Source organism: Neltuma alba, unplaced genomic scaffold, assembly GCF_004799145.2.
Source record: "Neltuma alba isolate B1F8T4 unplaced genomic scaffold, ASM479914v2 tig00010929_pilon, whole genome shotgun sequence".
Lineage (NCBI taxonomy): Eukaryota > Viridiplantae > Streptophyta > Magnoliopsida > Fabales > Fabaceae > Neltuma > Neltuma alba.
The window spans coordinates 40,956-183,486 of NW_021635704.1; the positions used below are offsets into that span (position 1 = coordinate 40,956).

Below are 142,531 nucleotides of genomic sequence, written 5' to 3' on the forward strand. Positions count from 1 at the left end.
GTTGTTGCGGCCACTAACATAACCATCAAAAACCACAGTTACCATCACCTCCCCCATTATGGTTGCTGTCAAAATCACCGCCATCACGGCCCTTAGTAACCACCACCATTTTCACTACAACCACCACCACTGCCGCTGTCACCTCTCTCTGCTGTTACTATCACTTCTCCCAGAGAGACAATAAATCTAGCAATGACTGATTTATTTCTTTTTCTTTTTTTTATTTATTGAGGGGTATTATAAGCTTTTCATTTTGATTAAATAAAAAAATAATTTTTTTGCTTAACTTTCTTAATAACATGCCAAACATATTGATATATATATATATATATATATATATATATTGCACTGCATTGCAATATCGTCTCTAAGTATACAAGAATTGAACCAAACGGGCTGAAGTTTTAAGATGCACATGGAAATAGGGAGAGCTTTTAATCTGGATTTGGATAGGGGATGGAGTGATAAATTCGCATTTAGAGGGTTCCCCAGTGTACAAGCTCCAGAAGAAGGACAAGGGAAACCAACCAGACCAGGTGGCTTTATGGTCTTAATAATAATATTTTATATTTTAGTTGGCCCTTCATTCTCGCTAGCCACAGTGATCATTTTAGGGTCTGGACCATGACCAATTTAGTTTGGAAATCTATATTTAATTTTTTTTAATATGCATGTGAGCTTTTAAATTAGGATTTAGGCTGTTTTTTAAAAGGTGTGATGGTTATAAGATTCGTTACAATTAAGCTGATTTAATTCTTAATTGTTTAAAACTAATTTGGAGCACCCATGTCCATCATAATTGTGGAATACTATTTGTACGTTAAAAAAGAAAAAGAAAAGGTAATAGGAGACATTAATACCCTTCCGACTCTAAATATAAGACATATTTTATAGTATAAATTACATTACAAAATAAGTATAATATTTAGGATCAAAAGAGTATTTTGAAATATTTTATATATATAGCATGCCATCTTCATACTTTATTCACAGTCAAATGTTTGGATAAATTATTACTCAAAAGTTCTGTTCAATAAATTTATTAAGTATTAAAAATATTGTATCTGGTGTAATTTACCCTCCTCACCACATATCTTTAGTAGCCTTCTTTATACACGCAATGATTATTTTTATTTTTTTAAAAAAATTAAATTAAATTTTTTATATTTATTATGTCAAATTCTGAATCACAGGTAAGTATACGTGATTTGAAGAACTTGAGATAACAATAGGAAAAACCATATTGGAGGTATCTATATTTTTTTTCAATTTTCAATTTGGTACCTACGTGTTTTTTGTTCTTAACTAAATCTTTATTTTTCCTCTATTAACATCATTAATCCTTATGTAGAGACTAAAAATATCAATAGAACAAAGTTATAAGAGCTAATGTTGCTAAAAAGATAAAATTAAATGTTTAATTAAAGAGAAAAAAACACATAGGTACCAAATTAAAAATTGAGAGAAAGTATAGATACCTTCAATATGATTTTCCCATAACAATATAATAAACTTATCCTATAACTATTGTACTTTCTTTTTAAAAGAAGTGAACATTTATTACAATTTTTTTTTAATTATAGGACTATATATCCATCTTAATATCCCATCTAAGATATTACGTATATATTGAAGAAAATTTAACCCACACAATCGTGAGCCACGACTTAACCATTGCATCATGAATTTTTTTTTCTAATTTTTAAAAGATTAATAATCATTACTTTCCACACCAAGCATGAGTAATAGATCTTTCAACTTCAACAGAATGAGGTCATGTAATCATGTATATGGTCAAATGTTATCGTCAATTTAAAAAATAAATAAATAAAAGTTTCTTGTGGGATGGATGGATCATTCCGATATAATCGAATTATTTTATTTCAAAAGAAACTTCTAGTCAATTTCCAACGTTGTTGATAAGCATGAGACCCAAGAATTTGAGAAATAAAAATAAAGGTGAGCATTTTGAATATCTGTCCTGGCTTGAAAATGAAGGCCAAGTTAATTTTAAATTTAGAAAAAATAAAATAAAATTTAGAAAACATGAACAGAAAAATACATAAAAGAAGAAGGATTGACATAAACATATTAATGAAATTTTGACTTGTTTTGGGGTGGCTGACAAAGTCAAAATGGAATGGCGTGCGTGGATGATTTTAAGAGTTAATTATTGACAATTTCACAAGTTACAGTAAATGCTCACAATTTGGCCTCAAAGGTAGATGATCCCAAAATTCCAACTACTTCCTCTTTTTCAAATGGAACCTTCTATTTCCTTCAAGCTCCTATCTTTGCTTCCCCAATCCCCACTAGACATAACATTTGTATGAAAATTATACCGGGGATAATATAGATTCTTTCAAGTTCAAATTTTTCATAAAACCTCATGAGATGAAACCAACTTCTCCGGCGCAGCAATGCAAAAGTAATATCCAATATAATATTGGATAATTTAAAAGCAAAGAGATTTGAAAGGGAAGTTAATTAGGTAAAAAATTAAATAGATTTATTTAAAAGATAATTTTAATACACATGATTGAATATGGTAATTTAAGAAAATCAAAACACATTTATTACAAATATAACTAACTGAACTAATTTTTTAATATTTAAAAATTAGTTATTTAACTCTTACAATAAGAACCTGAAGTAGTAACATAACAACTAATGATTGTTAAGACGAATGGAATAGTCAAGCATGGTTTTTCTAAAACAAGGTTAAGCGTTTTTAAATTTCATAAAAAAATTGTGTTACGTGAGAAAAATATAGTTATATAATATTTAAATTTGACCCAATAATAATGAGCAAGCATCAAATAATTATTTAATAAAAATATAAAAGAATGTAAATATGTAAGGATGATGATTCATATCCACTATATACTACTATAATTTGTCTTCTCTTGCTCTTTAAAGCCGTGGTGTGTGTGTTCAATAAATGTAAAATAGGTGAATTGGCGGTCATTCCATTTTTATGAATTAAAATATAAAAAAAAACACATAAGTGGAAATGATTGTTTCTTGTAAGTTTACAACTTAATGAATTATGAGCTACATATGATTCAAACAAAGGAAAGCAAAATCCAGGAACATTTGCACAAAGATATTCTAATTCTTCAAAAATTAGAAAACTCATTTATATAAGCAACATATAATATATATTATAAATAGCTAAATACATTTATATATAATTTTAAGACATACACAGCTCCAAAACTTGATACTTCAAAGTATCTTATGCTCAAATATTCCATAGATAATCTACCTGAAAAAACTACAATACCCACAAAACTATCGGTCTATAAGCCCATGTGAGGATGCTTGGCGCACACATTAATTTCCTTTTCCAGTCTCACAAGCTCACATCTTTCTTTATGTTCACTTAAAGTGTTTCCCAAAACCTGCAAGCAACTTCCATCTGATGCATCTATCCTTGGAGGTTTTGCCTTCACTAGCTGAATCAAATCTTTTGCCAGTGAGATTTCATCTTCCTTCCTTGTAAAACCCATAAGCTTAACGAGTCTCAGATGCTCCAGTTTCTTGTATTTGGTTGCTTCCTTCAAGCCTGAAGCCGCAGGGTTTGATGTGAAATAACTTTCGGGATCAACCTGCAAATAAGGGGAAAAAAATCATCAGAAAGATTGGAAAATAAATAATGCAAAGTTGACAGAGGTTAGATTAATATTAAGAAGGAAGCTCACTGTCACATAAAGTTTCTGCAAAGCAGGGCAGAGCTTCAAGAAGGACACTAAGGCATCACTGCTTTGTCCATCTTTAACAATCCACCATAACTCTTTCAGCTTGTAGAAAATAAAGCTTTCAATTTGGGGTGAAATTGATGGCCAAATTAATGCCTGCAATAATAGCCATTTGGGATTAGACTGTGTGAACAACAGCACTTCTTGGAAGTACTCATCTTTCAGTTATCAGCAGGGAAAAACAAATCCTGATGCACTTGTTTACGTGTTTCATATGAAGTTCTCTAATAAAAGCATGACAAGTGAATATCTTTTACAGCTCAATATGCTCTTCCATGCCAAGCTTAATAGCAAGCAAAACCTAACATTAGCTATACTTTTGAGTAAAATATAGTTGGTTAGTCATATGACAAATTTTCATGTGGCCAAAAGTAGTAAGAGCACAATACAAGAAGAAAACCATTACAGAAACGGGGGAGAAAGAGCATACCCGATAATTCCATTCACACAGAGTAAGAACTTCAGAGTTCTTTATGGTTAACAAGGTGGTATCAAAATGTTCAGTCTTGAAGTTGTAGCAGATATGGCCTAGTCTGAAATCAAGCATGGCATCGGCAAGATTGAAGAAATTTTCAGGCAAAATTCGTGGCAGCAAACCTCTATACCTAAAATATTTGAGTCTGCAAGTTCTGAGTTGGAGGGACTTCAACTGCAAGCAATCTAGAATGGTTAACTTGACAAGTTTTGTTTCGCCGTCGACTATGCAGAGAGACTCCAATCCGTCACAGCCAGTGATTATCAAGTTCTCAAGATGCTGCAAGCTTGATACAACGGAGGAAACTACCTCACTTGTCAAACAGCAAACAGATTTCAAATAGAGAGTCTTGATTGAGAAAGTAGGAGGAGGAAATGACTGAGGATTCTGAATATTGAGCTTCAAGCGCATCTCATAAGGCCCTTCGGGTTCTTCTCTTTTCTTCCTTCCGGAGAAATCCAAAAGAAGCTTGTTGTTAGTAGCAATAGATGCTAAGAGTACAGAGTCTTCAGTTTCAACATAGTGAAATTGAAGCCTCCTAGGATGCTTTAATGGATGAAGCTCTTCAAAACGAGCAAGGAAATCAACAACAGAATCTGCCATATCCTCAGCAGTTCCATATCTAACCAAAGTCTCGTTCCACAAGTCCCTCCACCTGGTAGAAAGTAGGCTGGTATAAAGAGCAGATTCATTTGGCAGAAAAGAAACCACGTGGCCAAGAATCTCATCAGGCAAACTGCTAAACATGTCCTCCATGGAAACTGCCTCTCAAGAACTTGATTATGCTTCTCTGAGTAATTTCATCAAACAGACAGTGTGCAGTAAATGCAAAGAATCCGAGTCGAAGATGAGAAATCGCAACTTATGGATGGATAGAACAGCTCTGTCTTGGGGCCTTCTTGGGGCTTTTTAACTTTATATAGAACTTTTCCATAAGTGGTTATGATATTTGTCCGCATCAAATGGAGTTTAGAGGCTTAATTCAATGAGACCCTGTTGACTTCAACCCTGTGGACCAGGTCTAAGCAATTGTGGTTTTCCTTCAATATGAAATTTTTTATAACACTAGGATGTATAGAGCGGCAAAGAAATCACTTTATTATATAAATATCGATCAAGGATCAAGCTCGGAGTCCCCAAATGCCGTCATATTGAAAACCCTATCAAGATTTTTCTTTTCATTAATTAAAACGACAAGAAAGAACGAAAAATTCGTGTATTTCGGCGGCTCTAAAATATGTGTCGTATGTTTTGAAACTTTCCAGCTAGTTTGTTTTGGGGTATATCAGTTTCGTTTCAACATTATTTTATGCAACTTAATTATGTTAATTATAGTTTTGATTGGAAGGATGAATTAATTATAAGGAAAAAAATTGGGTAAAATCCAATATGTTTTGCATTAAAATTCAACTATTACACACTTAGGATTAGTATATCCATACATACCATAAAAATTTTGACAAGTTATATTGGAAGAATTGCAATAGGTCCTATAGACGATACATAATTACTAAAAGGTTCCAATAAGTAGTATATAATAAAGAATAACAACCTCTGAGACTTGTTTTGTAACTTTTTTTTATGGGACTTATTGTAATTCTCCTTATTATATTATTTTAGGTCATAAATTGTATGGAACCATAAAAAATGGGCTAATATCACCATTTTTGTTCAATAAGATGCCGTTCGGGTGTCATATTTTGGCTGAGTTTCCCGTATATTTCAAAAGAATATAAAAATGATATGATACTGAAATTTCAAAAATTAAAAATCAGAGAAATATAATTCAAATTTTATAGAAATATTTCTTGAAAATTAAAAACCTAATGGGTTAGGTTCCAAGTCTCGCCAGTATTAAAGAGAATTTACGGCTTAAAAGCCACCTTATGAAAATTCTAAAATTATAATAATACCAAAATTGTTATTTTTATACCAGTAAAATATATATTGAAACTGAAGCAATAGGTATTATTCTTTCTAGTTTTAAAAGAGTAAAGGCTAAAATCTCATTTGAAAAGAATAAATATATTTTTGACCATATATTATTTATATTACCAATAATGTTAACAACAGTACATAGGTCCATCAATGCAACTCATTTCTCAAATTTTATGCATCCTACGAAATTGAACTCATACTAATTAAAAATTTAAAGTTAAAGAAGTAAATAATCACCAAATTTAAAAAAATTAAAATTGTAATAAAATATAGTTATATTATAATGAGATAATTAATGCACAAGTCCTTATAGTTTCAACTAGTTTTTAATCAAGTCTCTATAATTTTTTTTCTTTCTATCATGTTCTTATAATTTCACATATTTTTAATTAGGTCCTTTTAATTTTTTTTATCAGGTCCTTATTATTTTACCTTATTTTTAATTAGTTCCTTATAGTTTTTATTCTTTATTCTATAAATAATAAATTATTATAATAATCTTATGTTAATATTCTTTTAAATTTTTAGTTAAACATATATATTATTTATTTTTCAATTCTAATTATTATAATTATAAAATTCAAATTATAATAATAAAATTTTCTAAAATTAGAATATAATTATAAATAATTTATAGTTAAGTATAATTGATTATTCTGATTAATTATTAATTACTAAATGATTATATTAATTATTTTTTCCAATTATATAATTATTAATTTAAATATGAAATTAATTTTAAAGAATAAAGTTAATAAATACTTTTTTAAAAACTATAAAGGATCTAATTAAAAAATAAGTAAAACTATAAGAACCTGATAAAAAGAAAAAATAATAATAAAGGGGCATAATTAAAAGCATGTAAAAGTAAAAAGATCTGGAAAAAAAATTTATAAAAACCTGATTAGAAATCAGATGAAATTATAAGGGCTGGAGATTAATTATCCCTATTATAATTGTATTGTTGTATAATGACGGCACTTTTGCTTTCTGCCATGATAGGTTAATATAAGATCTTCCTAACTAATTTAAGTATATTAAGGAATCTAATAAATTGCTTAATTTTAACAAATATGATATAGTCTTTCTAAAATACTTATATAATATTAAATTATATATCTTTAAAAAATGATTAATATAAAAAATAAAATGAATTAAGATTTTATGTTTAAAATGAAAACTAACCTCGTGACTAGCTCATATATTTAGAAAGTACTCCTCTGATCCTTAATATAAGACCTATTTAACTAATTTGATTAGACTAAGGAAGTTAGGTAAGTTAGCTAATTATAAGAAAAGTGACATATTTTTTCTAAAACACCATAATCATCTTTCTTAATACCTCCTCTCCCTCTTTTACTTGATTATGGTTGAGGGAGTATCCATAGGGATAATTTAGAGAAAATTGATAAATATGAAAAATGAATCTTATATTTAAGACCAAAACCAACTCAAAAATTGAGTCTTATATAAAGAACCGAAGGAGTAATAAATATGAAATATTGCGGTGAAGTTGTTAATTGTTAGAGATCACATCAACATTTTATCACTTATGAACTTTAAAGTGGGATGGTGCCAGTTGTAAAAATCTAAATTTGACCAAGACCATAACGAAGACGTTTTAACCATCAACGTTGTTTTAGTAATATAATTTGAAGGGGATATACCGCATGTCTTGATTATCTGTCCTATACTGAGGTTTTCTTCAGGTTCCCATGTAAGCTTGCTGATACAAGTAATGGACTTTAAGCTTCGCCTTCCTCTTAGAATTGCTTTCTTCTTCATTCATTCCAATCCTTTAATGAATCTACAGTATCTTTTGTTATATATAATAGTATATTTCTACATATACTTGTGCTCATCTCAAATCCCACTTTGTCTTTTGTTTATAGATATTTTTTATTTCCTTCACTAGCTACAGAAATTAAGACTTGAAAATTGCTCTTTTTACGCAATTACAATCACTAATCATCAAATTATCTATAATCCAGCTGTTGAATACATGAGATCTTATTAATTCAACCTAGTTACTTGTAGGTATCTTTTTAATAACTATTCCCTCCGTTCCTTATTATAAGAGACATTTGATGCTTATGGCATGTTCCTATATATAAGAGACACTTACAAGTTGTCTCTACTTTTTTGTGTTGATTTACTATTTTACCCATATTTATTATCTCCAACTCACACTCTCTCTCCCTCCCACTTCTCTTTCTTTAATAATTTAATTGTTCTCTCTCATGCTCTCTCTCCTTATTAATGAGGGTATTTTTGGAAAAAAATTATACTTTTTACACATTAATTGTTCTTAACTAATTTTAACTGTTTTTTTGATCAACGTACTTCGGTTATTTGTCCCTTATAATAAGGAACGGAGGGAGTATTTGATAGAAGATGCTATCAATTATTTTAGATTCGTGTGCTTTTCATCATAAATTTTTTCGTTGACAAAATACTCTTCTTCTTCTTTTAGTGAAAAATTTGAGACCTTGGTTTTAGATAATCGAGTCATTTTACTGAAGCTAACCATTTTTGTGGATGTCATCGAATCTAGATCCATTGGGTTAAGATAACTATTCTTTTTTAATTGTATTTCTTGGGGTCTTAAATATAAAAGCTTTTGTTGATGGGATCATATTAAAAGAAGACTTTTGTTAATGGGTAATTTCTAATGCAAATGGTTGAAGGATTATTTTAGATAGATAGATATTATTAATTACAAATAATTTACTTAACTAATTTTATTAATATCTATAAACTAGTTATATAATTTCTATATTTAGAAATGAAAAAAGTAGTATATAAATTATAACTCAGAATTCTTTTTGCTCTTTGTAAAAAATACGTGGTTCCATTCTATCAGATAAGCCTCAGCCAATGAGGCGATTGATCTTTTTGTTGACACGATATCGGTATGTGGAAGAAATCACTTTGCTTCAGGTAAGAATATATTTTAACAAAGAAATTAAATTAAAAAAAGAAGAAGAACAACAACAACAAAAAATACTTATTGAATTTTAACATGATCTATTTATCTATTTAAAATTCAACAAGTATTTTTTTTTTTACATTTTTTCAAAAAAGTATTTATCTTTCAAGGTCTAGATTTATATGATTTACATTATAATAGTAATATTTTAAAATACAAGCAGTCAATGCAGTTAATTTATATATATACATAATGATGATTAATGTTATAAAAAAGTGATTTTGAGAAGTGAGAGTGTTTGGATAGTTGTTATCAGAAGCACTTTTTATATATACAAATTACTAAAAAAAAGACATAAGTTAATATGATAATTACAGAAAAAATAGATTTTATGATATATTTTAATTTGAAGGAATAAAATTATTAATAATATATTTTTTATTAACATAATTAATAATACATAAGATAATATAATTAATAATTAATTAATATGTATATATATTTATAAAATATAAGATTAAATATGTTTATAAAAAAATATGTTTATAAAAAAAATAACAAAATACATATCCTATAGGCTCTTACACTCTCCCTTTTTTCTCCAAAAGCAAAAAAATTTTACTTTTTCCAAAACCATGGTTTTGGCCCAAAACCATGGTTTGTGCAAATTGGGTGGGTGTTTGGGTGACTTATCACCCAAACCATGGTTTGGGTCCCCAAATCATGGTTTGGGGTGTCACCCAAACAGTACCTGAGTGTGATAAAACATCACTTGTCCCAGTAAAGCTGCCCACTAGGGTTAGATGAGGTCCTGAGCTCGGGCTTGACATTAATATATTTATGTACATGAGTGTATGTATGAAAATAAAAAAAACATTATAATAAGTACATAAAGTTCTTCAAGTATTTTGGGTTTAATATTTTTGCTAATATGAGAAGAACTAGTCTTGATGCGAGAAAATAGGGCCGCCAATAGTATAAAACTGTGGTCAACAGACATTAAATTTCAAAGGAAGTAGTTCAGATGAGGCCAGCTCAACATTGAAACAATTGACTCAAGTAACAGCAATAATATTCAGCAATAATTGTGCCAACATTATTAATTGTAATTATGTTGTAGATTCTAAAGACTAGATCAGTTCTAGAGAGGCGGTTTAATTAATAAAGAGGCCGAGCATGGAATCAAAAATCAACCACTAATTTGTATGCAAAGTCTCTTTTAATTAGGTTTTCAGCTCATTACTAAGCTTTGGTTTTGCAAGTAATTTTGATTTTAACCGACTAATTAAGGCTACGTTTTCTTTATGATTTGGCACATGTCGTAATAAAATGATATTTGAGGTTATAATTAAATGAGACCACATGTAGTAGTACTCTTTTTTCTTGGTGTTTTTTTTTGGGTTAATAGAAGATTTGACGCCAAAGATTCGCATAAGCTACTTACTCTCCTTAATAATTACTCCTCTAGTCCTACTTATAGGGCAGAGAAAAAAGATATTTTTTAGTCTTATTTGCAGGGTAATGAGAGAAATCTTTTACATTGATGCACAATTTGATCTTTCGTTTATTTCTGTGTTAATTTTGTTTACATGGGATATGAAATAAAATTAAAAAGTTATTAAATCTTAAAGGAGAGTTAATGAAATCTAAGATTTTTCTTAGTCTACGTGAAACATGTTGGAAGTTACTTATAAATAGAATCAGAATATTACTTTATACAAATTAATAAAATTAGTTATTTTTTATAAAACATCAAAATTGTCTTCCATAAAATTCATTGATTAGAGGAGTTTGGTTAATTAGTTAGAAAGTTTTATACTTTAGACAAAACATTTTATAATAAGAAGGAATGAGAGGCTTGAACATGATCCACGTCTATATCTTTTAAACTTCATCGTTTCTGCCCGCACAAGTAAAGATTATTGATAATTATATTTATCCAAATTTATTTTGATTTTGAAATGTGATCCATATAATGATATAAAGACACGTTAATTTGTTAGGAGCGAGGCTAATTCTTGTGTGAAAAGTAACAACACCACGTTGCCATGCTGTTAATTCGTGTGATGGTGGAAAAATATCGCATTGACATTTTTCCCCCCCCTTTTTTTAGAAGTCGTCTCTCCCAATCTCCCAATCCTTCTTCTTTCCGGAATACAGTATTTAAACGCATGAAGAAAAAAAATAATTATTAATTAATAGCACACACCTATTTATTATTTGCACTAATTAGCTAATTAAAAGCAAATGTCTACTTTCCATTAAAAAACAAAAAACAAATGTCTACGTTCATAGGAGGAGTGTGTACAATGATTTTCTGCATTTATATGATATCTCGTAACTCTTACTAACAAATTACTCAGCATAGATGTTAACTTCTCTAGAAATACGTATAATATAAATATTACATCTAATCTTTAATATAATACCTAATTAACTAATTTGAAAAAATTTAAAAGGTTAAATAAATTATCTTATATTTATATTTATATTTATCTTCTTTTCAAATTAATTGGCTAACTCATAAATTGATATATAATTTAATAATACACATAAATATTTTTAAAAAAATTATGTAACATATGCTGTAATTAAATAATTTATTTAACTTTATTAATCTCCTCAAATTGGTCTTATATTGAGAGCAGGAAGTAGCAAATAATAGCCTAATTTATCTAATTAGAAGTGTTGAAGCGTGAGTGAGAGATGGAACTTGCTAAGTAGCTCCACAAAAGTAATTATTGTGCCATAAAAACAGAAGGCGGTTAGCTGCTCCCGAACTTCTCTGATTAAACAAATAGGTAAATGATTTGATGAGTGTTCGTGTGGTATAAGTTTCAAAACTTCAGTAGAATCACTAAAAACTTCAACTAAATCCTCAAACGTAACCTTCTAAGATCTCACAGGTAGAGAACTAAGCTGTTTGATTAGGCTAAAATCCAGTTGTTGTTCTTATCTCCAAGAAGGCCTGTGTGGCTATCCGATCTATATCATGCTCCTTTTTGAGAAGGAAATGTATAATCAATATATATATATATATATAGGTGTTTTTATTGCTCGAAGCTAACATGTTCCCTAATGTTTAAAGCTTCACAATGTCTTCAATGACACTTTAGAACTTGATTGCCATCGTGTGAGGAGAACTTAGAAATTAATTGGGATTAAAAAATTAGCTGGATGAAAAGCGATGTTTGACATGATTTTAGAATTAACTGACTTTTTTTATTCTAAAAAGCCATGCAATGCTCCCACGTTATTGGTCCGTTAATCTTCAACACATTCAAAAAGAAAAGAACTTGGAAGATAATACGATGGCTAAGCGTGTTTTAGTAATGTTTCTTAGATTTCATTTAGTTCCTTTAGATGAGTTTCGTTTGTTCAATTCATGTAATTTAGAATAATTTTTATTGATTTCTTGTTTATTAAAAAACCATTTTAAAATTGAAGCAACCTTTTCTGCTTTTAATTTAGTTGAAGCAACTTTTTTTACTTTTTATTTTTTATTTTTTTTATATTTGAACTTTTTAAAGTTTACTTTTTAATATATCATCTAAATAAATTTATGTCAAAACTTTTTAAAGTTTACTTTTTAATATATCATCTAAATAAATTTATGTCAAACTTTTTTTAAAAAAAAAATACATCCAAACATAAATCACATTATATATCAATTATCAATTAAAGTTGAATGGGTGCCTTATATATGTGTGTGTCATTTAGGTTTTTTTGTTAAAGTAGAACTCCCTATATATAGTTTTTACTAGCATTTCATTTTCTTGATTATTTTTTGAGTTTCATAAATCCAATCCGACCTAGATATAGAGAAAAAGATGCTGAGTTGAGATTTTTTTAAAATATCAGTTTCATCTGCAGTGTTCAGCATCAGTTGCAAATTATGGGAATGGAAGGGCCATTGAAGCCTCTGATCGTTTGAATGCAGAACGCAGTTTGGACTTCTTTTCCTATTTTTATTAGGATTTGGTGTCCATAAATCAATCATTAATTCATAATTAGAGTAACATATTTTTGACAGCTAACACATTATTAATTCTTCATCAGTTGGGATAATCCTTAAAATTTGCAATTGTTAGTGGCAGTTTCACCTAAAAAAAGAGTGAACCGGGTGAGTTATAAAAATTTTAACGTAATGAAACAGTGAAGTAAATAAACAGAAAAGGTTGAGTTAGAAGGATTTCACCACAGAGCAAAGACACAAGATTTATACTGGTTCAGTCTCAACCACTTGACCTATGTCCGGTACTCCTCAGAACACCTCTAAAATTTCCATTATGATCCCAAGATTAAACGAGCTCTTAGCGCCTCAGTATAATAATTGATTTTTTCAATCACTCCCCCTTACTACCCGTAAAGTTACAATCCCTCTCAAGAATCCACACTCTTAAGCTACTTTCAGAAAATGAGTAAAAAGATATATCAAACTCTCTCACAGAATAAATGAATAATAAACATTGACACTCAGTGAAAGAAATAGAGTATTGAATGCAACAGTAAGTATTTTAGCAGATGGTAGCTCATGTATTCAATACTTTATTCAATACTCTTCACGTTTTTTATAGTTGGAGAAGTTTAATTAACTGTTAAACTGAAGAGCTTCTAGCTGTTGGAAAATCGGTTGCGTGTGTTCGGCAGTTACAACAACAGTTCACTATTAGTGTTTCTGACACAGTAGATTACAGGCTACGAAATAACCGTTGATCTAGCTTTGTAATCTGTAACAATACTTGAAACAAGTAAGATCTCTTTCGGAAGGAAATTTGTAAAGATAACTGAACAAATGATGATTATTGATATTCATATAACAATTAGAAAAGCAATGAATTAATCATCAAGTATTTTAAATATGAACTGAACATACTTGATCCATGCCTTGATCAATAAGTGGTTGATAGATTAAGTTATCGATTAATTACAGAGAAAACCTTAGTTACATATTTATACATTTATCAATAAGCTTATGGATCAACAAATGATTGAATAAGTGATCGATAAAGGATGAGAAATGAATACAATGACTTCTGAAGAAATTTTGTAAGAATAAAATTTTAAATTCATCTATGCCTTTGAATCCTTTCAAAAGTGAGTTGAGACTAACAGTATAACTGAGAAAAGCTTAAAGATAAAGATTCAAAAGACTTTTAAAATCATCGTGAATGGCAGTTATGAAATAAGCTGGTACAATGATCGAATAAGTGATCGAAAACTGTTTGATCAATCATATTATCAATAAGGCTAAGTATGAGGGAAATAGTTTTTCAAAGACCGTTGATCGAATACTTTATTGATAAATAAATGATAGGAAAAATGATCGATAAAAGGTTTAAAACAGATTTTCTCAAATAAGTCACAGAATATTCGATGATCAAGTAAATGATCGATTAAAGATTAATCGATCAAGTGATCGATAAAATATCATTGATGAACTTAGTTCAAATAGGCTAGAAAAAAACTTGATCAATCACGTTATGTGAAAACAAAAGTTTCAGAAGTTTGGACGATTGATCATTTCATTATCAATGAAATGATCGATCAAGTGATCCAAAAATGATTTAAAACAACTGAGTGCAATGAGATGACAATGATCGATCATTTGATCAATAAAACACTGATCGATCAATTGATCGATTAAGGAACTTGACAGCACACTTAGATAGAACAAAAAATATCGATAAACCAGTAAGTTATTATGCAATGATAGAACAGGTCATCGATAATTGTCTGATCGATAAAGTGATTGATAAATGGTGAATGAACCATAATACAATGTCAGTAGGAAAACTTTACCATTTATCTGTCTTCTCATCGATAACTCATTGATCAACCAGGTGATCGATAAATGCTCACTAAAATTGTATGACTTTATCTGACAATTGATCAAACAACTAATTATCGATCAAATGATCGATAATTTTCTGCAATCCTTCACACTCACAGAGTTAACCTTGATCGATAAACTGATCGATAAACTCATAAATTTTGATTTATCTAGCAAGTTATCGATTAATCTTACTACCAAGTTATCTTTGTACAGAGACATTTTATCTGACACATGATCGATTAACCTTTGATCGATCAGGTGATTAATCAACTTACTAAACCAGAACTTTCATAATTTGTTATCATCAAAACCTTAAATTTAACAAAGTTCTTCTAGTATTTTCAGTTTAATATTTTTGCTAATATGAGAAGAACTAGTCATGGTGCGAGAAGATAGGGCCGGAGGGAAAATAATACCAATACTATAAAACTGTGGTCAAGGTACATTAAATTTCAAAGGAAGCAGTTCAGATAAGGCCAGCTCAACATTGAAACAATTGACTCAAGTAGCAGAAATAATATTCAGCAATAATAGTGCCAACATTATTAATTGTCATTATGTTGTAGATTAAAGACCAGATCCGTTCTAGAGAGGCGGTTTAATTAATAAAGAGGCCGGGCATGAAATCAAAAATCAACCACTAATTGGTATGCAAAGTCTCTTTTAATTAGGTTTTCAGCTTATTACTAAGCTTTGGTGATGCAAGTAATTTTGATTTTAACCGACTAATTAAGGCTACATTTTCTTTATGATTTGACACATGTCGTAATAAAATGATATTTGAGGTTATAATTAAATGCGACCACATGTAGTAGTACTCTTTTTTCTTGGTGTTTTTTTTGGGTTAATAGAAGATTTGACGCCAAAGATTCGCATAATGAGAGAAATCTTTTACATTGATGCATAATTTTATCCTTTATTTATTTTTGTGTTGATTTTATTTATATAAGATATGACAAATATTAAATAGAGATAAGTTGAAAAGTTATTAAATCTTAAGAAGAGTTAATAAAGTTTAAGGTTTTTCTTGGTCTGCATGAAACATGTTCGAAGTGACTTATAAATAGAACCAGAAGAATACTTTACATAAATTAATAGAATTATTTAAAATTAGTTATTTTTTCATAAAACATCAAAATCGTCCTCCATCAAATTCATTGATTAGAGGAGTGTGGTTGATCAGTTAGAAAGTTCTATACTTTAGACAAAATATTTTATAATAAGAAGGAATGAGAGGCTTGAACATGATCCACGCCTACGTATATCTTTTAGGGTGTGTTTGGATGAAACCAAACCGTGGTTTGGAAAATTGATTCTGGAGAATAGATTCTGTGAAGAATAGATTCTGGAGTGATTTTGAAAAGTGAGAGTGTTTGGATAGTTGTTATCAGAAGCACTTTTTATACACAAATTACTAAAAAAAAGACATAAGTTAATATGATAATTACAGAAAAATAGATTTTATGATATATTTTAATTTGAAGGAATAAACTATTAATAATATATTTTTTACCAACATAATTAATAATACATAAAATAATATAATTAATAAATAATTAATATGTATATATATTTATAAAATATAAGATTAAATATGTTTATAAAAAATATGTTTATAAAAAAAATAACAAGATACATATCCTATAGGCTCTCACACTCTCCCTCTTTTCTCCAAAAGCAAAAAAATTTTGCTTTTTCCAAAACCATGGTTTTGGAATCAAAACCATGGTTTTGACCCAAAACCATGGTTTGGTTTTTGGGATGACTGTTTGGGTAGGTTTTTACCCAAACTATGGTTTGGGCCCCCAAACCATGGTTTGGGCAAACATCCAAACGGTGCCTTAAACTTCATCGTTTCTGCCCTCACAAGTAAAGATTATTGATAATTATATTTATCCAAATTTATTTTGATTTTGAAACGTGATCCATATAATAATATAAAGACATGTTAATCTGTTACGAGTGAGGCTAATTCTTGTGTGAAAAGTAACAACACGTTGCCGTGCTGTTAATTCGTGTGATGGTTGAAAAATATCGCATTGACATTTGTTTTTTTCTCCCTTAAAAATTCGTCTCTTCCAATCCTCCTTTTTTTTTTTGGAATACAGTATTTAGGGGCATGAAAAAATAATTATTATTAATTAATAGCACCCATCTATTTATTATTTGCACTAATTAGCTAATTAAAAGCAAATGTCTACTTTCCATTAAAAACAAAAAACAAAAAGCAAATGTCTACATTCATAGGAGGAGTGTGTACAATGATTTTCTGCATAACTCTTACTAACAAATTAATCAGCATGGCTGTTAACTTCTCTAGACGTCTGTGTAATCTAAATATTATATCCACTTTTTAATATAAGACCTAATTAACTAATTTAGAGATATTAACAAAATTAAATAAATTACTTTATATTTATATTAATATTTATTATTTTTTCCAAATTAATTTCCTAACTCATAAATTGATATATAATTTAATAATATACATAAATATTTTTTAAAAAATTATGTAACATATGTTATAATTAAGTAATTTATTTAATTTTATCAATTTTTTCGAATTAGTCAACTAGATCTTAAACGTAACCTTCTAAGATCTCATAGGTAGAGAACTAAGTTGTTTGATTAGGCTAAAATCTAATTGTTATTCTTATCTCCAAGAATGCCTGTGCGGCTATCCGATCTGTATCTTGCTCCTTTTTGAGCAGGAAATGTATAATCTATATATATAGGTGTTTTTATTGCTCGAAGCTAATATGTTCCCTAATGTTTAAAACTTGACAACGTCTTCAATGACACTTTCGAACTTGATTGCCATCGTGTAAGGAGAACTTAGAAATTAATTGGGATTAAAAAATTAGCTGGATGAAAAATGATATTTGACATGATTTTAGAATTAACTGACTTTTTTATTCTAGGAAGCCATGCAATGCTCCAATGTTATTGGTCCATTAATCTTCAACACATTCAAAGAGAAAACAACTTGAAAGATAATATGATGGCTAAACGTGCTTTAGCAATGTTTCTTAGATGAGTTTCGTTTGTTCAATTCTTGTAATTTAGAATAATATTTATTGATTTCTTGTTTATTGGGAAAAAAACACTTTAAAATTGAAGCAACATTTTCTGCTTTTGACTTAGCCGAAGCAACTTTTCTGATTTTTATTTTTTTTTATATTTGAACTTTTTAAAGTTTACTTTTTAATATATCATCTAAATAAATTTATGTCAAACTTGTTTTTAAAAAAATGCATCCAAACATAAATCACATTATATATCAATTAATGTTGAATGGGTGCCTTATATATGTGTGTGTTATTTAGGTTTTTGGATTAAAGTAGAACTCCCTATATATAGTTTTTACTAGCATTTGATTTCTTGATTATTTTTTGAGTTTTATAAATCCAATCCTACCTAGATGTAGAGAAAAAGATGCTGAGTTGAGATTTTTTTTTAAATATCAGTTTCATCTGCAGTGTTCAGCATCAATTGCAAATTATGGGAATGGAAGGGTCATTGAAGCCTCTAATCCTTTGAATGCAGAATGCAGTTTGGACTTCTTTTCCTATTTTTATTAGGATTTGGTGTCCATAAATCAATCATTAATTCATAATTAGAGTAATATATTTTTGATAGCTAACACATTATTAATTCTTCATCAGTTAGGATAATCCTTAAAACTTTATTAATTATAATTGTTATTGAAGGTGGAAGGACATGATTTTTATTGAACTCAAAAGAGTGAGAGAGAGAGAGAGAGAACAATGAAATTGAAAAGGAATAAATGAAAGAGCAAAACTTTTATTATATACACACACCTATGTATAATATTATATTCAATAATACTGACTCTGCTCTTTAATATGAGAATTAGATAACTAATTTAAAGATATTAAAAAAATTATTTAATTTGGTTATTTGTTGTAAATATGTATTAGTCTTACTGAATTACATTGTAACTAATTCTTATAAAAATTAGTTAATTTGATTTTTTGTCACAAATATATGTTATTTTTCCTAAACTGTATTAAGTACCAGCAGGATAGCATTTACGAATCTTAATTTATAAAGAACAACAGGATTTATTTCAACTAGTTTATTGCAATGACAAAGAATATCACATTGTACACCCTTACAAATTCAAATGAAGTAGTTAAAAAATAAATTCAAAACAAAATAATGAAATAGAATAATACTAAAAGCTCTTCAAAGTTTTAAATAATAATAGGTTAATATTTTTGGTTCCTAAAATTTGAGCCTCACTACTACAAAAAAGATTTTTCACAATACTAATTTACGGCAGTTATGAAGCAAAACGCTGTGAAAAAAATGACAATGGCATTTTTATAATTATAAGAAAGCACATTTTACTTTTCACAGCAGTTATTTAAAAATCTAAAAGTGCTTTTTAGAGAGGTTGTTTAAAAAAACGCTTTACAAAGTTTATTAGAATTTTAAATCCCTTTCCATCGCGATAATTTTTCATTTTTCACAATCAAAGCTCATGGTCCCTCACTGTCATCCTCACTTGATTTTCTCCCTCCTCTCACCTTTGCCAGCATTTTCTCCTTGTTTCTATCATCTCTGCCATGTTTTTTCCATTGTCGTTGCTATCACATCATCTTCTTTATCCTTATTTGTGAGTTTTTCGCCTTTCTCTTTTACTCTTTCTATGGGTTTTATAGCTTTTGTGGTTTAGTTCTTTAAAAAGATGTGGGTATATTTTCTTTGATTAAAAAACATGATGTTTTGTTCTAAGTTTGAATAGATCTATTTTTTTATTGGTCTTCTTGCTTAAACATACTATGATACATGAAGCTTGAATAGATCTAATTTTTCCCCTTATTTTGTAGATCTGAGTTTGATAGCCTAAAATTCATGAGTTTTATCTTATCTAAGTGTTCGATTTTACCTTCATCAAATTTTAGTAGCTTCGATTTGATAGTTGAAGGCTTTGATGTTCTACTGGTAGTTAAAGACTTTAGATCTAGAGCGAAGCAAGAGGAGGAAAATTCAATAAATAATAAACAAACTTTTCATGGTGATTATATAAATTGCCGTAAAATCCTCTCTCTTTTTAATATTGATGGCATAGACACCACACTCAAAATTACTGTGAAAGGCTCATTTTGACCCCGTAAAAAGCCTCTTTTGTAGTGGTATCTATTTTTATTTTGATCCCTCAAATTTCGAATCCATAGTTTTTTTTCCTAAAATTTAGTTCATCTTAAAACATTAATCCTTGGAGGTGTAATGATATTAAAATCTACTAAAGTGTCATAATCAATATTAAAGTGATGATATGAACTCATTAGATGACACCTAACTAGATCTTGTTTGGATAATATAGAAGAAAAAGAACAAAGAATATGTTCCCATAACGTTGATATTTAGCCCTTTTTTCCCTTGTTGCTTGTTTAAGGAGCTACTCATAACGTTGTGTATGAGAACTCTCTTCTATATAATTTGTTATCTAGACAAGATATAATAAGATACTATTTGGTGAGTCTGTATTACTACCTCAACACCATTTATGATAATTTAGTAGATTATAACACCATTACACTTGCGGAAACTAATGTTTTAAAATAGACTAAAGGTCAAGGACTAAGACTATGTGTTTGAAATTTGAGGGAATAAAACAAAAATGCTTCCAAATTTCATAGTCCAAACGTTATATCAATCCAATAATATATTAAAAACATGTTTAAAGTACCGGAATAAAATTTTATCATCTATATATCTTGATTTGTTTTTGTTCGGAGACCTTTTTGGCATGTGGAAAAAAAGAAAGAATATAAACCATAACATAAGAAAATAAATTAAACAAAAAAAGAATTAAATAGTTTCTTATTTTAGTATATATATATTATCTTATTTGCATTTGCTTGCTAAGGTTTTTTTTCCCCCGATCTAAATGTGCTTGAAAACTGCAAAGTTACTAATTAGAAATATTATCTTCAGCGGCCACGTGGGAAATAATTAACTTAAAGACTGCAGAATTAGAGGCTGTCGCTAAGAATGTGGATAACTTTGCATCCTACGTGGGGTTTTCTCCGCCTCCTCCACTGAATCTTGAGGGCAGAGAAGGCCATTGCCTTTCTTCTTCCCTGAACTTCGCACTTCGAAGAAAACTTCCACTTACAATAACAGTAACAATGGCGTCCCTTCAGAACTCCCCAACAATTCACCGGACCCTCTTCCATAGCTCTTTCCCTCAGGTACCTTCGTCTTCTATCTCTCTCTTTTTGATCCTTTAAGTTTGTGATGATTTCACTCAGTCGCCTTCTGCTTTTTGAAATTTTACTAGCTACAGAAGAATGGTCATTTTCGTTCCTGTAGAAGAGAAAGCATTTCGTTCATAGTTAAGGCTGCCCATTCATCACTAAAAACCATTTCCCCTACAGGTATTCAAGATTATTCCGAGTTCAGCTGTACAAGTACTTGATTTCTTTGCTTTTCAACTTTCAAATATCTCAATCTCACTTCAACAACTCGTCCATTCTCATTGGTAGCTTCTTTAGTAAGCATTTAGTCCTACCTCTTAAACTTAGCATCAAAGGCCGTTGATAGATCGCTAGTGTATGCTGTATGTATTTACTGATTATTGTTTTGGAATATTGCACTTTCTCCGCTGAGTTATGGGTCCAATTACAAGTTACCTCTGGTGTGCCAATTTCAGTACGATAACTTCTGGGTTAAGTTGCATTGTGCAATATGCACCTCGGGTCTATATCAAAAATTAACCTCACAGATGTGTCATTTGCATTCCATATGAATCATTTAAGCACTACCGCACGAAATGCAGTTGCGGAGAATTCAGCAATAAACTTTGTAAAATATAGAGATCAACATAAAGATTGTCAATTATGAACAATGCAAGTGAAACTCATTCTATAATAGAGATCAACATGAAATATGAAAGGTGTGAGGTGAGGTACATAACGCGATTTTTTTTTTTTTTCATAAGCAATGTTTATCTCTTGTTAATCCTTGAAGCATGTATATTTTCCCTGATTTTCTAATTAGTAGGAAATAAAATACTTTAAGGGGTTGAATCAAGTAGCGCAAAGATTTAGATACCAAACAATTGAGCATTGATCTGTTAGGCACCAAAAACTACATTTCCTCTAAAATTTTATGGGCCAAGATTGGATATTCCGAAGCTTCAAGCAGTTACTAAAATCCTTATCTCATAAAGGCTTGCTTACTATCTAAAAACCAGAGCATCTACAACTTATTTTGATGGTTTTTTTCTTACATTTTTGCAGAAATGCCAGGAAGACGCCAAATGATTGCCATTGGGACTACTGCCCCTTTGGTTTTTCTGTTTAACCAACATTTATACTCCTGTAAGATTACCTTTAAGCAGTTTAAGTTTTCCATTTTTTGTACTAAATTACTCTTGACTAGAAGGCTATAAATGGCTGACATCTTTAGAGTAAACCCTTGATATGTCTCAGTTGCTGCAGAAAACAAGAAAGGATTTTTGTCAGTATTGGACAAGAAAGATGGATATTCATTTCTCTGCCCTTTTGGCTGGCAGGTGCGCAGTTTTACATGATATCAGTTTCAATATGACTTGTGTCTGTAGCTAGTTCACTATCATTCACAAAAGTTAAGATTGGCTACTTCCATCCACTACAATGGGGATTGTGCAGGAAGTAGTGATTGAAGGTCAAGATAAGGTGTTCAAAGATGTCATTGAACCCCTCGAAAGTGTCAGTGTAAATGTGATCCCAACTGGAAAAAAAGATATTCGAGAATTTGGACCTCCTGAACAGGTTAGTGTTATATCAGAGCCCGCTCTCTCTTTTCTGAATGAAAATAAATCATTTTATTGATCTTACTTTTCTCGCAGGTTGCTGAAACTCTAATAAAAAAAGTTCTGGCTCCTCCAACCCAGAAAACAAAACTAATTCAGGCAAAAGAGGTTTAATATCTCATACCTCTTCTTTCTTTATGTTAAATGGACGGTGAAGTTGCATTGCATGTCTTGAGATTTGATACGGATTCAGAAACTATAAGCAGTAAATATGATATTCCCTGGACAACTCTGCTCTGCTATTTTCATCTCAGAGTTGACCTCAGGACTAGTCATTGCTGGTGTTCTGTCTTTTCCTTACCACTTATGCAAAAAGTTGAATTTGATATCATATCTTCCTTCCTCCATGCTGTTTTTCAGTTTCCGTTGGAAATGGGGTCACCCTTGGCTGCTTAGTGTATACACGGTAGTTTAACCTAATATATGCATAAGGGGAGCTAAAGGTGGGGGAAAAGATATGACCTGGAAAGCTGAAATGCTTATGAGCATATAAATAATCTAAGATTTCTGTGTAACTAATGCAAGCATGGTAGCCTTTTTAACTTGGATTGGTTGACTAGAGTGAATTTGGCCTTTCATAGTATTTGAAGGTTCTGAATGGGACTTTTCCTGCTCAAAGATGACTGTTTATAGTGAACAAAATGTTGTTTCATTATGTTGCCAAATAGATTTTCTTTTCAACTGATCTTTTCTTGTTTGGAAAAACTCTTCTGATATTATGATACATGAAAATCTAAAATATAAGTGAGGGACTATTCTCCCTTTCCAATCATTCCCAAACAAGGAGAGCTTCAATGAAGCCTTTATTGCATGCCCTTGGATAGTTTACCGCGCCAATATATTATAAACATTCTCTGGGTAGTGAATGAGGAATATGGTTGTCTTCACTTTTCATTGAGTTGTATTTGCATTGAGTGATGTGCACATCAAAGGGCTTATCTTTATGGAATAACATAGCTTGCTCCATGTTTGTATTGTGCAGCAAGACGTTGAGGGAAAAGCGTATTATCAATTTGAGTTTGTTGCTCAGGCTCCTAACTATACTCGCCACGCTCTGAGCACTATCTCCATTGGCAACGGTACGGTTTTGTCTTTGCATTGGATGGTTTAACTCCATGATAAGTTTCCTCAAGTTTAAAAGGGAAGTTAATTAGTGAGTATGTAATGCATATAGTGATAAATTGAGCGGAGTTAAAACTTGGGAGAACCAGAGCTTAAGCTCAGGTTTGTTTCAAGGCCTCAAGCTCTGGTTGTTTAAACGCAAGTGTGATGAAAAGGGAAGTAAACTGGTTGAATGTATGATCATCTAAGACTTAGGTACAGATAATTAACTGATACTAACAAGCATGAATGGCAGGGAAGTTTTACACCTTGACCACGGGAGCAAATGAGAGAAGGTGGGAGAAGATGAAGGACAGATTGCAGACAGTCGTAGAGTCCTTCCAAATTTTCAATGTCTGAGTTCTAACTTTTCGTTTGTTCTCATGATAGAGATGATGAACTTTCATCTGCAAGAATGCTGCCCAATTCCAAGTCTACATTTTTGTTTGGCCAATTGCCCATGTTATAGTAGCTAACATTTTTTTCAGTCAACTGGGAAGAGTATAGTAGTCAATGTTTCAATATCCTTTTCTAAATTTTATCCCGTCCAATCTCGCCATAATGACTAACGTTCTAGTTCTATTTAGAATGTACACTTTTTGGGAGTCATTATGCTATCTTTCTCCAAATCAAGGTTAAATTTAACTACAAATTTATCATCGCTCAATATATGGCCAATCACTTTCGTTAACTTTTAAAAAGCAATTGAATACTTGCCTTTAGACGCTCCCACTAAGAAGCATTTTCATTCATCCGTCAGAATCTTCTTTTGTTCTTTTTAAATGCGCGAAAACATAATTGCTCCGAGTAAACTGGTAATCTCTTACACATGAAAACCAACTGAGCCACATGTAAATGAAACGCGTCCTAGGAAACTGTCCGCGAAATCAAACCACCCCTCCTTTCAAAAAGGCACCCCGACGAATAAGATAATTGACGGGAATTAGGTTTTAGGTCGGTTGAACATGCTAGCTGCATATCAAAACACAATATTTTGAAGAGCAGGACAAATCATTCACAGATTAGGTCTGGTATAAAAATCTACACTCATGAGAGAACTAGCCAAAATTGAATGTGGAGTAACCAGTTATACATAAGAGATAGTCAAATAGACATGGGAGAGTCGAAACCGGAAGCAAATTTTTAACGAAACTATCTCAACAACAATGGATTAGCTTCGCTCGACTCAAAGCAGAACGCCCTAAATGATGCCAATTTTGTTGGCCACATCCAAAGCGTCATAATCTGGAGTCAACCTAACATAAGCTTTCTTTGTTCCATCAGGCCTGCATCACCCAAATTATGGAGGTTGGTAAAGGCATCCAGCATTTACATAGTCTTCAGTCCAATGTTAAATAATAAATAATTCACATGATAACAATACGAAACATCATCTAAATTGCGTTTAAGATCCAGCATACTCTTGTTTAGTTACAAGTCCGTTTGTAGATATTAACTGTCAGAATCAAAGGCAATAGTTATTTGATGTGACATCTTACTATCTGCTAATTCATTTTTAATCGACAATGATCATAAATAGATGCAGTTAAATGACAGTGCCCTACAATATACCCACACGAGAATACCCCAACCCAATATTTTAGATCATATACATTGCAACAAGCAATCAGAATGCCATAAAAGACAATGCGCAAATTCTAAATTTTATCTAAATCAGTCCTATGCAAGAACAGCGATTCTATTAGATTTCTGGTTCTGCTTCCACAACATGCAATACACGTAGAGTACCTCGACAATGTTGATTCTAAAGGCATTGTTTAAGTTACCTGATCAGCGTATTGACTTTCTTGGCCTGAATATCATACATTTTCTTCACTGCGTCTTTAATCTTCTTCTTGTCAGCACGGATATCAACAATGAAAACCAGCGTGTTGTTATCCTCAATCTTCTTCATAGCAGATTCGGTAGTGAGAGGGTATTTAAGAATTTGATAGTGATCAAGTTTGTTCCTCGGCGGTGCACTGATGCGAGGATACTTAGGGTTCCTGTCTTTCTTCAATGTCTTTGGACGATGAAATGTGACAGATGTCCTGATTTTCTTAGCTTTCTTCTTCAACACTGGACCACCTGACTTCAATGCTTTGGCAGCCTTCATGGCCTGTCCTTTAGGATCAGCCTTCTTGGTGGTATCCACTACACAAGGTGAACATTCATCAGGCCATTTGCATGAATTAGATGTTATCACCCACGCTAACTACTCAATTTCAATGAAGCAGTACATGAAAAGGGTAGAAAATCATCTGAGGGATCAAAACATGAGTTGGAATTGGTTATAACTAAAGATAACAAGCTGGCATAAAAGAAGGCCATGGCCTATTACACAGAAAAAGCAGATCCCCTGAATGAAAAAGAACATAACATAGCATCCCAGTATCATTAATTCAAACTTTACATGCTATTCCATCCAACAAGAGAAAGCTTCGCTCGCGACAGCTAATGAGTTGACCAAAATTCCAAAATGTCATACACAATATAAAGACTGATGTAACTGAAAATCAAATTCCCTCGAACGCATTAAAGGAAGAAGGAAAATGACTAATCACGCATGAAATCATTATACTAGGATTGTGTAGGCATCAAAATCACAAATTCCAAGAGGGAGTCATTACCGCAACAACAAATATCTAAATCATCGACACCGGCAGGACGTAAATTATGAAAAAGCGGGAAAAGGCGGTGAAATAATAAAAGACTTACCCTTTGAAGGAGCCATTGCGAACTCTTACCGGAAGCTCTTCAAAGCTCCTGCATATATAAATTGCAGCGAGTTACCAAAGTACAAAATCAGAAGGATGCAAAAAGAAAACAAAGGCGTAAAATCACGGGCTAAAAACTACAAAACCAACAACATTCAGATTCAATGCTGTCCTAAATAGTAATTAAATTCGATTCAGAAAAAAACGAAACCGGAGACTGAAGATGATGTATATAAATACAAAAATAGTACAGAACAGGTGAAATCCAGAGCTCTCGGGAAATAACAGATTTTGGAACGGAAAATGGCATTGAAAATCGAATTTCAATACCTAAAGATGAAAAGGAAGATGATTCAAAGAAGCATAATGGGAGATTTCAACGAACCTTTAAAACAGGGGTGCTGCCGCGGGGCATGAAACTAGGGTTTTGTGGTTGCCGGGAATCGAGATAAGTAATTTCATTTTCCGTGAGAGACATAAATATACGCGAAATTACAAAAGTAACCTTCCCAGAGTCAATGTGGACCGGTGACTGATGGGTGTCTTTGTTCTAAAGCCCAAAAAAAAAAAAACCAATGTAAATTAAGGTTCAAATGACTCAATTCTAATAAAACAAAATTACGTAAATTCAGACAAAATTTTTTTTATATATTTATTTTGTATATCTTAAAATTATAATTTGATTTTCACCTAAACAGTCTTTGATTCTGTGAGATCTTGAACGGCTTTTTATAATTAAAAAATAGATCTTTGCACAGTATGACAAAAAAAATTTATAAAATATGATGAAAATTAATATGGTTTCATTAAAAAGTTTTAAAAATTTTTAAAAAATAAATAATTTCACCAAAGATTTATACTTTTTCTAAAAAAATTAGGAAAATGACAATTTTAAAGAAGGAAAATAATTATTAAAAAACTCCAATAACAATCTAAACAGATTATAATGATAAGTTTCAAAATAAAAAATAATAATTTCTGAAACTTTTTTTTAATTTTTTTAAGATTTCATTGTAATTCTCTAAAAAATTTATGCCACTGTGAAGCTTACTGTCGCAGTTATTATAGCCTGATGGGCTGTTTCCTCAAAGCCCAAAAGCCTAACCCAACCTTCCAAACATCTCTGGTTTCACATGAACAGCCCATACATACCAAAACTATCTCCACATGTGTCACTCCTTGTCCTTGGTGAATTAAATAACTCATAGATTAAAAAAATTAGTTAAATTAAATACTTGTTATTATTTTTAATCATTTGTATTGTAACTAATGCTCAATGAAAAAGCCTCTTAACATATATAATGAATATAGATACTTTGTAAAAAAAAAATGAATATAAAAAATAAAATAAATTGAGTTTTTATATTTAGAACTAAATCTAATATTTTATCTAACTTACTAGGAGCTGAGGAAGTATTATCCGTTAATTTCAACAAAATCCCAAGCCCCAACTTGACTCCAACCTTAAACCTATAACCCTCCCAGTTCTTCTGCAGCATATGCATCATGATCAACCCAAGTCATGCCAACCATCTTATATCCTTTTTGCAAAAATGTCAAGAAACTACTCACAAAGACCAACTCTTGATTCTTCGTCCCCAATTCCAATGTAAGACCGCTAGGCGGCGCCGTCGGGTATAAACAAGGGATTCAGACAGTCGAAATCACTGGGCACAGTGAACTACGCTTTGTTATCTGACATCAGCACATGATGGAGATTATTGATGTCCACAGCAAAATACAATAGTACTACCTCCGTTAAGATGTTCTTTGCAGATGTCAACAGGATTTGGGGGGGAAAAAGACACCGTATTTACAAGCAACATTGGAATAAACAAAGTGAGAATGAGCCCTGAGAGAAAAGTATTGAAATTTTTACGTAATTATGAATTGTTTTCCACTAAAGTAGACCTTTGCAACTTCTTTTCCATTTTTAGGTGTTTTTTTTTTCCGTGGGGGAAAGCTAAAGGAAGGAAAAGGTCAGCCAGAAAATGTTTATCCGATGAACGGGCTCAACGCTGGAGCAATCTCAAAGCCATACATACTATTCGTATTAGAAAACGTATCAAGCAAGCAGAGTCAACAAGATTTATTCTCATAACAATAAATTAAAATGTGACTTGCTTGTTTTGCTAGGCAGAGCAGGCCTTCATTCACCCTTATCAATCTGGCATATCTTTTCACACCAGCTGATTCCCCACCATGCCAGACTCAGATGATCTACCACACTGGCGGAGTTTGATAAGCATTATTGCTCATAGCATGAACCTGGGCCTTTAGGGGCAGTTCTAGCATGAAAGTTCGTGACAGGAGCAGCCGGAACTCCTCGTCTATTTAACAGACATCTGAAGTGTTGCAATCGCGGCAATGCAGTTAAGGTGATATTTCCTGCATGTGCAGAATCTCTCTGACTCCACAAGCGTTCTGTGACATGCAAGTAGAAGTTAATCTTGCATTTTTCAAATTTAGCAGCCTGCCACCCCAACCCTTCCTTCACTTTACCAAAATACATACATAACTAAAGTAAAATGCCATTATATTCATATCTATCAAAATTAAAAAGAGAGGAGGAGTGCAACTTAAAACTCCTTCATATCTAATTCATCACAGAGAAGGGCCAAAAACAAAATAGATTACAAGATCCCTACGACCCCTTCATATAACTTGCATGTCTTAAACTCTTAATCCTTCAGAGTGTGTGTGTGTGTCTTGCGGTCATATCTCTAAAAGGCAGAGAAAGATGTGTTTAGATAAAAGGAAAAGACTCTCAACAATGTGTAAGACTTATCATATTCTTAAAGGGAATCTGACATGCAGTATAGGCCCCAAGGAAAGGAGGGGAGGTTTGGTAACTCTGACTAGGTAAGACGACAGTAATCCTTTAAAGGACCCAAATGTGCCATTGCTTGATCGATATGCCTTTAAATTACCAATTGCTGATAGAAAAACCAGAATCTCTGAAGTCAAGAGTGCTACGAACGTAGCATAATGACAACAAATTATAAGCAGGATGTGATTACCTGCAGCTGCTGCAGCTCGAGGCCATATTGTTTGCTGCACGTCTGAGGCATCAGCTGTCTCACCCCACATGCAAACTTCTCCTCCAAGTACAAGTTTTTGTTGTGACTCCTCATGTATTCCCTCAAGTGGCTCAGCAGTATAGACCAAATCCCAAGGCACATCAAGATGGTCAAGGTACCAGACGCCCTGGTTACTGAAAATGCACCGGAAACCTTTTGCAACAGCCTTTGGACAAACCCCAGGACCCAACCTAAAAAATTACTTGACCGTCTTCATTCTGAAATTGCGATATTTGAGGTTCACAAAGGTTATACATATGGAAACTCACCAGTTATGCACTACGGTTTGTGGATGAAGCTTTGACGGGAATGTGTTGAAGGTTTCTTCCCTGAGAAATCACAGATACTTATTATAAAAATTTAAGAACTTGATGACTCAAAAGAAGTAGAGTTTATACTTGCTGACAAATACGGAAGACATTAAGATACTAGGGGAAGGGGGATTTTAAATCCTTAATATAGTCATTGTTTCAAAATTATACATCAAAAGTTTTCAAGTTCAGGCATGAAGAAGAATATGCCGAAGCAGGAAGACGAGAGTTTTTAATGCAGGACTTCCATATAGATAAAGATTGTACCAGTTCACAGGAGTCCAATTCTTTGATAATGCTATGCCTTGGGCCTTGAGTACAAAATATTCATAGGCATCTTTAGCAGTCATGTTGTGATTCTGAAGCCTGCACTTGAGAGTCAATACTCAGTATATAGAACGAATGTCACACATGGAAATTATGCATGATACAATGATAATTAATAAAGTTAGGCTACTAAACTTAATTTAGGAAATTGATGACAATCTATGCTTAAACAAGGCATGATTATCAGCAGGGCATGTAGGGAGGCATACCGCCAGCCTTTTTCATGCCTTGTTGCACCAATGTCCCTAGGAGAGAGAAAAATCATAAAGCAAGAATAACAGTTAGGATTGTTACCATTCCTTAACATGAGTAGTATTGCTCCAGCAATCTGTCAAATAATGTTATTGGTCATAAATTAGTATCGATAAAGACAAGAACATGAACCCACATGACTATTAACTAATGACCTAGATTTATCAAATGACATTTTTGCCCAAAATGGTGCTCTTAGGGCAAATTTTACAAAGCTGAAGTTATTTTGAGGGAAACTTTGCTTAAACATCTTTGCAGGGGGGAAAAACCACTTGCGTAAGTCCAGGTCATGAGTTAATGATTGTGTGGATGCCTGTTTATTAATTAGGAGAAATTTTTCCCAACAAATGAATCATTTTGACTGGATAAAAATTGTTCAGGGATTCATTAGGACCCAATTGCAAGGTATGGGACTTGAGCCCCGAATCAAAAGGATGAGATTCTGATATGGGATTTAGAGGGACCTTGGGCTCTCCAACCTGATAACTAGCTCTTGAGAACTTCTTATCAAGAACGGCATTGAGAGGCTTTTATCTTTGGAGGACCGAATTAAGAGGAGTCTAATCATTTAACGGTGCAGGACCATTAACATTTCAGTTTCAGAATAAGGCAGAAATATTATAGGATGAACAATTTATCCATTGCCCTTAGATTGCATCTCTCCTCACAAGACTATTTACTCTTAGCAGTGCTAATTATAAAATTATGCTTAAACCCTTGTTTAACAACTTCAAGTCTTAGGTCATGTGGCTATTCAGAAATTTAATAAAGCTACCAAAGTCTCATACTGACCAGTATTAACTTCATCACCACCCAAGTGGAATAGCTCGAAGGGGAAAATCTTTCTCATATCTGTAAAATTCAGAAAAATTATTATGAACGATAGATATGGAGTCATTTAATTAACGATAATGCAAGAATTAAGGAGCTCAAGCTACACCAAGGTTTAGTCAGCCAAACAATCAACTTAATAGAGGTGAACCATAACTGTGGTTAAATGCTATCATTGTATTAGAGAGAAAACGAGCAAGAGATTCGAATAGGAATGACAGTTAGTAGTACCAAAGACTTTGCAAAATAGAGCAAGGACAACACGAAATGAACCAAATGACTAAAACACAAATTGGCTAATGCAATCTCTATAACGTGACCAAAGAATCAAAACAGATTTAGAGCTGACTTCTCACAAGACTTTGGTTACAAATAAGAAAATTTAGTGGCTGCTAGAAAGAATAAAAAAGTCAGAAATAGAGACCCATCAATTATTCAAGATTTTAAGTATTGCAAACTCAGTTGGAGGGTCAAAGATTTAAAGATATGCTTTGAAATATCTTATCCTTTGTCTACAGGTTAAGAATTTATTATTATCCAGGAGTCTTCGAGTAATCCGTATCATTATCTTTAGCAGTTGCGGAGTTGCCACTATTCAAATAATCAAATTAAACCAATTTAGTATAAAATAAAGCAGGCAGGTGCTACCACTGTCTAAAAGTGTACATGAGCAAGCCATACCATTATGTCTGCTTTAAACATAAATTTCAAAAAAAAAAAAAAAATTAAACAAGCACCAAGGGCAATGTTTGATAGGAACATAACCTGTCAAAATCCCAGAAATGAGATCAAATGTAAACTTCTTTGAAACATCCAGCGGCTCTCTACAGGAAGGTGCTGGCCAAAGTTCAGGATATCCAGTACCCCTGGATAAATAGAGAACATGTAAATTTTTGTCTGATGCATACTTGGTCAATAAAAATATTAAATTTCACAAGCAGTCTAAAAGTTACACTTAGATTTATGGCTAGAACTCAACAAATCAAAAGGAGTGCATAAATCAAGGTGATTTTTAGGCGAAACAAACAAGGAAACAGGAACAAATTAATGTCAACTTGCAACATATTTTCGGGGTAAGTAATATTCCATCAGAAGAGACACTTGTGGGATTATAGGTTTAAGGCCACAGGCTGGTCCATCCAATGGTTAAACAAAATAACTAATTGACCAACCTCGCTCGATAGAAGTACTCACAATAAATTGCACGAGTGAAAAACATTTTCTTAGTCTCCACGTGCCGGTCTTATCAGGAAAGTTATTATCATAAGATAGATTTTCAAAACTTAGAAGTGCAATATATCATACCATGATTCAGCATGACCAGGGACATCCACTTCTGCCATCACGTTAATGCCTGTAATGCCATGCAAATAACCACTAATAAATGAGCATTGATATTTTAATAGTCAGAAAACTTGACCTCATAATTTACATTTTGCATGATATCAAGAAAGGGGAAGTAACAAAAGCAAAGAATCTGAAGTTAGGAATTACTGCAAACTATAGAGGATACAATATAGCAGAACCTTCAAAAGAAATTGGAAGATGCCTCACCTCTCACTTTTGCAAAGCTTTACATCAATGCAGTGTAACATGAAAAGGGAAAAAAAAAACATCATTAACTATAGGACTGATAAAGAAAGCTAATCCAAGATAATATATAGAAAATGACAGTTTACTCATAGGTGAAGAAAAAAATGATATATTGTTTTAACATCATCACGAAATAGTTTCTATTCGGGATCCTTTTTCCCAGGGTTTTAAAACATATTTTTATGGCATATTATCAAGTCCAAATAAATAATGCAACAACAATAACAGACTAATAATTGAATATTTAGCTGAAGAACTAGACAATTTAAAGCAAAGATGATAGTATCAAAGACTTGACTAGAAATTTTGGCCAAAAAAAGAGACTTGGCTAGAAACGTATTTCAGATATTCTATCATACAACCCTCAGCCAGTAAAGTTTTGAGAAGGACAATAAAGTCTTGGATGACATAGTAGGAACCTCTAAATCTAGTAATTAGTAGTAAATGAAATGAGTTGAGTCTTACTTGACAATTTCATAAGCATCCTCTACAGTATAACGTTCCCACTTTGTATATGAGCCTTTCCACAATTTTGGATATGAAGGTATCTCAAGAGGAAATGACTGCTCGTCTATGATGTGCCAATGTAAAACATTCTACCGATTATAATTTTCATATCAGCATTACATGAAACAAAATAACATGATATGGTAGTTAGATGATACTTCATTGGTTTCCAATGGTGAAAATCGGCATGAAATCAAACAAGAAATACACATAATGTCTATCTTACAAGTTTAGCATAGGACATCGATTCAATTATCTGCTTAATTACATCAATTGGTAAATAGTGTCTTGACGTATCTGCAAAATCAAATACAAAAACATTTTTATGTAGAATAGCATAAAATCACTCAGAAAATAGATTTTTCCTTCAGCAAAATTCTGACTTACCCAGCATAAGCCCACGGTATGCAAACCTTGGCTTATCTTGGATAGACCAAGGTGCCTTGTATATTTGAACTGCTTTGGTTGAATAATCAAAAGAGCACAACTGACTGAAGGTCTGGCGCATTATAAAGGAGAAGAGCATGTGATGGAAATCAATCAGGCATAAATCAAAAGGAATTACATACTTGTTAACATTTTTTAAAGTAGATTGTGTGCTGTGACCAAGATGCATATGTGGAAGAACAAAAGAAACAATAGTTCAGTTTCCAGATAAAATTATGTAAACGCAGACTGCTTACATCATAGTTATAAGACAAATTTTATAGTATGAAGAATAATTAAAAAAAACAGAATAAAAAAAATTAAGAATCAAGAAAAATGTTACTACTATGATCCTAAATATAAAACCCATTTTGTAATGTAATTTGCACTATAAAATAGATCTTATGTTTAGGACCAAAGGAGTAAAAGTTACATTAAAACAACTCGGTCATTAATGTCTGATATTCTTAACCACAAAAGAATGCCACAAAAGCATCACAAGTTTTAGCTCTAAACTGTAACAAGCAGCTAACTATTTTGGCAATCTTTTTAACCATCCCTCCTTCACTTCAGACACCACCAAATAGGAGGGGGGAAAAAAAAAGGAAAGAATAAGAGCCTAAATGAGTGACATCAAGTTATGTAGAAAGACATGACACCATATACAGACACCAATATTGTGAGAAGAAATTTTACAGTAATAAGACATACCTCCAATCCACGTAGTGCTCCATAAACTGTATTTGCCTACATGAACAATATCACAGTACCAGACTATTAATAACAATCTAAAAATGGTTCTGCTAAATCACATCTTAATTTGGGCAAAGCTAAAGAATAAACTGCCTATTTCACTTAAAGAAAATAGAAACTCGGTTTCATGTTTTTTGCACTAAAAAGGAGAGAGGGAGAGGGCGGGTATATACTTTGTAGCTACACCATCAATTCCCAAAACTGGTGATTAAGCCCCTCGAAAACTGATAAAAGAACCAAGAAGATAAAGCCACAAAACCTGGAATTAAGTAACTTTTAGGCGTCTTTTCTGGTTACCTTTAACCTGAGGTCTCTTCTTGTACAAACGTTACCCTTATGTAACTGAGAAGGCTAAATCTATCTCAAGAGTTCCACCTATCAAAAGGTTGGGCCTTTTGACCATTAGATCTATTTCGAGATTCCCTCTTTATTTCAAAGAGAAAAAAATAATCAAAAATCTCACGGTAGATAAAATGTTCAAAGTACTCAACTTTCTTGAGAGCTCGAGCTCGAACTTGTGCCCAATTGAAAATAGGCAACTAGAGCGGATTCATTCATAATTCAGCTCAAGTAATTCATGAAATGCGTTGATAACTGAAAGAGGTAATACAAAACACGTGAACCGAGGCCAGTTTAGGAGGAAAAATAAGTGTACCTCAATCTTTACTTCCCCAGCAACGGACTGCCCATTGGACTTCGGAACGAGCAAAGTATAGCTTTCATCAACACCAAGTTGAAGCTGCAACGTAAAAAAAGACACTTTCGAACCGAGAAATTACTTCCTTAATAGAAAAAGAAAAGGCAATCATCAGAGAACGGAACCAACCTCCTCGCTCGCAGAATGAACGGTAATCCGCAATGTGCTAACATCATACACAGATATTCTTTCCCTTAATTTCCTAAGAAAACTGAATCTGTCAATTCGCTTGAATATGATCCCTCTGTATCTGTCAAATGCAGCTCTGACAATATCGGAACCACCTCCATTACCATCCACGGCGAGAGAGAGCCCGGGATCAACCGAGAGCGTATCATCGCCGAAGGAGAATTGCGCAGGCAAAGGCCAAATGTAAGTGAGGGGTTCCCTGGGGTGTGGGGTTCTTTTGACTCCGGCACCGAGAGCTTGAGATGAACAGAGGGCAAGAGAAATGATGCAGAATATGGGAGAAGCTTCTAGGAACCATCTGAGTGTACAGAGACGCATGGCTGCGTTATGCTGAGACCCCCGTGCAGATTTGAGCATCAGGCGCGCAAGACACAGAGAGGGAGAGAGGAATGATGATGATGATGATGATGATGGATAGGCCCAGCCCCAGCAGGAGTTCAACTACAACGAAAAGCTTAGGCTTAAGTATGGAGGAATCTCAGGCCATAGAAGTTTTGCATATTTCCCCATTTCATTATGGGGGTGTTTGGGTGATTGTTTAATTCTTGGTTTGGGGAGCCAAACTATGGTTTGAGAAAAAATTACCCAAACACTTATCAATTTTTTAAAACCATGGTTTTATGATAAAACCATGGTTTGCCTATCAAAACCAAGGTTTTGTAATAAGCTAAAATTTTTTGCTTTTTGAGTGGTTCTCCCCCACCCCCTAAGTATGGTATTTGTTTTTGGTTGAAAATAATTATTTAGTTTTCTAAAAACATAATCTTATATTTTATAATTATATATACACATATCAAAAATTACCACATCTTGTTTTTAATATAAGACCTCATTTGATTTTTATTTGGTCCTAAATATAAAACCTCAATCTATTTTATTTCTCATATTTGTCTATCGTTTTTTAAGTTATAACCAATAAACTTGATTAATAGGGATATTGTAGGAAAGGCAACACCTATTTATTACAAATAACTAACTTAACTTATTTTTTTAATTTACTCAAATTAGTCAACTAACTCTTACATTTACAACTAGATATAGTCATTAATATATGTTTTTATACATTGTTTATTATGTTGGCAAAAAAAATTAATAAATTTATTATTTCGGTTTTTAATGTAGGACCTAATTGGAGATTTAATATTGGTCTTAAATGTAAGATTATTGTTCCGATCATTAATGTAAAACCTAATTAGAGAGTTAATATATAGACAAGGTCTTAATACCTTCATCAATAGATCTTCATTTCACATGGCTCGGTTTTGTGACTCCATAAGAGATCAAATTATTCACTATATACAAGAATAATCATGTCCCTTTTATTTTCTCTTTTCTTTTCAGATAATGTAATGTGTTGTTAAAAAAAAAACTACTTGGACAAATATATTTTGTTGCAACCTCTATTATTAAGACAATTAATATGAAATTTTTTTGTGTGGTTATTTAATTTTGTGAAAAAAAAATATGGGATTTCATCTTTAAAATTTTTAAGAAATATTTTTGGCAAAGTAAATCATTTTCCTAAAAACATATTTAATTATTTTATTAATATATATACAATTTAATTTTTTTATTAATTATATTATTTATGTCTTATTTATTATGTTGTCAAAATATATATTATTAACAAATTTATTACTTCAAATAAACATATATTATGAAATATATCTTACATGTAATTATCATTTAAACTTATGTCCTTTTTAGTAATTTCTATATATCAAAAAGCATTTCTGACAACAATTATCCAAACACTCTCGCTTTATCAGAATCATTTTTTCAGAAAATCTATTCTCTCCAGAATCTATTCTCCAAAAGCTATTCTCCAAACCATGGTTTTGCCTCATCCAAACAATGCACTGGAAAAAAGTTTATTAGGGAAGTAATTATTTAATTATTTTACATTTGGGAACATTGAAAAATAAAACGTTTTATTATTTGAAATAAATGTACACTACGCTATTTAATAAATATAAAACAATTATAATTGTTTAAAATGATTTATTTAGGATTCAATATCTTGTATTACCAGCATTTAAGACTCGATTTCAATGGTTGAGTTTAGAAAGATAATAGATAATAATATTATTTCGAAAATGGTTTATTATTTTTAAAAATATTTAATTGTGTTTTAGTGTGATAAAAAAATTAATACTTTAAAGAAAATATACGGGAAAATAACAAAAAAAATAACTGTTGAAATTTGAAATAACAAAATGGCAACGCGAATATATAAAATGACCAAATGAACATGATGTATCAATTTGGAATTTTGACAATTTGGTAGAAAGACTAAAATGCCCTTGACACGTATTTAGAGCCAATTTTACTACTCTGGTAATGATAATGACAATATTTGTAATGTGAATTACAATTTTTATAATCAGAATTACCATCTCGGCATTGCCATTTGCAACTGGTTTCTTTCAAACACAAATAACCTGTATTTGGAATCAATTTCACTACCTTGGTAATGATAATGACAACATTTATAATGTGAATTACAACTTTTTTTAATGAGAGTTACCATCTCGCTATTGCAATTTGCAACTTATTTATTTCAAACCCAGATAACATGTATTTGGAACCAATCTCACTACCCTAATAATGATTTGATAGCATTTGTAATGTGAATTACAACTTTCATAATGAGAATTACTATTTCGCTATTGTCATTTACAACTCTTTTTTTTCCAAACCCAAGTAACATGTATTTAGAGCCAATTTCACTACCTTGGTAATAATAATGACAATATTTATAATGTGAATTACAACTTTCGTATTGAGAGTTACCACCTGTTCATGTCTTCAGAGAGATTCAGTGGTATTTTAGTCTTTCTACCGAATTGTCAAAATTCCAGATTGACACATCATGCCTATTTGGTCATTTCATATATTCGCATGTCTATTTTATCATTTCAAATTTTAACAGTTATTTTCGGGTCATTTTCCCAAAATATAAATTGTTAATTATTGATTATTTAGTGCATGAACCAAGGTGCATCAGATGATTCAAGTTGTTAAATATAACTATTTCAAATCTTTTGAGGGCAAGTGATGGTCTGATTGAGTAGTTCATCAACTTGTTTTGTTGACTCTAATCTTAATTAATCCAATGGATCAACCATCGGAATATTAAAGAGTCAGTGGCTAAATCCATTTTCCAATTATTGCCAGAAAAAATCCATTTAAAAAAGGAATAAGCACACACACACACACACATATATATATATATAAAGATTTTTTAATGAGTTTAAAGCGTTTTGCCAACCAGGAAAGAATTACATAGTCTGCCAGAGGGCGATTTAATTATTCAATACGTTTTGCCAACAGAAAATGAGTCTCAAATTCAGTGTTTAAAGAGTATTATATTTTAGGAGTAATACAATTTGTAGTTTTTAAAGTTTAATATTGTTTTGATTGTCCCAAAGGCCTTGCTTGCATTCCAGAAACGGCAGCTTTCTTTCGCCCATCCTGATTGTGCAAATTAGTGGTTTTGTCTCTCAAAGTTTTATCTCACAAAGTTTTCAAGTACGGGATACTCATCCAGGTTATTATAGGCACATTTGCCCGACTGGTATGTCTAAAGTTGCTGGTTTTTAAAACGAGATTTTAGGGGGCAAAACTATTAGCTTGAAGTTTTATGGGCTAAAACCCAAATGAGTGTAAATTTTAAAAACTAAAAATCATATAACATTATTAAAAATTAAAAGAAATTAAGATTTTATATATTTATGAAAAAATTTAATATGCTACCACTTCTAGTCTTTAATATAAGAACTCATTTAACTTTTATTTTGGTCATTAATATAATATCTCAATCTACCTTATCTCTTATATTTATTCATTTTTTCTCAAAATAGTTTTTTTAATAATGATTAGTTCTAGTTAATATATTTAATTAATAAAAATATTTAAAAAAAAGACAATATCTATTTACTATAAATAACTAAACTAATTTATTTTTTAATTTATATTTAAGAGCTGGTAGTATTATTTTTCATGTTGTTGTCGTTGTCGTTTTCTTCTTGTCCTGTTTCGACATGGAGTGGGGGGGTCCTCTAACCAACTCAGCAGGCTCCAACCTACCATCCGTACATTATTTTATTTTGTGAGGGCCACGGGTCCTCAAGGTGGAGTGGGAGGTGCTTTGACAATTAACACGATAATTGATATAATAAATTAATAAAAGTTAAGTTGGATCCAACATGTTTGGCATTCTAAATTATTTTATGATATGTTTAATTCTGAAAAAAATTTTAAATGCATCAAATATCTTAAAATATTTTGTTGTGTAATTTTATTTTTAAAATATTAATTAGCATGTGCTTGAGCTAATCAATATGGAGTTATTTTGTTTTAATTTTTTTTATAACAATTTTGTTTTAATTTTAAGTAAGAAAAGAATTCACACCATTTAGGTTGTTCAAATAAAAACAAATCTCTTGAATTTTTAAATATCTCCTTGTTAGCAACATTGGTTGCAGATTTCAAACACCCATTTCCGCTATTAGGCATAACTATTTTTAACCCATCCCTGTTTCTTACCCTTAATCATACAGCACATAATTAATTATATAAAAACAGGCTTTCATAAATTCTGTGACTCAACATGAGGCAATGATTGTACTTGTTGATTATCATAACAAAAAAGATAGAATGATTAGGAATTGTTTCCTCCGCACATATTTAAAGAACTCATGAAAAGTATTAACAATAAAGAAAATAGCCACATTATAATTTACATGTGCTCATTATTTTTGTTATTCTTCCGATCCTTAATATAAAAACATATTTAATTAATTTAATTAGATTAAGAAAGTTAGGTAATTATAAGAAATATAATATGTTTTTCCTAAAATACTACTTCTTTTGTCCTAAATATAAGACCCTTATACAACTTAAGGTTGTATAAGGGTCTTATATTTAGGATCGGAGGAGTATAATCATCTTTCTTAATATTCTCCTGTCTCTTCTACTTGATTATGGTTAAAGGAGTTCCATAAGGGCAATTTAGAAAAAATTGATAAATATGAGAAATAGATCTTATATTTATGATCAAAATCAACTCAACAATTAGGTCTTATATTAAGGACCAGAGAAGTGTTATTTTTTGTGAGATATTAATATATTAACATAAATCATCACCATCAAAAACTCCCTTATTTCTTCCTTAACTTTGGTTTGCTAAAACTATTGGCTTATTTTACTAATGAATCACGAAAACAAAAAACAAAAATAATCAAGAATATGGCATCTAATAACTCACAATATATCTATTTGACGTATTTAAAACTGACAATGTAATTTTTAAAAGTAAAATTGTTATGTGTTTTATATTGCTGTTTTGGTTCTTTTTTAATGTGGTTTATTAATAAAATTTATCTTAAGTTGCAATTAAGAAAGAAAATAACTCTGATCTTCCAGACCTAATCAATATCTTGCAATGAAAGACAATTTTAAAAGTTAAGCATTAGCTCGTGTGTCACCCCTACATCATATTACTTAGTGCTATTAAAGTAATTTAATGATTATCAATTTTTCTGCCAGCCAAATGATTATCAATTGATTGCTTACTATAATATTTAATTTAGTTTTTTAATTAATATTAAGATCATAATCAAACATAAATATTGATTACCCATTTCTTCCCCCCCCCCCACTATTGATTGCTCTTTCATACTTTTTACAAATACATAGAACCTGCCCGTCTCATGTCCATTTTTATATAATCTTTTCTTTGAAAATGTATAAATAAGTTTTAAAATTAACAATTTAATGGTTGAAATAAAAATTGTTTAATGAATCACAAAATTTCCTAGAAATATAGTATGCATTGGAAGGAAAATTAGATTAAAAAACATATGCTGCAGTCATCGATAATCATGCAAGGTGGGATAATAAATACTCCTTCTTCTTCTTCTGTTTTTTTTTTTTTAACCAGAATAAATACTCCTGGTTGGACTTTAAAGTTGGGTTGTGTAGAACGAGAAATGTCAAGAATTTATGGGTATTCTTAAATTCTTTAATTGGAAAAAGTTGACCCATGTTGATCCCTTACTCGTATTTTAGGCTAAGTAGTTGATCCATTACTCGTATTTTAGGCTAAGTACATATCACATGCAAATATTTATTGTTCAACTGAAGCATGTTTGGATAACTGCTCCTCAACTACCTGATCAGATTTGCTGTCTTGTAATCTTGTTTGTAGTTGATTTTTTTTTTTTAATTTGCGAATAACTCGCAATTTCAAAATTGCCAATTTGTTTGTTTGTTTGGATGAGAAGATGGTCGAGAGAGGAGGGCATTTATGTCTTTTCATCTTTTAATGCAGTTCCTATCGTGTTTCTCTTTTTTTGTTGGAAATTTATGTATGATAGCTACTGGTTAGATTTCGAATGTGCTCTTGATGGGTCAGAGTAGTTGGTAAAGAGATATTCCCATAGCAAATGTAAATATGTAATATCATTTCTGATCCTAATTATAAGACCTCGTTTGCAATAAATGATATCTTATAATTAGGATCGGAGATAATACCACCATGTTTCTTATTATAAATCACTTGTATCCCAAACCTGTAAACCAAGAAATACATTAAATTAACCGGTTTTTTTCGCATTTACCCTTATTAAAAAGTTGAGAGAGGGGGGAGGGAGGGGATGGGCTGAATAGGAAATGAAAAGTTGAAAGATAGAGATAGAGAGGGAGAGGGAGAAGGACGTGTTTCGAGGAGCCATTACTTCAGACTTAATTAATTTTTATTAAATTAATAGGGGTAAAATTGAAAAAAGATCATTAATTATACTACAAGTAACTTATATTTTGAAACAAACTTTTGGGGTACAAGTGACTTATAATAAGGAATAGAGTGGTACAATATAGATTAAATAAGTAATTTAATTTATACCATCTGAATAATCTAAATATTAGACATGTATGATTTAATTTATTTTTAAAATATAATCATATCCTTGATTAAATAATCATTTAATCCAATTATCCGATATTATGAATATACGATAGAGATGCACATGAGTTTACATTCAAATCATATGTTCTATTTTATTGAGATAATAAAGAGGTTATAATAAATTAACCAATGTATAGCATGAAATATCTTAAAAGGATAAGATATGAATATCTTGCCTTTCCGGTTTAAAAATAAAAAATTAACTAACATTTTGGATAAAATGGGCATATGATATATATACACACACCCCTCCATATGTGCTTATATTAGTGTAAAGCCGGAGAGCATAAAACAAGAAGGGAATGACGTCAGACGGTGGAGCATCTCTTGCTTTGATGTGCATTCCTCAGCTGCCACTGGCATGGCCCTGACCTCTTTTTTTTTTTTTGCTAAATAAGAGGGTTAGAGCCCGAACAAACTAAACAAACCAATGGGGATTAAATTTCAAGTACTCACTAACAAGTATTGGTCCAAGGAAAAAAAAACTTTGACACTTTAAATATCATGTTCTGAATTCGATTCTTGGAGTAGTATGTGTGGGAAAAAAACATTATTGGGAGGGATTATCACTGTGACGCCTGACAGTATTTCTAAAAATTAGTCTCTTGTTATTCGGGTGAGAGGATACTTAAAACAACCAAAAAAAAAAAATTCAAGTACTCAGTTTTAAACAAGATTTTGTCCTGATATGTTTTTGAGACTCAATTCACTTAAATTTTACCTATATATATACATATATATCTATATATAAAAAGAAGAAGCAAAAAGGGACGGGTTGGAAAAACCTCTCTTGACCAAAGCAGCTGCAGGCTGATTTTTGATCTCTTGGCATACCTTTTAATTCAATGTCCCATGCGTGAGTAATGAACTCTCTTATTTTGTCAACTTAAGTCATGATTTTGTTAATAGTAACACGAGAATATAGATGCACAGGGAGGGAATGGTAGCCGAGAAAGAAGGGCATTTATGTCTTTTCACTTGTGATGACAGGCCTGGGCTTTATTATAATATGGATTGGGACCATGAGCAAGGTGTTAATGGGCCGAACGTCCTGATAATTGGGCCTGGGGATGAACTGATGGTGAACAAAGCCAATAGGTTGAATTTTATTTAGACGGAGGCAGAGTGGCAAAGAAGGAAAGAATTGGGTGGTGTCATGGGAATTGCCATTTCACTCCATATCATTGTTTTGTGTCGAAATCTATACATGAAGTGCTTAGCATATAAAACAAACAAAACTTGGAGGCACATATTAATGACTTTTAATATTATATCTGGTTTTAATTATAAGATTTTGTTTGTAGTCTATAAATAAAGTCTTATAATTATGACCGAAGATAGTAATATCTAATGGCTGCTCGGGAATATTTCTAGAAGACAAACAGTTGATTAAAATCAAAGTGAGATTAAATTTAAAGATGTAGAACAATATTAATAAAAAAAAACAATGGCTTTATACACGTAGGACAAACATATGAGAAAAGAGGAAGGGAAGCCTTGAAGGCAAGAACAAGACAGGTGGGAGGGCAGGCAGAGTGGTGTGAGTCAGCATTTTGTTGTATGACGTGGCAAGGGCGAACAGTACAACCAAGGAGCATCTCTTGATTTTCTCCGTGTATGTTCGGCGGCCTCTGGCCAAGCGCCCAAGCCCCCTGTCCATCACATTACCCGAAAAGTCATAAAAATACCTTCCTCCGTTTAAAATTTGTTTTGTAATATAAATTATTACCTCCGATCTTAATTGTAAGAGTTAGTTAATTAATTTAAAGAGATTAAAAAAATAAATTGAGTTAGTTATTCGTCCTAAATAGGCGTTGTTTTTTCTAAAATATCATTGCTAATCAAGTGTATTGACTAGAACTATCATTGTTAAAATGACTACTTTGAAAAAAAAATATAAATATGAGAGACAAAGTGGATTGAGGTTTTATATTTAAGACCAAAATAAAAATTAAATAGGATCTTATATTAAGGACCGGAGGTAGTACATTATAAAATATTTTATATTTAGAATTGGAAAAACATTATTTTAATAAAAGAACTAATTCTTCACAATATATGACTGATTAGGATTTGAATTTTTATTAGGAGAAGTATCCATTAAAATATTTAATGTTTAATATTATCTTAAACACGACTATGTTTAGGGGAAAAAACACCAAAGTTGGTGGAGGACTTTGACAAATCAACTCTCTTGAATCCTAATGTTTAAATTTTTGCTTGAAAAATATACTCCTATTTTTTTTTTGGCCAATACCATTTTTAGTACCTATATATCGTCAGGCCTTTAATATAATAGTATACATATGCTTTTAAAAAGTTAAAGAAAAGGGGCAATTTGGGATTTTGGTAACATTATTCTAATTGAATGATCCTTACAAATATTCAGGTCACTATCCAACGCGGGCGTCCTCACATAAACACACCACGTTGCATGAAGCCATTGGCCGATAGATGAATGGCTCGCTGCCACCGCCTAGAACAGTCTCAAATCAAAGCAAGGGCCCCGCCAGTCGGGGACCATCATTCACGTGCCTGCCTACTTTTTTGGATTTTTTTTTTTTGCCCGAAGCCTGCCTCCTTTCGGCTTTCCCCTCGTAATTCGTATATGCGGTCGGATGTTGGGATTTTATCCTGCCCATATTAGTTATAATTAATTTTACCCCCCCGTAATTAATAGAATTCATCCTTTGCACTCCATTTAATTTTTTTTTCTCCTTGAGGCCAGGAATATTCTCTATTAGTAGCAATTAGCAAACACTGATAGAGGCATCAAGTTCACCTTTTCTTTTTCTTTTGAAAAAAAAGTTCCAATTATTGAGAAACTTCAAAGATTTTTCCCCCCTACTATTTTCAGACCTTATGTAGGGTGAAATTAGATAGGGACTGAAATAGAGGGAAGCTTTTATTTGCGTCCGTTTGTGATGGAAGAGCTTAATGGCTACACGCAACTGCGAGCAAATCAAAGAATGGAAACTCAAAGGGGGGAAAAAGTTCGCGTGCAACATGTGATAGGATAGGCATAAAACGATTTTTGAAATAAAATATGAGTAAATGTAAATGGCAAAAAATGTTTAATATCAAATAAAAAAGGGAAAGTAGCTCGATTGTCTTGACATTATTTTTCAAATGTATCAAGTATTCTAATTCTATTTATGGTGTATATAACATCTTAATACTCCTCTTATTCTAAATATAAGAGTATAAATGTTTTATATTTAGGACTGAAAGAGTACTATTTTTCTAATGCATCTAGTACCTTTGACTCACCCTAATTTTATTTATAATTTAAAATATTGAATACATTATAAATAAGATAAGATTAGGTGTCGTAGCTTGTGAGTAGGAAAAAAAACGTTTAAATGCTAGATGTATTTAGAAAATAATGTTAGGGTATTAAATGTTATTTTATTCTAAATAAAATTATCATAAACTTAATCTTATTTTAGATTAATAACAACTATCAAAATTATAATATTTTAAAATTAATATTAATATAAACAACACACACTTATGTATAAAATTATGAATAATGAATAGTGTAAGTATTTTATTAGATTTTGATGATATAAAGTTATAAACAATTTTATAAAGTTTTATATCATCAAATATTAGATTTGGTAGCAAGATATCTTGAAAGAGACTCAAGTAGTTTTTAATGAATTATTATTAAGCATTGTAAGATATGTGTCTCTGATTATAAGAGTAGTTTAGGGATATATTTTATAGAGATTCGACGGAAGCATTGAAGGCTGAAGCCGTCATCTCATTCTCTCCGCCAAAGAATCTGCTGCCAAGGTTGAATCACGCGATCGGCGCGTGCATTAACGCGCGTTCGGGATCCGCATTTGCCTCCCCTTCCTCTCCCCTTTACACGTTTCCCACTTGATTGGTTCGAAAATCTTACGATTATATATCATCACAACACGATTCATCATCAACTACCCCGATCATTCGCCTCCGTTGATCTGTTCCTCAAATCCTCTCTCATTCCGCTCGCGATCAGGTACTGCTCGCCGAGCCTAGTGACTGTACGGGTTCACTCTTCAGTGACCGGAAAATGGTGGAGACGGCGGAGCTACAGAATGACGAGGAGCTCTCTTTGCTGGGACCGAGCAACAATGGTGACCAGTCCTGGCGGTTGAACTTTGACGGCTTTCAGTTATCTTCAGAGCGCAAGGAGAAGAAGTCTCCACGTAGCCTGCACGACTGCCTTGGTGTTCTGGGTAAGCAGAATATGTCCTCCCCGCGATATCTGTCTCATTCTACTTTGGACAAAGTATAGTTACCGGTAACATCTTTATCATAATTCTAGGGGCGGTTTTTTTTTTTTAATAATTAATGGGGAATCTGCAGATTGCTAGTCACCTTTTAACCTACGGCTGTAGTTGATTGGCATTTGTGAAATTGTGATCATTTTGTATTCTTTTTCTTCCAATGCGGAATTGATAGGCTTTTCTGCTCTAGTTGCGTATTCTCTGCACTGCTAGTCGACCCTTTTCGCTGTTATTCTAGATAGCATCCACGGGGACTAGAGGAAGCTTGTCTTCTTCATCTAAGTAATATGTGTTTGGTAAGAGGGTAGGCATGTATTTTGGATCTCAGTACATTTTGAGCTTCGTTGTTCTGATATGTGCATGCGAATTACTGTGGGTGAAGTGTGATATTTCATACACATGTCTTCTCTTGCTCTTTCTTTGTGTTTTGAATTGTAGAAGACCAGAAGTTGAGATAACTGGGAGCTAGACTTTTGGATTTTACATGTGCTAGAGGAGAAATGCTTTGGATTGTGGACTGGTGCCTTTTGGGCTGATTGGCATTTTATATTTGGGTTTCCACTTCTAAACTTTGAATTAGTTACATAGACTTGGCGCATAGAGTTTTTGGCTGATCGGCTGTTACTATAGCTTCATAACTTCACTTGAAGTTGTGCGCACTAAAAGGTCTGAATCAAATGTTTGCTTATCACTCTGCCTGTTGTAATTTCACCTTGTGTATTTTCAGTTGCGTGGGTTGTTTTGTTTTTCGTTTTGGGCCATACTATCAAACTCTATAACCCAATTACAGTAAAACTTGAGACTGTATTATGATGCATTCATGAAACGGAGCTTCTCAGAAGTTGGATGCACAAGTTATATGTGACATTTCCCATCATCAGTAGATGTGTGTGTGTGTTGGACGTTCCAAAAAACTATAGCCCCTTCAGGAGAGGTGGAATGATTTGCCTACATTCTGTGTTGCTATGGGAATATTCTTCAAGTGTGGGTAGTATTTCCATGCAACAAATGATTTTTCTTTTCTCTTTTTAATTTGGAGGTGGGGACAGGGGAATTGAATGAATCAATGTCTTAAATTTCGCTTCTCATTCTTCAGGCTCAGGTCCAGCTCCAGAAAATAATGTAGCTGAGTATTATCAGCAGCAGGTCGAAGTGCTTGAGGGGTTTAATGAAATGGATGCCTTAGCAGAGCGTGGGTTTATTCCTGGAATGTCAAAGGTTTTACACGCGGAGTCATCTTTGGGTTTTAGATTGATAAATAATAATCAAATCACTCTACTGAACATTCATTGTTCTCTACAGGAGGACCGAGAACACTTGGCAAGAAGCGAGACGTTTGCCATAAGATTATCCAATATAGCAAACATGGTCCTTTTTGCTGCTAAAGTTTTAGCATGCATCAAAAGTGGGTCCCTAGCCATAATCGCATCCACTTTGGACTCGCTTCTTGACCTACTTTCTGGATTCATTCTCTGGTTCACTGCATTTTCCATGCAAACACGTAACCCATATCAGTACCCTATAGGAAAGAAGCGGATGCAACCTTTGGTTAGTCCCCTAAGCATTTCCTCTTATTTTAATAATTTATTTCTTTTATATTTTTATTTGAAGATCCATCTTTTTTATGCGTATCAATTGCATGCAACCTACACAATTCTGAATGACATGTTTACATTCTGAAGGGCTTTGTTACTTTCTCAATTCACATATTTCAAGATTATTTGTTTACAAGCTTTTTTATTTCCTTCTTAGTTATGGATTACACGATACAAAACCAACCTTGGATTGATGAGGCATCCTATGATAGTATGATTTCTGCGTGTATAGAAAAAAAGTATGATTTCTGCATTTTTATGCCTTGGCTGTTGTTGATTTTTTCCCAATTGTTTAATAATTTTGTGATTCAGTGGCAAAGTGAAGTTTTATTCACTTTTTGTCCGCTTACTTTCTCTTGCTGAGACTTTGAGAGAAGCGCTACTCTCAAAAACAACCTTGAAACAAAATGAGGATTACCTTTGTATTACTCAAAAGGAAACCCTACTCCAAAAAAGAAAACACAAAATTTAGTTTACTCTTTATCCAATGGATGTTTATAATTTCCCTATTAGTTTGGAAAGTTAGTGCAGCATATATCATTATATCTTCCAAGGTTCCTTTACTGCTTGTGAGAATAAATTTGTTATTGATAGATTCTAGGTTGAAAGAACTGTGTCAACCTTGGGTTCTTTGGATTCTTGAACTGTTTTCTTATTTGGATTCTTGATTCAAGTTTATGTATAGTGCATGCATATGTTGCATGCCTCAATTAGGAAGTGAATTTTGATAGTTTGAATGTTAGTGGTAGTTTGATACATTACAGCAGCAAGTACGGGCTAACATTGTGATCTCAAAACTTGGGCTCTAGGGAATTCTTGTTTTTGCCTCTGTCATGGCAACATTGGGACTGCAAATAATTTTGGAGTCAGTGCGTGCTCTAATATCGGATGTGAGTTCATCTCTGCTCAAACTTTTAGTCAAACTTTTCCCCTCCCCCATTAGTAGACATTATATCTTGTTATTAACATTAGTAAACATTATATATAAATATATATATTAGTAAGTGCAACTCAATGTCTGGATGGCTCTTACCAATGATCTTGCAGGAAAGTGAATTCAATCTGACCATTGAGCAAGAGCGATGGGTTGTGGGAATAATGCTTTCAGGGACGCTGGTGAAATTCCTACTGATGATTTATTGCCGCGCCTTCAGTAATGAAATTGTCAAAGCCTATGCCCAGGATCACTTTTTTGATGTGATTACTAACGTGATTGGCCTTATTGCTGCACTTTTGGCTAATTATTTTGATGATTGGATAGATCCTATGGGTGCTATTATTGTAAGTAAAATCTTCACTACATGACTTTGAAGTTATCGCTAAAATATTAATCTGTTGATATTTTTTGCTGCATCACTGGCTAAAATTACTGATTATTATGACTTTTAAATCTATTTTTTGCTGATTGAGTACTTGCAACAAAGGTAACGAACCTATAGCTTTGGGGACGTGGAAACAGATTCTTGTCCTGCCAACTCTGCCTTTGCTGTGATCCCAGATTCTACAGTCATGTTTTTAACATTCTTATTTACTGAAATTTTTAGTCTCCATTTGACCTTTCTGTATGCTGGACTGGCTGTCTTTTTTAATTGCACCAAGGAATGCAGTAATGAATTGACGCTTACTTTACTGCACCATGTCAGACAACGAGAACTATAATTAACCATCACTAGTTACTTTGTACAATGCGATCCAAAGAAGCAAATGACTTGATATTTTCACTTGAAGTTTCGAACATTTAACTTGCATCTGCTTATTTGTTAAATCTGATTATTCCGCTGCAGCTTGCTTTGTACACCATTCGCACATGGTCGTTGACAGTGTTAGAAAATGTGAATTCGTTGGTTGGAAGATCAGCTGCACCGGAGTATTTGCAGAAGCTCACGTACCTCTGCTGGAACCATCACGAGGCCATAAGGCACATTGATACGGTCCGGGCTTACACCTTTGGGTCTCATTACTTTGTTGAGGTTGATATTGTCCTGCCAGCCGACATGCCCCTGCAAGAAGCACATGATATTGGGGAATCATTGCAAGAAAAGCTAGAGCTTTTGCCTGAGATTGAGCGCGCTTTTGTTCATCTTGATTATGAGTACTCACATAAACCTGAGCATGCTCAATCTTACTCATAGCAGCAGTAAGTTTCAGTTTGTCCTCTTTCCCCACATGAATTAAAAATTCGAGTCATTTTTGGCATAAATGAGAATCTAAACTAAGAATTATGGTTTAATTTGTAGGAGGTGCAAGTTTTTCTGACGAGAAGCCAAACTTTTCGCGCCATCTTTTGGATCATGGCAACGGTGCACCTCGAAGAGGCTCCCAGTCCCAGATATAATGCAGGGTGCGTTAGGATATGCAAGTAGTACTCATGGTTTTTACTTGGTAAGGCTTGGGCCCTCTGATCGGATCTTTGAATAGTGAATTGTAGAAACGGAAATTAGGAGCTACCTCGTGCATCGCTGGGCTAAGGGCAAAGTATTTAAAGTCGTAGTGTATTGCCGTTGGAAAACCTTGTCAACCTGCTATTATGGGAGGGTCATGACACTGAACGGCTTTGTTACTTAATCTTATGTTTATGCAGAACCAATCCAATGGCTACGGAATTTGGAAATGGTTTAAATTCTTATTTTGGATGAATCTCAAACGTAAATTGTGTTCTCTACGTGCTGAAAATCAAGCTGGCCATTTAATTAAAATATAATAAAACATTTATGCATGGAACATGTATAATACAACAAAATAGTTACCAGAGCATAAATTTAATGAATTGCTATTTTTCACCCGAAACAAGTCGTTTTATGTTCAATAAGAAAGGGAAAAAGAATGAAATTCAAATCGCTTGATTCGTCTAAAACTTTTTACTTGACAGGCCAATTGTGGTTGGGCAAGTACTAGAGTGCAAGTCAACAAAACCTTTTTTCCGACCCACGGTGCGTCAGAGTAATACGATAATTTCAAATGCCACAAAATTGATTTTTTTTGTTTGTTTGTTGATAGTCAAAGTTTTAGTTTATACGTGCGGTGAAGGAAATTACATTCACTAATCGAACTTACAAGAGAGAGTACGTTTTATCTTTGCTGACCTCTGGTTGAACTTGGCTACAACGAAATATAATACTACCTTGAGTCCAAAAAAAAAAAAAAAGAAATATAATACTACATTCTAAATATATAAACTACTAATTTGAATAGATTAAAAAAATAAATTAAGTTTGTTATTTATAATAAATAAATATTTTTTAAAATATCATTATTAATCAAATATATTAGTTAGAACTACTATTGTTATAAGGACTACTTCAAAAAAATTATTAAATCTTCTATTTAAAATTAAAATAAAAATTAAACAAAACTATATATTAAAGATATGAATTAGTATAAAAAAAGAAATGTTATTATTTCTCCTAAATATAAAATCTATTTTAATTTATAAATTTATTAATCAAATATATTAATTAGAACTACTATTATTAAAAAAACTATTTTAAAAAAAATTATTAAATCTTCTATTTAAAACCAAAATAAAAACTAAACAAAACTCCATAATATTAAACATATTAAAAATATGAATTAATATTAGTATAAAGAAAAAATATCATTGTTTCTCCTAAATATAAAATCTATTTTAACTTATAAATTTATAAATTTTACAAAAGTACTTTATTTTTTATTGTTTTGAATAAACTGAAGGAACTTCAAAATTTTGGGCGTACAAGGCGGATAACACATCAAAAGGGCGTCTTGCAATAAACCCAGGGAAGAGAATCAAAGGTTGCAAACTGAGTATCAGGGGGTTGGGTTGGGAGGCCCGCACAAGCGAGTTCTGCAAAGTAAGCAGCGTCAACGCTCGGCCAGCCTATCACCCCTCCATAAATTCTTGCGCCCATTTGGTTCAGCGCTGCGACCGGCTCCCACCGCTCGCTTTGTTTTCCTTACTCATTAGTTTAAGGCACCTTTGACCGTTGCACCCTCCCTCGTATTTATACCCACTTCTCCCCCTTCAACTTCTATTTCTGCTCGATGTGGGACTCCTTTCTCTCTTAATCCTCACCTTTCCTCCTCTTCTTCTGCCTTGAACCAGCCCATCCATCTCTCTCTCTTTCTATACACGCACGCATATGTTCTGTAACAAACCATTATGTTGTTTGCAAGTTCTGTGTAACGAATCAAGCCAGGCCCCATCCGAACGCTTGTGCTTTGGTCATGGAAGCCGAACGGGAGCAGAAATTTTGGATCTTGACGAAGAAACAGACGATGCAATAGGCTTCCCTTATTATTGGGCATAAGGCATTTAAGCTCAGGCCCATGTATATTTCCACAATAATATACTTGTTTGGATTAGTGTTTGCCGGTCCAAACGTAACTTAAATTTGAAGATAAGTCTGATTGAAGATGGTGTGATGTTTGGCAGGGCTTATAATGTATTAGGCTTATTGGATTTTAAGCCCTCTGAACATGCAGTTGGAATAAGCTAGGAGGAGAGAGCTTATTTTCCAATTTGAAGAGCTCATAGCCGTTTTGCAAATGTGTCAGGCCCTTTTAATTTTTCTCTCCCATCTGCCTTATATTTGCAAGCACATGGCAGGCGTTATCTATATCCCCATCCTGGTGACACCATGTGGCAACTAAAGATCCATTTTTTTTATTAAAAAAATAAAGGTGAGACTGAGATTTATTTTGTTAGAAGAGAATTGAAATTAATAACTCATAAAAATATTAATAAAAAAGAGAAAGTTTAGAAATTAAAATGTTGGATTTGCAATTTTAAAATTTAATTCACTTATTAAATTTGACTTCTTCATACTAAATTATTTTAATTTCATGGTATTATATAAAATCATTTTTTTAATCATGTTTCATTATTTATTAAAACTCATACCTATTTTGATCATTTTATAACTAAACTTACTTTTATTCAATTATAATCCAAACAACTTTTTACTAATCTCACTTTTACATAGAACTGGTAATATGGAGGTCCAACCAGCCAAAAATAATGGGTTAGGATTAGCTAAAAGCCAACCCACCAGTAAACGAATTTTCTAACCCGCACTGTCAGACCTGCAGCCCATTGGCGGGCTAACCCACATTTATTTATTTTTTATTTTTTTTATTTTTAAAATTTTTAAAAATTATTATAATTGTATTATTATATATAATATTATATCTAAAAAATTTAAAAAATACCTATATAATTTATTTAGTACTTCCAATCAAATATTTCAAGAAAAAAAATAAAAATCTCATTATATTTTTTTAAATATTGAATAAGAAAAAAACTTTTAAAAAAAATAAATAATTGTTGGCGGGTTGGCGAGCCAACCCACCAATCCATCTTGACAGGTTAGGGTTGGCTAAAAGCCAACCTTCCTTTAAACAACACTTTTCAACCCGACCCATATGGGTTAAACCCGTCACGGGCCAACCCGCAACCTGTGGGTTAGCCCGTATTACCACTCCTGTTTTTACAAACTAACTTTTCTAATCTTCAATCTAAACACAATTTAGTTTATTCAATTTAACTTTTATCTAATTTTGCTTTTCTAAAAATCAAATTAACAATAAACTACTTTTTCAATCGCTACTCCAAACGGATCTAGCGATTGAACTTGCTCACTACTCTTCTCCTAAGTCCTAACTTCATTTGAGGGCCCCAGTTTTGCTTTTCCAGAAAGTCAGAAACATTTGCCATTTGCCACCGACCCTGCCCCCTCCTTCCACAATAATATTTCTTAAAGAGTGGAAGAATTAGTAGAGGTCCTAAGATTTTGATTCTTTGTTAGTGTGCGGGCGTGCGTGCGTGTGTATTTTGCACCTAAGCAGTTGTACATAGCGGTTGAAAATTAGAACTTCTATCAGAAAGGTCGTTACTCTGTCTTGTGATTTAATAATTAACTTGTTGGAAAATGAAGAAATTGAGGAAAAACCTCAAATCATATCGATGGCGATAATGGAGCTAACCTTATATGGTAACAAAACTAACAATAACTAAAGTCACATTTAAATTTATGTGTGAAAAATTACTCATCCAGTTAGAAGCTTGTTAGGAAATTAATTTTAATTCTAAATATAAGATCTTAACTCATTTAATCTTTCATATTGATCATTTTTCTCATAAATTTATAATCTAATGTTACTTAAAAATATTTTAGAAAAAACATGTCATATTTATTAGAATTAAGTAATTCGTTAATTTATTTGTTTAAAAAAATAATTTATCAATTTAGCTTTCTTAATTTATCTGCAAGTAACTCTCGCATGAAAAGTGGGAGGAGTAGTTCACCAGTTCATAAATTGGATTTGATTTGAACAAAGGACACTTTCATATCAGATTCCTAAAAAGTAAAGGAATATATTGTATATATCATTAGATTTTTATTAGAGATTCTAATACATTATCATCCCCACTGGTGAGGACCTTCATATTATTATAAATAAATTCATCTCTATATATAAATTCACCTTTGTAGAGAGGAGAAGCCACGAACCTTGAACGTATTAGCCGGATGATAGTATCAAAAAACAAAAGAATTGGATATTACCAAGATTAATTAGTATTTGCGTCAATAAAAGGTGATGATAATGTCTCCGAATCCTAGTAGTTGGCAATTGTAAGATGAGTTTGGTGAGTCCAATATCAAAATTCTTGACCATAAATCTAATAATATACTCTTCTGGTCCTAAATATTAAATTTTTATACTAGTATGTATAAGAGTCTTATATTTAGGATCGGAAGAGTATTTTTTAAAGACATGACAGGACAAGATAAGATAAGATGTTATCTTTATTTAATTAAGACTATTAATTATTCAAAATAATTAATTAGAATTATTTTATTTTAACATATTCAAATATATAGGATCTAAAATTGATCTCTTCACAGACATTACATTATTATTAATTAAACCAAAGTCTAAGAGCAAGGATTAAATACAATCTAAAGTTAGAATTTGCAAATAATATTTTCGTAGCTCCGATTCTTGGATTCTCACTTCTCCGCCTGCGTAAATAAAAGTGATGTTGATATATTGAAAGATTTCGCAGGCACCAGAATCCAATCAGTAAACGCCATATCAGCATCTTACATTATTATCAGACATCAAATTTCACATACAAGTTATCCTCTTGCTGCTTGCGTGGCACGCCGACCTTTCCTTGAAGAAGCTGATGATAACAACATTAGACAGAAATATAGAAAGACAAGAAACCTTGCATGGGACCATGTACGTACGGTAGAAATAAGATTCTCCGGGGACACAGAGAGAGAGAGAGAGTAGGCTGTGTGCTTTCGGGGTCGAAGAAGACAAAGTACGTAAATCGCAAGTGAATATATTAAAACACAAGAGAACAGGAAGAGATCGTTGTCAATGGCAGATGGATTATTAGTCTGCATCTTTAGAGGAGGAATGATCAGAGATCATCTTCTGTATCATCTGACTTGTCTCTTCTTCGGACATTCTATCGTCTTTACTCTTCGATTCTGCATATGCTTCGAAGAATTCCTTGTTTTCTTTCTCCAACTCGTTCCATACTGCAATTTGAGCCAGCAACTATGAATCACAAACGCACACATATATATGTATGTATGGTTCAGAAGGGAAACAACTCAGCCTACCGTATAAGTTTTAGTGATTTCTAGCCGCATATTTAGATTTGGTGTTTCTCATGCGTACCATTTCTTTCCATTTCAGCACATACATATATATGTTGTGTCAACTTGTGGGTGTATAGATATAAGAGGATCCAGATCTGGTCTATTAAACAGGTATTTTTTCCCCCTTCTGTACAAATAAAAAAGGGGTTGTAATAATTCTCATTTGCACTGGATATTCAGTTGTCGTTAAGTTAGTTGGCGACAATTATTACATCTGCGGTTGAAAAAGACTTAACCGCAATTGTTTAAACTCCCTGAGGCACCAAATATTGCAGAGAGTCACACAAAAAAACATGTTTTTGGCTTAGATCATATTTGTGAAGTCAAGTGCAGATTAAGAAAGTCCCAATACGAAAAATTGTCCACAAAACTCAAATATGAGACCCTATATATACTATCTAAACCTGCGTAACTGAGTCAAGCTATAAAGTAAAACTTATTGGCTGTTGTGATCATATATTCAAGCTTATAATAATGAGAGCTTGAGTGCAGAAAGTCTTTCGAAATGACATGTTGATGAGAAAGCCGTAGACTTGTATATAAAGTTATGATCTTTTCATGGTGGGGAGGTAGGAAGAGACAGTAAAAGTAGTTTATATACACACACAATGAGAAGCGGAGTAAATATATTAAAACACACACACACACACACACACACAAAATATACCTGTGGATGTTATGACAGGCTTAATATTTGCATGTTTAGAAAGGGCTTCCATGCACTCTTCCTTTGTCATGTGAAAGGTCAAACACTTCTCGATCAGATGCTGCACCTGTGATCTCACACATCAACCAAACATCATAGTCATAATTTGATCAGTCAACTTGTTGCAATCTTCATCATCTTCATGTTTGTGGGTGTGCGTATATCAAATCAATAAGAGAGAGCTGAAGCTAGCAAGCTTATAACTAAAAAGAGTATGCAAATTAAGAGCATACCATATGAATGTATGAAGCAGCAGAAGTTGATGAAGAAGATGAAGAAGATGAAGAAGAGTCTCCCATAATATATATGATCGATCCTATGTGTGCGTGTGTGATAGCCTATAAAATTGGTTGGTGATCTTCAAATCAGAGGATTGATCGAGGATCTGAGAATTAATATGGGAATTGAATGCAAGTGAAGTGAGGGCGAAGGGAATACGCAATAAATGTAACAGAAAAGATATGAAGAATTAAAGAGGGAAGGAGATCAAAGTAGCAGTGAAGGAGACAGATGCAAAAGAGGGTAAAAGAGTACAATATATAAAGTGGCGAGGGTGATTGAGGGGAGTGGGGTCCAGAGGCCCACGTGGGAGATAAATGATAATTGGTTGGGAGGGGATTAGAGGAGATTGTAAATGACTATTTCTTTGTCCAATTCTGTGATTACCATTAGGGCACCCCCTTCACGTGATCTGTGGGGTACCCCCCCCAGAATTCCTCCTTCACGACAACCCCACTTCATCTTCTACACATTACATACTCCTTTCTTGATGGATCCACATGTACATACATGTACATTTCAACATTTCAGTATTATATATCATTGAACAGATCAGTCCGGTCATTCATTCATCTGGGAAAAAAATCAATGTTTTAATTGACATCTTACTATAAAATTATGGAAAAGAGTGATAGATCACAGATTGAGAAACAAGACATGTGTCTCCCAAAAAAAACGAAGGCTATTTAATTATTGGTTAAAGGGTTGACGAAGCAGTATCCGGATAAGGGAAAAGATCTTGCATATGCAATTTATTGATCTGAAAAAGCTTATGATCTTAGTGTCAAGGGTTTTATGGTTTGAACAAGAACACTTGGAGGTGAGATAAATGACTTCTCTGTAAGAACTGGTTTACATCAAATATCATCTTTAAGTTCATATTTGTTTGACCTGGTTTTACATGTCTTAACTGAGCTTATTCGAGAGAAAATCCCCAAGTGCATACCATTTATAAATGAGATAGTCCTGAGAAGAGGTTAACTCAAAATTGGAGTTACGAAGCTGAACTTTAATTTGGAATCAAATGACTTTCGCTTGTGCAGAAGCAAGACATGGTATATACATGCGTTACAAATTTAATAAGAGGCAAGTTAGAAGTGATTTGGAGGTAAAGATTAAACGGCAAACGATAACCACATGTCCGAAAGTTTAAGTATTTGGGATTGATTCTACAAAATGACAATGAAATTGATGATGAACTAATTACGCATATACAAGACCAGGGTGGATGAAATGGAGGAAGACATCATGAGTTCTTTGTGATCGCAAAGTCCCTTCTAAGCTTAAAGAAAATTTTTATCATATCGATCACTATGACAAAAATGATATTACATGGCAAGGAATGTTGAGTATTGAAATGGAATGTGTGGCTACGTAAGAAAAAACAAGATATATAATGATTATATAAGAGGATGAGATGGTGTTGCATCTATTGACGAAAAAAAAACAGTAAAAAATTATTTAAAATGATTAGTGACGTGCAAAGAAAGTCATTAGAAACACCAGTAAAGAGGGGTGAGTAAATAGTCTTTAGTCTTGTGAAAAAAAGTAGGAGGAGGACAAAAAGGATACTTAAAAGAGTCATTAATCGAGATCTCTTAGTTAATGATTTATCAAAAGAACTGGATTTAGATGGAGTATAATAACAGTGAACCTCACTTAATGCAATTAATGAGGCTTTGGTTGTGTTTGTTTTAATTAACATCTCAGCTAGGTAATCATATGATATGTTTGAGCATAGTTCCTCATAAATAATTCCAAGAGCTTGCTTATTATCACACGTTGATGTGTTCGGAAGGGGAATAGAGGAGGAAGAATGAGAGTGTTGAAAGGTATGAAGCAGATGGGCTGCTAGTTGATTAATATATATGCTGAAGATAATAGTGAATGCAATAATATATATATTTATATATTTATTCTTATGAAGCCTGTACAAAGAAAGATATTTCCACTTAGTCCACATATGTGGTGCTCTCGTTTCGCTACCATCCAAATGTTGCCCATACCCTGACAAGGCACGCACCCATTGGATTGAGTAGCCAAGAACTCTCCCCTAGCCCATTTGGACAAATTATTTGAAAGATTCTTGCAATAAATGTACTGTACACGAAAACAAAAAATCTGAAAAGATGTCCATTAAGTTGGCCCCAAGAAAAATAGAAGGCAGATTGCAACAAAATAAATAAGATGACGTAGATGTTGAATGCACGCATGTTCAAACAAAAATAATTTCTCTTACATGTTTAGTATAGGATTTGAATTAAAGCAATAAAAGTAGAGAGCACATGTTAATAACTAGGCTAAGGAGCGTAGTCAAGAGTTAAGAATAAGGGGATTGAGATTAAATGAGACATGTGATACAAAGTTCTCATGATTTTGGGGCCAGACATGCATGACATCTATATAATTTTAAGAGAAAATAATATATTCAGGGGTCACGATCCTTATCATTCCTTTCTTTTCTTTGCCATTAACTAAACATGCTTTTTATAATTAAATTATACTTTTTTATGGAAGGAATTATAGTTTTCAGATAAAAAAGTAAGTATGGTCAAAGCATGATATAAATCATACTGCTCAAAATTTATGAATAACAAATTAAACCCTCTGTTTAATAAAAGCTGTTAAAGTTTTTATTGTTTTTTACGGTGATGACTTGTACTTCGTAGTTTCATTGGATGGAATTAATGTATTTTTAAATTTGAGCTCTTGATCTATTTTTCTCATACACTTGCGAGTGTAGTACATATATACATATTGAGTCATCAATAATACGAGGTAAAGGAAGTTTTGTCTTTATAACATGTTTATAAACACTAAACGTAAGCAGCATGTAATTAAACCCCATGGAGGGCCTGGTCCAATTATCCCACTAAAATGAAATATGTATATTCTGTGATTACTTGAGAAAGGAATTGAGATTCGAGGGGTTAGATGCTGACTGAAAAATATATGAGGGCCAGGACTGAAGTCCAGAATGCAACATCATAATTAACATACGACGCGTGAGTCGCTGTATGTTTCCAAGTTACAACAAAAACCAACAAACTCAGTGCATCATATGATTATAACAAAGTGGAATTAGTCCACACAGATTTCATGAAACGTGATTCATATATGAAGCAAGGAGAGAGATCGATATCAATAAGGCACTTTGTCATTCACAAGAGACTCTCATTAAGCATCCTACAAAGAAAGCACAGAATTCTGTTTCATAAAGAAATTATGGGAGATCCGTCGATACTAATTAAAATGGATGCCACCATTTACCCATTAATAATAAGCCTGCAGATAATTCAGGTCGCATCAGCTTGATGGTGATCTTACACTTATAAGCAGTAACACTTACAACAAAGTGTCCAGACAAACTCATCCTCAGTAATTAACGGTACTGCTTCTCCAGTGTTCCTTAACCGCCCATAATGTCTCCATACAACATTGGTTAACAACTACATACCACAAAAACTCTGAAAATTTCAAACTTAACGGCCACGACCTCTTCCACGTCCACGTCCGCGACCCCGGCCTCGGCCCAATGGCTTTCCTGCAAATGCAATCGAAATTAATGAAATCAGAAATGATTAAATAACAAGTAACCAGAGCCAAAAGTGTTTGTATAAACAGTCAGTCTTGTAATCAAACTGAATATGGTACCACCTGCAGTAGGCTTCTTGGGCTTCACCCTAGGTGTTTCTTCAACCAGCAAGGTCTCAAGATTTAAGCTGTCAGGAAGGATATAATAGCGGATGTTGTTACCCCTCACACTGAGATGATCCAGGGTCACTGGATTCTTCCCTTTCAGAGTAAGCTTAACTGTTTTCAAATGTGTATTCATGCTGATATCCACACCTATGGCAAAAGAAGGCTGAGAATCAATTTAACTCCAAGAAGAACAGACTAAAACAATCATAGGACAGAAGTCTGACACAGACACAATGATACAGCAACATCTAGCGTGACCATGTGTGATTTAAAGTGCCACATTATGTCTCCTCCAAGTCCCCGACACAAATATAGCTCCTCTAAGTTTCCCTTTTTCAAAGGTTTAGCTACAGCTTCCAGACTGTACTGAACTCAATTTTTATAACAAGCGACTATTAGAAGAGAAAAGTCAAAGGTACAATTGAGAAGAAGGATATTAAGATAAGATGTTCTCAGCAAAGAAATTTATAAACAAGTTCAACAGTGCAATAATTCTCCCTAATCCCTATGCATATCCGACGATGAGATTCGCTTACAAAAGGGAGGGGCAAAGCACCAATGAAAAATCATACAAACTATTCTATGCCACAGTCGTTGATGCAGCATGATGCAAACAGAAAGAAGGCTGCAATAATCTCAGCAGAGACAGTTTTTCTTTTGGTCAAAAGCAGAGACAGTTAGAAAAGTGGAGTTATAAAGGTACCATTAGGAGGTAGAATGAGATCACAGGCTAAAAGACCATACATGGACTGAGATCTACACATTATGCAAGTGGTACCCATCATTGGCTAATTAAAAATGGAGAATGTAGGGCATGATCGTGTGCCATTTGAGCAGCACATACTCTTGTGGCGATGTCTCACAAAATCCCACCGGACACTGACAACTAAATCTACCCCATTATAGATATCATGACTCAAGATAATGAAGCCCCCAGGAAAATACTGGAGGTGTTAATGAAGATGGGAAAGTGGAGCACTTAGGGCATAAAAGTATAAATTTAACATAAATATTGCCTCTGGTCCTAAATATAAGAGTTAAATAACTAATTTATAAAAATAACTAATAAATGGGTGTTGGTTTGCCTTAAAGTACCCATTCTAATCATTTGCATTGGATACTGGCCTCTTGATAGAAAACCCCCTTAACATGTATAATCAATAAGGAGAATTTGGGGGGGAATGTTATAAATTTGGGAGACAAAATGAATTGAATTCTTATATTTAAGACCAAAGCAAACCCTTCCATTTACTATTATATCCAGGACCAATGGGAATATTAAATATAAACCTGTACAACAACTATCTATAAAGCATCCACACAGATCAAAGCCATGTATGCGCAATTGGAATATTTTAAACGGAAAACTTCCTCTGGGTGTACACAAACAGCCTAAAAAAGGCTATCAAGACTATAAAGGCATTTATAAAGCAAACTTAAAAATAAGTAGTATTCGCGTGCAATACATGCCAGGCACTAGTATTGAACAAATCATGACACTTTAAATTATAAAAGAAGTAAGAAAACTTCTAAGCTTGTTATGTTGCTATGGACTACAGCGTACATTTCAAAGTACGATGTTCCAAAAAACCTAATAAAATCAACATTCCAAGAATTGAAAATGAAAACAAGAATGAGCAAAAGGAAGAGAAGAAACCTGTAATGGTGCCATGAACAACGGTACCATTCTTCAGCTCGATTGACACAGTTTCATTGTTTAACTTCATTAAAAACCTGATCAAATGTTCATAGTCAGCTTTAGGCCAAAAAATCAATAATGCCGAAGAAGATTAAGAGAGACAGAAAAAAGAGACCTGACGAGCTTCATCGTGAGCAAGGAAGGATGAGAAAGGGCTTAACTTCAGCACAGCAGATACCAGAGGAAGTGGGAGCTATCCTCACTTTTCTCTGTAATACCATCATAAAGAACATTTCATGAAATGACATTAATTACCGAAGAACCAAAACCCTAGAATTGGGACTATCAACAGATAGTAAGCATGTTATCTGTGAAATTCACAAAAGAATTTCAACTTGGAACATTCGTTAACTTAGGATGACCAATTTTTTAAAAACCAAATTTCAATTTAACAAGAAAAGGAGAAAGCGTTCTCATGGCTTTGTCGTAAACCTTATTTATATAGATTTGGAGTCGTCCCCATCCCCGGAATGATAAGAAAATATGAAAACTCGTCCAACTCACTATGAAGCCCTCGTCGCTACTCAGCTATATCAAACACAACCAAAATCAACACGAACCCGTCACTAAGATGAGACAAACCACTTTAACCAGTTCATAATCCCTCGCCCATGACTAATTTACACTTTGCCGACAAATCAGTGAATCATTAGCCCAAAAATGACAAATATGTGAATTCAGAAAAATTAAAAGAAGAAAATGTCGTACCGATGACGGAAGCGAGAAAGAAAACGACGGACGTCGGAGTGGCGGCACTGGCAGTCGGGTTTGGCAGCCAAGGAGTAGGGCAAATGAAGATATGCGCCGGGTCCGTGGGGTTCTGCAGCCAAGCCCTTTTGGGTTTAATATGGACGACAGCGTGATTCGAAATTTTCTTTGGGGATATTTTTGTCTTTTAGGTAATCTCAATTTCAGTTTCCATTCATTCAATTCAAATCATCAAATGGACGAAGAATTGGAAATTAAACATCTCATTATTAATTACTAATAATATTATTCAAAAAAATAATTGATTAATAATAAATATTAAAACAATAGCATCTTATTTTTTTTATTTTGTTAGAAAAATAATATATAATATATTTTGTTTATGAAGATAAAATATTGCATGGATAAATTTTTTTCTGATTTCTATGAATTGATACATTTTTAATTTGATTATTTAAAATATGTACAAAAAATATTAATTTCCCAAGCCTAATTCAATATGAAGTATAGAAAAAATAATTTAATTTTGTTAAACAAAGTTCAGTATTTAAATATAAATTTTAAAAAATAGTCTAGAAAGAGTGATCATTAGAAGATTATACAAAAATATCATTAAAATTTTCAAATATATTTTCCATTACATACTATTTATTCATATTATTTTATTAAAAAATAGGAAAACCTATTTTATTCATACTGTTTTTTATTTTATTGGGAAAATTAATTTGGAGGTCCTTATAATTTACCTCAGTTTTGAATCAGGTCCTTAAATTTTTTTTTCTTTTTTATTGGATCCTTTAATTTTTTTTATTGTTAGAGTTGTTAGTCCTTGGAGTTTAAATTTGTTAAATAAGTACTAACACTGTTAAGAATTTTCGTTAAAAAGCATTGCCCACTTTCCTGCCACATCTAAAAACATCATCTTCTCTTCATGTTAGCATCGTCTCCTTCCACCGCAACCTCAAGACCACGCTCTCCTCTCTCTTCTTGCTCATTCATCAACATCTCCCTTACTATTCTTGAATGACAGATCAAATGGAAAAGTATACCGGATAGAGAAATAGGTAGTCAAGCTGCAATTCCTTTAAGGCTTTGTCCAACGCAATTGTGAAACTGTACCTGGAGATAAATTCATAGATGATAAGGGATTGGCAATCTAGTTTGACACAACAACAAAGAAAGTGAACAGGGTTACCATGGTTGACTTGGCAATGACTCAAACCTTGTTGAGGATTTAGTCTAGTTTACCTTTGGAGAAGTTGTTGGTTGCTTCCTTGATCTTTTTGTTTTTCTATTACTAAAACAGGGGCTTGAAGAAAAATAGAATCGTTGTTTTTCTTTGTTGCAGACAAATTTTGGCCATTTAAACATCATTATCTTAATTTTCAGAAACATTACAAAGTTACCCAAAAAAAATGTGTCTTTACTTTAGTGCCTAAACAAGATTTTTGATCCTTTTTTGTGCTTTTCTATGACAATAACATTTGGTTGGTTAAAGAACCTCCAATACATTTCATGAAGTTGAATCCATCAAAACTGCAAAATAATTCTCATTCATTAAAAGAAGCTTCAAATGGCCTCAAGTTGGATGGAGAAGGAGATGTGACCGCAGGGAAATGTTATGGTAGATGAGAAGAAATTGTGAGCTATTTATAGGTTGAGAGGTTGAAGAAGAGGAGGAATGAGCAAAAAGAGAGAGGAGAGCTTGGTACTGTGGAAGAAGATGTGAACAGGAAGAGACGAGGATGCTTTTAGACATGGCATTTTATTATTGAATGAGTCGTGCCTTGTAACAGAAATTCTTAACAGTATCAATACTTATTTAATAGATTTAAAAGACAAGGACTAACAGCTGTAATAGCAAAAAATTAAAAGACCCAATAAAAAGAAAAATAAATTGAGGAACCTGATTCAAAACTGAAACAACTTATAGGGACTTCTAAATTAGTTTTCCCTATTTTATTTTGGGCACCTAATCAAATGACTGTAACGTGTTGGCCCATTTTGGTTTTTCTATACCCATTTCATTTTGGTCCCTCCGTATTGGCCCAAAAAAATGAACCTAGAACACAACTAACCTTGCATAGCCCACTTTTCAGGGTCAACTTTCTGTAGCCCATTAGGGGAGTAGGGGGAAAAAAAAAGGTTTAATTTGGTTCTTTTTCTTTGAGGACTAAATTTGGTTCGGTAACAATTGTTGCCCAAACAGAACTAAATCAACGAAGTCAGGACTCGAGGGGAGAAAGAAAATTGAATGAACACTCCCGTGTGGATGAATTCAAAGAAACAGTCTTTATTAAACCACAGACAACAAGCCTTGTTCCACCATATCAAATATATGAATCCCATGGCACTGTTGTATTACTTTTGATCTTAATTATAAGACCTCATTTATAGACTATCAACGGGATCTTATAATTAGGATCGGAAGTAGTATATGAACTAATTTGACTTTCAGTTTAGTTATAAATATAAGATCCTAATTCACTTTGTCTTTCTTATTTATTGATTTTTCCTCAAGATAGTCCATAGTTACATATGTTAAAGCTAACACATTTGATTAGCAAAGGTATTTTAGAAAAGATAATATATATTTATTACAAATAAATAACTTAACAAATTTTCTTCATCTATTCAAATTAGTCAATTAGTATTTATAGTAAGGACCAGAGAGTGTTCTATTAACAGCTATATTTTTTACATAAATTATTAATTAAAAAGTCTCTCTCAATAATTTTATTAAATATCCTTTTCGATTTTTCTCCACATCTTTTCAAAGCACTCATACTGCTTGATCTATCATGTTTTTTTTTTACTTGCCCAGAGTATCTTTCCACTCGAATGATGAGAGACTAATCTCTCAGGTACTGTCAAGCACCATAGTGGGAACCCCTCCAATAGTGTTTGTTTCATATATACCGCCCTAAAGATCGAACCCACGACATGATGTTTAAGGTGTCCAAGTCCTTTTCACTTGGACCGACACTTGTTGGTGCTTGATCTATCATGTTTGTTGAGGGAAATTAAAAGTGTTTTAATGGCACAAATTAAGGTTCCAAACATTGATTGATTCTCTACCAACCGAATATATAGACACCCAATAGTTTGTAATTTGGTAGGTACATATAAACCAGTAACAACACGAATGTAGACAGGACATTAAATACAAGCTTAGTGTGTTGTCTAAGCCTCAATTGTTGGATTGTCCTCGTTTTGGTTTTTAAGCTCTCTTTCCAATCTGATACTTCCATACTTGCATTTATCATCAAGCCAATCGACAATGTCTTTGTAAATGATGTTCAAGTTCTCCGGCGGCTCTCCGATGAGGAGGCCATGCCACATTCCGGGATACAACTTTAGTGTCTTATCTTTGCTTGAAGCCACCTTATGCAGCTGAATGCTTACTGATTTATCTGTCACTTTGTCATCTTCACCGTGTAGAACCAAGAACGGTAGTGACACCTGCATATCCAAACAAACCCGTTTATTTTGTATTATACACATATATATGGTGGTATATCTATGCCTCTTTATAAGAAACAGATGTTAGTGAACAAATCTACTCATAAAGTATTCATCCATGCACACCTGACACCGTAAAATTTCCTTTGATGCAAGATTACACAAACATATACAAATGAAACAAAAATACATGTTTATATACCTCCTGTAATGTTCGCTCCAGTTGTACACTAACTCTGTAAAGTTCGTATCCAGTTTTCAATCTAGGCCGTCCTTTATAGCACAATGGGTTATTTTTAATCTGCAATAATTTCATCATAGAAATATATATACATATATATATATATATATATTCAGTCAGGTTTTGGAATGTGGCAGTGGCGCATCATAGTTATATAGATGGATGAATACCTGTTCTCTAACTTGGGGCTGCTTGAAGGCAATGTCAATTATATCCTTGGTTGGTATTAATTTCCACTTGGGAATGATCCTGCTTAGTGCTGTCAACATGTTGATCACTAGTGGGCTCGGCTTCATTTCATCCACTATCTGCACCATCATTCATTCACTCAAATTATCATACAATCTTTGGTAAAATTACCCCCAATCTAAATAATACATCTGCAAATTAAACAAAAGCTTTATTTTAGTTTAAATATAAGACTCAGCCCATTTGTTTTCCAAATTTATAGTTTTTTTAATTAAAATATCCCTATTGATTACACATATTAAAAGGAGTTTACAATAAAGAAATATCTTAATGCACAAGATCAAATAAGGTAGTTTAAAAAATCTAAATATATTTGTTATAAATAGCTAATTTAATCATTTTTTTAAATTTGCTTTGAAAGTTTTTACTTAGGAGCACAGTTTTTTTAGGTGTAAAATTGCCTTTAAAATCATGTATCAAGTAAAAGCTTTTCAGAATAAATTCACAATTTAAATCTATCTACAAATTAGTTTTTAGCTCTTATATGAAAGAGTGGATGTAGAAGTATTGTTAATCATTATTATTACTATGAGATTACACTAATTCCTCATCAATAAATGAGGAGGAGTTGGTAAGCAAAACGTGACTTTTCTTAAAGCATAGTACACATACATGAACTTGATAGCATTATCTTTAGGAAGCCCTTAATTAATGCAAGCATTTTAAGTCAATATGTAGGGTCCATATACTTCATCCGCGAATCACAATAATAGTGAATCATGTTTATATCTGTTGGTTTTGAATTTTGATATTGATGCCCACGATTTGGTAAATCAAATTGCGACGGATCTTGTTAATCATTATCGAGATATCAACATCGGGCATTCTACTTTATTTTCATTGACCAAAAGTAAAATCCAAGCATCTTCATTCCAAGTAAAGTAGTTAGGGAAATAATAATAAATAATTATTCAACAGGATATGCATCATCGAGCACTTGCTACTACTGAATATTTTATTTTAATATAATGGATCGTGAATCGTGATAAGGTTAGGTATAATTATAACTAATGACAAACATATTTTTGAATTAAAAATATCAATAGAGAGAGAGAGAGACAATATCGGAGTTTGCTAATCTGATCTAGGGATGCACAGAAGATGTAAATTAGAAAAAATATTGATCAATTTATAAAAAGAATATCACAGAATTATTTAAAACAATTTGAGAAACTAGTAAATGGATTATGTGCAGGTTTTGAATTATTAGAAGATAAGAATTTTGAGAAAATCGTCTTTTTTTTTTTAAAAAAAAAAAGTTGTTTCACGTGCCTGATGTTTGTCACATAAAAAGAAAAAGAAACCATGACTAGTCACAGTTTTAGGGACCAACTCGTGTATTGAAAATAAGAAAAGAAAGAACACAAAAAAAAAAGGAATATTTGTGAGTATATTGAAATTTGAATTTGAATGCAAATAAAAACAAAAGAATGCGAACCTTACACATGGGGGCAACCAAAATGGCACCATCCCAGAAGTGAGGCTTTTGCCTGTCCAGTAAGAGAGCCACGGCTCCTCCCATGGATTCCCCTACCAAGTACCTCATCTTCTTCTTATTCTCTTCCTTCTCTGTTCACAAATTCTCAATAAAATCAATGTCACCATCATATTTCATTCCTAACATTATCTGCCATTTTTTTTCCCTTGTAATTCATATATTTTTCTAACTCTATTTAACTTAAAAAAAAATCTTAAAATTCATTAATTTTATTTTAAAAATTAATGATTTTTAACTTTATTCTTATATAATATATATTTCGAAACTTACTAATATTAAGGGAGCGTACAGATTTTCAAATCCACATAAATCACTCTGAAAATAAAGAATATGATAGATCGTAAGGTTTTGCTTGGTTTATTAAAACTTGCACAAACTATTTTCATTTGTAGAAGGATGGGAAAGTAGGTGCTGGAGTTTATGTTTAGGATTGAAGTAATAATATATATTAATTTTTAACTAATTGACTTCCCCTCCTCCCTTTTCTCTCTCCCTCTCTTGCACTCACGTGTATACGATACAAGCAAGAGTTTTTTTTTTTTTTTGCTAGCAGGCATATGCATTCTCCTATATGAAGATAATTCTGTTCGAGGTGTTATCAGACTCTAAATGTTGGCATTTCTCCTAACAAAATTTAAATCTTAGTTTATCATATTGTGAAGATTAATCCATTTTGTTAGATCCAACTCTGGTCGTTTAAGCAGGAATTTCTACTTTTTTTTACCTGGAGGCCCAAAACCATTTTTCCCCTTGACATAAGCCGTGGTAAATATAAAGACAAAAATTGAAATTTCAAAATTAAGAGAATTGAAGAGTCAAAATGGAAATGGGAAAAAAAAAATTTGTATAGCTTTATCAATTAAACCGGCTGCCACTAAATTGTACTCAAATGTTTTGGAGGGGTCAGTGCTGAGTTGGACGGTGAGGGAAACAGTAAAATAAAGCTTGGAATTATTCAAAAGGACAAGGTGACGCACATGAGATGAGAGTTTAATTTAGAATAATATTACAAAAACATTGAAAAAAAGGAACGAATATAATTAAAAAAAAAGATGATAGCGAAAAAAAACATTAAAGTTAGAGGAGGAAGGAGATAACGGAGGAAGAGAAAACTGACCACAAATAGAGGAGAAATAGTTAGAGCAATCGGCGATAACGTCGTCGAAATTGCTCACAAAACCAGGCAGCCCTTCTGATTTCCCATGCCCTTCATAATCCATCCCATACACTTCAAATCCTGCCTTCGCCAGCCTTCTTCCTGCGCCTGATATCATATATATATATATATAATTTGATTCATCATAATTTACTTATCCTTTTAAATCATCATCATCTTCATCAATTATTTCAGATTCTAACGTACTGTTCATGGTGACGCTGCATTCCATGGCGTAACCATGGCACAAGAAGATCAAAGCCTTCGACCTTTCCTTCCCAGAAACCCATCTGCAAGTCATCAGCTTCATTCCACGAGAGTTCTCTATATACTCCTGCAAACATATATATATATATATAACCAATAATAATAAATTTGTGTTTGTTCATGGGAATGTTTGTGTATATATATATGCCGTACCTCATGGTATTCGATTTCTGAGTCATCATTGGCCTGCGACGACACCAGAAATTAGCAAAGGGAAATTGGGGTGAGACGATAATGAGGCAGAAATTAAGGAATCATAAATTATTCTGACTGGAATCGAAAAACCAACCAAGAGACAAACCATGAAGAGATAACTGAGGGTTGAGGAGATACGGAGAGATCCAGAGAGACGCAGACGTAGGTGGCTGCAGCCAAAAGACAAATCAGCTTTTGGGCGAAAATGAGATACCTTCCTCTTTCTTTCTTCACAAATGTCTGTGTGTGAACTTAATATACTGTTTGCTTTATGTATCTATTTGCGTGTTTATAATGGCCGGTGTGTTTGTGTTTCGCGAGAGAGAGAGAGAGAGAGAGAGAGAGAGAGAGAGAGAGAGAGAGAGAGAGAGAGAGAGAGAGAGATTTTCCCAGATTCAATGAAAGGAATCCCTCGCCAACAAAGCTCAAGGCCCGCAACTCAATGCTTCCACACATTGCGTATGTATACATAATAATAGTTATAATATAATATAATAAACCAATTTTTTTTTTTTACCAGAAATGGTTTAACGCTTTAATGAGTATGAGAAAAACAATAGACATTCACGGGGCATATTCTTTGACCATTGATTTTTATGATAAGACCATTTATAAAATTTAGTAAAATATGTATGATTTATTTTAAAAAATATTCTTATCTTTCTTAATTATTCTCAACTCAAATAATCTTGGCTGGTCAAAAAAGAAAAACTCAAATAATCTTGAAAATTTATACAATTTTGGCATATCTTTATAAGGAAGCTCGGCTGCTATTAATTGCAATTTGCCACTGGCATTTCAAATTGCAGTTGAAAATGGAATCAGTTGACAATAAGAGAAAAGGAAAAAGGTGGAAGAATAATAGAAGGCGTGCGTAAGGTTTTGGAAAAATCATGTGAAAGAGGCAAGTAGATTGGAACCAGTTTTCTGACCAAAAAAAAAAAAGAGATTGGAACAGTTTTGGTACTAATCATTTTGATGAGTACCATAAGCTTATCAGATCTAAATCGTCCATATCTTATTTATATGGTTCGGATTTCATTTCTTTTTTTATTTTTATTTGTTCAAAATAATTATTTTAATACATATAGAATCTAAAATAAAGATAATCTTTTACTATCATTCTATTAAAAAATATATTTTTTCTATTTAAAAATAAATAATTAAAGATTTTAAATCTGAACCGTTTAAATCATATATAAACATTCCTGATCTAATAGGTTTAAGGTGCTTGTCAAGATAATAAAAACTAAAATTAGTTCCAGAGAAGGTCCAACGATGACGTCCAGCGTAATAAATACTCCCTACTAATCCATATACGGTCCATATAAGGCCTCCGAAGAATAGACGACATGTTGGAACTCGAAGTTGCTCTTGTTTTCGTCCGCGTTTTGGAAAAAATCAACACCCCCAAGGCATCCATCGCTTTCAAGTTGTCGTTTTGATCAGTTCCTTATTTGCTGCGCATCCCTCTCCAATTTGAGGTACTACTACTTCCTAACTCGACAGTGAAACTAAACTTAATTGCCAAGCCATCCACTGGACAAACAAGTTATAGATCTCCCAAGATAGTTCGTTGCATGTCTTTTCGCAATTTAGTAAGCAACATTCTTACCAGGATCCAACTCCAACTTGTAACATCCCACTCATAATTTCCTTTTTAGATTACAAGGCTGTTAATAATTAATACTCCTCCGGTCCTTAATATAAGACCCGTTTAACTAATTTGATTAGATTAAGGAAGTTAGGTAAGTTAGTTAATTATAAGAAATGTGACATATTTTTCCTAAAACACCATAATCATCTTTCTTAATACCTCCTCTCCATTTTTTACTTGATTATGGTTGAGAGAGTATTCATAAGGGTAATTTAGAGAAAATTGATAAATATGAGAATTGGGTCTTATATTTAGGACCAAAACCAACTCAATAATTGGGTCCTATATTAAGGACCGAAGGAGTAATAAGCAACATTCTTAATGTGTTGTATAATACTATCTCCGATCCTAAATATAATATCTATTTTATAGTACAATTTATGCTATAAATTAGATCTTATACTACATCTAGTCCTAATTATAAAACCTTATTTATACTCTATAAATGAGATCTTATAATTAGGATCTGAGGTAATATTTAAGATTCCCCAAGTATCGCAATCCTGTTTATTTAGATTTGGCAATCCTACAAGCACTTGAAAAAAAAAAACACTTTTATGCATATTGAGACAACTCCTATCATATATTTATCTCAAAGGTCACAATATTATTTTAAAAAAAACTAATCCAAACATCTTTTTTTTGGTTGCTCACCCAATTTACCGGAGCTTTGTTCTGACTACATCTGGATCTGACTCGCGTTGCGCACCTGGCTGTGATGGGTGAGTCTCCCAAAGAGAATTTTTGCATACGCTGAGACTCGAATTCGAAACCTCACTTAAGCGTTACCAAACCGCTTACCACTTAGACCAACTCCCGTTGCTAACTAATCCAAACATCTTGTATACCTCTGAACCGAGAAGTGAATCTTTGGGCCGGAAAAGAAAATCTAAGAAGTGATTCTTGAAAGGCTATTGCAGGGAGTGGGCTTCTATTTATTACGCCCAAGGGCTGATTCAATCAGTTTAACCAGCCCAACCCAGATTCTGAAAATAAAACATCTTTAGAATTATTTATATTACATTTTAACAATACAAATTTTGTACATCCTAATCTTAAATGGCTTCTTGCTATTAAATATAATGTATCATTGCACAAACGGGAAAAAAAAAATATAGCGCACTTCCGCATTTTACTCTTGACAATTGTTGTTTATGAAGTCAAGTAAATGCCATTGTTTAGGCTGTTGATATTAAGAAAATAATAAAGAAAAATCTCTTGATATTAAAGAAAATCACAAACATTGAAAAAGCAAAAAAAGAAAAGACATTGTACTAGTGCCTCATTAACAACCCCAGGACCAACTAAGCCCAATTTTCTGCACTTTTTATACTCCAAAGTTAGCGTATTATATAAACGGAGCAGGTTATATAAATAATAATAATAATTATATAAACAGATTAGAGAATGAGAGAGCTTAGTCACAAAATGTCTAAGCTTCCTTCTGTTGAGGCCACCATAGCCATATTTCTTTCCTTCATGGCTTCCTTCACGAACCAATCTTGTTCTGCTCGAACCCTAACAGACAATATTCCAAACCGTAACCTCAACCTCAATCTCAACCATAGCCATCTTCACAATCACATTCTTAATGCCACACTTCCTAGACATTGGTCTGTCTCAGTCTTCATCAACCAATGATCTTGTCTTCTCAAAACCTCAAGGCATTTCTCCTGATCCAATTCCAGGAATCCCAGTTTCAGAATCTTCCGGTGATGACCCAACCCAGACTCTGGACCTCTCATCCATGGGCTTCTCTCATACACATAGACATATATATAATATGTCCATGTGTATGAACTTATTAGGGAAAATTTTGTTTAAGGGGCACGTTACAGAATTAATTTTAAAGAGCTTCCAAAATTTTTTGAAATTTCACTGCAAGATAAGGGGGCAAACTGATATTAATTCTACACAAAAAATGATACTATTGCCCCTCATAATAAAAGTGGGATTAGACAATTTGCAAAATACATACATATATTTGCAATTGGAGTTAGTCCGTTTACATATCACCTCCTCCACCTGAAGTTAGTTCATTTATATGTCACCCCACAGTAAATATTATGAGGGGCAATAGTATCATTTTTTTGTAGCATTAATATCAGTTTGTTCCTTTGGTTCTGAAGTGAAGTTTCAGAAAATTTTGGAAGCTTTTTGAAATTAATTCTATACTGTGGTCCTTAAAGGAAACTTTCCCAACTTATTATCCTCTTTGCTTTATGTATCTGTATGCGTGTCTATATGTATACATGTATGGCCGGTGTGTTTATGTGAGAGAGAGAGAGGAGGGGAGGGAGATTTTCCCAGATTCAATGAAAGGAATACCTCGCCAACAAAGCTCAAGGCCCGCAACACAATGCTTCCACACATGGCATATGTAGACATAATTATAGTCATAATATAATACTCCTCCGGTCCTTAATATAAGGCCCATTTAACTAATTTGATTAGATTAAGGAAGTTAAGTAAATTAGTTAATTATAAAAAAAGTGACACATTTTTCCTAAAACACTATAATCATCTTTTTTAATACCCCTCTCCCTCTTCTACTTGGTTATAGTTGAGAGAATATCCATAGGGGTAATTTAGAGAAAATTGATAAATATGAGAAATGAGTCTTATATTTAGGACCAAAACCAACTCAAGAATTGAGTCCTATATTAAGGACCGGAGGAGTATAATAAACCCATTTTTTTGACCAGCAATAGTTTAATGAGCATGAGAAAAACAATAGACATTCACGGGGCATATTCTTTGACCATTGATTTTTATGACAAGACCATTTATAAAATTTAGTAAAATATGTATGATTTATTTTCAATAATATTCTTATCTTTCTTAATTATTCTTAACTTAAATAATCTTGAAAAATTATACAATTATTTTTACTTTCAACTAATTTTGATTAATTTTTTAATTTAAAAAGTTAATATGACTTTATAAACAAGATTGGAAGGAATATTTCTTTCTTTATTTTGGCTATTTTGGCATATCTTTATAAGGAAGTTGGGTTGCTATTAATTGCAATTTGCGAATGGCATTTCAAATTGCAGTTGAAGATGAAATCAGTTGACAATAAGAGAAAAGGAAAATAGTGGAAGAATCACGGAAAGCGTGCGTGAGCTTTTGGAAAAATCATGTGAAAGAGGCAAGTATACAAGGTCTAACGATGACGTCCACCGTAATAAATACGCCCTACTAATCCATATACGGTCAATATGGGGCCTCCGAAGAATAGACGACATGTTGGAACTGGAAGTTCCTCTTGTTTTCGTCCGCGTTTTGGAAAAAATCAACACCCCCACCAAGGGATCCATCGCTTTCAAGTTGTCGTTTTGATCAGTTCCTTATTTGCTGCGCATCCCTCTCCAATTTAAGCTACTGCTGCTTCCTAACTCGGCAGTGAAACTAATGATATTGCCAAGCCATCCACTGGACAAACAAGTTAGAAATCTCCCAATATAGTTCGTTGCGCGTCTTTTCGCAAGTTAGTAAGCCACGTTCTTAGCAGGATCCAACTCCAACTTGTAACATCCCACTCATAATTTTCTTTTTATATTACTTCTCCGGTCCTTAATATAGGACCCAATTCTTGAGTTGGTTTTGGTCCTAAATATAAGACTCATTTTTCATATTTATCAATTTTCTCTAAATCACCCCTATGGATACTCCCTTAACCATAATCAAGTAGAAGAGGGAGAGGAGGTATTAAGAAAGATGATTATAGTGTTTTAAGAAAAATGTTTCACTTTTCTTATAATTAACTAACTTACCTAACTTCCTTAATATAATCAAATTAGTTAAATGGGTCTTATATCAAGGACCGGAGGAGTATTATATTACAAGGTTGTTAATTAATGATAAGCAGCATTCTTAATGTGTTGTATAATACTGTCTCCGATCCAAAATATAATATCTATTTTATAATGCAATTTGCGCTATAAATTAGATCTTATACTTTAATTGGCCCTAATTATAAGACCTTATTTATAATTTATAAATGAGGTCTTATAATTAGGATTAGAGGTAGTATTTAAGATTTCCCAAGCATCACAATCTTGTTTATTTAGATTTGGCAATCCCACAAGCACCTGAAAAAAAAAAAAACTTTTATATATGTTGAGACAAAACTCCTGTCATATATATATCTCAAACTTCGTAAAATTATTTTCAAAAAAACTAATAGAAATATCTTTTTTTTGTTAAAGTATAGGTATTCTTTTATTGGAAGTAAATTTATTTATCCTGAGCCTAGAAGTAAATCTTTGGGCCCGAAAAGAAAATCTGAGAAGTGATTCTTGAAAGGCGATTGGGGGAATTGGGCTTCTCTTTGTTAGGCCCAAGGGCTGATTCAATCAGTTTAAGCAGCCCAACCCAGATTCTGTTCATTAAAACATCTTTGAATTATTTATATTACATTTTAACAATACAAATTTTGTACATCCTAATCTTAAATGGCTTCTTACTATTAAATAATAAACTAATATATCATTGCACAAACGGAAAAAAAAAATATACAACGCACTTCTGTATTTTATTCTTGACAATAGTTCTTTATGAAGTCAAGTAAATGCCATTGTTTAGGCTGTTGATATTAAGAAAATAATAAAAAAAATCTCTTGATATTAAAGAAAATCACAAACACAGGAAAAAAAGAAGAAGAAAGAAAAGACACTGTACCAGCGCCTCATTAACAACCCCACGATCACCTAAGCCCGATTTTCTGCACTTTTTATATTCCAAAGTCCAAAGTTAGCGTATTATATAATCGGAGCAGGTTATATAAATAATAATAAAAATTATATAAACAGATTAGAGAATGAGAAAGCTTATTCACAAAATGTCTAAGCTTCCTTCTGTTGAGGCCACCATAGCCATATTTCTTTCCTTCATGGCTTCCTTCATGAACCAATCTTGTTCTGCTCGAACCCTAACAGACAATATTCCAAACCATAACCTCAACCTCAATCTCAACCATAGCCATCTTCACAAAATCACATTCTTAATGCCACACGTCCTAGACATTGGTCTCTCTCAGTCTTCATCAGCCAGTGATTTTGTCTTTTCAAAACCTCAAGGCATTTCTCCTGATCCAACTACCGGAATCCCAGTTTCAGAATCTTCCGGTGATGACCAAACCCAGACTCTGGACCTCTCATCCATGGGCTTCTTGTTTCCCACAAATGCCAACCTCCAGGACCTCGAACTGCGGAAAATAACGTTAATACAACAGGAATTACTGCAACAAGCGGATGGTTCTCTAGGCAAGATTGGGAAAGCAGAAGGAGTTTACGTGGACAGCTCAGAGGATCATGGGAGTAGTTATATGATTGCTCTGACCGTGAGTTTTGGAGAGGACGATGATGGGTTGAGACTTTTTGGAGAGCAGAGGAATGATGTTCTTGAGTCGCACGTTGCAGTTATTGGTGGTACTGGCAAGTACGAGGATGCCAATGGCTATGCTTCTATTAAGGTTGTAGAACGAGTAGGGTTTAGTGAAGACAAAGGAAAAGTCACCAGCACTAAGCTTCTTTCCTTCGATGTGTACCTTATTTGATATATATCAACTAGTTGGATAGTGGTCTGGCTTGTTTTCCTCTGTAGTACTGAGATATATATCATTCTTATTTGCTGTAAACAATCAAACTAGCGATCGACTTCCTGTAATTTTAGTTCTCGATACCTATAGTAAATATTCAAAGGTGGTGATGAACACAATATAATGACTTCTTCAAGTTCGTATGTTTTTGTCAAATGAACTATAAATTGATATTAACGCACTTTCCTGATGAACTTTCTCTGATTTAATTCAATACTATTCCTCTCTTTTCAGTGGATATATCAATGAAAGTTGCAAGAAGTTAAGCAAAACTTGAAGAAACTATATCCTACGGTAAAATGAGCAACTTCTGCGACATGAACAACATGATTCCCAAGGGGGGAAAAAAGATTTATTAAAAGGAAAGGAAGTGAGTTCACCTCTCTATCAATCTCTGCCTTGGCTGAAATTTTAGTTGCCGACAGAGTCAAGGGCTCAAGGCTGAGAATATTTGCATGAATTGCTAGAAGAAGAAGGCTGAGAATGTTTCATGTTTAACATCTGGATGAGTGTTATACTGATATATAACTCATATCTGTGTTTCTATGTTATTCTTTTCCTGGTTTTAGCAGCGTGATAGCCTGATAGGTTGTACCTGTGTGATTTCGTTTCTTTTAATGATCCATAAAGGATCCATTTTTCTGGCAAAAGGGGAAAAAAATGGAAAGGAAGAGATCCATATTTAAAATGAGAGAAACAATGAAATCCCATAACATATATTTGGCACGGTAGAATACTGAAATGTTATGTTCTGTATGTTCTGAGATTTGAGAATTCAATAAGCTGTATAACATATATTCTATATCAGAGCTATAATCAAACCAAACTTTAATCCCATTGGCAGTCACTATTTTTAGAATTGGTTTAAACTTTAACCTCTGTACATTTATCCTGTTGTAGTGTGAGGTAACTGGAAAATGTTGATAAAGATAGAACCAGATACTACAGCATCTAAGTACAATTAAATTTCACAGTGACCACTTCTGTAAATAAAACTCCAAATTGCTTAATATTATGCATGTGATATGCTACTCAAGCATCGGGAATTTTTCCTAAAGAAAGCAGATTAATCTGAGATCCTCGGCATAACAGAACGAGCAAAAACATAAATCAAATCAAAGCAGAAAGAATAGTTGTCTGCTCTGTTCGCATAATTTTCTCAACAAGACCACGTACGTGCACACAGAGAGAGAGAGAGTAATCTATCTAACCCATGATATATCAATTTAATAGAAAATTATGGTTTTTTAGTGATCCACATTGAACTTTGAAATCAAACTCTTCCAACTTCAATTCAATTTCCATCTCAATTATGCATGCGACTGTCTAGTAACTAAAGGTATAGTTGACCTGCCCATGATGGGGCATCTGTATAATTTTCTTATATCACTTTATCACTTTATATAATTGGTATATATGTTTCTTGGATCATTTTATATAATTTGATGAAACATTTCATTTTGTTGAGTTGTTTCAACCAAAACACCCCTGAAGCTAGAGAGGAACAACATCGAAATCCAACCACTCCATAGCTTTTTTTACCCTTAATCAAATATGCCACCAACTTCAATTCAGTTTAAACTAAATACAAAATATTAGGGAGCCTCCTGTTCTATGCGCAGGTATAAATACACAACAACAAACTCTGCTTCATCACAGCATTCTACAGTTGAGGCATTCATCTGAAGTCTCTCGTTTTCAAACCCACACAGCCTTCTCTGATCGGTAAAAATGGCGGAACTCGGCAATTTCAAGCTCATCGGCTGCCTCTTCTTTTTAGCCACTGTGTATAATATTGTCCTCTGCTAGGCTTCATGAAGTGGATCCTGCAGTTCCTCAAATACCGGCAACCACGTTACCAAGCACCCAAATACCTGCTGCCACCGCGGTCCCTCCCCTCCCGGTCCCAGTTACCGATGACACCCCGGAGGAAACACCAACGGCAGGTGCCCCGGTTGCCGCCGCCGCGGCCGCCGCCCCCACCACCGTGGACGCTGATGATGGCGCAGCTGATGATGACGAGAATGTTGATGATTCCACTCAAGCCCCGGCTGCTGTGACTGCCTCTGCACCGGCTGCAGGTAAAATGTTATCCATATGAAATGAACTATCAATCATATTCATCACAGAATTTAACTCTTTTTTTTTGCCACATTTTTGTAAGAATAAATGAGTTATGTTAAGTATATTGTTATAAAGGTGGCCAAAAGAAGAATATCGTTATAAAGAATATAATATGAAAACATTTTCATAGATGCAGGCCATTAACTTGTTTTCATTCAAATGCACGGTAACATCCAACATATATAACGTTGAATTAATGACATTTTTATATCTCTGGCTGCTTTTTAAGCTAAGTTTTGTTTTGTGAGTGAGAATCAGAGCTAAGAACATGAGAAAGCTCAAACCAATCGGAAATGTTCGTGGTAACAGAGAGGTTTGAGCAGTCTTTTTTTTTTTTTTGCCCCTTCTAATTTTGGTTAAAAATTCCAGGCGATGAGAGTGAAGAAGAAAATCCAGACCAACCAGAGCCTGCAGCTGTAACTCCAGCCCTCCCGGTGGCAGGCGCCCCAGTCGCCGGAGGCAACGCGGCAGCAGCGGCAAACCCGGCCGGAAAAGAGCCAACTCTTTCTTTCTATATGCACGACGTTATTGGCGGGACACATCCATCGGCCAGGGTGGTGGCCGGGATCGTCGCTAACACAGACGTCACCGGCCTACCATTCTCCAAGATCAACAACAACCTCTTCCCCATCGTCGGAGGAATTCCGTTAGTCAACCCCAAGCTCAATGGCATCGTCACCAACAACAACCTGCCACTCCTTGTAGGCCTCAACGCTGCTCAAACCTCTACTGTGTTCCAAAACCGAGGCTCCGGCAGTGCAGTGAGCGGCGGCGATAACCGGCCTTTTGTGAATGCCAACAACCTCCCATCCGGATTCACCCTCCAGAAGCTCATGTTCGGGTCGGTGACGGTGATCGACGACCAATTAACCGAAGGGCACGAGCTAGATTCTACTGTGATTGGTAAAGCAGAAGGCCTCTACTTGGCTAGCTCCTTGGACGGCACTAGCCAAACCCTTGTGGTCACAGTTATATTACACAGCGGTGAGGAACATCACGGGGTTGAGGATACCATAAGCTTCTTCGGTGTTCACCGGACTGCATCGCCGGGATCGGAGATCGCCGTGATCGGCGGCACAGGTAAGTATGAGAATGCAATGGGATATGCTGCTCTCGAGTCGCTTCCGAAGGTGGATCAGCACACCACGGACGGAGTAGACACCATCCTGCATTTCAATGTCTATCTCACTGATGAGTAGATTATTTCAATGTGTTTCTTTTGCTTATTACTTTCACATTTGGATGAAATTTGATTATTATATATATGTATGGTGCTTGGTCTGTATCTCAAGGCGTACGTGTTCACATCAATGTCGAAGCGTGTCATATGGTAAAAGGTTGTCAGTTTCTTTTTATGTTGAAATGGGCAATGTAGCTATCAATTTCTGATATTCAATCTTCAATATATATATATATATATATATATCATGACATCATTCTTAATTAATCTTCTCCCATCGAGCCAACTATGATCTGTTTAACTATTTCTGTTTTTTTTAATTGGCCAAGAACAGATACCAACAAATATCCAAAACACCATAGCCGTACTTGACACAATTTTAATTTTAATGTTGTGGGATACTTTTATAGACACACACACAAACAGGGGTTATTACAAATTAATATCGTATTAAAAATCTGGCCAAGAACGCATACCAACAAATACCCGTAATACCATCGACATACTGTGCACTTTTTAATTTACAGCCCTGATCAACCATTGCAAGAGAATTCAAAAAAGTTTTAATTTTAATGTTATGGAATACTTTTATAGACACACACACATGTTATTACAAATTAATATTGTATTATTTAAGGTTGCTCACTTTCAACAGAAGTTAGTGAAGGTGCAACCTTGGATCCACCCCGACAATAATGAATGATGCTACAGATATACACAGGCTAATAAGAGAAGACCAATGACAACAAGAGTGAGTTCTTCCTTACATATGACATCTACAGAGTTTACCAGAAGCATAAAAACTCACTGCCCATGTAATAACTGAAGCCGTGTGATAGATCCACCCTGCAATAATTTCAATCATATTTCATTATCTTCATGTTGGTATTGAACGATCAGTTTAACAGAATTTAGAGTATGAGTTGCGATCTTGGAGGTATCTGGTTGACATAAATGGTCGATACTGCTTTTACAACGAGCTGCAAATCGGACTGTATAATCAAGGGAACATAGGGCCATGAATGCCAACGTAGGAAGGTAAATTCCCCCCGACACCAGTAGTTGTACAAGATTAATGTCCTCTTCGAGAAGGAAACCGATCACTAGATATATCGCGGCAATGAAAAACGAACAGAAGAAACCAGAACAGATGAAGAGACACAATGAAGTAATCACTGCTTTTACTTTCAGAATCTGCATTACTTTCCCCCCTGAAATATAGTCGTAGCTTCAACTTATTAAGTGTTTAAATTTGTGTGTGTGCAGGAGATTTTAGTAATTACGAACGCATGTTGACAACTTGTATTGCAGTATTTTATCTTATCATGTATGTTTACATATTATCATTCGTTGCCGCCCAGGTTACGTTGCTGTACTATTTTGTTGCTTCTTACGTTGCCTTTCCTTCGTTTCTTTCTGAGAAATCACGATTTGGAACCCCATGTTTTTTAATATAATCTTGCTCAAATTAAAATAAAGAATATTTTACTCGAATATATAAGGGGTATGTTTTGAGAGTTGATAAATAAATTCGGATTCAGCTTCAAATATACACGGGTGATGCCTATATAGACAGATAGAGTACCTGATGATATTTTAAAATTATTAATTATTGGATTAAGATGCATCCAGCACCCTGAAGTATTTTCTCAGGTACAACCATAACCCTAAAGTATTTTATAGTGCATCCATCATTCTGAAATATTTTTTAGGGGTGCCTAACACCTTGAAGTATTATTTTTGCCTGGGTGCTCAATGCACCAAAAAATATTTTTGGGTACTGGACTCACTTAAAAAAAATACTTTGAGATGCTAGATGAACTAAAAAAATACTTTATGGTACTAGATACATATAAAAAATATTTCAGGATACTAAATGTTCTACAAAATACTTTAGGGTACTGGATGTACTTGAGAAAATATTTCAGGATACTGAATGCACCTTAATTCTTAATTATTTGAATTTATTTTTCGTAGAATGAGTGCCTGTAATTTCATGTTATTAAATCTATTCCCAGTTTTGTTGGTCTCCAAAGAATGGGCTTATATGGTTCTTAATAATTATGGCTTTAATGCTATTTTCAATTTGGAATTAATTATTGTTGGCTACTAATAAAACGGGCCTACATCACAGTGTTTATAGTAGTCAAAAAAGAAAATAAGCTTATATTTACAACTTACTGTTTGTTAGTTGATACTCATTCTCTTATCCTTAATATAAGAACTAAATTTAAGTAAATTAATGAAGCCAAATAAATTGTTAATTATAAAAAATGTAGCAATATATATATCTTTGTGTAATATTAGATTATATATCATTGTACACGCTTGATAAATTAGTTTGCAGAAAAATAATAAATAAGAGAAACAAAGTAAATTAAAAATGTTATATTTAGGATAAAATATAACCCATCTAAGTCCAATATTAGATATGGGAGGGAGTACTAAACAATAAAAGGTTGCTCACTTTCCATGGAAGTTGGTGAAGAAGTTGCAACCTCAGTGCCACGGCAATAATGATCGACGACACCACAGATACAGGAAGCTGATAACAGTACCGCAAGTAAAAACATAACAATGTCGCACAGTGAGAGAAGAACTTGAAAAGGACCAAAAGAACCCATCACCGAGTCCTGATCTCTGCCATCTATAAGGATTATGAGAAGCATAAAACTCAAGGCCCATGCCACAACTGAAGCCGTGATCAACACTGCCGTTTCAACAATTCCATTATTGTCTTCTTCATCTCGGTATTGAACCTGCAGTTTAACAGAAATCTTACTGGTTTCTGCTAAACACTCCATGAAACCGCTTTTACAACGAGCTTTATATAGTAGGGTGTAGAAAAGCGAAGCAAAGGCCATACATATCAACCCTGGGGTTACAAATGCCGCTGTCAATGCTTCTATGACACTGTGCTCTTCGATAACGGAGACGATCAATAAATATATCAGCAGCAAGAGAAAGGAAAAGAAGAAACCAGAACAGATGAAGAGACACAGTGAAGTGATGATGGCTTTTACTTTGTCAATCTGCATTTCTTCCCCTCGAAAAAAGAAACGGATACGAGGTAATAATATTATTGCAATGAAAGTATATTCTCGGGTTCAGTTTAAGTGTTTCAGTGCGAAATATATAAGAAGCAAACCATGGTAATTGCTTTGGTTGAGAGCTATGTACATATATATAAATATATATATATATATATATATATCATTATCATTTTCGTTGCCGCCTAGGTCACGTTGCCCCATTACTTTGTTTCTCTCGTTGTCTTTTTCTTCCGTCGTTTCTCTTTGGGAAATGACGATTCTTCGAACTACCATGCATGTCAGTCAGTTTCAGTCATACTTAGACAGAATAAAATACATACTTTATATATATATATTTGTTTCATATATAACAGATTTATCGAAGAGCTATCCGAAATGACTGAAAAATGTTGGATTTAGCTTCAAATATACGTTGCTCCGGTGATATGTATACTTACAAATAAAGTACCTACCTCGAATTGTTAATTATTTGAATATAATATTTTTTGCTGAATTTATAATGCCGGTAATTTCATGTTCTGGAAGTCCTATTGAAAAAAAAAAACTAGAAACTCTGCATTTATTACAACCACATGCGTGTAGGTGTTTTTATAGATATTTCATATTACAGATCTACCATGGTAAAATTGTTGAGGTGGGTGTTGTCACTTGTAATAACATTCGATTTCCCACGTTCAATAATCTTGATGGCACCAAAATGATCGATGATACTACGTATAAAACCAGCGGGTATAACCACACAAAAGAAGAGGAAAAATAAGGCTGAAAATAAGAACCAGGCAAGTCCGATTCCCGACCTCAGTACTTGTCCAGCTTCGTGTGCTTCGTTCATAGAACCAACGAAATCCATTATGATATATACACACTTGACCAGACCCAAACAGCTCAAGAACCAAAAGCTAATCACAAAAATGGCCATTCCTGTTTCAACCAGCACTTCATTATGGTATTCATAATGTTGGTGTTCTTCACTAACCATTTGAGCTTCAACACAAGTTGGTCTCTTCTGTGCTATAATATTTTGCAGGGACCTTGTACGGCTCCAATCTTCCATGATCCTCCTTTTACAGGAAGCTGCAAATCGGACAGCGTAGATGAAAGAAACATACGCGATGAATAATAACCAAGCAATATCGATTCCGATTTCCAGTAATTTTATAGCTTCGTGCTCCTCAGAGATAATGAAACTCATCAAAGCACCTGCGAAATATATCGACACGATAAGGAGGAAACAAAAGAAAGATGAATAGATGAAGAGAAGCAGTGCAGTAACAATTAACATCTTTTTATTTTCTTGTCAACCAAGTATATTTATGCAGCTATATATACAGGGTCTCTGTGAGTGTTGTGTTGTGTTATATATTTTTATATCATTCGTGGCCACCCAAGTTAATTTTTTAATTCGTAGGAGTGGCGAACATTGTATGTATTGCCTTTGGATTCTTTGTGCCTTGGGGTGTGTGTGTGTGTAAATTCACCCTAAATTGCTATGGAGCTGGCAATAATCCGTTGGCTTCTTTACTTGTTTCGCTATGTTTCTTTCATCCCTTTATCAGTCTAGGGATATCAGGCAACTTTGGCCCGTCGGATACAAAGTGCCAACAATAATTTTTAAATATTTATGCAGTGTCTGAAATAAGCCATATTATTTAGAATTTATAAATAATATATATCATATTAAGATTGATTGGATCATACTTGATTAATATATATATATAAATCAAATATTTGGTAAACAGGTATTGAAGGTTCAATATATTATCAGCAATATTTTGAATATTGAAATGAATTTTTTTGAATAAAAATTGAAATTCATTATAACAAAGGCAACTAACTTCTCTAATCACCATCCATCTCAAGTAAGAAAAGAGTGGTGTATACCAGATCTCAACTTAGCATCAATCTAAAATGAATATTTTAAGTGACTTGAAAGTTAGTTTATGAATATTCATTTATATGTAGAGTCTCCTTCTTTTTTTCTGATGGAATGTAGAGTCTCCTTCTATCCATGGATAGTGTACTGCCTTTTTAAAATTCCAATATAAATTGCAATAATATGAGTTTGTGGTGCCCAAATTAAAGATCCAAAATTTTAGCTAACATAATCCAATTAACTACTAAATTTATTTGTTTGAGAATCTACAAAAAGTTATTATTCCTTATTAAAATCCTCATACAAATTAAAGAATATTCTTCATGAAAATATATATTCCCCATTTTGAAGATATGTAGTAATTCTTAAACAAATTAAAGAGGATGAAATTTGTTGAAATATGAGAGAGACAGAAGTGGAAGAATGATGATTATATTTGCACTAGACATATTCTCAATGGCCTCTATGATGCTCTCTTTGATGTTTATCAAGATACAGTTTGCAAAGGATCTTTGAGACAAACTTGAGGCAAGGTACATACAAGATAATACTATAACTAAGAAATTTCTTATTACTCGTTTTAATAGTTATAAAATAGTTGATGGAAAGTCTATCATGGAGAAAATACATGAAATTAAACATATTTTGAATAATTTCATATAACATAAAATGCATATGGATGAGTCCATTATTGTCTTCTCAATCATAGACAAAGTTCCTCGTTCACAGAAACACTTCAAAAAGATGTTCAAATATATATAAAAAAAAAAGATATCTCTTTTGAGAAATTGAAAAATTATTTTCGTTTAAAAGAAGAATATAAAAAGCAAGATGTTAAAAAGGAAGCCAATGCTCAAGAGAATGTACATGTAGTGGAGGAAAGACAGTCCAATAAGACTTTAAAGAAAAGAGGAAAAGATAAAGACAACCCTTAAGCACAAGATGGTCACAAGAACAAGCAAATGGTCACAAGAACAAGAAAAAGAAAGGTAATTGCTTCTTTTATGAAAAAGTGGTCATTTCAAGAAAGAATATTGTTTCTTCAAAAAAGGAAAGAGAAAGAAAACAAGTCATCTGTAAAAAAAAAAATAGTAATTTTGTGACAGTAAATCAGTAATTTCTAAGATCCACCTGGTTGATATTGATAAATCATGATGGGTGGATTCTAGTGCCACACATCATAAGTGCAAGAACAAAAACTTCTTCAAAACAATGAAGGAAGAAGATGGGGATATACTTCATATGGGAAATACTTCAACTGTCCAAGTGAAGGGCATTGAACCGGAGGGAGTAATTCTTAAACAAATTAAACATGATCAGTAGGAAATCTACTATAAGATTTAATTAATAAGAATTATTTCCGTATCAAGAGTAATAATTGCGAGTGCATTTTTAAAGTTGATGTTAAACTCTTCATAAATTTTGAGCAGCCGAAATATGCACGTATAATACTACTATATAATTTTGAGAAATTAAAATTCTCGAGGGGCGGTGCCCCTAAAATTACTGGAAATGGAAATAGGATTTTTATTACAGAAACTCCAAAAGATATATATAAATATATATATATATATATATATCTGTACGATCATTCTCCAGCTGATGAATATAGATAGCTCATGGGTTTCCATCTGATCTCTGTTGTTGAAATTGTATGCTTGCCTGAACAATCTCATCATCATGTTCTTTCGATGAAGAAGATGAAGTACTCTTTTTGCCAGCACAGCAATCTTTTCTGCCATATATACAACCCAATGGTATTACCAGTACGAAAAGCAAGAAGATGAACAAGGCGCCTATTACCATCAAAGCCATTCTAAATCGGGCCATTCCTACTTTTCCATGTCCCTCTCCTCCTTGCTGTAACCTATTCACAACTTCGTTTATAACCATCACCATAACCCAGACGCCCAGGTACACGGAAGTCACAGCACACAGGAACTTTGTTACGACCACCATCACTCTACTGACTTTATTATTACGACGTCGGAGACTTTGAGGTTGTTGTTGTTGTTGATAACGATAATCAGCTTCGATTGGTGTTACGGGTACAATCTGAGATGAAACGTTCCAACATTCGGAGATCTTGTTTTTACCTCGGACTGCAAATCGTATGGTGTAGACAAGAGAAATAAAGGCCAAGTGTAATAACCAAGCAGTAAAAATTGTCAACCACACTGATTCACGAACGCCGTACACCTGGGGAAAGAAACGAATCGTTGCGATTGCTAGATATATCATCGCTATGAAGAAGAAACAGAACAAAGCCGAAAGCAAGAAGAGACACAGTGCAGTGATGACGGCTTTTACTTTTTCAATCTGCATTTTTTTGGCTTGTCAACCACAATTAATAATGTTGTTATGAAGCTATGCAATTGCCTATATACATTCCCAGCTTCAATTAATCGTCAACTATATGTATATATGTCGCAAATTATGCAGTTACTTAAATAAGGACTAAGGAGGCAATAATTATAATATATTACCTCCGGTTTTTAATATAAGAATTCGTTTGATTTTTATTTTGGTCCTAGATATAAGACCCCAATTCATTTTGTCTTTTATGTTTATCTATTTTTTAAAGATAGTTCTTGTAATAATATTAATTCTAGCCAATACATTTGATCAATAAAGATGTTTTAGAAAAAACAACACCTATTTATTACGAATAACTAATTTAACTAGCTTTTTTAATCTACTCAAATTAATCAACTAACTTTTATATCAAGAGCTGAAGGTAATATTATCGTTGTTATCACTCGTTACGTTGCCGCCTAGGTCTCCTTTTGATGATTCTATCTTTGTGTTGGAGTATACTTCAGATTTATAATTGAAAAAAAAAAATTACATATCCTTCCAGTCTTGATAGGCATTTATATTGGAAACTATACCCATTTGATAGAAAACTCTTTTAATTAGTACCTTAATATGTGCAATTAATAAGGAGAATTTATACATTTAGGAGACAAAGTGGATTTTAATTAAGTTTTTATATTTAAAATCAAAGCAAATTATTCTAAAAACTCTCGCGTACATTAAGGACGGAGAAGGAGTAATGTTGTGAATGATGTGTGTTTGTGTGTTTATCCATCGTTTTTCTTCCTTCCTTTTGTGATTGTGATTATATACGCACAGATGGCGCGGAACATCGATCTGGTTCGATATATACACTCCTTCATAAGTAGGAATCTTGAAGAGTTCTGAATTTTTCTGGTGAAGAAAGGACGAGCCTAATTTATAAATATAAAAATAGGAGTCTTGCCCTTGAAATAAACGGAACTTAATACTTTGATCATCGATCTATTTGGCCTAAGACAAAAACGACCTCGTCAGTATCTTGTGCTCCTGTACAAAGTTGAAATAGTTTCTGTAAAACCCAAGTCGTCCCACATAGGATGCTTTATGTAGAAATTAAATCGAAAACGGAACAAGTAATCCTCATGTAACATAGTAACATACACAGAGACAGAGAAATAATGAATTCAGCTAATGGATCATATTTCTATACATATACATATACATATACACACATATACATATATTGTCCTGATGACCTATTCACACACACACACACACAAAAACTATGATTATGGTAAAATACACTAAAGATTCCAAACCCCCCCCCCCCAAATTTTAATTACATGCATATGTTTAAACAAATTTGTCTGTTCCTGCATTTAATACATAGGCAAATTAAACTTGCTAGTCTAATGATGTTGATTAGTGATCTATTGGAATGCTTTATATATACATACAAATTAAGATGAGCAGTGGAGGACAATATATATATAAGTTGATAGAATCTCTCAAAATTAAATATCTTGGCATTCTCACATCAATTTACGTACGTACGTACCGCACACCGCAAAACAATATTCTTAATTAATGTTGTTGTTGGATCATTATAGGAGGTTGCTGATGATCATGTTCCACAGAAGAAGAAGTTGGAGCAGGTGCAACCTTGGTGCCACTATTGATGATAGAATTAATAGCACTACCAGAGAACACGGCGGTGAAGACGAAAGCGACGGCGAAGACTGAGAAGAAAGCAATTCCAAATCGATCCCAATTAGGGACTTGTTGGTCGTCGTCGTCGTCACTCATTTTGTTCTCTTCACCTACCAATTCCACAACCAAATGAGTCACCAACATGAAGCACGAACAAGCCATTACTGAACTCAAAATGAACAGTAATGAAAGGATCGCCAATTTTCCCTTCCCATTCACAGCCATCTTATTGATTTTCTTGTTCTATACGTCCAAAAGTTTTTATATATGAAGCTGTTATCACTGAAAATGGCCAAGCTAAGTATTGTCCCTTTATTATTTGCTCTATCTTACCATCTTTTGGCAGGACAGAAAGGGGTAGAGAAGGCCAACACCAATACATATACAGATAAATCAAAACTTAACTTTTTTTTTACCGGGGTTTTTTATAATATTCTGCTTCTTTCTAAAAGGATGATCATCTGAAACAGTTTTTTAGCCATATATAAAATGAGGTTATGAACCGTATATAACTTGCTACAGATATTATATAATTAGCTAGAGGTCATGGAGCTTCTTATTTTTAATTTAATAATGACGCATGTTTTTTAGCAATTACTCAGGGACAACACTATTCCGAAGGTGGCTAATCAAATTTTGAAGAGTTAAGAATGATAAATTATTATGAAAAGAGGAATTTTCCCTTGGCTTTATGTCCTACGAATTGAAGCTGGGTTCAATTATTCGAGACAACTTGCGCGGTGAGCCTCTTCATCATAATCATAAGGAGACCTCTAAGGGCTTGTTTGGATTGACTTACAAGTAACTTTTTCAACATAATTTATGAAATAAAAAATAAATATGTGAGAAGAGTTTTGTCTCGACTTATGTGAATTTACTTAGAAGTCAGTTTCCAACAGAGCTCCAAACAAGCCCTAAGTAGATAATAACACGAAGTCTCGTCCAATATCATTTGCAGAGACCTCCACTTTATTCGAAATTCTCATACTTAGCTTCGCATAGTTTAAGCATATGTAAATGCCTTGGTGGCCCCACATGTTATAAATTTTATAGGAGTTTATATTTAATTGACCATACATGTTTTTTTTTTAAAGGAAGAAAAGGAGAAGAAAAATTTTAACGAAGTCTGTTTGAAAAATTAAAGAAGTAAGATTCAAAATTTCTAATTAATTTTGCCTGCTTTTTTTATCTTACATCTTTCTACCAAAATTTTACAATCTTCTTTTTTTAATTTTTTAAGTTAAACTCGTTGAAATTTTTTCTTTCTTTCTCTTCAATTTCCTCATACCAAACATAGGTAAGTCAATTGCATAAAACCCCGAGATTTAAAATATTAAATTTAAATTTTGAAATATTAAGAGGTCATATACGACATGTCTAAAATTTAAAGGATTTTTATAAAATTAACAACTTACATAAAATGCCATACTGTCAAGTGTTAGGGGTTAAATTTCCATTAAAAAATGAGCAACTTAATAACAAAAGTTTTATGGTAAAATCATGAAGAGTTAAGGTTAAATTTAAACTTTAAAGTATCATATAAGTTATGTGTAGAGAACCCAAAATTCAGAAGGATTTTGTATAATTTTTTTTTTTTAAAATGAAGAAATATTGAAAGAGGCCGAGCAAATTACAAATAGTCAAATACAAATTTATTTAGGAAAAAAAGAAAAGAAAAGAAAAGCTAGGAAAAGACCGTGCAAACATGAAACAAGTACAAATTTACAAAAAATGGTTTTTTTTTTAGTGAAGATAATTTTATTCATAAGATCAGATAATTACAAGAAGTCAAGATAATTACAAATTTACAAAAAATGGGTTTAAGCACACACATCCCTATCCTTTTCCAAAGGACGAGAATTTGAGGCTTTGCCTATGGAAGTTGAGGTGAAGCTCCGTCTCCCAGACTCAGCTTCTCACCAGAAACTCTCCGATCTACTCGCACCATTTCACATCAACACCTTAATTCAAGAAAACATCTTCTTCGACGGCGCGAAGGCTCAGCTCACTTCCAATCTCGCCGTCCTCCGAATCCGTTTCTACAATCTCGATACCTGCGTCCTCTCTCTCAAAGCCAAGCCCGTAATTTCCGACGGAATCAGCCGCATCGAGGAGCACGAAGAGCCATTCGACACCGCGCTCGGTCGCGCCTGCGTCGCTGAGCCATGGAGGCTCGCGAGAATCAAGTCGTCGGAGATACTGAAGAGAGTAAGGGATGAGTATGGGATCGGGGAAGAAGGTGATTTTGTGTGCTTGGTGGATTTAGGAATGTGAGAGGTGTGTATGAGTGGAATGGATTGAAATTAGAGATCGACGAGACTAATTATGATTTTGGGACGAGCTATGAGATAGAATGTGAGAGTTCTGAACCAGAAAGAGCCAAGAAGCTGCTTGAGGAATTCCTCCATGAAAATGGTATCAATTTCTCCTACTCTCAACTTTCTAAGTTCGCCGTTTTCCAGTCCAGGAAGTTGCCCGACCCAGAGAAGTAAGTCTCATCACTGGGCAAACACCAAGTAGTGCTTTCTTTTTTCCTTTTTTTTTTTTTTCTTTTCTTTTTTGGGGATAATCAGGAGTTTTTTTTTTTAATATACCTGGGGGATATTTTAGAGTGGTATTGCTGATATATATTTGTGGTTTCATGAGTCCATATATCAATACTTAATATAAAAACTAATTTAACTTTTAATTTGATGATCTCAATATATTTTGTCTCTCGTATTATTCATTTTTTTAATATAGCTCTCGTAATAGTTACACGTGTTAAATATTTTATCAGATAATACTGGATTAGTAGGAATATTTTAGAAAACTGCACCTATTTATTACAAATAACTAACTTAACTAATTTTCTTAATCTACTCAAATTAGTTAAGTAGTTCTTATATTAAATATAAGAGCTAAAAATATTTAATTTTGAGGAATTATTCGTTGATAATCCAGCATACATACGAGCTGATTTTAAATTCTTGTACAAAGTCCTCAAAAGTCTCAGTCGGAAAAAAAAGGTCCTCAAAAGTCAAAAGTAAAAAAATTGGAACAGCAAAAAAAATATATTTGGTCTTTTAGAGTTTGAGGTTTGCTATTATGATTTTGATTTTTTAAGTTTCAAACTATCACTTTTAATTCCTAAAAAAGAAAAATTGTCTAATTTTTTTAGTAAATTATAGTGATCACATTATTTTAAATGGAAAAAAAATTAAAGGATGAAGATTATAATTTAAAACTTGAAAAAAAAAATAAAAAAAAATTTAAATGACCAAAACTTATGTTAATCTAAATAAATAAAAAGAAGGGCATCAATTTTATACAGAGAGGGGCCGTTTCCCTTCTACCAGCATCATCTCACTCTTGATAGCCAGGTCGCGGGGGACTATTTATTTGAATAAATAAATAAATAAACACCCTGTGTTCTAGGTTCCATAATCAATGATTACTCAAAACTAAAAATACATACATATAAATATAAGCCATAGATTTCATATATGCTTATTTGTTTCTTATCATTATCAATATGACATAGCAAGTTCTCAGAAAAAAATGATTCGAGGACAAGAAAGATAGAGGGAAATGATCAATGAAAACCTTGAAAAAATATTTGAAAGAGGGAGAAAAACTTCGAGACCTGCAGGGAAAGAAGCTTCTAAGTAAGGACATAGTGGGAGGAGTGATCAAGATACAACAAATTTTCTTTTAATACATACATAAAACAATTTTTCTTTTTAGTTGCCCAGAGTATCTTTCTATTATTAGGCGCAGCAACGAGGAACCCTCTTACTAGTATTTTTTTTTTCCCATACACACCACTTCAAAAACCGAATCAGGATATGATATTTAAGATATCCAAGTCCTTTTCATTTGGATAACACTTGTTGGTAAAATAGAACAAATTGAATTGCAACATATCTCATAAACAAGAATTCTGGGCCTACTAACGGGGGTTGGGTCTAGAAGAGAGGTGCCCATATTTAGTGCCCAACAGTTCTTCGAATATGATTGCTTCCAATAAGAGGATACTTATACTTTAGAGAAAAAAAAAAAAGAATTCTGGGCCTCCTTTATCCAAAAAAAAAGGTTCTGGGCCTCTGGGTTGGTTTATGCATTATCGCGGCCTGGGTCAGACGCCCCGCATAACCACGCTTATAAAGCCGAATCCTCAAACCCCAGTCGCTAGGGCTTTCATTTTGGAACGAGGAGCCGTCAGTGCTGCTGCAACGCTTGGCGACACACTTAGCGATGGGTAATCTAATCCCTCCACCCTCCTTCCGAATCGTGGATTCTCACCAGTTCGTATTTCTTATTCTGTAATGTGGTTTTTTGTCTGATTCAAAAATTATATGCTCCAGCGAGGATCAAGGTTCATGAGCTCAGGCAGAAAACGAGGGCCGAATTGCAGAACCAGCTTAAGGATCTGAAAGCTGAGCTTGCTTTGCTCCGTGTCGCTAAAGTCACTGGTGGTGCTCCCAACAAGCTCTCCAAGATGTAATCCTTTCTCTCTTCCTTTCTGATTTCATTGGTTTTACAACCTTGCTCTAGTCGTAGTGTATTTCACACATGTTTAATCCTCGAATCAGACATCATATTGCATTTCAAATTACATTGAAACAATATGTATTTTGTCCTATTGTAACTAGTTCTGTGTTTCAAAGGCTTTACTTCATTGCCGTAAGGTATTTGTGTTTGAAATTCTCAATCTTGGGTTGCGGCAAGGTGGAGAGATTGCCCACTGAAATATTATGGATTTTTCGTATTCATTTTACTCTATAATTTGTGTTCGCAAAATGGGGCCTACGTAATTTAGACAGCTGCTGGCAGCTGGTTTAGTATCCCTACATGGTATCACATATCATATGAGGCTGAAACAATAACAATTTGATTGACATTGTATTTTGGATTTGTTTCGTATGTTTGATCCGCTTTAAGTTTTGGTCTTTAAGATTCTTATGTTACGATATGCAGAAAGGTAGTGAGGTTGTCCATTGCCCAAGTGTTGACGGTGATTTCTCAGACGCAGAAGGCTGCACTGAGGGAAGCCTATAAAAACAAGAAGTACATGCCTCTTGATCTGCGCCCAAAGAAGACCAGGGCTATTCGCAGACGGCTTACCAAGCACCAGGTAATAACTTTTCTTGGTGGCCTTGACTCATAATATTCGTTGTGTTATTTCTCTCTCTCTCTCTCTCTCTTTTTTTTTAATAACAGGTTTCCAGCATCATTATAGATGTATTAGTTTTATGAATATGAATATAAATGTGGTTTCTGAAGTTTTATTCATGATGAGGTCTATACACTCTTCAGGGTTCCTTGAAGTAGGGAATCACTTAGATTATAATGCATTCTTCAATCTTTAGTATTGAATTTGTTTTCTCTATAATTTAGTTTAGAACTGACATTTTCTCTGATATAATTTAACACGTCTCACCTCTTTGGATTTCATTATCATGGATTAACTTTGAATGACTTGAATACGTGCGTTAAAACTACTGGGATTTAACCGGTAATCCTGTGATTGTAAGAGTTCACTGAAGATAAAATTTAACTAATATAGCTAGTAGTGCGATTTGAAAAGCAATTTTGATAAATTATTAATTCCAATCATGAATTCATATATGCGGATATCTGATGAGATTGGATATACATTATCAATTCAATCATTCATTTATTATGTTTGGGTACACAACTTTCACCAAAGAAACTTAATGCCTATCATACCAGTGTAGCATATTTGATTAGTGGTTGTTTTCTGCGTTTGGTTTGATCTCACACACATTGTCGTTGCACTGATGTTATTTTCATTCTGACTTTTGCAGGCTTCACTGAAGACTGAGCGACAGCAGAAGAAGGAGAAGTACTTTCCTTTGAGGAAATATGCCATTAAGGTGTAAGGACTCTTGGGGAGAAGTCTTGGTATTTTTCAAGTTTTGATACATCTCAACTTTTAGCTTCGGCTTTGTGGTATTATTAATTTTTTGTGGTGTTAATTTTGGCTTATTCAGACAGTTTTTTCAGTTACCGAGTTTCAGCTGAGTGGTAGTCCTCAAAGTGGATTTAAGGGTCCTCTTTCGCTCTCTTTTCTTTTAAAACTAGGAACAAAAAGGCAAAGCTATATGGACAGTTTTCTGAACTCGTGTTTCTTGTAGCTGCTTGGAAATTATTGACTCGAAACAATTGATTGAAGCGATGTTAAAGTCAAACCGATGCCAAGATTAGAGGGGTTCGGTATTGTGTAGATTGAAATGTGTTAAGAATCGTGCTTAAATGTGGCGTTAAATAATTTCCATTTTTCATTTTGCCGTATGCGCAAATTTCAAGTTTTGACAACTTCGGCTTTTTGGCTAAAATGTTACAGACGGTTAAAATGTCTATCAAAATATTGCAGTTTTAAAAGTATTTATTAATTTGTTGCACTTAAAATTGTTTTTCAGGTGAATAATTTTTAAAATTGTTTTATTGATAAATGATTTTTTTAGAATCAGTTATTGATGTGCATGAAATGATTGAAAATTGTTTTTTTGGGTAAACAATTTCAAAAGTTATTTTTTTGGTAAACGACTTGAAAACTTTATTTCTGACCTTCTCTTCTAATAAATGAGAATAAAATGATTAGTATAATGATTTATCAATTATTTGAATGGTAAAATAATAACTAAATAATGAGAGAAAAATGTTAATAATTATATAATGATATTAAAACTAATTGTAAAATGAGTATAAGATGTATATTAATTAAAAATAAAAAGAAATAAATATTCTATTGTAGAAAATAATAAATAAAAATTAAGTTTATAAGGAAAAAATTATTCACCTTAATGATAGTAACTTCCAGTACCACATATTGTTGTCCTTCTCATACATTGTGGCCATTATTGTTGTATGTCAATTTCTTGAGATTCAAGTGTTTCATTTGTTTGTATAGTTGACGTATTCAAATCAAACCAAGGTGATTCATTTAAATGCATAGATTGTCGAGGAATAACAAATGCTTCATTTAATAGTCCACCATGTTTAAAAGTAAAAACATTGTATTTAGCTGAAAATAGTACAGGATTATCTAATAAAGTCATGAACTCTTGAAATCGAGAGGGATTGGCTGAGTTGGATAGGGATGATGATGATGGTGCCATGTAATAAGACTCAAGCTATGTAGGATCGACAGAGGTGAAGGAGGATGATGGTGACAGTGATATGTTACAAGCCTAAATAAAAATTAGAGGTTCTTGTTCTCTTGCATTTTTGTTTTTAATTATAGTTTGGGTAGACAAGCAACTGATGCGTCGCTTGCTCGGTCTATCATAAGGAATTTGTGGCCAAGGCAACTCAATTGTTGATGGAGCAGTTTGAGAGTTCATACTAAAACGTTGTTCTCTAGTGTAAGTAGAATGTTACGTTGGTCGCGAGCAACCCTGCCTCAATAATCAATACAACTAGTGCATATTGAACAAGAATTAATTGATAACCTGTATAACTCCTCTGCTATATCAGACTGAAATAAATAATAAGATATAAGGTAATAACACTTTTTGTGTAAAAAAAAAAGATATTAATGGTGGAAAAATAAAAAACTTACTACATGACCTGTATTACTATTGATACGTTGAATCCATTGTCTTGTATGTCTCCAATACCGTTGCATGTACTAAGATATTCGATCAAGTTCATCAAATGTTATAGGAGAATTAACAATTGCATGCGGCCATCCATCCAATGCTTGAATGAAGTCTGAGTATTTGTTAATCTAATTTGTAGTTGTTCTTCCTCGTAATTGGATCGTGTGATAATTTCCCAAATGAATAGGCATGGAAGGAATTGGTCGCTGACAACCAAATTCCCATAGTACACAGTTAGGATGATGCCATTCTATAATATTAAAACATATCAAAAGAACTAAAGCATGCCAAATTTTGGGTGTTGCCAAGCAATACTTAGGAATCAATTGGCGCACATCAGGAGATTCATATGGCTGCCACATTATCTCATCATCAGTCATTTTATCTAGAAAGCTCCTATATTGGAGTAAAGACACAACAAATGGACAGGGGTTTTGTCTCACATTTTTTCATCTGTTATTACAAAAAAGTAATATTAAAAATTATATAATTTTAATAATATAAGAGCATAACAAATAGTTGGTGAATAAATTTAGCATGACTAAAACCCAAAGGAGGTAAGAGAGGGTAGATACCAGATTGTGGATCTGGATACACTGGTTGTCGTGGTGCTAACATAGGAAAACAATCTCATGCCCATAAATGAAGTAATGATAAGCATCCTCCAACCCCATCCTCAGTTGGGTTAGTAGCATTACATAATTCTCTATACATGTGAGCTAAAACTGCCAATCCCCAACTAAATTTTCTAGCTTCCTGAAGATCATAAAGTAGTGAAAGATACATTAGATACACCCTGCTACTTGATTTATCTGACATGAGATATCTACCAATCAACCTGAGGATATATGCGTGAGTGAATTGTTAAACTTGTACATCATCCGCATTATCAGATAGGTGATTAAAGTTCTTTTCCAATCAACTTATAAGTAGTCGTTGCCCATCTATTCTATCTACAAGTGGTTTAATACCTAGAAGACATTTACACACGTCTAGCCAATTAAAGTCAGTTCGGCGAATAACTGTCATTCTTTCACATGGAAGGCCCAATTGTTTAGCTACATCCTCTAATATTATGGTGTATTCTCCATGAGTAGTGTGAAATGTATGAGTCTCAGGACGCCACCTCTCAATAAGTGCTGAGATCAAACCCCGATCATAATCAAAGTGCCCTACTCAAGCAACATCATAAAATCTAGCTAATATAAGATATTTAATTATTTGATTAGGTGGATTAATCATTTGATTAGGGTGTATGATTCGTCTAGTGTGTAGGACGCTGTTAATCTACAGTGGAAAAGGAAAGAAAAATATTATTATGAAAACATAAATGAAATAATTCATAAGAAATAGATTTTACTTACATTATCATTCCACACATATTCGGAAATATGTTGGGTTTGCAAGTACAAAAGAGAGTTATCTTCTGGGCCAGGATTTATTACCTCTTCTGAGGTTGTGCCATTTTAAAATGTCTCTACATAAGGCAAAGGACAAATTCCAAATAATGTAGAGGAAATCAAACTAATTATAATATAATCTTCATAAAACATAATATTTTTATTATAAAACGTGAAATACATAATTTATTGTTGAGATGCTACACTTTGTAGACAAGTAGAGCGGTTATGAGCAACTTATTGACATAATCCGCACTTGTTAGGTTCATTAGGTGTGGTCCAATCCATCTCGTGCGCAAGCAGCAATGACATGCATACATGGAAATTTTTCTACTTGAAACTCTCCACAATCACATTTTTTGTCAATCAAGTTCACCTTGTAACATTGATGAAATTGATGACATCAAACATTATATGACTTCATAACTTCAAATGATGTTGCTATTCTATTAAAATCTTGAACTATACATGTAGATACACCTTGTGTTGCTATGTCTAACTTCTTTATGGCTCCATAACACAGATTGTTGTGGCCTCACGGGAAGGAAATGGGACATTGTTGTGTGCATGGTAAGTGGAAGAGATTCTTGCATGCAAATGAAATGGCAAAGATTCTCCCATGGGATATGAATAGTAAAAAAGTAAAATCGTTTTTGACGTGAATGATTTTACTTTTTATCAATTAATATATAAATTGTTCTTGTCAAAAACGATTTGTGTATAATTTGAAAGTCGTTCTTGTCAAGAACGATTTTAAGTGTATCACATTAGTAAATACATTTGAAATTATAATATTTTAGTATATATTTTTACTGTTTATAGCAAAAAAGCCCAATAACTTCTTTTGCTGGATTTCAATGTTTGAAAAATGTCCAAAAAGAAATAGATTAGCCTGTTTTGTCCGTTGCGCGGGGTAGAATTCGGAGTTGTCTTAAGTGGTCAGATTTTTATGTTCAACTTTTTATGCACATTTATAAATTATATTTATAGGCAACCAAAAAGAACCTCGAAATCGTAAAATATCATAATGGTGTATTTAATTTTCATAATTCTACCACTTGAATGCTAAGGTTAAGTCACTAATTTTTTTATTAAAATAATACTTGATAAGGTATGAATTACCTACTTAATTTTAATTATAAATTATTTGTTTTTGTTTAGCTCTTGACTGCGTCTTTTTAACTATTTTTTTATAATAATTTAACAATTAATATTTTTGCTTACCTATTTACTATATCTTAATAACTATATATTATGATTGTTTTTTTTTTCCGGTGATAGTATAGTTTAATAATTACCAATATCTCTTTCATGTTATTTGCAACTTTAGTTATTGATTATACTTCATTAATTAATTTTTTGTATAATACTGCCCGAACCTTAATATAAAATTTAGTTGACTAATCTGAAAAAATTAAAAAAATTAGTTTAGTTAGCTATTTATTATAAATTGATGTTTTCTTTCTTAGAACACATTTACTAATCATATATTATTATTATTATTATTATTATTATTATTATTATTATTATTATTTGATGAAATTTTTAATATGTGCAACTACTACAAGAACTATTTTAAAAAAAATGAATAAATGTGAAAGATAAAATAGATTAAGACCTTATATTTATGACTAAATAAAAAATCAAACAAATTTTTATAATATAAAACGGAGGTAGTATTTACAATCATGTTTTCCAAATTTTAAACTTCTTTAAATAAATGAATGAAAATGAGACCCCTTCTGCACGTTATTTACCATTTTTGTTTTATTCACTACACTCCATTTACTATTTATTATAATATTTTTGCAGTTAACCATGTTTTTCAAATTTCAAACTTGTTAAAATAAATGAATAAACTCCTTCAGATTATTTACAACTTTGTTTAATTAGTTTAGCAATTATCAACATGTTTTTCAAATTTCAAACATGGTAAAATAGATAACTTTTTTGTTTTTTTGTTTTTTTTTGCCAACATGCTAAATAGATAAAGGAAATCACCCCTTCCTCAGGTTAGCTATTCACTACATATAATTAGCTATTCACTACAATTAACAACCACATTGTTAATTAACTCGTGTTTATTGCATTGTACCTGATTTTGTTGGAACCATTGAACCCAATAAAGTCTCAAGATTTCTATTAGTTCAGCTGATCTGGCAGGAAGCAGTCCAGTTTCTTTGAAAAATTCCTTGATCTAAGTTTGATTATCATCTCAGATTAAACTTTACCAGTGTCTTCTTTTTTTTTTGGGTTAGAAACCAGGCGGGATTCCTTAACTGATAACTAGAGAATCTTGTTGAGACGTAGAGATCACTAAAGTGAATTTTATCTCTCCTAGCAAAACTTTTTCCATACACAACCTCAAAAAATAAAGCAATAAACCTCTCGGGATATGAAATATTAAGTGAAAATCACGAACAATTTTAAAGAATATTCATGTAACATGCACTGAAAAAAATTAAATTGCTCAACAATTTCCCAGCTCCCTATTTCAGAAAACAAGTTACCCTTGGACAAATTTTGATACAATTGTCTTGAAAAAAAGACACCAGGACGAAACACAAAAGAAATGAAGCAACTTCCATAACGGTCGGCTTGAAATTGTGGTTTGTATGACTCTTGCATTGGCCATCAGTTTGTCCAATTTAAGAGAAATGCTAAAAACAAAACTGACCTTTACCTATTAGGGTCTGAGTTCTCCCTCCGACATCGTTCAAGAATTAGATTACACTCATTCATGGTACGTGCATCTAGAAGACCATGATTCCAAAGTTTGATCATAAAGAATCTCCAAGACCTGCGAACATGAACATGACAGGTACAGTTTATTCATAGTCACAGGCAAGTATTTGTGACATAACGACTGCATTACCCTATATTTGTCTATTGCTTCATTCTCTTGCAAAAATGCTGTAATATACCAACGACGACAAATTATAGACTCCACTTTTTAAAACGAAGAGAGCCTATGATCAGCATCACTTGGAATATGGAAGATTAAATGGAACAAAATACTCATGGAACTTTGAAAATTTCCAGACTAATCTTTTGCATGTTAGAATAAGATCATAACTGCCAGAAGTTGTATTTGTTCAGTAAAGTTAAAAGACAATCTTGATAACAGCGAAGTCCACTACAAATTTTACCGGGCGGGGGGGGGGGGACACAGAAAAGTAGGGTGTGAATATCATATATGCAAAGCTGCAAACACCTCGGACACAAAAATGAAACTTACCAAGCTAGTGAAGTGGACCCGACAAGTTCAGGGGCATGCAGTTTACAGAAAGCTTCACAAGCCCATGGAATATGGCCATCAGCAATAACACTGCCAAAAAAAAAAAACATCTGAAACTAGAAAGTAGACACTTGAATGGACAAACATACCAACTTTCTCAATCTTAAATGATCTTTCTTTTTCGGGGGGATAGAAATGTTAAATGATCTTTGAGAATGAAGTAAAATTTGACTAAACCAAAATGGAAAGAACTTATTACCGCTGCTTCCGAACAAATGAGTTCCACATATGCATGATTTGCTTCTCATCTTTGGTCACATCAACAAAATTATCAAGCATCTGCAAATAACAAACCTAGATGAAAATTATGCGCAAAGGGAAAAACATCCCAATTTTCAAGCTGGATTCCCAGATGGTAAGCATTCCCAATTCTAAAAGAGTTTTCTTGTTCAACAGCAATCACAAGGAGCAACTTGACATCTATAAACTGACAACAATTGGTTATCCAGAATATAATTAAACATACCCTTCGATCTTCATAATCTGCCACATCATCATCAACTTCATCTTCACTATCTTGATCTGATAGAACTTGTTCAAGTGCCATTGGCTTTAAAAGTGAAAGAGAAGAAAGATGAACAACAAATCTAGTGGACATGATAACAGTCAAAGAAAATTTAAACATATAATTCAGATATCACCAGGAAAACATTTTTTCCTTTTCTTCTTTATTCTTTTTTAAGATGAAATCTAATGATTAAGAATATTGTCCCATCTCCAGGTTACCACAGTTCATGGCAACAACCTAGAATTATTTTAAAAAGAAAACTGTAGAATATTGTGCGAGATTTTAGGAGATTAACAGCAGATATGGTTGAGAGTTTTGTGGAATTTTATTTCCTGTTTTCATACGATTGTAATCACACAAAATCAGGCCATCATGATCGGCCTTGTATCCTCTCTTTGTATATATATGTGTTCGATCAATTCAATAATAGATAGAAGAATCATTCAACTCTTTCAAATATGTTACCATTGCTACATCGTATCTGTGAAGCTTATGGAGATGGGGAGAATGCATCTCAAATATTTGACCTCAAGGCGATGTTGTGGGACCTAAAGCAAGGTTCTCTTTCTTTGGGAGATTATTACCTTGCTAAAACTACCCTTTGGCAAGAGTTGGATCTCCTCATGATGATAGCCCGTGTTGTGCCTCTCATGCTGCTAGTAACAAGAAGATTGAAAAGGAACATTTGTTTGAGCTCTTAGCAGGACTGAACCCATCTTTTGATGATGTCCGGGGAAGGATTTTAAGTCAAGACCCCCTTTCCTCTGTTCATGGCGCCTTTGCTATGCTTCGTAGTGAGGACTCACGGAAGAAAGTCATGTTGAAAGGTGACCCAACACCTCGACCTTCCACTGTTGAACCATCAACTCTCGTTGTTCGCTCACATGATCAGCATCCTGGTAACACAAAACCCAGACTGAAATGTGAACATTGTCACAAGCAGGGTCACACCAAGGACACCTGTTGGAATCTCCATGGTAAGCCTGCTGATTGGGAGTGGAAAAAAGGCGAGGTCGTGGTTATGTGGCCGAAGTCTCACGTACTTATGATACGAGCTCCTCTAATTCGGGACATCAAGATGATCAACTAAGCAAAATCCTTGAACAACTGGCTGCTTTGGAAAACAACCACTAGCCTCGAAAGCAGCCGATTGCCATAATTGTTAAAGAGAGGTAATTTTTTCAAAGCATTGGCCACTATAAAAAGTATGAGTTCTGCGTAGTGTTGGATAGTTGATTGCAGTGCCTTTGATCACATGACTGATGATATTACACTATTCTCCTCTTACACACCCACCACCACTTTACCCCCGTTAAAATTGCTGATGCCTCTGATTCTCAGGTTGCTGGTATTGCGAGCATTAAAGTCTCCGCCACGCGTACTTTACATGTTGTTCTCCATGTTCCCAACTTAAGATGTAATTTATTATCTGTTAGTTAACTTGCACAGGAAGAATGCCGTCATGCTGATTTTTTTGCTACTTATTGTATCTTTCGGGATCTATTGACGGGGACGATGATTGGTGTTGCTAGAGTGTTTGATGATCTTTACTAACTAGATGATTGTGTTGACCACCATGTTCCTTCTTGTAATAAAGTGTCTCTCCCTAGAACTAGTGACTTGGAGTTATGGCATAAACAGCTAGGACATCCTAATTTTCAGTATATGACTGAAATGTTTCCATCCATTTGCTCCAATAAAGATTGTTCTGAATTTCATTGTGATGCTTGTGAACGTGCAAAACACCATCGTACTACTTTTCCTAGCGTTCCTTATCATGCTTCTAAACCTTTCACCACAATACACAACGATTTGTGAGGCCCTACACGGGTTTCCGATCGAACACACTTAAAGTGGTTCATAAGCTTTATTGACAATCACACACGAGTGAGTTGGGTATTTCTACTAAAAGATAAAACAGATGTTTATCAAACATTCATTGACTTCTATCACATTATTCAAACTCACATTCAAGTTCTTCATACTGATAATGGCACTGAATATTTCAATCACCATCTTTCAACCTTCCTCAAAGATCATGGTATCCTCCACAAAAGCACTTGCCCGCACAGTCCTCAACAAAACGGTATAGCCAAGAGGAAAAATAGACACATTCTTGAAACAGCCAGAGCAATCATGTTTAGCAGCAATGTACCCAAATATCATTGGGATGATGCAGTCCTCACCACCGCCTTCCTCATCAATCGCATGCCCAGCAAACCCCTGTCCTATAAAACACCAATGCAAGTCCTTCATGATCACTACAATCTTCCATATTTAGAGAATACCCTACCTTTACAAGTGTTTGGTTGCACCACCTATCTTCATCTCCATCACACTCACAAACTTGATCCCAAAGTTGCACCAACTATGTTCATCTCCATCACACTCACAAACTTGATCCCAAAGCCGTCCTCTTAGGATACTCTGGAACACAAAAAAGGTATAAATGTTATGACTCTGCTTCCAAATGTCTCTATGTTACCTGTGATGTCACCTTCCATGAAACCATTCCTTTTTATTCCCAGTCCTCGCTTCAGGGGGAGCATTGGTGTGAACCTCAGATTGAAATAGCTAACATCGACCTTGGAGACCTAGTAGAACCTGAACTCCTCCTTGAACCACAACTTCTACTCGATCTCTCCCCAGTTCTTGAGGAACCTACTAGTGAGAAAGTGCCTAAAGATAATAAGGAAAACACTGATTCACGGGGAGATACCTTCAAGAATGTACAATTCCATACACAGAGACACAAGACAGGTAATGTTCCTCAAACACATGAAGAACGCCTTGAATCAGAACTGGAAGCAATTCCAAAAGAAATATAGAGTAATCTTGATAAGGGGCAAGTGCAGAGCGATCTTGACTTGCCTATTACCATCAAAAAACCCTCCAGAAGATGTACAAGGCATCCCATAGAGAGGTTTGTCTCCTATCAGGTCCTTACACCTGAATATGCTTCTTTTGTCTCTCATCTGGATGATGTTAGAATTCCAAATAACATCAATGAAGCCTTGGCTCACCCTAAATGGAGACAAGCTGTCATGGAAGAAATGAAAGCTGTAAAGGGCAATGATACTTGGGATGTAGTTGACTTGCCTAAGGGAAAGAAAGCAGTGGGATGCAAGTGGGTCTTTGCCCTGAAATATAATGCAAATGGCAGCCTTGAAAAGTATAAAGCAAGACTTGTGACGCAAGGTTTCTCTTAGGTGTATGGCATGGATTACACGGAAACTTTTACACCAGTGGCAAAACTGAATACCATTAGAATCCTCTTATCACTCGTTGCCAACCTAGACTGGCCACTGCATCAGATGGACATAAAGAATGCCTTCCTGAATGGTGAATTAAAAGAAGTATATATGAAGTTACCCTCGGGGTTTCCTGGACAAAAGACAAGCCAAGTGTGCAAACTAAGAAAGTCGTTGTATGGATTGAAGCAGTCTCCTGAAGCGTGGTTTGACAGATTTACTCAGGTTCTAAAAGCACAGGGATACTTGTAGGGACAAAGTGACCATACTCTGTTTTTTTAGACACGAGTGGGAAAATCAGAGTTGTTGTTGTATATGTAGACGACATTGTACTTACAGGTGATGACCTGGTGGAAATAGATCGGATTAAAGGAGCCCTGAACAAGGAGTTTCAGGTCAAAGATCTTGAAGAAATGAAGTACTTCCTAGGGATGGAGGTGGCCAGATCAAAAGGAGGGATCTATATCTCACAAAGAAAGTATATCGTGGATCTCCTAAAGGAAACTGGAATGCTAGGTTGTAGACCTAGTGATACTCCCATACGAGTTGATAAGATTGAGGATGATGAAGACCTGGGCAAAGCTGTTGACACAGGAAGGTATCAACGAATGGTGGGAAAACTCATATACTTATCTCACACTAGACCAGACATTGCTTTTGCTGTGAGTATCGTAAGTCAACACTCTCATGATCCAAAACAAAAGCATCTAAACAAGGTATACAAGATTTTAAGATACTTGAAGGCTTCACCAGGGCAAGGCCTCCTATTCAAGAAATCTGACCGAAGAAATGTAGAAATGTTTACTGATGCCGATTGGACAAGTGACCAAGATGATAGGAAGTCTACATCTAGATATTTCACCTTTGTTTAGGGTAACTTGGTTACCTAGCGTAGCAAGAAGCAAAGCGTAGTAGCAAGAAGCAGTGCTGAAGCAGAATTTCAAGCTATTGCTCTTGGGATTTGTGATGGCATATGGGTGAAACGAGTGCTTGAAGAACTACAGATGAGTGTGCAGTTAGCTATTAAACTTTACTCAGATAATATGGCAGCTATCAATATCTCACATAACCCAGTTCAACATGATAGAATGAAGCACGGAGAAATAGACAGGCATTTACAAGGGAGAAGATCGATGATGGTATAATTGATCTCAGGTATAAACCCTCAAAGGAGCAGACAGCTGACACTCTCATAAAAGGTCTCACTAGAGATAAGTTCAAATATCTTATAGGCAAGTTGGACATGATTGATATCTATGCTCCAACTTGAGGGGGAGTGTAGAATATTGTGTGAGATTTTAGGAGATTAACAGCAGATACGATTGAGAGTTTCGTGGGATTTTATATCCTGATTTTATTTCCTGTTTTCATACGATTGTAATCACACAAAATCAGGCTATCATGATTGGCCTTGTATATATATGTGTTTGATCAATTTAGTAATATATAGAAGAATCATTCAACTCTTTCAAATCTGTTACCGTTGCTACAAAAACCGTCAATGGTAAATATAATACAAGAAGAAGAAAAAATGCAGCAATCAATTAATCCCACCAATGTACCTGGTTTGACCTCATTACGCATGTGTCTAAGATTACTATTTTACAACACCCTAACAGATATAAATTAACATTTTTAAAATTAAATACTTGCTGTAAGAACTTGTCTTAAAACTCGGCCAAAAAAAAGTTGTCTTGAATCACATAAAATTAGCAAATGATATTTCATTGAAAGCAAAACTCGTAACAAAAAAGATTGTGGACATAGCATTCAGGAAAATTTTACAACACAGGCAGGACAGAAACAAACTTTTCTTTTATAGACAAGGAAATGGTGAATCATTGATCTTCCCCAATCAAGCTTTCTCTTTTCCTCCATCCAATGAACACGAATCTTCTCTATATAATTTTTTTTTAAATCACATTTGCCAACCGTCGATATTCCCTAATTTATTTAGCTTAAAACTAGCCCATGATTGACACTGTTATCTTTCTATTGCCCTTCCAGTTAGTATATCAACGTTTATGGATTATTTTAACGTCTTGAACAATAAACTAGTAATCTTATCCGCTAAAAAGCCTTGACTTGAAAATCAAATATGCCATTTGCAAATTTAAAGAAAACAAGGATGATTAGTAAATAGCTTAGCAGAAAAGAAAAAAGTTAAAGAAAACAAAAATAACATATGAAAGCCAGTCATTCATCACCTGGGCTCTGTGAGAGTGAAAGAACTGCCGTTTCCTCAGGAGGGCACAGCTGAAAAGATTTCAAAGAATTACATTAAAGTTATGATAACTGAGTTTTGTGTACAGCGATACTTATAACCACAAGTAGAAAAAAATAATCAGAACTATTTTGAAAATCATAGCTTGGAAAGACTAATCTTAGACAACCACACTTGATGAAAACTGGTTCTTGTATCATATATCCAGATGTGTAGCACACATCAATAATACAATTGAATTTGTAATTACATAAACTGCGTACTACCGACTACTGGCTACCGACAAATTTGACTGCTTCAGTCACAAAGTAAAAATTAATCTAGTGCAAAGCAGAATGACAATTTCGAAACTATGAAGTGACAGCCTGTAAATAATTTTATTCACTAATTTAAAAACCAGATCAGACTGGCAAACTCAGAAAACTAGTGAACCAATTTTTGGACCGATCTGACACAACTTTTAAACTAAGCTACGGTGAAGCTTCAAGAGTCGCATACAACCAAAGCTTCATTATCCTACATTTTTCCCAGCGATTTGGAATAATTTCCCAGCAACACGGAGGCAGGTTGAAGAGATTTGTTCGGACACAAAGGGACTTGGTTCTCTTATAGCTATTTTCCACCAGTTTGCTCTTTATACATACATACATACATATATATATATATATATATATATATATATATGCTTCAGCTTCTTGAAGGAATAAAAGAATAAGGATGAGGTTTTTTATAATATGATAGATCAGTGTGTGAGAGAGAGGATGTGAGAAGAAAGACATAACTTTGTTTGACTCTCTATTGGACAAAAACACAACTATTCAGAAGAGGCAATTACATCTCTTTTTCATTTCACACAACTTCACGGGACCCAGCGTCAACAGATTTAGCCCCAACGTTTATGCATTCAACAAAGTTTCTAACCAATTACAGTGTCAGTAGACCATTCTCCAACCCAGAACATAGCAATAACAACTCATTAACCTTGAACTTCAAATTTTTGAAGGCCCAAAAATAAAAAAAGGAAGCAAGTTCAGTGCCGAAGAAAGAAAGAAAAGCCGTTCTGAAAGGATCACAGATATTGCAAGCCAAAAAGGCTAAGATGGATCACATGGTGGCAGAAAATGTTTTAAGCAGTTGATTATACAGACGCCTCAGATCCTTCCACATGCATTCTCCTTGCACCAAATCTAGATCCAAGGGGGCAACAAAACTGCAGAATCATTAACCATGCTTGCTTCTTATTTATTTACTCTCTCTCTTTTTTTTTTTGCAATTCTGAATCTCAATCCTTGTCATCGCTGAATTGGATGCCATGGAAGAAAGACCGTCAGATTAGCTGGAAGTTGAGGAACAGTGTTGTACTGAGTTAAATTTCACAGGCTAAATTGTAATTGAGGCAAAACTACAAAGACTAAATGATTAAATTTCTATTTGTAATTTTTGAATTAAACATAGGTGAATACTGTAGCTCTTTTACCCACAACAGAGAGAGAGAGTTGGACTGTTGATTGAACGGAATATTGAAGATGAAAGGTGCTGTAAGATGCTTAAACGAAAATATGCTTTGCTCTGACCCGAGTACTCTATCTCATTTACTAAACTCGAGATGAGAATTGATGGTAATAAACGAACTAACTATGAAATTGATGACACAAACTACGAACATGGAGCCATAAAACCAGAGATCGTATAACCACCACCCCTCATTTCCTCTCCAAACAGCACTAACTGTGGAATAAAATGTTTTCTATGTTTTGTCGGACTTGGGTACAAATTAATCTGGTACAAATGTTTGGGATGCAAGAAGAATGGCAAAATGATTGTGAGAGCGTAGAGTTCTTTCTGCCATTATCTGTATCTGGCTGGAAAGCAATGCTAAGACGTGGTAATTGGGATTCTAAATGTCTTATGGAAAAAGGGCATTATCTCTGGTATACTGTTGCTTAAAGGGAATCTGTTTGACTATTATAAATAGAGATCGGTCAGTTTGGTTATCTGCTTAAATTCAAGAGTAATATCCTTTATGGGTTTTCTTGTTCTTTGCTTTCTCCTCTTATAGGTTGCTTTTAGTCCCTCCTTTCACGTAATCATCTTTCTTTTTAAATAAGTTTCTTATTCCACAAAAAAGAACAATAAAGAAGGAAAAAACCATGCAGAAGCCATGAGACTTTGATGGAGATTTGGTAGCAAGGGACATAAAATCCCACATTGACTGGTATGGAATGCTTAATGGAATATTTAAGTGGGTTGATTCTCTCACATCAATAGCTAGCTTTTGGGGTAGGGATCCGCATCCTATTTAGGTATCCATCGATCGGTATTAGGGTCAGGTAGTTGTTAGTTCCAGAAAAGGCTACCAATGAAGGGCTCTAACCGAAAAGGAGGCAAAGTGAAGAGCCCTGAATTGCAACTGCCAGTATGTTGGCTTTCCATGGGGAGCAAATTGTTGGAGACTTGATAGCATAGGATATCAAGTCTCACATTGAGTGGCATGGGGTGCTCAGTGAGATATTTAAATGGGTTGGTTTTATAGCTAGCTTTTAGGGCAGGGTACCCCATCTCACTTAAGTTAGTTTGAAAAATTGTCCATTATATTGAACAAGATGATAGTCATCCACAATTGAGGAAAAATGTTTGAAATAAGAAATAAATAGGCCAGAAAGCATGAAACATGGGAGCAGGCCAGGAGAGCATACTTTCGTGGATCAGAAAGCTCAACAGATAGCTTTCTTGTCTTTGCAAACTGTAGAACCGCAGGAGTCCCAAGATTATTTTCAGATACTGATTGGACATATGGGTCTGGATGCATATGCCCCAAAAACCCTGCAAGGTAGAAGACAGTTGACATGTCATGAACAGTAGGTAGCATCAATGCTGGTATTTGCAATAGTAAATGAATAGCTAAAATACAGATTTCAGAACCTAGCACGGATTAGTATTGGGTCCAAACAGGCATGTTACTATTATTATCCTCAATGAAATACAAAATTTTCTAGATAAAAATATTAAGCAAAGTAGCAGCAAAGACAACAAATGTTTTCTTCATTGTGGAGTAGCCAAGTCCAGTGGCTACAAGAGGTCATATGTCAACAACAAAGCTTTATCCTTTTAGGTTGGATCGGGTACATGAATTGCACAACAACAAGAGCTTATACCATGAGTATAAATTTACATTGGATTGATTATTGAAATAACATTATCAATAATAAAATTAGTTTAATTCTAGCTCCAAGCGTGAGCAAAGCAAAGGCCCATTATACATTGAGTTTAGATTTAAATTTTAAATGAGAAAACAGGGAACTATGAAAATTGAACTCTTAACTACTAGGTCATCAAGGCTCTACTGCCAAGCGAAGACCACATCAAAGCAAAAGCTTAAGCTGCAACCAAGGCCTAAGAATAATTTTATTATAACCTAATCATAATCCATTCAACTTATCACCATTCTCATAGCCTAATTACAATCCACCCAACCCCTCCTCTATTTATAAGGCTAGGGACCCATTAACTAACTCTAATAAACTCTCTTCCTTTTATTACAATTACATATCAATGCCCCCCCTTTTTCTCCCCAGGAGACACGTGCAGAAACGTCAAGGTAGCCTAGTCATTACATTAACCCATGTATTACAGTAGATAGTTGTAACCGAGAGTTGCACTGAAATTTGTAAGTTTCTAATGTTCATAGAAGTATTCCAGCCACTAGTGTACTGAGTCTTCATCAAATGAGATTGGGACTTTACCAATTGACCCATTAAATTTCTAGACCTTCCCCCTTCACACAGAGAGAATTATCCTTTTCTTCCTTAATTTTACCAGCTGGAACGATAGTTGACACTCCTGGCCGAGTAAAGAGCTTCTGAGCACGACATGCACCTCTCCTCTTCCCTAAAACTTGCATATCTATCAACACTTGGAATCGCATAGCTATGTGAAACAGATGCATTTTTGACTCTGCTTCCCAATTAAGGAACAGTGTTTTGAAGCAAGTTATATTGAGAATCAAGTTACATTATTGATACACAGAATAGGAAAAGTAAAGGAAACCCACTCTAAAACATCTTTACTTCCCCCATCTATAAAGATATCATATAGATACCCTGACTACCTTTTCCCTACTATTTACTCAGGTATCCCCTAATTCCCTTCACTATTCCTGTTTCCCATATATCAATCTTGATACATATAGAATAGGACCAGAAGACTACAGGGGACACAAACTGGACTGCGAACTAGAAGACTGCAAGTCATGCGAACTAGACTTGCTACTACAGTATCATGAAGTGCCTCTATTTTATTGTACCATGATTAAACCTAGGACACAATAGGTTTATAAGCAGAAACCTAAGCTATCTCTGGTACCATATCCTGACTAATTCTAATATCTCAGATTTATTCTTCTTTGATAGGATATGATAAGATATAACATAAGATATAATATGCATATCTAATCCGAGGATATACATGATTAAAGAAATAACAAAACATAATATAAAATAAACATATAAAAATTAATAATTCATGCCTCTCAACAAACTCCTAAACAAGCACCATGATAACAATATATTGACCCCTTTTGCGATTTTGAGAGCATCAGATCAATAACTCATACGGCTAATACAGCTTAAAAAAGTTGCATACCATCAGCCTTCTCCAAAAGCTCATCTTCTGCAGGGAAGTCAGATCCTACAAGAAGTGAATGCACACGCTTTTCATTTTTAGAAGCTAAGGACTTCGGTCTTCTACGCTTAAGTGGCTTTGCACTGCAAACATTTAAGAGTTCAACATACTTTTACTTTAGAGCATATACCAGACCAACAAAATTTCAAAGCAGAATAAGTTCAGTAGCTAACCAAAAGAAGAATGTTTGTAACTTCGGATCAACACCATCGGCAATCATCTGGCATAAAAAAGCATCTCACAGTTAGCTTTCAAGGTCTAAAAGAATAAAGGGGGAGGGCCTTCACATCACACCTTTATGTTAAAAGGTTAAACTGTTTCAGAAGTTTTTTTCTGATTTCTTAACAACCGCATACGTTCTCCTGGAACCTCCCTGGGTCCCCATCTAAATGTTGCAAACTACCATCAGTACAGTTAAGCTTTTGAGTTTAACGGATCCTTAATATAAGAACTATATAACTAATTTGTGGATATTAGGAAAATTGGAGTTAGTTATCTGTAACTATCAAGAAAATTGGCTAAGTTAATTATCTGTAACAAATGTGTATTGGTTTTCTTAGAAAACCCTTTCTAACCATATGCATTGTAACTACCCTTTGATGGAAGCATCCTTACTATATGCAATCAATAGGAATACTTGGGGAAAAATTATAAATTTGGAAGACAAAACAGATTGAGATCTTATATTTCTAACTAAAACAAACCTCTTGTCTAACTCCTATATTTAGGACTAAAGTTAGTATCATTCCCAAACTTTTAGAGGAGGGACAAAAAAGTCATCCACTAAACTTTTAATATATGTATAGGTATAGATAGCATTAAAAACGTCATAATTAGTCTTCTGATAATACATTTAGCTTGGTTTCCAACTATTTCACTCCCCATTTTTCTAAACATGCTTATGCCTCACACTTGCCAACAACCCTGAAGCCACCAACCAACCCCTGGAAAATTGAAGATGAGGGGAAAAATCCACATGGGGAGGGGTTCAGACAAAAAGAATTATATCCGATTACACACTAATGAAAATATTTTTAAAAAAGGGGGGCCAAGATATCTAACCTCAGATCTCCAGATATCAGTTTTCACAGAGACATTCACAGCAAGAAATTCATCTGATTGCTGCATGATAATCTATGGTTTAATATTGATCATTTAATATAGCAACTGCTTAGAAGGCATGCAAGAATTGTGTAGAGAACTGACCCAAAATTCAAAGCTGAAGAGATCATGAGACGACGGCAAGTGACATTTTAGACCCTTGAAAAGGTTAATAATCAATAAGTCAGAAGCATGAAAAATGGTTTCCACTTATTCAAATAAGCTTAAACAAGAGAAGTCAAGACCCAAGAGTAGGGAAACCTTAAAGCTGGCACATTTAACCAAACAGAACGGACAGGAGAAATCTTCAGTGACTGCACAAAAAAAAAAAAAAAAAAAGACCTTCTAGTTGTTATACCAGGTGGAAACCAGAAAGATGTATATTAATAATAAAGGAAAACAAAACAATGTAATACAATATAACTTGTGGACATCCAAAACTAGGGCCCGTTTGGCATGCTGGAAATGATTTTGATGGAAATAGAAATGGATACAAATATGAGGTTTAAAAGTATGTTTGGTACGTTCATGGAATTTTTAATGCAAAAGTCCAAAATACCCTTGATATTAAAAAAATAAAAAAGAAAGCCCTCAAAAGCAAAAAAGCTCTCCCCCACTATCAACCTCCAGGATGAAGCCACTAAATCTGAATGAGAAGTAAATTCACCAAAAAAAGATCAGATCTATCACAATTATTAAGAAGAACAGCAACAGAACTCCTTTGTAGCAAAGTTAATTAAAATAAAGAGATTAAAAATCACAGCAGAATGGCAGGGAAAAAAACCAGCCAACCGGGGGGAAGAGGAGCTCACATTTCTCAAACAGTTTGATCTACGACCTTCATGGAATCCATTATTGATCCAAGAAGATTATTTCAAAAAAGAAGTAGATCAAAGAGACCAGGATGTCGTGGATCTCAAATGGTTCAAAAGGTGGGTCTGTTGCTTCATCAGTGAGGAGGTCATACTTCTCAGTCATTGAATAACGCCAAAGTGCTGAATTGTCAAAGCTTGAAGGAAGGACAGAGGAGTGGAAGACGTTGCTGACTATGAGAAAGTGGGAGAGTGAGAAGTTTGAGGAGGCAAGGAGCACCTGAACTCAGGAAAAGAAACGGAAAAGACAGTGGGAGAGCGACAAGTCGAAGGAGGCAAGGCATGCCCAAACTTAAAAGAGGCAAGAAATGGAAAAGACAGTGGCAGAGTGATAAGTCTAAGGAGGCAAGGAGCGGCCAAACTCAGAGAAGGAAAGAAATGGAAAAGATAAAGGTTGGTCGTCATTGCTGTAGGTTTGGTACTTGATACTACTGCCAAGTGAGTGCTTACTGTCAATTGGGCTTCCCATCGCCAGTCGTGGGGTGTGAAAAAGCTTGAAGGAAAGAAGGGAAGGGGCAAGAATGGGTTAGGTAGATATGGAATCCAATTCTTTGGGTTATAGGATGGAAGTCAATTGATTGGAATTGGAAAATTTTCCAATAGCATCATACCAAACAAACATTGTGATCCATTTCCATGTTGCTGAATTCCAGCATGCCAAACGGACACACTCAATGCTATGAAAAGACATGAAGGATTGTGTAAGAACCACTCGATCCAAAAATTAATCTATATTTGTTTTCTTTCTTTTTTTTTTAATTGTTTGGAGAAAAGAAAATAGTCAATAGCATGGAAATAATTACAACACGAGGAAAATGAATCCTCCAACATCATGAAACATTACCAAATCCCTTTAAGGAATTAGCTGAAAACAAACACAACCCAACATTCCACAAGACATTCTACGAGGCTTGAAGTATGCAAACATGGATAAAACATATATTACCCTCCTTAACTTACAAAACTTAGGAAAACTAAGATGAATTACCATGCTAATTAGTCAAATAAACACAACACATCAAAGTATCACAGTCTCAAAAGCTTAAGCATTTAGATAGAACCAAGTTAACTTTGAATATCACAAACAGAATAAATCAAGAAAGCTTTTTACCATTTTTCCTCAGATAGTGAGGCTTCCAGATTCTTGATTGAAAACTAGATTTCCTCTATCACTATATTCGGCAAAAATGCAAATACGATCTTTTTAATAGAAAAGTAATTCATGAAAAGAGAAAAAATACATCAATGGAGGACAGCAAACCTTACAAACCAATGGGGAAACACTAAACAATGGTTAACTCAACAGAGTTTGTCAACCCCGTTGTAAATCAATAAATGGAAAAAAGCCCCCCAAACACTGTCAGTAGCGGAATAAAATAAACCGTCTTCCAAAGAAGAAGAGACTGCGGGAATTTCTAACTAGAATTATTGCAGTCTGTTCTAACAAAATAGACTACAAAAGAAAATAATCACAAGAATAGAGTTGAAAAATGCATTAGAGTAATCTAAGGCAGCCATTTGTCATGTTTGTCCAAAGGTAAAGCAGCTGTTGCTCTTCCCAAGCTTGGGGCCCAAGGACGATGGAAATGTAACACAATATGCATAAAATTAACTGACTCATTAACATTCACAGATACATTACTCTAAGTGGCGACAGTCAAGGCTGTCCATTCTGCTTTTATGCATAAAATTGATCAATCAAATCTTGAAAAATGAACCAAAAATTCAAAATTTCAGGACATCAAATAATCACATACTCTTGAATGTCATTTTATATATGGGATTAAAAAGTTAAAAAAAAAAAAAAAAAGTTCCACAACAATTGGTATAATCTTAAGTTCAATTTAAAAAGCACATATAGAAAACATTCACCCTTCAATCTATTTGAAAAATAATGATGATTTAACAGATCTATAAGTTATTAAGCAAAAAAAAAAAAAAAATCATGCATATCAACCAGAAGGAGACAGAGAAAGAAACCATCCACATTACCTTCTGTTCTCTGCAACTTATTCTGGTAATACCTGTAATTAAATATGACATTTCCTTCCCTCAACCTGGACCAAACACGAAGGCAGGGATTAAAATGCAGACCACATTTAATACTAGATTGTATGACAGATTTAACAACTGTTTTTTTTAATATATATTTCATTATAAAGGAAGAAATAATACAAATGAAGCGGACAAGATAGCTTTAAGCACAACAGAGAAAGAAAATAAAACAAGACAAACAACTAAATATGAAAACATTCTCTTATCCCTCTCCATGTCCACCAAAGGAAACCCCTTTAATGAAATAGCTGAGCTAAACATCAAAGTCTCAACCAATCACTAAGGACAAAGCATTTTCCCCTTTAAAAAAAAAACAGAAAATTCAAAATTAGATATGCACCAAAGGACAGCGTGTGAAGCACTGTCATGAAGCTTGGACCCTTCTTATCCTGCCAAAAACTCAGAGAACACTCAAGAAACAAGCATATACAAAACATGAAAAGGGCAATCACAAAATGTATTTGATATCAGAATGTTTTCTCCACCTTTTTGTCGATTTCCTACTTTTCTTCCAACCATCAAATTGATTTTTAAAGCAATGAGGACACTCAAGAGCAAAGATTATGCAAACACGTGGAAAGGCAATCACAAAAAGCTTTAAGCGATAATAAACTCCAAAATCTAGAAAGAAATAGCATTTACAAAAACATATCAATCCACCTCAACAACAAGATTGTGCCAACATATTGGAAGCAGGACACCGTGGTGTCCTCAAAGCTGTAATGTCCTCAAAGCTGCTTCTCAACGAGAAAAACATGAGATAGGAACATTGGGATATGAATGTCACAAATATTTTTCTATATTCAAGAGTTCCGTCTATGCTAGAGACATAATAAAAATCAATCATGAGATTCTAGCTAACAGCTAAAGCATTTAGACAAAGTAGTCCTCAACAAAAATAATTACAAAGAACCGAGAATCAAGGACACAAAACTCTCAGCAAACCAAAAGAGCTTCATGGTAACAGATGCCTAGAAGAAATTTGAAATTTACCGCATGATATGAGATAGTGATGAAGATGGTACTTCATCGCCCACATATGTATGATAGTGAGATTTTTCCTTAGCCCCAAACTCTTCTGCAGAAACTATCATTTGAATTTGCTTTGAAACCCTCTTTGAGAACACAGAATGAAAAAGGAACAGACAGCAGTCAGTCTCCAAAAAGTATTGTTCTGTGGACAAATAATACTTAAGATAGGGCAAACCACATTTTCAGAGTTACAGGGAACTTGAATGGAAACACGCTTGTCCTCATTTAAAAAATCTGACTGCAACAAAAAGAACATAGCAGTTTATTACAACCATTCTAATTAGGACACAGAAATAATCAGGATTGAAATCGATTCTTAGACAAAAGAACATAGTCCTGACCCATAGCATAGCCTTTAACTAGCACAAGACGAAGCTGATGAAAAACAGTGCTTAACATTATCAGTTTTATACAAACGTACCTTCAAAAAACAAGGAAGAAAATCAACAGTTGACATGATCTCAGCTCGCTGCCCCAAATTAAAATTTGGAGAGCTCTCCCACGTCATATAAAGTGATTCTAGAGATACTTTTCCATATAAGCAGTATCCTTCAGCTTTTGCTGCCAAGTTCAGAATGAAATGCAATTGGAAGAAGATTTGTGGTACAAAATAATATCAACATACTAAGGTCCACACAAAGCTCTTTCCTACTGCCACTAATTTTATGTTTAAGAATTTGGAGATCTAAAGCCGTCTAATGTTGCATAGTTTGAAAGTATGGAGCATCTAGCACTACGTACATAATATCAGAAAAACCAAGCTTTGATTGAAGCAAAAGGGTAACTTACTCTCCCTAAGGGATGCCCAAATTCTGACCAACTACACGAATCCATGGGCAAGGAGGCATCCTTGGAGTTCTAGCATTTTAAAGGATATTCAATGGGGATAGGAAACTGTGGAATATTTGGGAAAGTCGTGACTGGGAGAAAGGAGACCCAATAGACAAAAGAGGCAAGTTTCTTATCAATGTCTATGTAGTGTTTTTTTCTTTTTTGGGACATCAAGGCATAAGTGCAACTAATCTTTCTTTTTTTGGGACCAAAAAAAAAAAATTAAAGCATATCTCACATGCAAAAGAAGTAAGATCCAAAGGCACCATGCTCGTACTGCCTCCAATTGATGAATTCAAGTTTTCCACTGCAAATTAATAGTTATAGAAACTAAATTGAGCACCCAACCAAAACATAAAATAGATATTCTCATCTCATATAAACACAAGCATATGCATACCAGAGCTGATGAATAGAATAGCAAGTGTACGAGATTTAGCTTCCACAGCTAGCTTACTAACTTCAGGGAGCGTAAAGTTTGCTTGGACTTGAGAACTCCCATCAATGCCAGGGCAGTTGCGAAACATGCAAAGCCGACTGATGCTATATGTAGCAGAATACTTTTCGTTTGGGAATAATTCATAACAAAGTTTGTGCAGCAAAGAAAAAGAATATTAGTGTGGAAGTATTACACCCAAAAAACCGAGTTAGCATGAAAGCACAAAACAGTTCTGCTTAAGTGGAACGATTACTACCTCTGCAGCTCCAACATCAGAAACCAATCTTGCCAGAAAGATATACAAAGGAAAGACAGTCTGGGTTTCAGTCACAGTCCGTGACAGCGAAATTGTCATTTGTATTCTATCCAAATGATTTATAATCTTGTTAGCATCTCAAAATTGATATTTACGTTCAAATACAACCCAAGAGAAGAAGACAGCAGAAAACCAATGCACCATGCTCATGTAATCACTTAATAAGTTTATTCACGCATATCTAAACATAACATATTACATGCTGTCATCCAGAAGCAGATAGGGGAAGAAGCATTGCAATGCGGATGCAAAAGTAATTTACATATAATCATGATTTCAACAACGTACTTTTAATCTTGTGAGAATTTCCGTAATTTTAAACGTGTTGAAATGAATTTATGAGGGGCATATTTTTCCAGTGATTATATTACCATAGGGACTAGGATTTATTGGTGATTAGAGAAGATCAAACAATTTGCTGAATTTTCGCCTTGTATTCCTCTTGATTATGAGCTTCAAACATGTACACACCCAAGTGTATAGAAAGATGCAATGAAAAGTAAATTATTTACACTGCTTCAATGGTTCAAACATACAAAATTCAGAAAAACTTGCACTAAGAAAACTTAATTCTGCTATCATGACAAGTTCTGAACTAGTTAATTACTGATCATGAGCTCATCCTCACACAAGGCAGATGGACATAAGATTTCAGACACTGATTTTGCCTAGAAAAAAGAGTTTATTGGAAAAAAGAAACGAGCAATTCAAAACAGAGGACAAGAAGTTCTCCCAAACAAAGGAGTAAAATTACTAAATCAATAGGTCAAAAGAGCTTTCCCATTATCTGTAAACCCAAAAGGGGCAACCACCTGAAAAGATTATTTGCTCAAACACACAGAGGCCATGAAAATAACTCTGCCAAACAAGATGACTACGAAGGTTGCTGGTATTTTGATAACACAAAACTGTGCCAGTGTGATTTATTTAGCAGGGTCTTGACTTCTTTGATTAATTGGAATACAAAAAATCTCAACCAAATGTTTCTTCCATTACATTTTCAGGAGAGAATAATTTTTGTTGTCCCTAAGGGTTTAATCCGAATACTTTTTAGGATGTATCCCTTACTGGAAAGCTTTCTTAAGCATAGAGTTTAACCCTTTTTTCTCAGCTCTGGGATGACTACTTGTCCTCCATTTTTGTATTGTTTCAATAATTTTTTAACCTGTAAACAAACAGTAGAGTTCTTTTATTTTTGGCCATGAAAGCTTCACTGATAGGAGCACACTAATCCACAATCCTTTACACACCTACAGTGGAAGGAATAAGAGGCCAAGGATAGAGGGAAATGGTGGGAGAGTGGCTGACCAAGTCAACTTAGAAGTGGGTTAGGACATTAAATGATGTGAGGATAAGCAAGTGCAAAGGCAGCATGTAACAATGATGAAGTAGTGCTTAGAAGGTTATATTATTCAGTCATGCATTTTACATTAGAAGTAAATACATGTAGGGACATAGCAGTAGGCCATTGGTGTTGATTTATTATTGTAATAAGAGATTCTTCATTGGTGTAACTTTTATATAAAAAAAATTAAGGGAGATGAAAGGTGATTTTTTCCATACTTTTTCATAAATGACAAAAATAACTAAGTACGCCATACAATTGAGAAACATCCGCCAAAGAAAAGGAAGCAAGTGAGAAGAAGAAAGCCCGGATATAATAACTTTTACCTCCTCTTGTGCCTAGCCTTTATCCTGTACTGCAGACACCTTTGGAGAAATGATGGCTGCACAAGATATGTATTCTGTTAGACATAGAACAGCTAATGACATTCTATAAAAGAAATGATAGTTTGAAGGACAAGAAATCAGGGAAAAGTTGGTCAAAAAAACATTTTACTGAAGAGAAAGATGTGCATGAAGGGAGCAAAATAAATTATCCTAAAAAACTAAAAGAACGAGTGTAAGATTTTCAAGGAAACAATTAACCTTGTGATGAATACAATATATTATAAGAAAATTGAAAAATAATCAGATAAATTACTATTCGAAATAACAGATCATTATAGCCAATACAATGTAGTACATTGCTTATAGCACGTCGCTGAAGAATGTTGTAGAACTCTACAGGCTTGCAATAAACTGCAAGACTCTCTTCAGCAGCAACCTCCTCTTCTGCAGATAAATGACCTCGAGAATCTAGGCGGCACATTTGATCACTGCTTCTAGAACAGCTGCAGGGACAAACAAATATGCATTGGCTGTGCCACACCCTTAATTGAAAAGAAAATTATGGATATCTCACATGCACAGGAAACTACAACTCAAGGCAAGGGTACACATGCAAAATCTCCACAGTGCTAGGCATAATGTGCAGAAGGAGCTTTTTCCAATAAAGCAAGTTTTATTAGAATCATAGAAGAATACAAGGAAACAAAAAAGATTTACCATAAAACAAAAACCATAAAAAATAACTGGGCTAACATGAGAAACATCAGCATGGTTAAGGGCTATCATTATACCTTACAAGTCATTGCCAACAAAATGTTCAAAAATATAGTGGTTCACAACTTCTCTGACCTAGAATAATCACTTTAAAAAGCTTTCATACAAACATGTAACAAGGACAACGTTTCAGAGAAAAATCAACATGATCATATTATGGGTTAGAAACTACCAAGTCTACAACCGCCATAGCCCTAAAACACTCTTTTGACATTTTCCTTTTGCAAACACATATCCAATACAACCCAATTATTTCGGATTCAAACAATGTCTGAACCCAAATGAGGAGTCAATCTTCCAGCATTGTATTTTCAGCCTGTAAGGCTCAAACCTGAGACCTTACTTAAGGGCAATTGAATCCTTACCACTCAACCTAACTGACGCTAGTATCATACTCCTAATAAAGTCAACAAAACAACTCAACCAAAACTTGGGGTCAAAACATTAACTTTTGCTCTGTTTAATTTCTGATCCTTAAATCAGACTTTAATTTTAATGTGCATTATTACTCTTATACAAGATTAATTTCCTAACCATATTATGGTGCATTGCTCAAGAAAGGAATAACTATAATGACTATTCAAAGAAGCTCAAATCGGGCTTTTCTTCAGAAGACTGATTAGCTGGCTTCTGAGATAAAGCCTTGCCAATAGCTGATTTATCAAAAGCAAAAGAAGCCTGTTTTTTATTTTACGCACAAGTATACCCTTCATCACATTTCAAAACAAAAAATAGTGCCCTTCCCGCACTGTGCTCTTTTCTTCTCCCAGTTCCAATCTAATTAGGAACCAATGACAAATCCAGAAAGGATTTGTGCCATATGACAAAGGAAATTTCCCAGCCATACATAAAGTCAGCAGCATGTGGATTGAAAACAAAAAAGACAGAAGCGAGGAGTCTTTGCTCCGGTCCAATTCCTCAGATCTAGCACACTTTTTACCACACAAACTGTTTTCAATCTCCTCTGCACTTCCCGTGACAAATTTGAACAGATCAGAAGCAGATTTATCAAAAAAATTCAGTAAACCCAGGATTTACCTTGCTTTTACAAAAGAAAATTTTGAATAGAGCAGATTAGACACGGTGACCGCATTAAATATTACCTCCTAACAAGCAGTTCACATGCATCAACGTCTAAAACAGAAACACCAATGATCATGATCAGATAAGGATCTGATGAAATAAAATTGTTTGCCACCACAAGTTGAATAAAATTTACCTTACTGAACGAAAGGCGAGAGAAATGGAGGAGAACGGGATACTAACGCCTGTCTGCAATCGATTATTTCCCCTATTTAACTCTTCTGCTCTCTTCAAATAATCTAATTTGAAGAGGAATAACAGGTAAAGAGGAGGAAACCTGAAGACCTAGCTTGAAGGGCCATTGAACCTAGCAAACCCTATGACCTAACCTACACCCAATAGAGCAAATATCTGTCCTCTTTCTATCTTGCTTAGCTTCATGCCTGTGGTACTTATACCCTTCACAGTTCAGGCCATCACATGCCGCCTTACAGAGATACTAATTTTTTTAATAATTAACTAATATTATTTTGTATCACACATTGAGTTTATTATTTAGTAATATGTGCTTTTATAGTTTGGATGAATTACTTTATTCTTCTCCAAAAGATGCCCAAATTGCACAACCTTCTCCATCAGGAAGATATACACAAACAACAAGACTTGTCCCAGTAGGTGAGGCAGCAAGATATACACAAGCCTTGCCAAAAAAAAAAGGAGAGAGAAAAAAAAGGAAGATATACACAAGCGTCCATTTAAACCAAAAGATCATGAACTAACTGAGGAATAATATTGCTTTCCTTTTATAAAAAAATAAATCCTCTTAGAAAATGTATCTCTCAGACTTATATTGAAATGTTACTTATTTCATGCAGAGCAACATAGATGTAATTTATTCTAAATTCCAAAAAGGTATTACATTACTACTTCGTACATTTTACACATAATAAATATAAGGGTAGTTTAGTCAACATATATGCCATTGTATATTATCCTCTGCTACAGAGAAGCCTATTGTAGCCCATACTTTTGGTTTAGGGGAATGAATGTGATTTTTCAAATCAAAGAGGAGGGACATGTAAAATTGGGCCTCTCTCAGGGGAAAAAGAGTAACTTACCATTGTAGTTTTACATAAATAAATAATTTCAAAATTCAAAAGACCCATACTGATCATAATATCAAAATGTAGATAACTGTAACTTCATATAAAAGCTTTATTAAAAAGGTAAAAAAAAAAAAAAAATTTATCAGCCCATACAAATTGATCCTTGATTGTTTCAACGCAATTTGTATCTAAATCTTTATCTCCCTTTCCAACGTTACACTCTTTTTCTTCATTTTTTTTTTTTACTTAATCCATTTGTAAATTTATCACCACTATAACGTCACTTGAATAGTCACCTCCACTCCAAGAAATTAGAAAATCCTAGCAAATTCCAACGTTTTAGGCAGTGACTTATGGTGAAGATAGATCATCAACGTTATGGCAAGGGATGAAGAACAAGAGAAATTAAATCTAGCTAAAGATACATAGCCATAAAATTTCTATTCAAACAGTAAGATTTGTTATGCTGGTAAAAAAAAAGTCGTTTTAACAAACCATAGTATTCTAATATCCCTTTTGTATTTATTCACAGGAACTTTCAAATTAATTTGAGGAAAAATAATTTAATTACATTGTCTTGACATAAAAAAAAAAAAAAAAAGCTTGAGGGTCATGATAAGCAGGATTTATACAAATATAAGGAATACTGCTGATTTATGAGACTGGTGTAAAGCATGTGATAGCAAAATGTCTCAACCCCAAAAAAAAAGAAGGGAAAAGACAAGCTTTATCATTAAGAGAACATACGAGGTCTCACGCGCCACAACAGGTATGCCTGGCATTCTTTGCGAACAATTCTTAGATATATTTCATATTGTCTAACATTTAAGTATTTGAAATTTTCACCAGCAATCAACCTGCAAAACAAAATGGGGCCAGAAATCATCAAAGCCATTATAGCCATTATAAAATAGTAATGATTCCAAAATCACAGATTAAGCAATAATAGATCACAAAACCCTAATTACTTGAGACAGTTGCACAACTACTGATCCAAAATAATACATATATGCATGCTTTTAGTTTACAAACACCATTTAATTTGAAAAGATTAAGGAACCACAGTGGCAGAAAAATAACATCGAATACCCATGAAAAGCAATGTCAAGTGTACCCTGTTTGCATGAGGAGGTAGACAATAAAAAGTTAAATGAATGACCAAGCGACAAAGTAGGGAAGAAATGAAACATATGATCAGAGCGTAGCTGTGATCAAGCTAAGAGATGGACAGGAAAAGAAAAGCAAACAATCACAGTGTAGTAGAGGGGTGACAGAATCATGCATTTGTATATGATTAAAAGGACTCCAAAAGCTCCTATGTCCAACTGATGTAGACTTGCATAAATTCCAATGAATATAAATACAAAATTGAGAATCCGTTTAAACTGCCACATGAAAAAATCACAACTTCATAACATCTTTAGTTACCCCGCCCCTCCAGGCATAACAAATAATTGTGTAATTTTTTCTGATGTTTGGCCAGTCCAGTTCTTTTCTTATATGATATGGACTTGTTATGAAAACAGAGAAGCCTTTCCTATAATCCCATGTTCTTCAAGAACACTGCTCTCGTTGGAATTGTCCCCTTCAAGCGAAAATATGTCAGTCATTGCCGATTTTAAGTTTTCAAGATCAATGCAATCAGGCAAGAACTCAAACAAGCACTGCATGGATAGTGGTTAAACAAGAAAATAGTATCGCCTACGACAAGCCCATAACATAAGTCATAGAACAATATGTAATGAAAAGTAATTGACTTTGGTAGTTGGATGAGCAAGAAGAACTGCCGTTTATTAGAGTGAAAGGGATAAGAAAGGGAACGTACGCAGCTTAGAACAGATTTTGAAAGCCAATGAAAATCCTTCCTCTATTCTCTCTCAGTAATCTCTGCCTTCTTTCTCTGTATTCTCCTTCCCTTTCTAGTTATAGTAGAAAATGAGTTATAGGTAAAAGGTTCGCAAGAATTCACCACAAACCAATTTGTTTTTTTTTTTAAACAAAAAAAAAAAGAGGGACAAATTGGAGGAAGAATAGAAAGACTCAAGCTAATAATTATTTTCCATCCACATTAAAAACCAAGAAAATCAACGGCCTTTTAGAGAGAAGTTGGAAAAGAGGTGAGAAAAAAAGAGCAGATTGCAAAAGAGGCAAATGGGTGTAAAGAAAAGTAAATACCAGCAGCTCGTCGATGATAGGAAGCTTCCATGTTCAACCTCTCAAAATTTGCTCACGCAACATGCGCAGGGGAGTAAAGGGGTGGTGAATACAAGTGAAGGGAAACACAGTACAAGTTGATGCACAGTGCGGAAGAAGAGCGTAGAGAGGGTCCCCCGAGAGAGAAAGGGATGGAGTAACAGAGGGAAGAACACAAATTTGGAAAGTGAACCGAATGCACAGTCACACAGGCCAGCTCAAGCTAGGGCTTAACGGGGCGTCTGCTGTTTAATGCGGTCTATCAAATTTGTTTCCGTTAAATCGAAGAATGACTCGTCTACTAGTTTCCTTTTTTTCGCCAATCAAATCTGAAACAAATTTTTCAATCTCTAATCTTATTTTTTTGACCAGATTTCAATCTCTAATCTAATTTAATTTGATGAGATGATTGATGATTTGATTGGTATTTTTTCTGTTGGTATTAAATGCACAGTGAACCAGACCAGCTAAGGCTAGGACTTAATTGAACGGTTCTTCAAGTCGAACTAACCAAAACCAGAGCCAACGGCTTTGGGAGCTCCAACGAATCATTTTTTCCCGAATAAAATAGGAAGCAAATTCTCAAGTCATCTAATTTAATTCTTACATATATTTATTATTTACTTCTTTTATTACCCATAATAATTATAATATTATCGTGTTGTTACTTATGTAAGAGATGAGATCATGAGAGAAGCTTGTTACACTTTCTCCCTGCTTTGGTTTATAAATAATAATTGGAAAAATCTCAAAAAATTATTTAAAAAATGTGTTGTCATTTACTTTTTAAATATTATTAATTATTATTAAAATATAATAAATAAGACTGATTTGAAATTTTGAAATTCAAAGGTATTTTTTTGATTCTCCCACAATAATTTTCTGAATAATAAAAATTGTACTTATAATTTGTTGATTTGTGAAAAAAAATTGCACTAGTAGTTAATAATTTGATTTTCACTTCACATACATCTAAACTAATTGAGTCCATGAATTTAAAATAAATTAACATCAATCATATTACATATGATATATATTTATATAGAAGCGTTATATGCATAATAATTTTTTATTTTTACATTGACAATAAATAAAGTTTATCCCATCATTTTTTTTTTTTTAAACAAATTGTATTTTGTTCGCATGCATATTAATCCTCGTAATAAATTATGAATACAAATGTACAATGATTAATATATACTACCTCTGATCATAAATATAAGAACTAGTTGACTAATTTAAATGGATTAAGAAAATAAATTAAGTTGGTTATTTGTAATGAATATGTGTTATCTTTTCTAAAATACCTTTACTAATCAAGTGTATTATTGGATAGAACTATCATTATTAGAAGGATTATTTTGAAAAAATACATAAATATAAGAGACAAAATATAATCAAATGAGTTCTTATATTAATCAAGCAATGTCTTATATTAAGGACCAAAAGTAGTATAATTGAAGAAATTATAAAAATCCAGTAAAAAGAACAAAAAACTAATTAAAAATCAGGAAGAAAAGTCATAATGTCCTAATAAAAAGCATGCAGAATTATAGAATCTCTGAGACATCTCATTATAAACCTTTTGAAATATCCATATTTTAATTTGAATTACTAACCTTAGGAAACCATTGATAAGGTTATAAGATTATGTTATCCGAATTGAGATTTAAAAATTTTGTTACCCCAATACTCGTGAATTAACTAAACTTAGGAAACCATTGATAAGGTTATAAGATTATGTTACCCGAATTGAGATTTAAAAATTTTGTTATCCCAATACTCCTGAATTATTAGAAAAGATAAACCGGAGACAATTTGCTACTGAAAATGATGTGAATATGAATTTGAGAGGTAAAAATTAAGAGGGTGTTTGGATAGAAACCAAATTATAATTTAAAAAGTGTTTTTACAATTTATAAAATAAATATATGGATGAGTTTGTCTCGTTCTGCGGAAAAATGCTTAGAAATATTTTTTATGGTTGACAAACACTCCCTAAGGCTATCTTGTGCTTTATTTAAAAGAGATTATTTACTATGACACAAAAAAAAGATTATTTACAACAATTTTGTTAAAAATGAGATTTGAAAACTTATGAATTTGGAAATTTAACGTATTAATTTCTAAGGCCGCCTTGTTAGAGTGCCTTTGAAATGTATTTTGGATGGAGTGATACATAGCAAATTGCCAGTACAAGACATTGAAAGATAATCCAACTTTAAGAACCTAAACTCAGACCTTAGATGACCCAAGTTCACTGTGGAAGATGAAACTGGGGAGGAAGCTAATAGCAAAAGAGATTTGCGAGATTTAGTTAAAAAAAGAGGACCTTCAATTGATACATTAAAAACTTTTGTAACAAAACTTTTGCAATAGTCATCTTGTAACTTATGTACAAGATATCTTTAGAAATTAATACTCCTCCGATTCTTAATATATGACCTAATTGTTAAGTTGATTTTGATCCTAAATATGATACATATTTCTCATATTTATTAATTTTTTTTAAATTATCTCTATGAATACTCTTTTAACCATGATCAAGTAGAAGAGGGAAGAAGGATATTAAGAAAAATGATTATGGTGTTTTAAAAAAAAAAGTCATATTTCTTATAATCAACTAAGTTACATATCTTGTTTAATCTAATCAAATTAGTTAAATATGCCTTATATTAAGAACCGGAAGAATACATTAAAAACATCTATGTGTACAAAGGGAATAAAACAGTACATTCATTTTTATTTTTATCAGCATGCGTTTTTTTTATTTGAAATTTTCTATTCAATTTAATTTTTTGACTAGCTATATACAATTCTATTTCACACCTTCTAAGTAATATTACTGTACAATTATCAAATTAATATTTACTTAACATCTGATTTTTATCCATTAATCCACTTCGGCACATTGCGCCCCCGAAGGGGGAAAAAGAACCATTCATTAGCCGTTGTCAGCAGAGGACAAAAAAAGAAAAATAATAATAAAGAGCCGTTGAGGCGTGGACAGCCCAAGGTCCGAAGAGCGCTGGGCGGCAAAAATTTTGAATATATTTCTTGCCCAGTTGCCCTACATGAAATAGTTTCAAAGCGATCCGCGACCCTCTCCGCTCTTATTCTGCTTATCTTTTCGATTACCCCCCTCTCTTGTTCTGCTTCTCTTCTCGATTTCCTAAAATTTGTGGTTTAGGGCAAGTACTCTCTTCGCTACAGTAGATCGGAGAACCATTCTACGCAGTATTGCACTCATCTGTCCAGTAGACTCGTCAGCTCAGCATATTTTACGGAGTCCCAGCAGGTATTTATTGTTCTTTTTTTTTTTTATAATAGGTATTTATTGTTCTTAATGTCTCTCCTTCTCTTTATTTAGAAGTTGCATTAACTGATTTGACGTTCTTATCGGTATATTCAGTAATGGGGGTAGAAAACTACCATGTAATTGAGCTCGTCGGTGAAGGTTCATTTGGGAAGGTGTACAAAGGAAGGAGGAAGTATACAGGACAGGTTCTCTTGGATTTCACCAAAAGTGTATATTTTCTTTAGCGTTTTTGCTATTTGTATTCTTCAATTTTGCTTTTGATACCAGACCGTTGCAATGAAGTTCATCATGAAGCATGGCAAAAGTGAGAAGGACATCCATAATCTAAGACAAGAAATTGAGGTAATTCATTTTGCTTTCACTCTGCACTGCTGCGTCAGCGGCTTTCACTACATGGCTTTTTAATTTCTCGGTATTTGAACATTGAACTTTCCAATATTTGATTCCTGCCCAATTTTAAAATTAGGTAAGCAAATATATATTCAGTGACAGTAAATTAGTTATCAGCCATTCAAAACTTTAGATTGCTGGAGTTGAGAATTCCTTTCTGCTGTTGAGTTTAGCAGAGATTCACTGTACCATGCTACTAGGATTTCTTTGCCTGCGATTTAGCAGAAGCAACATAGTTTCATGCAGATAGAATCAGCATATGAAAAAATAGGATAGTCTTGGGGTGGACTCTATGCAATTAAATAATTTAGCATTCTTTGCTTAACTTTTGATTTCGAATAATTGAAGCACTAAATATTTGCTTCTTTTTTTTTTTGCCAACACTAAATATGTGCCGTTTAATTATATTTCGATTTTGAATCCTGAATATTTGAATTTATACAGGAAATTTTTATTTTTAGCCATTATAATTAATGAGCCCGCACTAATCAGAATCAGAACTATTGTAATTTGAAGCACTTTATGTGCTGTTTAATTATATTTTGATTTTGAATCCTGAATATTTAAGTTATAGAGAAAATTTTTATCCATTATAATCAATGAGCCTGAACTAATCAGAATCAGAACTATTGTAATTTGATAATCAACACATCAATACATCATGTAATGAAAAGGTTTAAGAATGCAAAATGTCTTAAGAATGTACACTTGAATTCAAGCTTTAGCTCACCTGTTTTCTTGTTATTTTTTTCTCATTAGCTTTCATTTGCTTAAATGTGAAGCTTTACTTTTTTTTTTTTTTTTTAATTGATTAAGCTATTAGACTTACATCAATTGTGCCCCACTAGAAGAGAACAACTCTGCCTTCACTATTTCAGCAATTCAGCTTCCTTGATTACTGTATTCTTAGGTTGCATTTCCTTAAATTTCTATATTGGTGTTGCCCAAATATTTTAAGTCTGAACTTCTCTACTTTTTTCAACTTTCTTGGTCCGTTATCTTTTATTGTTCCCCCACAAGTGACTGGCCACCTCAGAAAATAGTTTATTCCTAAAGAAGTGAATATATAAAAAATATTTTATTCCATTTAAGGAACTGTATCAAAACGTCAAAACTTCTAAATAGATGAAACTTTATTGTCACACTAGAATTTCATTCTGAGATTTCATATTTTATATGGACTTTGAAGGTATCTACTTTGTTGCAAGGGAATGTATCATACTATTTTCTTGAAGTACCAAGCAAGTTTGAGCAATTATAATAAACTACTTTGTGGGTGATTAAAATTTTAACCGAACAAATTAACTAAAATTTACACCTGCAGTTTGATTTTGAACTAGTTATATGCGGTGGTCCTCAGGTCACTTTCCAAGCACAATTCACATCAGCATGTTTTTTGTTGACGCTATTTCTCAAAAGTTCCTTGGAATAAAAGGGTTATAGTCTATGTGAACTCAGTCATTGAAGTGTATAAATATGTTGGGTCTATGCCAGTTCTATTCACTTGTTTAAGTTCTTTTTATGAATTGTATGAATGTATGATTCCTTCCGATTTTGCCAAATACTTAAAGATATGTGGTTTGTTAACTTTTGCAGATCTTAAGAAAATTGAAGCATGAAAATATTATCCAAATGCTTGATTCCTTTGAAAGCCCGCAAGAGTTTTGTGTTGTCACAGAATTCGCGCAAGTAAACATCTTCTATCATTTACTTAAGTTGGCCTTTTGACTATTAGTGATTGTAGCGTTCAATTCTGAAACACATTGACTTGTACACATTATGTGCAATTAGCTGATGATTGACAGGGTTATCATGCATATAAGAAATGCTAGTTTTATTTCTCAATTGGCAGGGAGAATTATTTGAGATTCTTGAGGATGATAAATGCCTTCCTGAAGAACAAGTTCAAGCAATTGCAAAGCAATTGGTATTTAATTCTTATAAAGAATCCGCCTTCTGCCTATTATTTCAAATAAAGCATACTTTTGGCTATGAATTTTGTTTAGACTGCAATTTTTTTTCCATTTCTACCATGCAGGTGAAAGCATTATACTACTTGCACTCTAATCGCATCATTCACCGCGACATGAAGCCACAGAATATTCTCATTGGTGCTGGATCTGTTGTCAAGGTTGATTAAACTTAGAGTTTCTTCATTCACATGGAATCAATTTCCAACCTGTGTTTCTGTTTTTCACTTGGGTTTTTTTTATACGGTGCATAATTTGCGGAACATATTTGATCCTGCTGCTTATCCATTATGCTTGCCATTTTTCATTTGAACCTTTCCTTTTGGCAGTGCACTAATGCTCTTCCTCTGAATGTTCACTGCTGGTTGTTGTGAAAGAGTTTATTGTCTTCCATTTTGATGATGTAATTCGTAGACATAAAGAAACAGAGAAAAGACAATAGTTGCTATAATATTACTCTGCTGTACATTAATTGGGTGGCTTCACTTCCAGCGTAATGAGTTTTGTTTGAAGTTATGTTTTTGTCTGTTGATTCTTTCTATGTGTACTAATTATATCCAGCTCATTTACAAAAATCTTTATTTGCCTATAATCACGCACTCTCCAGTTTTGCCCTACTTAGTGATTATTGATGATACGGTTTTCATTCCTATATATAAGTACATTTAATAATTATTTAATTTTCTCTTGGATTTGCAACAGCTTTGTGATTTTGGGTTTGCACGTGCGATGTCGATGAACACTGTTGTTTTGCGATCCATAAAAGGTTTGCTTATCAAAACTGATGTTTATTTGGTATAATGGCTTTTCTACAGCTTCTTGCATTTTTTTTTTTGGCCTGAAAATAGCTTCTTGCATTTTGAGAAATTATGCTACTATGTGTATGCATTTGAGAAATTATGCCACTATGCGTATATTTTTTCACTTAAATGTTCTTTGCAGGAACTCCATTGTACATGGCTCCAGAACTTGTACGGGAACAACCTTACAATCACACTGTTGATTTGTGGTCTCTTGGTGTTATATTGTATGTTTTCTTTATCTTGAACAAGGAATATACTCTTCTATGTGCCGTTATGTATGTGTATTATTTGTTTGAATTCTTACTTGATGTGTTGAGAATCTGTAAGCTTCGTGCTAGCATCTGATTGTTTCCTCAATTTTGTTGCTTGTAACGCTCAACTATTATGCTTCCATTTTCCATCCATAGCAGTGGATAATTTTTACATATTTTTTTATAGTTCATCAGATTTAAGCTCTATCTTCAGCTTCTGCGTAGGTTATTTTCTGAGCATATGATCAACTTATAAAAGACCCTTTGTAGTTTCCTTCTGAATGATGATATTGTCTTACTCCTAGTCATTGCCATGTTAGTACAAAGCCTTTTCTGTCTCAATTTTTTTTTTTTTTTTGGTTATTCATCTTAATTTTAATTGTTGAAGCCATTTTTTCATGCCCACAACAGGTATGAGTTGTTTGTTGGCCAACCTCCTTTTTATACAAATTCTGTATATGCTCTCATCAGACATATTGTTAAGGTACACTTCTGAAACAGATGAAGCTTGTTATTTTAGATCTTCCACTCCATGATGAAGTGTGGGCCCCTTATATACAATAATCCAGGACCCAGTTAAATATCCAGACAGCATGAGCCCCCAGTTCAAAAGCTTTTTGAAAGGTTTACTTAACAAGGTAGTACACAGTTGTGGATAGTTCCCTTTCTCTATTACATATTACTTTTATCCATATTGATGTGTAAAATTCTTTGGTTTATGAAATTGTTCCTATTAGGCACCAGAAAGTCGACTGACTTGGCCAGCTCTTCTTGAGCATCCATTTGTTAAGGAAACTTCAGATGAATTAGAGACAAAGGTAGCCATTTAAACTTTCTTTATAGTTGTACTAGTAAATTTATTTGGCACCTCTGTTTGGGAGATAAACAATAGATGCACAATTGTTTTGTTTTGTTAAAACGTAAGAAACACATAAATTTGTGCCTACTACAGGAAACGAGTGAGATATCTGTTTCACCGAAGGGCTGTGATCCAACACGGAGGGGTGAAGAAAAAACCTATCAACCTTCAACAGGTTCAGTTTCTTCTAGCCCTAGTGCTGCAAGTAGATATGCCACTATATATATCTGTATCTCTTTATGATCCTTATTCACATAATCAGTCTCAAGACTAATCAATTACATTACAGCTTTTGAGGAGAATACTACTTTGCCTTCTCAAAGTGAAGCTCAGAAAAATTGTCCCAACTTGGAGACAGCCCATCCTTCAGTACATAATGCGTCCCCAGGATTTTCAAATCAAAAGAGTGTTAGAGAAACAGGTAATGTTTCCTGGTTGTTAGTATGCTTGTACTTCACTTGATGTCAGAAGAAAGGTGCTGTTTTTCCTCTTTATCTTCTTGTCCTACTTTTGCTAAGTAGTTGTTTAGAACTTAATCTGAGATTTTGAATTGTTTTATGTTGAAATTAATTTCTTTCTCAATATATTCTGTTAATGAATATTATGCCATTGTTTTTGCTACTTTAGTTGGGTAAGTAGCAGTCTATTATGGTATTTAAGTTCCAATATAAGTTTGCTTAGGTATGACATATTTAACTTACGGTTGCGCTAGTTGGAAACTGGCAAACTTGAAATCATTTGATGATCTAATGGTTTTGAATTGGTGTTAACCATTAATTTGCTGTTGAATTAATAATTTTTAGTTCAGCATACCATTTGTGGGTCTTTGGCATAGCATTTTGCACTTTTTTACTCTTCTATGTTTCTCTATGTACTAGTTCCTTTTGTCTGGTTCTTGTACCTGGAAGTAGTAGACAAGATGGCTTCCAAGAGTGGCTCATTGCATTTCAGTAAATACAAGCTTTATGGCCTCATGAAAATTATTCTATTTAGACCTTTACCAGCAGCAAAGGCATACACATAAGAATTTTAGTGGCTTGATATCATGCAGGATCTTGAAACACTATTGTGTTTTATTTACGTAGAGAAATGATTATGATTCTCTGTTTTGCTTGAAAGCCTGTAATATGTGACAGAACTATTTCTAATTAGGTTGCCAGAGATTGGAGAAACTAGAAAATATCTCTCGTACAGTGAAAGGTGCAAAATTAATTGGTCAGGATAGTGAAGCATTGGCTTATCTTATGCTACGCTTGAAAACATGGTCTGAAGGATCTCCTGACCAATGCAGGTAAATGAGATGTGTAGACATGTGTATTATGCATGTTAAGCCCACATGACTCATTATTTATTGAAAATGTACAGTGATCAAGACATTGTTGATACAAATCGGTCATTGAGAATTCTCTCAAATCTAGTTGCAGCAGAAGCCCTCAGTTCTAGTGGACGAATAGATGAACTACTAAGTGAGCTTCTAGCATTTAGCGGAGTTATCATGAGAATTAAATCCTCTGAAGCTAACGACATGGTAGAAAAGGTGTAGCACTGAAATATTTGAATTAGAATTCCTCTCTTTAATACTTGTACCCTGCTTTGAGCTAGGTTCAATTTGCAAATAATTGATTGCTAAACATTTTTTTCATTTTTGTTTACTGAAGATTGTAATTTCTGTTTTTCTCACTTGATCATTATCCCTGCCCTTTTTGTTAGTTTGATACTTTTTGTAAGGCTTTTTTATTTTTTTCACAGAATTTTTCAACAAAATAATTTTCTGCTTTCCCCTTATGAATTACTTTTTCCCCCAAAATATAAATTTTCCTTTTAATTTCAAGCCAGAAATTTCCAAGGCTGTTCGCCTGTATCCTATCTTTATCATATTTTTGTATTTTAAATCTTTTGCTTGATAGTTTTTTATTTTATTGACTTCATTATTAACTCAACATTTTATTTTGTGCAGAGTTTCTCTATCACTAAAATGTTATTAGATAATAATGGAAGCTTCAATGCAAGCTCTTATCTGAGGCATTGGGTTGCGATTGTGGAAATTTATTCACAGGTCATATTCTTTTTATTATGTAATTTCACATATGATAATTCTAAACAAGGGATAGCATCCAACCAGTTTAAATGTAAAAATTCATTGGTAATACAGACTCTGTTGGATTATTTTAACTACGTTTTTTTCATGCCATTTGAGTACTTGACATTTGATTTGTTTTATTTAAGGATTATTTTTTGTCTTTTGTCTTTTTGGGGATAATGCTTCTATGTGATTTTGTATTAGTTTAACTGTCCCTTTTATCAGGATATGATTAATTTAAGTTTTGTATTTTTATTAAGATAGATTTATCCTGTTTTAAAAGTTATGTCTTTTAGTTGGAGTACTTTGCTCTTATTTTTACCTTCAATTTATGCACACAACACACACACACATGTACTAATCTTGAATTTCTACATGGTGATAGAGCAAAAAATCCCAGCTTTCTTACAAATGAAGATGAGGAAAGTAGGAAAGAAATACCCATTTGAAAAAAGTCATATGCCATGGTGACCCTTTCTCTCAACCTAATTGACCTCCAATAGATAATTACGATAGCATAAACAGAAGAAGAAATAATCTTGCTTAAGTTGGACTTAGGTTTACAAGAAACCAGGTTGCCTGACTTCCCACTAAAACCAAAATTCTTCTTTTGTCACTCTACCGCACACAACCCAAAAGAAAGCACTTACACCTCCCTTCCTCTCACTTCCAGACAGCAGTGTTATTCTCACATTGGGCCTTCTTTGGCCCTCCTCCTCTTATAAACGTTCCCCTGCTTCTTAGAAGAAGAGTCTTGAGCCTCTTTCTGCTGTAAACCTATCCCACTCTCCCACTAGGCCATCATCTTTTATAGATGCATATGATTTCTATTCAATAAATAGTTCAGAAGATTATCAACAGTGAATTTTCTACATTTTATTTGTCCCTGTTCTTATAATCTATATTTGTGTTCAATAAATAGTTCAGAAGATTATCAACAGTGAATTTACTACACTGTATTTGTCCCTGTTCTTATAATCTATATCTGTACCTGTCATGCATTATCATAGTGTAATCCAGTAGGATTTGGATATTACTTAATACTTTTTGATAGACATAAAGAAAGCTCTTGGTGATGCACATTGCTTACATGGGTACTGCACTCTCAATTATTGATATATGCAGGTCGTAGCTTCCATAAATGATGCATCTGGAAAGGTTCTCTATGAGTCCAGTGCATGTATTACAATAATGCTATCTAAAGTTGCTCAGGCTGTTAAATCATCTTCTCAGACTTCAGGTCCCGAGACATTGAATGAGACGATAAAAAAAATTCTGGATCATGCTAAAACATCTGGTGTAGTGGATCTTTTGTGTCTCTGCTTAAAAGCTTCAGGTTCTTCAGGTTCTTCTATTATGTTACGGGCAGCTTCAGAGGCATGTAGAGCTATCTGGTCTCTGATAAATGCATTGGATATTCTTTTCATGAAAACAAATGCCATTGTATTTCCTATAGATGCTTTGCAGAGCCATTCTTTGTCCCGATTAGAAATTATAGATCATGATCAAAGTCCACTTATTGGGTGTGAGTCATCAAAAATTGTTGAAGCAGTAACAAAAGCATTTCTGAATACCAAAGCCATTCGGGTTGCTGTTTACTACTGTTTCCACCAATGCCTTGAGGCTGCAATGTCTTCTGGTCTTCAGGTACGAGTGGCTTAGTGCTTACCTTGTTTACAGGGTTTCTTTTTGTGACAGCAGGATCTATGCGTGTCCTGTTGGTTAGATATTGTAAGGCAATACAGATTTTTTTTAACCTTTTTGTTACACTCAATTATTGAATTGAAGTTTCCAGTTATGGATATGACATACTGACAATGATAAATTTATTATTCCTTTGCTCTTTCAGCTTTTGTCAAGGTGTTGCCTGCACAGTGGTGTTGTTCCATCACTCCTTTGTGGTCTTCCTAGCTCCCTTCCTGTGGCTACTGTTGTTAGTGGTGGTGGAGATGGTACAATTGTTTCGGAAATATTTTCTGTATTGTCATTATGCACTGCCTCTTTAAATAAAGATCCACAAAGTGGAGATTCAAATAATCTGAGGTGCAAATTCACCAATCCTTCTGCTCTGATTCTTTCTTCATGCCTCATTCTTGCTATAATTGCTCAATGTTTGAAGTCATCTGGAAGAAATTCAGCACTGTTTATGCTCACAAACTCACCGAAGAAACAGCTCGCTCGACTTTCATTGCTCGCCCATCATATTTCTTCTGATGATAGAGAGAAAACTTCTTGTCAACCCCAAAATGCATCAGCCATGCTTGCTTTAGCATCCATTCTATCCCTTGAATCAGGGGCTGCTATTGAGTCCTCGATCTTTGAAATTGCCATGCCTTTGATTCCTCGAACATCTTCACTATATGATTATCTTAAAATTTCATCTGTTAATAAAAATGAATTGGATCCTTCCTACCCTGGTGGGAAGCTCTCATATTGGCAAGGACTAAGGGATGGTTGTGTTGGCCTTTTAGATTCCAGACTGAAGTGGGGAGGACCATTAGCTGTTCAACAGTTGTGTGCTATTGGTGTCCCTCTTTTGCTTATTGGCTTATTAAGCATTGATGGCACCAATGCTTCTCATGGAGCTGAGTGCTCAAATGATACAGTTGGATTATCCCCTACAGGTGTTATATGGACAATTTCATCAATATGTCAATGCCTCTCTGGTGGTGCTTCTACTTTTCGTCAGATATTGATTAGGAATGAACATATCAAGCTCTTTTCTAACTTGATATGTGATGCTCATCTGAAGTTGATAAACAGATGGATTGGACCTGGTGGAGGGAGAGCAGGAGTTAGGGATCTAATTAATGCAATAATAGATCTCTTAGCATTTCCATTTGTTGCTCTACAAAATGTGCCTGGCTTGCCGGCTGCCACAACATCGATCAACAGTGGATTTCTTCTCAACATGGGCTCTCCTTGTCATAAAGTATGCATGGAAGATAAAGCCATAATTAAAGCAATAGAAGATGACATGGGAAAATACATCAAGATCCTTGTTGAGGTTAAATTTTTCATCAGTTTTTTCTTTTGTCATTTATTTTGTAGATTTGGAAGATCTTCCAATTAAAACGACATTGTTTCTTATCAACCTAGCATGGTAAAATGAGATGCTTTTACAGCCCCTTTTCCTGAGGAGTCTTATAGCTGATGACAGCTTGTTTACTCTCCCTGGCATCAATGACTATTTTGTGATTAAAATCCATTTGTTGGGCTTTCTTTCAATTACTATTGTTGGTGAATTGCTTTAATTGTCTAATACTGTTTGCAGTATTTAGAATTTGTTATTAGTTTATTATACATTTATTTGCCATATCAAGATGTATTATATCCTCGTCTTATCCTTATCAAATGTTTTCAAGTTTTCAGGTTGGAGTTCCTGGTACTATCCTGCGATGCTTACATAATATGGAGTTGAAGGAGTTGGGTAGGCCTGTTGCCTTTCTTGCTAAAATGGTCAGTCATCGCCCTTTGGCATTTCAACTTGTGAGCCAAGGCCTTCTAGATCCAAATCGGATGAGAAGGTTTTTCGATGGTTCAGTCCCAAAAGAGGTCACACTAGATGCCCTCATGATAGTTTCTGATCTTGCTCGTATGGACAAGGTAAGATTCTTTCTCATTGAATGCTTTCCCATGATCAAAACAAATATCAGTTCTGTCTTTTCCAGTTTACATGACAATGGTGGGTATGCACAAGTTGAACAAAGCAGATAAATGGAGACATTCTGTGCTCTAAAGTTGTGTTGATATGTGCTTTTGTGCGTATAGATATGTGTTAAAAAACCGTATTTTTCATTGAATTGGAACTTGTTTAGAGATCCTGCTCTGCTCAAACCATCATTATCGTTATTAAATATGATGTATCAACAAATTTATTTAGAAACATAGAAATAGATGTGTAAATTTTTATAATGCTTCACCATCAATCAAGTTAATATATATAAAATAACGATGTAAAATAAAATAACTTTACAATAGGACAAATTTATTTCAATAATTTCTGTTTGATATTGTATATGCAATTATATATAAATTGAAAACTAAAAAATAAATTTTCAATTTATTATTACTTACGTTTTGATATTTGCTTCATGAACTTATCTTTGATAAAAATTAATGTTTACTTCATTCATTTGTGGTTTCGCGTGCATTACATCTTGGAGATGAGGATAATGGCTTTTGTAACGCCAAGGTCACTTTTTCAATTTCTTTTGAATTTTCCGTCCAACCAGTGTATTTATATTATTGGTGTACCATGTCTCAATTTTTGAGATTTATACTGTACTGGACTGTATGTGCTTTTGAATGTTCATTCTTTATGATTCTTTTGAAATCATTTGTATGTCCTGTTTTTCTGTTTTCAGGCGTTCTATGAGTACATTAAAGGTGCTTCTATCTTGGAGTTCTTAAAAGGTTTTCTTTTGCACGATGACCCCAACATCCGCGCCAAAACTTGCAGTGCTATTGGAAATATGTGTCGTCACAGTGCCTACTTTTATAGTTCACTTGTATGTATAAAATAACGTTAAATGCAATATATGCTTATCCTGGTCTTAATCTGTGAAAAAAGTAAAGCAATGTTATCATGCATTAATTAAAAAGCTTTAATTTTGACGCACATCAAATCATGCTTGACATATTCTGCGGACCTCATTTTATAATACAGTTTCTTATTACATCGGATATTGCAGGCAAGACATCAGATTGTAAGTATTCTTATTGATCGATGTGCTGATCCAGACAGACGTACAAGAAAATTTGCTTGCTTTGCTGTAAGCTTTATCAATTCCCTCAGAGTGCTAAAGATTTATTAATTTTGATTTATTATGTCTTTTGCGAAGATTTATTAACTTCTTTTTGTTCAGTGGCTATTTTTGATGTTTCACTCTTCTCTTTTGGTTATTGGCTGCACATCAATGGCAACAACTCTTTTATTCACTTTATTTATGCAATATTTAGAAGCTTAATTGCACTTTTTGGATCTATAGTTTAGTCATCAATATAATTTAGTCTTGCCGATTTCAATATGATCATTTTTACCCACTTATCCTTCTTATTTTAGCTTGAGTAACGTGCTCTCTGGTTTAAATATTGACCGATACTATCACTTGAGTTTTCGGAGGCCGTCAACATTAAATGTAAAATTCTGCCTAATTTTACATGGACATTAGTTGTTGATAGAGCATACTTGCGTCATGTGATTTGTGTAGCCAACCCCATCTAGTTTGATAATACTTATTGTACCACTTGAGTTTTAATTAATGCAACTCAATCCATCTAATTTTTAGATTAAATTAATGAATATTTAAGGATAATATTTAAGAAGGACAATAGTTAAATTCCATTACATCAGAGAGTGAATGTAAATATTATAGTTAGATGTGATTTATTGTCACATGTCAAGTTTGCTATAATCTAAGTGGTTTTCTCATGTATTGCTTGTATTACAGTTTTTCTCACCAGCTGGGAAGAACTTTGATTTATGCTTCCTGTCGATATTTCTCTTTCTCTACAGTATGGACAATATATTTTGAGTTTATGTGCTATCATTTTTTTTTTTTTCCTATGTTATTGGAGGAAAATTATTACCTTGATTGAAAGTTGAAACTAGAGGGACTATGTTTTACGCTTCTAACAGTGAAGAGTCCTGTTTGTGTTCAACGGGGAAATGCATCTGGCATGTCATGAATTTTTCTAATCCTGCTTTTGTAGCAGTTGGCTTGTTGGTAGATCTAATTTTTTTCCTTCACCCTGCCCTCAGATCGGAAACGCAGCCTACCACAATGACATGCTATATGAAGAGCTGAGAAGATCCATTCCTCAATTGGCAAATTTGCTGTTGATGGCAGAAGAGGACAAGACTAAAGCAAATGCGGCAGGCGCACTTAGCAATCTGGTTCGCAACTCTGACAGGCTATGTGAAGATATTGTATCCAAAGGAGCAATTCAGGTTTGTAGCATGCTAGCTTAAAATATTAGGAGTACGCAAGTGTTATGTCAAATCTCTGCATGTATAACTCAGACAACTAAACAGGACTATCCTAATCTATTTCGGTGACTTTAATTGTTCGCATTGAATAGTTGATATTAAAACATGGGCCTTCCAGGAGCATCCCTCGAGCTAGGTTTTCTGGCCTATGGCCCTGCATGAGGTAGGCCCAGTGGCTCTCAGGCCAGGCCAGGGATTTATAGCAGGTCTCAAATGGACCAATTAGAAGAATGTAAAAACAAATGCCCCTGAAAAATGTCATTTTTCTCCCATCTTCAGTCATCCAACAGCCTCAAAAGAGGGGAAAGGAATGACCTTATCTAGTAGAGCACCACCATTGAAGCCCAGGATCAGCATGAAAAATGCCAAATGAACCTCATTTGCATCAAAATTCAAGTACTAATCCTCTTGGGCGTTGGGTTGCGCCAGATTTTCCACTTTTGGTTCTTTTCAAATTTTTGTAGCTCAGCCCGAAGTGACAGGGTTGGAACAGGTTTGCTAAGTCAACCAAGCAAGCTTATGCACACATCTAGTTTACATGAACTCTCACCAAAAGGGGGGGGGGGAAGAAGAGTTTGCTTGTAGAACTGTTCCAGACTCTTGGGTAAAATATGATTCATGGGTCTTTATTTAAGAACTTGCGCTTTTGATTTGAATGATCATTGACATGATATTAGAGCTTCCAAACCAAGTGATCAGAAGTTGAATATTTGATGCTCTAGTTTTGCATAACATTTACATACGTATAATATACATACGTAAATATATAACCTCCAATG

At 33.7% G+C, this 142,531-nt stretch overlaps 13 protein-coding genes, 1 non-coding gene and 1 pseudogene across 24 annotated transcripts in view; 7 read left to right on the top strand and 8 right to left on the bottom strand.

Annotated features, from left to right (window-relative positions):
- Positions 1–3,095: 3,095 nt before the first annotated feature.
- On the bottom strand, positions 3,096–5,124 carry LOC114760069 (F-box protein At2g39490-like). Its single transcript, XM_028949321.1, has 3 exons — positions 4,192–5,124; positions 3,705–3,857; positions 3,096–3,611 (listed from the first exon to the last, which is right to left on the bottom strand). The coding sequence occupies exons 1-3, from the start codon at positions 4,990–4,992 to the stop codon at positions 3,303–3,305; spliced, it is 1,263 nt and encodes a 420-aa protein (XP_028805154.1). The 5' UTR covers positions 4,993–5,124; the 3' UTR covers positions 3,096–3,302.
- A 15,897-nt stretch (positions 5,125–21,021) lies between these two features.
- Positions 21,022–24,516, top strand: LOC114760078 (psbP-like protein 1, chloroplastic). The gene is made up of 8 exons (XM_028949334.1): positions 21,022–21,163; positions 21,253–21,349; positions 22,214–22,294; positions 22,406–22,488; positions 22,604–22,726; positions 22,804–22,875; positions 23,750–23,846; positions 24,125–24,516. Exons 1-8 carry the CDS (start codon positions 21,101–21,103, stop codon positions 24,226–24,228), a joined length of 720 nt encoding a protein of 239 aa, XP_028805167.1. The 5' UTR covers positions 21,022–21,100; the 3' UTR covers positions 24,229–24,516.
- Positions 24,517–24,816: 300 nt separating this feature from the next.
- On the bottom strand, positions 24,817–27,023 carry LOC114760034 (60S ribosomal protein L23a-2). Of its 2 annotated transcripts, none has more exons than XM_028949279.1 (4): positions 26,971–27,023; positions 26,587–26,634; positions 25,656–26,022; positions 24,817–25,154 (listed from the first exon to the last, which is right to left on the bottom strand). In XM_028949279.1, the coding sequence occupies exons 2-4, from the start codon at positions 26,600–26,602 to the stop codon at positions 25,070–25,072; spliced, it is 468 nt and encodes a 155-aa protein (XP_028805112.1). In that variant the 5' UTR covers positions 26,603–26,634; positions 26,971–27,023; the 3' UTR covers positions 24,817–25,069. The 2 variants fall into 2 exon arrangements, with proteins under 2 accessions (XP_028805112.1, XP_028805111.1); XM_028949278.1 differs by having other exon boundaries at positions 26,916–27,005.
- Positions 27,024–28,554: 1,531 nt separating this feature from the next.
- Positions 28,555–35,959, bottom strand: LOC114760073 (beta-hexosaminidase 1). The gene is made up of 15 exons (XM_028949324.1): positions 35,492–35,959; positions 35,321–35,404; positions 34,624–34,659; positions 33,874–33,985; positions 33,713–33,783; positions 33,445–33,575; positions 32,941–32,957; positions 32,692–32,740; positions 32,152–32,252; positions 31,348–31,407; positions 30,598–30,631; positions 30,244–30,342; positions 29,935–29,994; positions 29,606–29,856; positions 28,555–29,009 (listed from the first exon to the last, which is right to left on the bottom strand). Exons 1-15 carry the CDS (start codon positions 35,906–35,908, stop codon positions 28,834–28,836), a joined length of 1,698 nt encoding a protein of 565 aa, XP_028805157.1. The 5' UTR covers positions 35,909–35,959; the 3' UTR covers positions 28,555–28,833.
- Positions 35,960–46,348: 10,389 nt separating this feature from the next.
- On the top strand, positions 46,349–51,363 carry LOC114760074 (metal tolerance protein 11). 4 transcript variants are annotated; one of them, XR_003742016.1, is made up of 8 exons: positions 46,349–46,747; positions 47,895–48,016; positions 48,101–48,346; positions 49,203–49,283; positions 49,441–49,674; positions 50,178–50,530; positions 50,631–50,775; positions 51,263–51,363. XR_003742016.1 is itself a non-coding variant. In XM_028949325.1 (7 exons), exons 1-6 carry the CDS (start codon positions 46,582–46,584, stop codon positions 50,523–50,525), a joined length of 1,197 nt encoding a protein of 398 aa, XP_028805158.1. In that variant the 5' UTR covers positions 46,349–46,581; the 3' UTR covers positions 50,526–50,530; positions 50,631–51,037. The 4 variants fall into 4 exon arrangements, 3 of the variants coding, with proteins under 3 accessions (XP_028805158.1, XP_028805161.1, XP_028805160.1); XM_028949325.1 differs by lacking the exon at positions 51,263–51,363 and having other exon boundaries at positions 50,631–51,037; XM_028949328.1 differs by lacking the exons at positions 46,349–46,747; positions 51,263–51,363 and adding an exon at positions 47,057–47,094 and having other exon boundaries at positions 50,631–51,037.
- Positions 51,364–52,194: 831 nt separating this feature from the next.
- On the bottom strand, positions 52,195–52,346 carry LOC114760082 (U12 minor spliceosomal RNA). The gene has a single exon (XR_003742017.1). It is a non-coding gene; the product is annotated as a U12 minor spliceosomal RNA (small nuclear RNA).
- Positions 52,347–55,733: 3,387 nt separating this feature from the next.
- On the bottom strand, positions 55,734–57,053 carry LOC114760077 (uncharacterized). The gene is made up of 3 exons (XM_028949333.1): positions 56,988–57,053; positions 56,716–56,821; positions 55,734–55,925 (listed from the first exon to the last, which is right to left on the bottom strand). The coding sequence occupies exons 1-3, from the start codon at positions 57,051–57,053 to the stop codon at positions 55,777–55,779; spliced, it is 321 nt and encodes a 106-aa protein (XP_028805166.1). The 3' UTR covers positions 55,734–55,776.
- A 3,075-nt stretch (positions 57,054–60,128) lies between these two features.
- LOC114760076 (small nuclear ribonucleoprotein SmD1a) lies at positions 60,129–68,982 on the bottom strand. Of its 2 annotated transcripts, XM_028949332.1 has the most exons (6): positions 68,970–68,982; positions 63,143–63,189; positions 62,550–62,643; positions 62,393–62,469; positions 60,691–60,882; positions 60,129–60,577 (listed from the first exon to the last, which is right to left on the bottom strand). In XM_028949332.1, exons 3-6 carry the CDS (start codon positions 62,561–62,563, stop codon positions 60,516–60,518), a joined length of 345 nt encoding a protein of 114 aa, XP_028805165.1. In that variant the 5' UTR covers positions 62,564–62,643; positions 63,143–63,189; positions 68,970–68,982; the 3' UTR covers positions 60,129–60,515. The 2 variants fall into 2 exon arrangements, with proteins under 2 accessions (XP_028805165.1, XP_028805164.1); XM_028949331.1 differs by lacking the exon at positions 68,970–68,982 and having other exon boundaries at positions 63,143–63,251.
- Positions 66,310–70,528, bottom strand: LOC114760075 (caffeoylshikimate esterase). 2 transcript variants are annotated; one of them, XM_028949329.1, is made up of 8 exons: positions 70,305–70,528; positions 70,169–70,201; positions 69,956–70,082; positions 69,710–69,856; positions 68,533–68,663; positions 67,016–67,153; positions 66,807–66,905; positions 66,310–66,604 (listed from the first exon to the last, which is right to left on the bottom strand). In XM_028949329.1, the coding sequence occupies exons 1-8, from the start codon at positions 70,317–70,319 to the stop codon at positions 66,326–66,328; spliced, it is 969 nt and encodes a 322-aa protein (XP_028805162.1). In that variant the 5' UTR covers positions 70,320–70,528; the 3' UTR covers positions 66,310–66,325. The 2 variants fall into 2 exon arrangements, with proteins under 2 accessions (XP_028805162.1, XP_028805163.1); XM_028949330.1 differs by having other exon boundaries at positions 70,317–70,527.
- A 6,182-nt stretch (positions 70,529–76,710) lies between these two features.
- LOC114760059 (dirigent protein 24-like) lies at positions 76,711–77,427 on the top strand. The gene has a single exon (XM_028949313.1). The coding sequence runs from the start codon at positions 76,711–76,713 to the stop codon at positions 77,425–77,427; it is 717 nt and encodes a 238-aa protein (XP_028805146.1).
- A 1,656-nt stretch (positions 77,428–79,083) lies between these two features.
- On the top strand, positions 79,084–80,792 carry LOC114760060 (dirigent protein 24-like). The gene is made up of 3 exons (XM_028949314.1): positions 79,084–79,091; positions 79,279–79,550; positions 79,963–80,792. The coding sequence occupies exons 1-3, from the start codon at positions 79,084–79,086 to the stop codon at positions 80,790–80,792; spliced, it is 1,110 nt and encodes a 369-aa protein (XP_028805147.1).
- A 10,676-nt stretch (positions 80,793–91,468) lies between these two features.
- LOC114760080 (triphosphate tunnel metalloenzyme 3-like) lies at positions 91,469–92,346 on the top strand (annotated as a pseudogene).
- Positions 92,347–93,817: 1,471 nt separating this feature from the next.
- On the top strand, positions 93,818–95,936 carry LOC114760040 (60S ribosomal protein L35). The gene is made up of 4 exons (XM_028949285.1): positions 93,818–93,947; positions 94,054–94,189; positions 94,667–94,823; positions 95,518–95,936. The coding sequence occupies exons 1-4, from the start codon at positions 93,944–93,946 to the stop codon at positions 95,590–95,592; spliced, it is 372 nt and encodes a 123-aa protein (XP_028805118.1). The 5' UTR covers positions 93,818–93,943; the 3' UTR covers positions 95,593–95,936.
- Positions 95,937–101,086: 5,150 nt separating this feature from the next.
- Positions 101,087–126,389, bottom strand: LOC114760057 (polycomb group protein EMBRYONIC FLOWER 2). 3 transcript variants are annotated; one of them, XM_028949309.1, is made up of 23 exons: positions 126,071–126,389; positions 125,721–125,814; positions 124,643–124,752; positions 121,348–121,495; positions 120,993–121,048; positions 119,262–119,367; positions 118,967–119,126; positions 118,805–118,873; positions 118,157–118,296; positions 117,911–117,973; positions 117,697–117,818; positions 116,641–116,705; positions 114,038–114,090; positions 113,882–113,935; positions 113,738–113,797; positions 112,849–112,895; positions 112,637–112,758; positions 110,692–110,818; positions 107,979–108,027; positions 102,479–102,562; positions 102,212–102,291; positions 101,953–102,042; positions 101,087–101,514 (listed from the first exon to the last, which is right to left on the bottom strand). In XM_028949309.1, the coding sequence occupies exons 3-23, from the start codon at positions 124,675–124,677 to the stop codon at positions 101,394–101,396; spliced, it is 1,851 nt and encodes a 616-aa protein (XP_028805142.1). In that variant the 5' UTR covers positions 124,678–124,752; positions 125,721–125,814; positions 126,071–126,389; the 3' UTR covers positions 101,087–101,393. The 3 variants fall into 3 exon arrangements, with proteins under 3 accessions (XP_028805142.1, XP_028805144.1, XP_028805143.1); XM_028949311.1 differs by having other exon boundaries at positions 117,914–117,973; positions 126,071–126,388; XM_028949310.1 differs by lacking the exon at positions 125,721–125,814.
- Positions 126,390–129,187: 2,798 nt separating this feature from the next.
- LOC114760036 (serine/threonine-protein kinase TIO) overlaps positions 129,188–142,531 on the top strand; it is a 14,489-nt gene continuing 1,145 nt past the window's right edge. The window contains exons 1-22 of one of the 3 annotated variants that reach the window (XM_028949281.1): positions 129,188–129,386; positions 129,501–129,592; positions 129,675–129,749; positions 131,394–131,486; positions 131,650–131,724; positions 131,836–131,928; positions 132,470–132,533; positions 132,710–132,794; positions 133,233–133,305; positions 133,391–133,459; positions 133,559–133,639; positions 133,774–133,855; positions 133,970–134,101; positions 134,833–134,971; positions 135,046–135,217; positions 135,638–135,736; positions 136,886–137,407; positions 137,610–138,767; positions 139,133–139,366; positions 140,128–140,271; positions 140,455–140,535; positions 141,525–141,713. In XM_028949281.1, coding sequence (XP_028805114.1) covers positions 129,503–129,592; positions 129,675–129,749; positions 131,394–131,486; positions 131,650–131,724; positions 131,836–131,928; positions 132,470–132,533; positions 132,710–132,794; positions 133,233–133,305; positions 133,391–133,459; positions 133,559–133,639; positions 133,774–133,855; positions 133,970–134,101; positions 134,833–134,971; positions 135,046–135,217; positions 135,638–135,736; positions 136,886–137,407; positions 137,610–138,767; positions 139,133–139,366; positions 140,128–140,271; positions 140,455–140,535; positions 141,525–141,713 — 3,750 coding nt within the window. In that variant the 5' untranslated portion in view covers positions 129,188–129,386; positions 129,501–129,502. Of the gene's footprint in view, positions 129,387–129,498; positions 129,593–129,674; positions 129,750–131,393; positions 131,487–131,649; positions 131,725–131,835; positions 131,929–132,469; positions 132,534–132,709; positions 132,795–133,055; positions 133,137–133,232; positions 133,306–133,390; positions 133,460–133,558; positions 133,640–133,773; positions 133,856–133,969; positions 134,102–134,832; positions 134,972–135,045; positions 135,218–135,637; positions 135,737–136,885; positions 137,408–137,609; positions 138,768–139,132; positions 139,367–140,127; positions 140,272–140,454; positions 140,536–141,524; positions 141,714–142,531 lie in introns of those variants that run through there. The other 2 variants (XM_028949282.1, XM_028949283.1) reach the window with 2 other exon arrangements.

Bases quoted from the DNA above. Each gene is read 5' to 3' on its own strand.
- LOC114760069 (XM_028949321.1), bottom strand. From the start codon at position 4,992: ATGGAGGACATGTTTAGCAGTTTGCCTGATGAGATTCTTGGCCACGTG. The intron at 3,858-4,191 runs GTATGCTCTTTC...CTATTATTGCAG, and splicing joins TGTGTGAATGGAATTATCGG to GCATTAATTTGGCCATCAAT. The intron at 3,612-3,704 runs GTGAGCTTCCTT...CCTTATTTGCAG, and splicing joins TGCAGAAACTTTATGTGACA to GTTGATCCCGAAAGTTATTT.
- LOC114760078 (XM_028949334.1), top strand. From the start codon at position 21,101: ATGGCGTCCCTTCAGAACTCCCCAACAATTCACCGGACCCTCTTCCAT. The intron at 22,295-22,405 runs GTAAGATTACCT...GATATGTCTCAG, and splicing joins TAACCAACATTTATACTCCT to TTGCTGCAGAAAACAAGAAA. The intron at 23,847-24,124 runs GTACGGTTTTGT...CATGAATGGCAG, and splicing joins CACTATCTCCATTGGCAACG to GGAAGTTTTACACCTTGACC.
- LOC114760034 (XM_028949279.1), bottom strand. The intron at 25,155-25,655 runs GTAACTTAAACA...TGGGTGATGCAG, and splicing joins AAAGTCAATACGCTGATCAG to GCCTGATGGAACAAAGAAAG.
- LOC114760073 (XM_028949324.1), bottom strand. From the start codon at position 35,908: ATGCTCAAATCTGCACGGGGGTCTCAGCATAACGCAGCCATGCGTCTC. The intron at 33,986-34,623 runs GTATGTCTTATT...ATAATGCGCCAG, and splicing joins GAGCACTACGTGGATTGGAG to ACCTTCAGTCAGTTGTGCTC. The intron at 31,408-32,151 runs GTTATGTTCCTA...TGAATTTTACAG, and splicing joins CATTTCTGGGATTTTGACAG to ATATGAGAAAGATTTTCCCC.
- LOC114760074 (XM_028949325.1), top strand. From the start codon at position 46,582: ATGGTGGAGACGGCGGAGCTACAGAATGACGAGGAGCTCTCTTTGCTG. The intron at 46,748-47,894 runs GTAAGCAGAATA...CTCATTCTTCAG, and splicing joins CGACTGCCTTGGTGTTCTGG to GCTCAGGTCCAGCTCCAGAA. The intron at 49,675-50,177 runs GTAAGTAAAATC...ATTCCGCTGCAG, and splicing joins ATCCTATGGGTGCTATTATT to CTTGCTTTGTACACCATTCG.
- LOC114760077 (XM_028949333.1), bottom strand. From the start codon at position 57,053: ATGGGAGACTCTTCTTCATCTTCTTCATCTTCTTCATCAACTTCTGCT. The intron at 56,822-56,987 runs GTATGCTCTTAA...GTGAGATCACAG, and splicing joins CTGCTTCATACATTCATATG to GTGCAGCATCTGATCGAGAA. The intron at 55,926-56,715 runs GTATATTTTGTG...CTCAAATTGCAG, and splicing joins GCCTGTCATAACATCCACAG to TATGGAACGAGTTGGAGAAA.
- LOC114760076 (XM_028949332.1), bottom strand. The intron at 60,883-62,392 runs GTTTCTTCTCTT...CTTTTGCCATAG, and splicing joins TGTTCATGGCACCATTACAG to GTGTGGATATCAGCATGAAT. The intron at 60,578-60,690 runs GTGGTACCATAT...TTGCATTTGCAG, and splicing joins GCCCAAGAAGCCTACTGCAG to GAAAGCCATTGGGCCGAGGC.
- LOC114760075 (XM_028949329.1), bottom strand. The intron at 69,857-69,955 runs GTACGTTAGAAT...ATATGATATCAG, and splicing joins ATGCAGCGTCACCATGAACA to GCGCAGGAAGAAGGCTGGCG. The intron at 66,906-67,015 runs GTATTCATCCAT...AAATTATTGCAG, and splicing joins AGCCCCAAGTTAGAGAACAG to ATTAAAAATAACCCATTGTG.
- LOC114760059 (XM_028949313.1), top strand. From the start codon at position 76,711: ATGTCTAAGCTTCCTTCTGTTGAGGCCACCATAGCCATATTTCTTTCC.
- LOC114760060 (XM_028949314.1), top strand. The intron at 79,551-79,962 runs GTAAAATGTTAT...TAAAAATTCCAG, and splicing joins TGCCTCTGCACCGGCTGCAG to GCGATGAGAGTGAAGAAGAA.
- LOC114760040 (XM_028949285.1), top strand. The intron at 94,190-94,666 runs GTAATCCTTTCT...TACGATATGCAG, and splicing joins CCCAACAAGCTCTCCAAGAT to AAAGGTAGTGAGGTTGTCCA. The intron at 94,824-95,517 runs GTAATAACTTTT...TGACTTTTGCAG, and splicing joins GACGGCTTACCAAGCACCAG to GCTTCACTGAAGACTGAGCG.
- LOC114760057 (XM_028949310.1), bottom strand. From the start codon at position 124,677: ATGCCAGGCATACCTGTTGTGGCGCGTGAGACCTC. The intron at 116,706-117,696 runs GTAAATTTCAAA...TGTTTGGTCCAG, and splicing joins TCACTATCTCATATCATGCG to GTTGAGGGAAGGAAATGTCA. The intron at 108,028-110,691 runs GTATGCTCTCCT...AAATCTTTTCAG, and splicing joins GAGCTTTCTGATCCACGAAA to CTGTGCCCTCCTGAGGAAAC.